The sequence below is a fragment of the Solanum verrucosum genome, unplaced genomic scaffold (genome assembly GCF_900185275.1).
Source record: "Solanum verrucosum unplaced genomic scaffold, falcon-dt-bn FXZP01000282.1, whole genome shotgun sequence".
Taxonomy (NCBI): Eukaryota; Viridiplantae; Streptophyta; class Magnoliopsida; order Solanales; family Solanaceae; genus Solanum; species Solanum verrucosum.
Genome location: NW_026020198.1, coordinates 442,245 through 586,423, shown reverse-complemented (window position 1 = coordinate 586,423; position 144,179 = coordinate 442,245). Strand labels below are relative to the sequence as shown.

At 31.9% G+C, this 144,179-nt stretch overlaps 9 protein-coding genes, 1 long non-coding RNA gene and 2 pseudogenes across 20 annotated transcripts; 7 read left to right on the top strand and 5 right to left on the bottom strand.

Moving 5' to 3' along the window:
* The first annotated feature begins 23,597 nt into the window (after positions 1-23,597).
* LOC125829943 (branched-chain-amino-acid aminotransferase 2, chloroplastic-like) lies at positions 23,598-25,850 on the top strand. The gene is made up of 9 exons (XM_049509156.1): positions 23,598-23,801; positions 23,962-24,014; positions 24,132-24,306; positions 24,398-24,574; positions 24,659-24,790; positions 24,880-24,978; positions 25,074-25,286; positions 25,420-25,532; positions 25,718-25,850. The coding sequence occupies exons 1-9, from the start codon at positions 23,742-23,744 to the stop codon at positions 25,830-25,832; spliced, it is 1,137 nt and encodes a 378-aa protein (XP_049365113.1). The 5' UTR covers positions 23,598-23,741; the 3' UTR covers positions 25,833-25,850.
* An 18,744-nt stretch (positions 25,851-44,594) lies between these two features.
* On the top strand, positions 44,595-47,266 carry LOC125829945 (branched-chain-amino-acid aminotransferase 2, chloroplastic-like). Its single transcript, XM_049509157.1, has 7 exons — positions 44,595-44,763; positions 44,855-45,031; positions 45,121-45,252; positions 45,689-45,787; positions 45,880-46,092; positions 46,209-46,321; positions 47,115-47,266. The coding sequence occupies exons 1-7, from the start codon at positions 44,641-44,643 to the stop codon at positions 47,227-47,229; spliced, it is 972 nt and encodes a 323-aa protein (XP_049365114.1). The 5' UTR covers positions 44,595-44,640; the 3' UTR covers positions 47,230-47,266.
* An 11,208-nt stretch (positions 47,267-58,474) lies between these two features.
* On the top strand, positions 58,475-60,230 carry LOC125829932 (transcription factor MYB36-like). Its single transcript, XM_049509146.1, has 3 exons — positions 58,475-58,677; positions 58,972-59,101; positions 59,507-60,230. Exons 1-3 carry the CDS (start codon positions 58,542-58,544, stop codon positions 60,228-60,230), a joined length of 990 nt encoding a protein of 329 aa, XP_049365103.1. The 5' UTR covers positions 58,475-58,541.
* A 6,094-nt stretch (positions 60,231-66,324) lies between these two features.
* On the bottom strand, positions 66,325-69,252 carry LOC125829941 (G-type lectin S-receptor-like serine/threonine-protein kinase At4g27290). The gene is made up of 6 exons (XM_049509154.1): positions 67,962-69,252; positions 67,582-67,823; positions 67,259-67,469; positions 66,932-67,169; positions 66,707-66,857; positions 66,325-66,627 (listed from the first exon to the last, which is right to left on the bottom strand). Exons 1-6 carry the CDS (start codon positions 69,250-69,252, stop codon positions 66,325-66,327), a joined length of 2,436 nt encoding a protein of 811 aa, XP_049365111.1.
* A 4,489-nt stretch (positions 69,253-73,741) lies between these two features.
* On the top strand, positions 73,742-114,566 carry LOC125829947 (G-type lectin S-receptor-like serine/threonine-protein kinase SD1-1). 11 transcript variants are annotated; one of them, XM_049509165.1, is made up of 7 exons: positions 73,742-75,045; positions 75,142-75,377; positions 75,507-75,639; positions 91,659-91,736; positions 91,837-92,074; positions 92,147-92,297; positions 107,440-107,782. In XM_049509165.1, exons 1-7 carry the CDS (start codon positions 73,764-73,766, stop codon positions 107,740-107,742), a joined length of 2,421 nt encoding a protein of 806 aa, XP_049365122.1. In that variant the 5' UTR covers positions 73,742-73,763; the 3' UTR covers positions 107,743-107,782. The 11 variants fall into 11 exon arrangements, with proteins under 11 accessions (XP_049365122.1, XP_049365124.1, XP_049365121.1 ...); XM_049509167.1 differs by lacking the exon at positions 107,440-107,782 and adding an exon at positions 92,393-92,810; XM_049509164.1 differs by lacking the exons at positions 75,507-75,639; positions 91,659-91,736; positions 91,837-92,074; positions 92,147-92,297; positions 107,440-107,782 and adding exons at positions 113,217-113,427; positions 113,528-113,765; positions 113,852-114,002; positions 114,097-114,566.
* On the bottom strand, positions 81,336-82,602 carry LOC125829977 (transcription initiation factor TFIID subunit 14b-like). Its single transcript, XM_049509209.1, has one exon. It carries the CDS (start codon positions 82,539-82,541, stop codon positions 81,717-81,719), a length of 825 nt encoding a protein of 274 aa, XP_049365166.1. The 5' UTR covers positions 82,542-82,602; the 3' UTR covers positions 81,336-81,716.
* Positions 99,863-101,504, top strand: LOC125829973 (G-type lectin S-receptor-like serine/threonine-protein kinase At4g27290; annotated as a pseudogene).
* On the bottom strand, positions 104,793-121,669 carry LOC125829982 (uncharacterized). Its single transcript, XR_007443116.1, has 3 exons — positions 121,549-121,669; positions 111,555-111,767; positions 104,793-104,901 (listed from the first exon to the last, which is right to left on the bottom strand). It is a non-coding gene; the product is annotated as an uncharacterized LOC125829982 (long non-coding RNA).
* On the top strand, positions 121,140-124,474 carry LOC125829949 (G-type lectin S-receptor-like serine/threonine-protein kinase At4g27290; annotated as a pseudogene).
* A 5,295-nt stretch (positions 124,475-129,769) lies between these two features.
* LOC125829959 (G-type lectin S-receptor-like serine/threonine-protein kinase At4g27290) lies at positions 129,770-132,663 on the top strand. The gene is made up of 6 exons (XM_049509189.1): positions 129,770-130,892; positions 131,023-131,264; positions 131,398-131,608; positions 131,714-131,951; positions 132,035-132,185; positions 132,270-132,663. Exons 1-6 carry the CDS (start codon positions 130,097-130,099, stop codon positions 132,570-132,572), a joined length of 1,941 nt encoding a protein of 646 aa, XP_049365146.1. The 5' UTR covers positions 129,770-130,096; the 3' UTR covers positions 132,573-132,663.
* An 812-nt stretch (positions 132,664-133,475) lies between these two features.
* LOC125829940 (uncharacterized) lies at positions 133,476-133,799 on the bottom strand. The gene has a single exon (XM_049509153.1). It carries the CDS (start codon positions 133,797-133,799, stop codon positions 133,476-133,478), a length of 324 nt encoding a protein of 107 aa, XP_049365110.1.
* A 1,989-nt stretch (positions 133,800-135,788) lies between these two features.
* LOC125829939 (G-type lectin S-receptor-like serine/threonine-protein kinase At4g27290) lies at positions 135,789-139,031 on the bottom strand. Its single transcript, XM_049509152.1, has 6 exons — positions 137,711-139,031; positions 137,313-137,551; positions 136,974-137,184; positions 136,551-136,788; positions 136,301-136,451; positions 135,789-136,108 (listed from the first exon to the last, which is right to left on the bottom strand). Exons 1-6 carry the CDS (start codon positions 139,029-139,031, stop codon positions 135,812-135,814), a joined length of 2,457 nt encoding a protein of 818 aa, XP_049365109.1. The 3' UTR covers positions 135,789-135,811.
* Between the last annotated feature and the right edge of the window lie 5,148 nt (positions 139,032-144,179).

Below are 144,179 nucleotides of genomic sequence, written 5' to 3'. Positions count from 1 at the left end.
CATGAGAATGACATGATTTCTTTTATTCTTACATTGTCGTAAATGTCTTCTTATTATTTATTTATTTTTGGCTCTTTTTTGCAGGTTCAAGATGAAACCATTGAAAACTGAAAATGAGGGTGACTCATCTATGAAGAGTACTATCAGATATACATTTGTTGCGCCTGGTGCTATTGGAAAGGGCCGAGGACGAGGGCTTAAATCTTTGGTTGAGAGAAGAAATTTGCCAACTAAGAGTTATGTTTCTCAATCTAGTGATCTGGTTTATCACTACATCCAAGAAATTGAAACAAGTAAGAGTTTTGTTTCTCAATCCAGTGATCTGGTTTTTTTTTTTTTTAATATAATGCTTTGTTTTTTTCTGTCCTGAAAATTTAATCTTCTCTTTGACCCGCTGTTATTTCTTACATCTTCTCGCTCTCAAAAAGAATATTCTAACGTATTGATAATATGATTTGTTTTTTCCATGTTGTGTAGGGAAGGGCCGAGGACAAGGACTTACAAACTCTACTTTGTTTACTAGTCAAGGAACGACAACGATACCTAAGAACTCCATTGATCTTGAGAAAGAGAACAAACAAACTAACCCCTTAGCTCATGCATCGACTAATCTAGGTAGGAAAAACACCCAAGAGGTGTAGACAAGTAAGATTTTTGAGAATCTGCAATGTTTTCAAATAAAAGTTCAAGTTTGTCTATAAGTCGTTTGAACTATTTTCAGTTCCTTACTTTCTAGATGTAGCACATAGTAGCTCACCAAAGAGCAACCACCATTTCCGTCTTAAACTTCTTATAGTTAAATAAGAGGATGAAACATGCTTGGTATGCTGAAACATGTATTCATATTTTTACACCTCCAGCTTATGTGCACAATAAAATTAGTAGTAACACTATCTTACTTTTATAACTCTCAAAGATTATTTCCTATTTCATGGCTGAATCCATTTTTTCCCTCTTCTTTGTATTACTTTTTCAATTTCTCTATTACACTATGTTTTTTTCTGTTTAACAATCTAATCTTCTCTGCAAGTACTTGTCAAAAAAATTTCAGCTTCTTCCTCTGAAACACTATTCTAAATTATTGGTAAATCTCTTCTTTTTCTCAAATTTGTTATTCAATATTGAAATGACTAGGTGCCACCGTTGTATAAACCTAAGTGCTAAAGTAGGTTGTTACGATATTGTGTTTTGTTGCTTAAAATGAGAAGCGAAATGAATCATACTTTTATCACTTTTCTACCCTCAAGTGAGTCGATAGTGAAAACATAGCCCTTGTTATTTTTTTTGTATAATGCTCTATTTTTTCTGTCTCAAAATCTTATCTTCTCTTTGAGCCGTTGTTATTTCTTACAGTTTCTCACTCTCAAAAAGAATACTCTAAAATATTGATAATATGATTTGTTTTCTCCATGTTGTGTAGGGAAGGGCCGAGGACAAGGACTTACAAACTCTACTTTGTTTACTAGTCAAGGAATGACAACATTACCTAAGAACTCCATTGATCTTGAGAAAGAGAACAAGCAAACTAACCCCTCAGCTCATGCATCGACTAATCTAGGTAAGCTATATATATACCCAAGAAGTCTAGACAAGATTTTTGGAAATCTGCTATGTTTTCAAACAAAAGTTCAAGTTTATATGTAATACCTTTGAACTATTTTCAGTTTCGTACTTTCCAGATGTAGCACATCGTAGCTCCCCAAAGAGCAACCATTTTTCTCTTCTTTGTATTACTTTTTCAATTTCTGTATTACACTATGTTTTTTCTGTTTAACAATCTAATCTTCTCTGCAAGTACTTGTTAATTTTTTTCAGCTTCTTCCTCTCTGAAGCACTAGGCTAAAGTATTGCTAATATGATTTGATTTCTCCAGGTTTGATAGGGAAGGGGCGAGAACAAGGATTTAAAAGCTCTAATTTTTCTACTAGTCAAGGAATGGGAATGAAACATAACAACTACATGACTTCTGAATCTGAGGTGGAAAATATTAACAAGAGTGCTCTTTATGCTAATCAACATATCAAAACTCTTCTAAAAGCACAAGAGCAAATTTGACCATGTCGTCTAGTCAAGAAATGCAAAGAATGGATTAAATGATTCTTGAGAAAGAGGATATGCAAACTAATATTTCATTGCCTCCATCTATTGATCAAGTTAAGGAACACTCTCAAACAACTTAAAAAGGTACGTTATTTTCAATCCATATCTTATTAATTTCTAAAGTTGAATTTGATTTCTATAGTTTTTATTAAATTATGCATCGTAGGTTCATCTTATCCTACAAAGGTAAGAAGAGTTCGAGGGAGCAACATCTGCAAAGAAGTTGCTTCACTAGAAAATAGAGAAAAGCTTAAAATAACATTTTACAATAATCGAACTGTTGGAACAAATAGCAAATTGTTTTCAAGGCATTTGGGAAAAAATTGTTCGTGATCGTAATATATGTCCATTGGGAGTAACCTCGTGGAGTGATATTAAGCAAGAAAAGTTAAGTCACATGTGGGCAGCTGTTGAGGTAACAAATTTAAACTCCATTCAAATATTTCATTAACATAAATGTGGTCCAACAAATGTGTTCTTGTTCTACTGCAACAAGGATCTGTTGTAATGATTCTCTCTTTGTTGACGTTGATTTTGTAGAACATGATCCAGAACTACAGATGGTACAATGTTATTAAAAGCGAGCGCTTCGTTGCTTAAAGCGAGAAAAATTTGTATCACTTTTTTTGTAGTGAAGCGAAGCTATGGTAAAAAAGTGAGCTCTTCAGTCCTAGAAGTGAGAAGCAAGACTTCAGTAAGAGCGAGAAAAAGCTCTGTTTTGCAATTTCCCCTATTTTGTGTTTTTCTATTTTGCAATATATTCTTCTTTGGTTTTTTTTTCAGTTTGCCATTTCTTTCTATGGTTTGTATTGTTTTCTCTGTTATGCTCTGCTTTGTCCTTCTTGATTCTTCTCCCTTGGTAATAACTCAACTCATGTCCCAATTTTTGTAGCACAAATTTGAGGCTGTTGACATGAATGATCATCGTGATCATATCTTGGGATGGATGAATGAGTTATGGAACAAATGGAGAGGATACTTACATGCAAAATATGTGAAGGATAAGCCCATTCAACAATCTCTTAAGAATATCCCAAGGGAAGTAGACAAAAAAGAATGGGAATGGTTAGTAAAAGAACATTTTACTTCTGAAAGTTTTCAGGTATGTATACTGCTTAAGTTTATTACTAGGAAACACCCTTGAAGCTTGTTCAGGCATGAGATGCCTTATGTTTTAACAATTTTGTTATAATTATTCTAATTAAGTTTAACGTTTTACAAATATAGGAAAGAAGCATCAGGAATGCAAAAAACCGATCTAAGTTGAAGATGCTCCATCATATTGGTAGCAAACCTATTCGAGAGATTATTTATCAAAAGGTATTGTTAAAAAACTATTTTCCCTGATGGAGTATTTACGAGGTTTGTGTTATTTGACGTGTTTGAATTTGATGTAAAGGGTGGGAAAGATGGCAATCCACCAGATTTGGCGACTATTTTCTTTGAGACTCGTAAGAAAGATAACAAGCTTGTTGAACCTGAAGCAATTGAAAAACATGTACGTTTGGTAAATTGAATAAGTTAATAGCCAAAAATTGTTGTGTTTGATAGAAAATGTCCCTTTTATATATTTTGTAGGCTCAACTTGAGGAAATAGTTCAAGAAGATCCATTCCTATCTAGTATAGAGATTGTTGAAAAATGTTGTGGACCACAAACTCGTAGCCATGTATTTGGATTTGGGGGTGGAGTAAAGGCGAAAGATTTGAAAGGTGGGACTTCTTCAAAGGCTGAAATATTGTCCGCGCTACGTTCAACTTAAGATGATAACAAATTCTTGAATGAAGAAAACAAATCCTTGAATGAGGAAAACAAATCCTTGAATGAGGAAAACAAATCCTTGAATGATCGGTTGTCTACCTTAGAAAGATGCAATGAAAGAAATATTGAAAATGAAAGAACTCTTTGCTGCTCAACAATCAGATGTCCCACCTACAATATCACCTCTTCCAACTGAATGATTATTGTTTTTCTACTGACTAAGTAAGTAACAATATACCCGACTTTATTTTATTATATGAAGAATTTTAATTCTTGAGATGATAGATCTGCCTCAATAGTCTCTGCGATGTCCTCATCCTTTGCTATCTCTTGGTTAAATGTTCTTTTTCTAGACTGTACAACCAATTTGCCCATCCCTCTAGTTTACATTGCCATTCTTATCGGACTAGCTTCTTCTTCATTGGTCTCTGTAGTGGTGGCTGTAGATATTTTACCATCAGATAGGTTATGTAGATAATTACCATCAGATTAAGACATTCATCAGTATGACTCTGACTTTGGCTCCACAACCAGCACGATATTTTCATGTATTATCCATATGCACTTCATTGTCATTGCTAGTTATAATACTCATCTTTGTTTGGAGCAAATTCATTTTCATTGCTTTCATTTTTTTAATTAATGTCTGCATTATCCATGTTATCAAGTTCTTCCTGTTCATTTTCCCGATTCCATTGCTCTATTCTTGCACGGCTCTCTTCACTGTCATCCCTAACTGGAATTCGGTCTCTCCTGCCACCGGGACTCCTATTTCTACCCCTCCTGTGGTCAGGGATTGTACTTCTGTTCATCCTGCTACGAATCTCATAATAATGATCCCTTTCATCATACTTTCTACTATGACTCTTGTGAGAGCAGTCTTTATAGCTGCGATGCCTCAAAGGGCTTTGGCTCATGCTTCTGCTATGCCTTCTCCTAAACCTTCCAAAGAACTTATGTCGCAATTCCCTGCTGATCTTTTTAAGGTGCATAAAGTTGGAATATCCACGCTAAAATTCCTTGTGGTTTCTTATCAACAACCACTATAGCGAGCTTGTTTGAGATTCAAACATCTTTTTTGCTGCGTCTAAAACAGTATCGTTTGGCTCAACTGTTACAGTTCTGGAAACACCATAAAAAATTGTTGGTGACTTGCAGAAAATCTATTTTCTGTTATATTCTTTAGGAGATTAAAAGTGAAGATATTACCTACTTTGGATTTTCAGAAATGATTGTAGAGAAAAAAGGTTAACAAATGTCACTTGCAATGACCATCAATGAGTCACATGAACTGGGAAAAGTCATCAGTAACACTAGACAAAATGTTCGAATGCCAACCAGAAACAAATGCTCTGCGGCCAGCTTTTTCAACTCCCTCAACGGCGCGCAACTACAAATGCCTTTCCTTTCTCTGCTGCCCTTTCAAGGCGAATCAGGTCTTTGATACATATTTAAGAGGACAATAGTAGGACTAATAGTGGGTTTCATGTGGAGCCTCGAACATCGATCGCCATGATATATATTTGTGAATGTTTCGTCAGTTAGTTCCAGATGATATTTATTCCACACAAGAGATTTCTGCCCTATTTTTTGTTCATTGCAGATGTTATATATTTAGTTGTAAATCTTTAAAATAGATATTAGATTCTCAGTTAAAGCATCTCAAAGTTTTTCTAATGGATTTTTTTCTTATTTTCTTGCAGCTTTTGTTGATGTTTCTAGATAACACTCGATGAAGATTGGAATTTTTATTTCTTTGCCTAGTTTTAGTTCATTGTTATGTGCAAGATACAAGTTTAGAAGAAGATGAATGAGATCAATATTAGTTTGCTACAAATTTAATGCAAAACTTGATGTTAGTCTAACTTGAAAGTTAGCTATGTTTTTTTGTTAAACAAATATTGAAACCAATGATCATGGATGTCAATAGTTTATTGTAATGAATTGCTTTCTTTACATATGTCGTATTGTCTCTGTCTCTTCTCTATATATATCATCTTTTTGTAGAGAAATTTTTAGTAGCCATTAGATTTGTTGATGAAATGTATTAGTGCTCAATCTAGGACAATAATTATTTCTGGTCTCTAAAGGCCAATCTTTGTCCACGCTTGCTGCTTGTTTCTAATGCTATTCTAGGACGGGGTTGTTGATAGTCGCCAAAGGTATTCTAGGACGAGGTTGGTGAGTCGCTATATGTATTTCTATGACCAGATAGTTCTCGTCTTTAAAGCAATTCTAAGGACAGGTCTTTAATGGTCGCTAGGGATTACTAGGACCAGATCTATATCGTCTCTAAATATTATTACGACTAGTTTTTGGTGGTCGTTATAGTTTTTTACCGACCTGAAAAACTTATTTCCCAAGATATTTTTGGTCTATTTGAGACCAGAATTAACGTCCCTAAAGGTATTTCGTGACCAGATAAGATCCCCGTCCCAAAAACATTTAACGACTGGTTTCTTGTCCCGTCCTTGTTGAGCGATAGCGAAGGAAGCTTTTAGGACGGGTGGCGATCAAATTTTTCAGGTCTCAAATGCTCGTTTGGGACTAGATTTCGACTTTCAGGGACCAGATTTCCCTTACTTAGAGACTGTTTTTCTTGTTGTGTTAGTTAGAAATTTGTTAACATTGTTGAAATAGTTAGTTATAATTAGTTGGTTATTTTCATGTTTTATCCACGCATATATATATATATATATATATACATAACTGCTCTATTCATTATTCATTCAATGAGAAAAAAATAATACACACTCTTCACATGATCCTCCATTCTAGAAGGATCCATTACGTTTTCTATTCTTCTTTCTTCTCTCACTGAGCTTAGCCTCCATTAATGGAGGGAGTTCACTTGTTTCAACACCTGATTAAAAAAAAAAAAGTATTCTAAAAATAGAGAAAGGTTAGGGGGTAAGCTCTTGCTTGCTGTAACTTACACTTTCAACAACTTCTTTAACAATTCACGTCTCCCAGTTCTTTTAAAGTAAATGTTTTGATACTTGCCTAGTAAGTTATTAATATGATATAATTGAGATATTCTTTATAATCAAAAGTAATAATTTTTATATATATATATATATATATATATTGTGTGTGTGAAATTTCATATATGAATTTATTAGACTAATATTTTCAAGTTATAGCAGTAGAATAAAACTTTCAAGTTGTAACAATAAAAAATTTCAGTTGTAACATTTTATTAAATAAAAAAAGATTTTTTAATTAATTGTAAAAATCTGTTTTGAAAAAAATAAAAAGGATAAAAAATCGATTTTGAAAAAAATAAAAGATAAAAAAGGAAAATAAATTTTTGAAGAAAAAAAAGAAAAAATGGAAATAGGTGTATTAATAAAATTTGAATTGATTGATGATAATTATTAATTAGCATAAATTTAGGAGATTCAAACTAATTAGGAATATTAGTTTCCTTAATTCACTCTAATCTGTTAAAATTAATTAAAAAGTCTGATTTTATCCATTTTCTTCTACGTTACTCTCTTTCATTTTTTTTCCAGAATTGTTGTCACTGACGAGTAAATCAAGTTTTTTTTTGTTTGAAAAATCTTGATTTTGTTGTGATGGACGACTGCTTATCTATTAATTAAACATGGTGGTAGATGAATCCTTCAGGTTGAATAAATGTTGGTATGAATAATTGGATGTCAACTATATACAGTTTGGATACCAATTATATGGTGTTCATTTTGATCTCCAATTAAATATCAAAATTAAATTGTGTATGTATCCAATTGCTATGTAGTTTGTATATAACTGATATCCAGAAATTTATATCCAATTGATATGCAGTTTGTATATAACTAGTATCCTGAAATTATGAGAGTCAATCTGTAATTCATATGTAGTTGAAAACTGACTTGAAGAAAACAATGCATATTCTATATCATTCAATACTTAAAACTGTATCAAAAACAAATATATATCGTTCAAAAGTAAAAAAAACATGAAATACAAAAGAGTCTAAGCTGCAATCAACTATCTCAAATTTGATCTCCGTAGTCTTGGTGTAGGATAATTGCTGGTATTTGGAGCATTTCTTTTGCTATGCGGGATCCATCAAATTTGCAAGCAACAATCCCAGTTATTTCACTCTCATTGATCGCGCCATCATCGTTCTTTGTTTTTCCGCATTGCCATCAACCTAGTTGGAGAAATTGAAAAAGAAACCTTCTTATTATAAAAAAAAATAGGTATTATAAGAAAATACCAATTTCATACCAACATTAGTCATAATTTATACAAAAAAAAAATAGGTGATTTAACAAACTACAATCAATTCACATAATTGGACCACTGATATCATACCATATTTTGATAAAAATAATACACAACTTAAGTCAGCTTTCATACCAGCAATAAATCAATTTCATACCAATGTTAAAACACATTTCATACCATATTCATAAATAGTATATTAAGTCAGCTTTCATACCAATATAATTCATGTTTCATGCCAGATTAGTAGACATAATGAGAATAATTTGAAAAAAAAAATTAGATTTCCTCTAAACTGTGTACCAATTTATACCAGATTTAAACTAGTTTCACACCAAATATAAGTAATACATCATACCATTTTTATACCAAATTTTACACCAATTCATGCCAACATTAAACAAAATTCATACCATATTCATAAATCGTTTATTAAATCAGCTTTCATACCAATAATATGCATAATATAACAATTTTAACAAAAAAATCTACTAAATTGATTTAACCATATCTCATGTAATAAAAAACCCAATTAACTTTTGGAGGACTAATACAAGAAACAAATCATGTAAATCTTTTCCTTTTGAAAAATGTACAAACAAAATCATGTAAATCATACATAAACAAGAATTTGTACAAACACCATACATCACATGCATAGATATATGTTATATAATAGGCCAAACACATACACAGCCCCTCAAACTTGGCCCAATTTTTCATTTTGGCACTCCAACTTAGCCTTGTTTCATTTTAACCCTTGAACTCCATTTTTTCTGTTCCATTTTAACACGAAATACTATTTTTATGATTTCTTTATTTTATATATATTCTTCAAATGCAACTTCTTATTTTAAATCGACACGTGTCAATTAATTTTAGTTAAAAAAATTAAAAATTCTTGGGGTATTAATCTCCACTATGGATACACGAATAATTATTTGGATTAATCAAAAATTATTTCTCCATCTGTCAGAAAAAGCAACATCTTAAGCATTATAATGGAGAATTAACATAATATGCAAAAACAGTTTAATCTCATATGACCACCACCATGTTGGTGTTCTCTTGAATACATCCAAAAGTATTCATGATATCTAAGGGCCCTTGTAGTATGTAGTTTAGACTTCATATTAACATTCCTTCACATCCAATTTTGTGTATGTAGTTTAGACTTCATATTGACAATCCTTCACATCCAATTTTGTTGTGAATTTCATAGCTTAGGTATAATTGTTATGTACATTAATCTTCTGCATCATCTTTGTAAAACTATACATGTGGCTACTACATGGGTCCAATAAAAATACTATACATGTGGCTACATATAACATGTGCGGCACAAAATCGACAAATATACTTACCCTTGACCCTTTGACAGTAATTCCGCATTATCTTTGAAACTTAAAACAGGTACTTTCTAAATCAGGAGCAAAACAGAAATATGGATGATTATGGAACACTAAAGAGGTAGGAAGTTTAGTTATTTCTAAATGTTGCGTATCCTTACTCCTTCATGTTTGTCATTCCATCGTCTACCAATTCTATATTTCCATTCATTCTATTGCATGTTTTGAAATATCATAGTTTAAATATTTGCCTTGCAGGTGCTATGTAATACTGATAGGTTGAATGTTGTTATTTTTTCCTTCCAGCAAATACCTTTTATTCTGATTTTTGGTAATATCAGAGTTAAAATGCCCGTTTTGCTGATGTTGTATGATAATGATAAGTTGGGATTTGTTATTCTTTTTCTTCCGGCAAGCATTTCTATATTTTGCCATCACTCATCAGATGAATAAAATCCTTTTGGTTGTTGCATTGTGCTGGTTTTGTACTTTAGAAGTATTAGAATGTCAGAGATTCAACATTTACTCTCTATAGCTTATTCAAATGTGAAATAGTTACACGTGTTGAGTTTTGCTCCCATTGATTTTCTTCTAAAAAAGGAAAACTACATATCGAGGGAGAGAAGACGAATGACTCATGGGCTTAACTTCATCTACATCTACAAATTGGGACAAGCTCGATGTCATGTAACAAGCGTGGGACGAACTATGTATCACATAATTGTACACAAAGTTACGTCAGTTGTATTATCAACGATTTAATTTTTCTTAGCTTCTCAAGTAGACACGTGTGTTGCAGTTTAATTGCAGTCCCATGATTTGTTTCTTCTTGGACATGTGTCTACCTTTTTGTTTAAGTCTCATTTTTTTTGCTCTTATTAGTTCTTACGAGGTCATGCTTGATGGTCTCTTCAGTTCTTTGAGATTCAGTAATTAAAAGTAATCACAATTTGGTATGTGGACCTTAGTTTTCTACTCTTTTGAATATAGTTTCTAGCTAAAGATTTCTACATGTATGTTACTAACTGCTTCATTTGGACATGTATTGTATTTATTTGGTGAATTTAATCTCTATATAGACAATTAATTAGTGTAGAAGTTACACTGTCTCACAAAAATCGTACATATCAAGAATGACTATGGTCTATGCCTTAACATCTTTTTTCTTCACTGTTTACTAATCCTCTCTACAAACCTCCAAGATTCAGGCTATTGTTTGGTAAGAATTGGACGGATTTTTTCTGATGTTACTTTATTATTATCGCTACTAATTTGGTATATTTTGTATATTTTTTACTTATTGTTTTTGAATATAATTTCTGGCTAGAATTTCAAGTACATGTTTTAATTATTTTACTTGATCTACATATGCGTTATATCTCTTTGATTAATTTTGTCTTTGTTATTATCTAATTAGTGCATTATTACATCGTCATGTGGCAAAATTTAAGCTATAAAAAATGACTGAAATTTAGAAGTGGATTGTGGACCCGCAATATTTGATGTTTCTCTTGAGTCATTTTATATGGAGTACTTGATTTTTTTTTCCTTCTTTTGCTGCAGCAAGGAAAGTGGTTCATCATGTTGGTTGTTATGTCTTTCACATGCTAAAGGTATGAATGTAATTGAATTTTCATAGGTTCCTTTCTTTCTTTTTACTTCCAGTGGATTTCTCCTTGCTACTGTTCTTGCTCTCGAGTTTCAAGGATGTTTGCACTTTTGTTGCTGTGTGTTCAAGCTCTAGATATGTTTTTTCAATCAATCTTGCTCATACCTCCTTTTTTTCCTTCATTTTCCCCTCTTTCTCGGTTGCTGCTCAATTACTTTCACACTTCTTAATTTTCCAATTCACTAACATTTGTGGGTAAATCTATGAGCATCATTGCAAGGCGATAGCGGCAAAGTAACAGGTGATGGTAGTAATTTCATTTGTTTTGTGTTCCTTTTTTTTTTTGGAGTATTATGTTCAAATTTGGTTAGATCAAAGTTCAACGGATCACATCTTCGATTTTCTTTAATTATTCTTTCGCATGTATATTATGGTTTTTTTGTGTTGCATAAATCGACTTTGTCTAATGGCTTGCATGTATGCTACCATTATTGGAACAAATATTGTGTGATAACTCTCCCTCAGTACTATAAAAGTAGCACAAAAGTTGAATAAATGAGAGGGAAAAAAAGGATTAAAAGCTGAAGAAAATCAATTGATACATCTAAGAAAGTGGGACACTGCCACATTGGAGAAGATAATCGTAGATTTAGAAATAAATAGAATAGGTGTAAGAAACGGTAGTTTACTCATGAAGTGTTATGGAGATATATTGTGAAAGAAGAGGCACTTTAGAGAAGGGTGAATATGAAAGTATGGGGTAAAAAAGGTGAATGTTGCATAAATAAGTTTATAGAGCCATATGAAAATATTGTATGGAAAACATATAAGCAAGAATGTGGATCTTTTTGAACTAATGTACTCTTTGTTTTAGATGATGGAAGCAAAATAGTATTCTGGCATAACAACAGATGAGATCACCTACTTTTATTTCATGTTCTTATGGATATAACTCCTTCGCAATTCAAAGATATTTGATATACTTCTCAATTAGTAATTTTGGATCCTTGCTCGCTTTAATAATTACACCTCGACTAAGCTAAGCTGACAGAAAACAATCAAGGTCTAGAGACAGAACAACAAGCAGGCTAAACTATGGGAAGGGTTAATTTCAGATTCTCTTAAATTTCAAGCCTTCAGGTACAATTTCACAGACTTTTTTCAGGCTCTTCAAATTTTGGCCCCCTTTTCTTCAAAATAAACATAGTGTTCTGTTTGGTGTACTGATAATGATTAGTGACAGATTATGGTGTTGTATATAGTATTAATAGTTGTTCTTGGATAAAAGTTACAGTTTTAGTATTGGGATATAAAACTTGGAAACACTTCACCCCTAGAATCAACTTTTGCAAGTAACCTAGATTTCTTTTGTTATTTTTGCAGTAGATAATTTAATCATATTTATAATAATGATTGAAAACAATTCTGAGATAAAGGGGATGATCCTAAACAAACAAAGAGATTATTGTTTTGCCCATTGTTATTGGAAGACCAACTATTTTGCAGATTTCAGGGCTAATTTTGGAGAGAATCAAAAGGAGAAGATTTTCTTCACACAAGCTCCGACTCTACCAAAGCCAAAGCTCCCCTGAAGAATGACTCAGACCAAGTTCCGACTTTTAGAATTAAAACTCATGTCAAGCAGTTAACTTTTGTATAGGTTATGCTAATCCTTTTGCATAAATTTTTCAGCCCCTAATATGTTTTTGGTGGTGTCCTCCAACATAGCTATAGATTTTTTTTTATAGTCACTAACTCTAGAATAGGGATTATTGTGTATATTGCTGAATATTCATCCTTTTTGTAACTAGGAAAAGGTTTGGGAAATAATCTCATCCCTTCTTATCTTTCTTTATGAAATAAAAAGGTTGGGTTTGCAACCAAAAAAAAAAAAGTAACTCTACGTGGGAATTTTCCATAGCATGTGGCAGCACCTCTTCATTTTCATCCACTTAATGAGGTATATGTATGAATTATTTCAGACACATAATATGCAATGAAGAAGTTTTCACATTTTTGTGATTGTACTATGGCCATGGGATAGGCATTTACTTAAATAAATTGTTGTTCGCCTTTTGATTTATTGAATTGCAAATTTCAGGTCAAGAGTAATAAAGCTAGATTGTTTTTATCTGGAAAGAGACAACTCAAATCATTATATTAAGAGCAAGGCTAATGGCAAATCGGATTTGGCAGATCATGCACTCCATTTCTCTGTATCATCATTTTTAATTTTGCTTAAACTAAGGTTAATGTTCAATTACTTAGATAACTTTTTTTTGGGTGCAAGCTGTTTGAGTTGTGTCAACATTTAATGTCTTCTATTTTATCTACCTTATCAATGATTTTCCAGATGCTTGAATGAATACATTTTATTTCCATACTTGATCATCCCTTTCTCTAATTTATATACACAACTTGAATAAATTGTTTCTTTGCAATAAATATAGCTGAATAATTTTCAGCATACTTTTTTATTTATCGAGAGCAAATCAACTATGTTGGGCCCGTGCTAAGCACGGGCCATGCCCTTCTAGTATAAATAAAAGCGGCGCTGGAAAATAATTTCATATTCCATGCATATTGCATGGTCAACAACCTGAAATAATTGGAGTAATTCTTATCTATAAAATAACTAGTAAATAAATAAATTTTGAATTATATATTTAAATACAATACAAATGTAAATATATTATACATAATTATTGTATATAATAAACATAATTAGTATATAAATTTAATATATTACTATCATATTAATAAATGAATTAAACTGAACTTTACATATATCGATAGTTTTTTGAAAATAAATTACTGCATTATAATAATTTGTTAGTCAAACTATAGGGAACACAAAAGGTGAGAAATCGTTACAGTAATATGACTTTTTTCTCTTTGATTAACGTTTTCTATTAGGTTGAATTTAATTTGCAGCATAAAATAAAAAATAAATAATGCGTAATAGATTTCAAAAGCAATACAAGGAACCAGCTTCTCATCTTTCAATTAATCTTTATATCAACTTTGCATCATCGTATTAATTTTATCTTCACCTAATTAAATTTCAACAATATATGTATATGTATGATCAAAGTCAAAATAGTGAACATAATCATAACAACTATCATATATAGCAGAGTTAACTGGTTATTAAATTTTATCTGTAATAAATAAGTTTACTCTTATTAAACTGACTTAATTTCACTCATTATATATAGTAAAATACTTTTTCTCTATTCATTTTTACTTATCTAGTATTTCAAAAATAATTTTTTTCTTTTACTTTTTTTTTAAGATATCAATGGTATTATAAAAAATATTTATATTAATCATTATATTTTAAGAAACCTGTGAAGTCCAAAATAATTAATAAAAATGAACAAAGAGAGTGGTAAAACTACATTTGTCGTCATATTAACTTTACTCACTAAAAATACCGCCTTGATGAGTACGTTTAGTGTTAAAGTATATGAAAGTAATGAACAAATATTATATGATCATATTATTACCGTGAATTTACTTGAGCCGGAGGTTTAGTAAAAATAACCTTTTTACTTTCATAAAATTTGTATAGATCTTAATCCTATCTATCTCAAATCTCATTTGTGAAATTACTGCAAATTTGTTATTATTATTGTACTACTATACTCTAAAATCTAATTATTTTACTGTTATAGACTTATAGTGGTAAAACTCAGTTACTTTAATATGGCACGAATAATTTTATAAGTTCATTATTATGTTATTATAGTGAATAAATTTAATATAAGTTGGTCAAAGTAATTAAGACACTGAGAGTGGTTGGATTTCCCAGACATCATGCTTAGATCCATCATGCATTCTCTTAGTATTAGTATATTATTATGTAATTACTTACAAAAAAAAATCACTTTTATAATGTTAGATCACCCCATGCGTCGTTGTCTTGTACAAGTGGGGAGTTGAATAAAAAAAAATAAACGCTAGTTTCTTCATTGTTAATTAGTGTTTCATTCATGAAATCTTCAACATTTTTTTTTATAACAAAAACCCAAATAGTCAAGCTTCATGAATTAGACAACGAAAGAAGGAATTCACTAAATATACAAAGAGGTACAATTTTGAACCAAATTTGAGAAAAGTTTGTTTGACTTTTGGTTATGAGTCCAAGTCAAGGCATCATTTCCTGTGAAAGAAAATAAGATAAAATAAAATAAAAATTGACGTGGCTTGAAAAGGTTGATATTATCACTATTCACCATTATTATACATTGTTATTCACGATTATCATTCACCACCATCGTTAAATATAAGTGCTATTATTCAACTATTAACTGTCACCACTAATTTCACCATCATATGCTAACGGCCTAACGCTATCCTTGTTGACATTTATTTTCTTAAAAATATTTTATTGATATAGTATTAACCTAATTTCATATTTTATTAAAAATTTTATGTGTTAATTTTTAATTAAAGATAAATTTACACATCAAAATATTAAAAAAGAAATAGTTTTAATTATTTAATGTTCATATTTTATTATAACATCTTAATAATTGAATGTGTATTCAAATAAAATATTTAAATTTTAATCCACATTCTAATATTATCCAGGGCAGATTTAAAAAGGCCCAAAGGGGTGTTAATTGTTATGTGATACTAATTGATTCAAAAAAATTACGTAGGTCTATACGATTAGAAGGGAAAAGCAGATAAAAAGGATATATAAAGTAAATAGATACATCTTAGACAAAAGATTTACGTACCTCATTTGGTTAGGCTTTGAAATTCTATAAACTAGGTTGTGTCCAGACCTATATATAACATTATTTTGATTAAAAAAATTATGTTTTTTTTCTACTTTGACCCTTTTTTTTTATGAAATTCAATGAATAAAAATTGTTTAGTGATTATTTGGTGCTTTGTATAAAAAAGTGTTTCGTACTATTATTTTTAATGAGATTATTTTCATGAATATATTTCAAAAAAAGAAAACTCAATCGAGAAAAAGTTTTAACTATTTTAGAGAAGATATAGTTCTATGCCACTAAATTTTATAATATATATTCAAATTTAAATATATTAATTTTAATAAAAATAAATTAGAACTAGTATAATATGTCTGAAGTGTATCAAATATAATGGGTATTTTCAATTCACCAAAATCCATCTTATTATTCTCTTTTACTAACTTTTGAGTTTTGATAATTAATTTCATATGCGCAAACACTTCGTGGCCGGCTAGAAAATTTGGGACAAATAGGCTATCTTTCTCCCTTTCATTTTATTATTTTTAGAGGATCAGAATATTTGCAGCTACATTTCAGATATTATGTTATTTTTTATTAATAAAATAAAAAATCGAGTTGGATTATAGAATTAATATTACTTCGACACAAAGAGTGCATGCTTTCTAGTAACTCAATTAATATTAAATTGAGTACATTTGATACGTGAAAATGATTGAATTATTTGTACAAGTAGATGAAATATGCCCAGGGTCCAGTCCTACGTGCAAGCAACAGCTAGATTTATAATGTTATTTTATATTAGTATTATACATATATATCTTTGTTAGATTCTTATATTAGCTAGGGAAGAAAAGGGTAAAAAAATTATCTGTACCTGACATTTAATTAACACAAAAACAAGAAATGAAAGAGCAAGATTTCTTGAATTAATTCTATATTTTTATTTAAAAAATTATTTAATATGTAGAAATTATCTATATATTTTTCCTAGAGTCTGTTTGGCACTGCTATTGAGAGGTCAAAGCCATTTATTTTGAAAAAAATAAATGTTTGGCAAATCAGTAAAACTGTTATTAAGTAGAAGCAAAAAATTATTTTTTTCCAAGACTAAAGTATTCCTTATATACATATTTATCAATATATCTTTTATTAATTAATTGGTATATCACATAAGTTTAGTTAAGTTTCACTTAAGAATTTTACTTTTTATTTTTTTTACGTTTATATGTTATTATTTTATATTTTAAATATTACTTTACGTATTATTTTGCAAAATTAGAAAGAAAAAAAAAGTAACAACAATATTTTTGTAAGATTAGGTAAAAGAAAAGAAAGTAACAATTAAAGATTTCCAAACTCCCCAAAAAAGGTATAATATTGATTGGAAATTTAAATATGTACATTTTAATTTACTAAAAATAAAATTTGATTAATTTTTTTATAATAGATATTTAAAATAGTTTGTCTTTATAAAATAATTTTAATATTAAAAGTACATTGATACTTGTTCTTTTTCATAATTTTACTTTCAGATTAAAAAAATTAGTCAAACAAAATTTATTTATTAAACGCACTTTTCAAATGAATTAGCCAACACATAAATTGTTATTTAAAAAAAAAACACTTTTCCAAAATACTATTATAAAAGAAAATTACTTTTTAAGTATAAGTAATTTTAAGGGATAAGGGTCTGAAAAATACCCCAATTTTGGTCGGATTTGCAGTTGCGATACTAAACTTTCATGAGGACCTATTACCTCCCTAGAATATTTAATACCGTATTTTAAACATATATATTTGCCCACGTGGACATAAAAAATAATGCAAAATTATAAATAGTAATGTGTCCACGTGGGCACATATATACCTTTAAAATACATTATTAAATAGTTCAGGGGGTAAAAAATACGGTATTAAATAGTCTAGGGAGGTAATTGGTCCTTATGAAAGTTTAGTATCACAACAACAAATCCGACCAAAGTTGAGATATTTTTCAGACTCTTATCCCTAATTTTAAGTAGCAATACTATACAAGCTCTTAATCCTGTCCTTCAGTATATATTTTGCAGCATCTCAAATATGGATGATATAAAAAGGAAAATCAGAAGAAAAAAATATTAGCCATTTTCTTTGTTTCTCCTTTTATACTTTTAATAATATTTCATATTTACATGCATACCACGTTTCTTAAAAATTATATTCACACTCGACACCTACAACAGCCATTGACATTTAGTTTCTTAAAAATATTTTGTTGATGACTAATTTCATATTTTATTAAATTTGATATGTATTACTTATTTATCAAATATAATATTTTACACATCAAGATATTGAAAAAATAGTTTTAATTAATTAATGTTCATATTTTAATATAATATCTTAAAATTTGAATATGTATACAAATAATATATCTAAGTTTTAATCCATCTTCTATTACTATCAAAGTATATTAAGAAGAGTCGTAGAATGTTACATGACACTGTTTCATTCAAAAAAAATTACTAAACAGATCTATACGATTAAAAGGGAAAAATAGATAATAGAATATACTCTAATTTATAATGTAAGTTAGTAGTACATTTTAGACAGAAGATTTATGTACCTCATTTGGTTAGGCTTTGAAATTTTATTGCCTAGGTTGTGTGTTCAGACCTATGCAACAATCATTTTAATATAGAGAAAACAGCCAAATACCCCCTCAACCTATTATGTAAATCTTAATTAGCTAGACACCAATACTTTACGGAGATCCTATTACTCCCTTGAAGTATTTTGAACATAGATATTAACACCCTTAAGTGCTGATGTGGCACAACAAGTGTGTTCACTTTCCTAGAGGCAAGTGTAAGGCAGATAAATAGGTCAAAATTAAATGATTTGACAACTGTCATTTCTTAATTGAATTCAATACAATTAATAAACAAATTTAGTTAATTACAATCATATACTCTCTCTCTAACCATTACCAACCTCTAAAAATTAAACCTCTGCAATTGAATTTTGCCATGGCTTCCATGGACAATTACCTATACAATATTTTTTTTTTTTCACTTTTAATCCACAATGAACTTTTTCATGACTAACACCTTCAAATCTTTCCTAAAAATAGACAAACATAACCAAAAGAAAGAAAATGATAATCCTTTAATTTCTTTCACCTCAATGAAAAATACTTTCAATCCGATATTGAAAAATGATATTACAACTTCTGCTAGAGAAATCTTTTTGATTATAGTAGCATCCCAAATTTCTTGTTAGAAATTGAAAGTGGGTATTAGAATTTGAAATTTGTGAGTTTCTTGATTCGAACTGAAATTGGGTATTAGAATTTGAAATTTGGCAAGGAAAAATTCATCTTCAAATCCATAAAAAAAGCAACTAGAGAACCCAAATGTAGAACTACACAATAATGGCAATAAGATACCATAATAAAAAGATTCAACATTCATGTTAATTTATTGAATTCAACAATAACAACTAGATTTTGTGCAAATAAATGATCGAAAAGATAGAAGAAAGACGGAGGATGATGGGTGTGATAAAGATGGAGATGGATTGGAGAAGATGAGACATTGGGAGCCATGGAGAAAAAATAGAATGATTTAGGAAGATGAATAGAGTGGTGGAGAAAAAATAAAAAGCATTAAAATTGATGTATTTTGGTGATAATTTTTTTTAAAAAAAAATTATTCTGAAAAATAGGTGTGTGCATTACACTCAACAAAAAAGATTTGGGGGTGACGTTTTAAGGGTGTCAATATTTGTGTTTAAAATACTCTAGGGGGTAATAGGACCCCCATGAAGTATAAGTTTGTAGTTGAGAATCGATAACAGGTTGACGGGGTATTTGGCTGTTTTCTCTTTTAATATACAATCAAATTTTATTTTATTTTTTTACTTTGACCTACTTTCTATCAATCAAATTGATTAATAATATTTTATGAAACCCAAAGAATAAAAATTGCTTAGTGATCATTTGAACTATATTATAATACGCCACTAAATATTATAATATATATTCAAATTCAAATAACTTAATTTTAATAAAATTAAATTATAACTGATATAATATGTCTGAAGAGCATCAAATATAATGGGTATTTTTTAATTCACCAAAATCCATGTTATGATTCTCTTTTACTAAGTTTTGATAATTAATTTCAAAAGGGCAAACACTTCAGATTTTATGTTAATTTTTTATTAATAAAACTGGAAATAAAAGTTCGAGTTGGATTATAGAATTAATATTAATTCTACACAAGGAGTGCATGGTTTCTATTTTTATGGGAATATGTTTTTAAAAAATTGAGTACATTTGATATGTGAAAAATGATTGATGAGATATGCTTAAGGGGTCCAAGTCGTACGTGCAAGAAACAAGCTATATTTATAATGTTATTTTAATTTTTACATTAGTATTATATATATCCTTTTACTTGGATCGTGATTGCTTCATTATAAATAATTAACATAATGTCTCTTAATTAGATTTTTTATTTGGGGAAGAAAAGGGCAAATATTTACTTATCTGTACGCGTGATATTTTTATACAAAACCAAGAAATGAAAGAGCAACATATTTTATACATACTTGATACTAGACACAAAGAGATGTTACTATCTTTAGTCCATAATAAGTGAATGGTAAGGTAATAACGTACATTTTTTTTTAAAAAAATAGGACATAATTAAATTGAACATCACTTTTTAGATTTGTCTTTATAGTTATTGTCAAACTATTCTTAAAAATATAAATAATTCAAAGTAAAATTATAAATTTGAACAATTAACTATCTTGAATTTATCACCTAAAATGTAAATGAAGGGGAAAAAATGGAAAAAAAAAATTAAACATTATTTTGAACTTTGAACAATTCACTTACTTTGAACCATGTAAAGAAAAAACCCCAAAATTCATTTAATATAGAATAAAGGGAGTACATTATTTATTTTAATTTATGTGGCACAAATAAAATTAGAAGAGTCAGCTAAATCTTTTATATAATTTCTTTTAAAGAGGGTTAAAAAGGTAATAATATTTGTTATATTTAATATTTTGCATGGAACAATTTAAGTACTAATAAAAAAGAAAATAAGGAACAAAATTGAGAGTAAAAAAGGACACCCTCATGCTAAGTTATACAAAATTAACAAATAGATGGTAAAAAAGATTAAATGGCCGTCAAAGATAATTTAAAATCCATCATGCATACATCTTTATCTAATATTTTTTTATGAATAAAGTGATAGTACTACTTTTCATGAAAAAAGATGATATTTAAAATTTTAAAATAGTGAGGTTCATGAAAGAAAAAAAATCTTTATAAAATTGAGATTTTTACATATTTAAGAAATACTCTAAAAAAAAAGTATTATAAATACATATATTAATTTTGAAAAAGATCACATGTTATTATTTGTATATAATTTAGTGATTTTTCACTCTAACATGAGTTTTATCAAAGAAACTATGAAAAATATTTAGAGTAGCCAATTTGATAACAAATATTTTGGTGAGAGAAAAATATAATAAAACATGTGATGAAATTTTAGCTTGTCAAGTCACATTATGTTAAGGAAAGTTAGAAATATAATTTTGTTGGTTGTAACAACTCTTTTTGATTAATTATGTGAACAAAGTGTGACAAAAAAAAGAAGAAGAGTTTGTTAGCTTAATTAAAAATATGAGATATGTGACTAACAACTTAATAGTTTTGTTGGTGGATTTGAGAAAACTTGGTGCTATTTGTTGAAGTGAGAATTTTTTTGTTTTTTGCTAACTCAACCATGAAGGTTTTGAAGTAAAATAAATTAAGCTTCAAATAATGAAAAAGTAAATTGATTTTATTATATCAAACACTTTATTTTGAAAAAATATTTTTTCTAATATTGATTAATTGTGATAGCACCAATAATATTGGTGGAGTAAAACAATGTCATTATAAACGAAAAATTAAGACTCATGAGGAGAAAAAATAATATTGTAAAATTATATTATTTGTTGGTATTGCATCAAAAATATTAATTGTGTTATAACTTGTAATAATCTTGCAAATTTATAAACTAAGGCCAAAGCAAGATAAAGGCTCTGAAGCACATCGAGGAGAATGAAATTAAAACTAGTAAAATTATGAGTCATATATGAGGAAACCTAACATGGGGATTACAGATCCTATAACCTGATCAATGGAAAAAACGGAACATATGATAACTTGTTGTGGAAATGCATTAATATTAATCTTATTCAATCTCATGATGTGAATGCATTTGTCCTATAATGATTTGCGGAGGTTGAGTCTTTGAAACTCTTAAAGAAAGTTTGTACTTCGTATGAGTAGGGTATCACATTATAGGAGTACCCTTGACATATTTTATCTATGTGAGTGTGAAAGTAGGCCGCTTTCTATTATTTTAACAAACCAACTCAAATATAATATATTTCACTATACAAAAAATGATCTTTAGCGGCAATAATTTTAAAATAGCTTTCTAAAAAATCGAGAGGAGTAGTTTTTATTTGGCGAATTCAGTTGAGAGAAAAAATGGTATTAACCAGCAAATTACAAAAAGGGCATTTACATAGTTTATTTTCTACTAATATTATCCCAAAAGAAATGAGTAATAATTTTAATATCTTTATAATTAATATATTTAAAATGAATAATAGTTTAAATTAATTTTCTATTATATATTTGCATGCATACCACGCTAGGAGGAGCTAAACCGCATACCACGGTGGGAAGTTAGGCAAGGTGTGTACATGGTATCTTAATAAAGAGTTATGACAAGATATTCCTTTTCTTTATATTATAACATAATTCAAATTAGAATACGATATGCTAACTTTCATCTTAGAACAATTTAATGATCTAATTTGAACATTGAAAGAAATTTAAAAAGATTTAGTAATATGAAATAAAGAGAGTATAATATGTACTTTTTTTTAATTAACTTTAACTCCGTCAAATTATGCTTAATTAAGTATATTTCTTAATTATAAAAGTGCTGTTATTTTCAACTTGTGTGGAACTTACTTTTCACCAAATATTTTTTACCTACTACCAACACATATACTAATTATATTTTTATAATCTTAATAAATTACTTAATCATAATTTCATGTAAATGTAGTTGAATATTTTAATTACAATATCTCCTCTCCTTTTCAATAAAAAAGACTATTAAAAGACGGTATGGTATATTCAACATTTAAAGCTGATATTTTGGGTCAACTTTTAAAGTTCAAAATAAAAAAAAAGAAAAAGAAAAAAGAACGTAGTCTATAGTAAAATAGAGAGGATTTGGAGGCGTGGTAGTAGGACTGGATCTCTCTTATATTATGGAAGTATTATTTTTATTGTTTCCTTGGTCGATCCGTTTTAATTTATATATTCGATTGATTTTATTTTTTTATCAGTCTTTTTACAAAAAAAATAATACTATTATTTTGGATTATTCGTTAATTCAAACTTCCTAGATAACATAGTTAAAATTACAAAAAACTAAAATTAAAACTAAAACCACACAACAAATTAAAAATGAATAGAATAACACTTTTTGTTTCCAAAAGTTAAATTGACTAATTTTTAAAATTAAATTAAATTAAATCAATTCAATATTATTAAAATTTATAATTTAAAAACAAAAAAAAAATATATTTTAAAATATTGATCAAAGTTCACATAATCTGAATCTCTACTGAGATAAAGGAGAATGACATAATGCTACGTCTATTATAATAATAAGCCTTCTGTTCTCTCCAATCCTCTATATAAACATACGTTTCTCTTTAAATCTAAATCACAACTAACAAACTTCCTCAAAACTTGCATTGCCTTTCCTTTTAATTTCGCACATTCATTTGTTGCTTTACGATACGCAGAAATTTTCTCTCTGCCCTATTTTCTTCCTCCAAAGATCTAATACTAAGGTTTAATTAATTTTTTCTTGCAAAAATGATTCGAGGAGCCGCATGTTTTCGCAAATTATTTCAATCTTCAGCTGTATCTTCAAAGGTTTGTTATCATCTATAAATCTCGAAAATATTTTATCGATCGCAAGAACTATAGAATACTCCATTGTTAAATCTCCTCGCCTCTGCTCACTATTGAATTTTCCTTTTTAGTGAAAATAATTTTGATTTTTTTTAATATTTATTTTTACTGGATTTTGCAGGTTGCAGCAAAGTGTTATACGGCTCAGGCGGCTGTACAGCCTGCTATTTACAGGTAAATTATAGTTGAAATAATTGCGTCAATAACTCAATATCATTTAAAATGCTACTTGAAAAATAATAATTTATTAGTCAATCAACTGAATTATTGTTAATAATTTGATGATTTCAGTAGCGATGAGGAGTCGGCTGATATCGACTGGGACAATCTTGGATTCAATTTAATGCAAACTGATTATATGTACATGACTAAATGCTCTGATGATGGAGTATTTAGAAAAGGCCAACTTAATCGTTATGGCAATATCAATTTGAGCCCATCTGCTGGAGTGTTGAACTATGGACAGGTAACCAAAAAAATAAAATTTGGGCGAAAATCTATCATATATAAAAAAAAATCATACGAAAATATTTAATGATTTTTTTTTGTTTAAACAGGGGTTGTTTGAAGGTACAAAAGCATATAGAAGAGATGATGGACGAGTATTTCTATTTCGTCCTGAACAGAACGCGATCAGAATGCAAATTGGTGCGGAGAGAATGTGCATGCCATCTCCTACAACTGATCAATTTGTCGATGCTGTTAAGCAAACGGCTCTTGCTAACAAACGTTGGGTAATTAATTATTTTTCGATTAATCGCCTCAGTCTCAAACAAGTTATCAAATGTTTAATTGAGGGATTGTTATTAAATGTGCAGATTCCTCCTTCTGGAAAAGGGTCACTTTACATTAGACCTCTTTTAATAGGCACTGGTCCTATTTTGGGTTTGGCTCCAGCACCTGAGTATACTTTCCTTGTTTATGCCTGCCCTGTTGGTAATTATTTCAAGGTTAGTTCCTCATTTAAATTCAATAAATATTGGAGGCTTTTAACTCTCCTATGTATTAATTAATTAATAATATATTCATGCAATTGCAGCAAGGAACAGCGCCATTGAACTTGTACGTTGAAGAAGACGTACATCGTGCCTCACGTGGTGGAGCTGGCGGAGTCAAAAGCATTACTAACTATGCTCCGGTAATTAAATAAATATATACTTGCTAATTATAATATATGGTTTATTAAAAATCTTGGTGCGAATAATTAGGTACTGATTTTTTTTTTTAATGTAGGTTTTAAAAGCTATGAAGAATGCAAAGGCAAATGGATATTCAGATGTACTATATCTTGATGCAGTAAATAAGAAATATATTGAAGAAGTGTCTTCTTGCAATATTTTCCTTGTAAAAGGAAATGTACTTTCAACTCCAATAGCCAAAGGAACTATTCTTGAAGGAATAACAAGAAAAAGCATCATGGACATTGCACATGATCTTGGATATACGGTAATAATAAAATAAAAAATTCATTATAACGTTAACATATACATAACTGCTTATTTATAAAATCAGATGCAACGCTTAAAAAAGTACTTTTCAACACATTTTAATTATATATTTTGTTTCCAACTCAATACAGGTTGAAGAACGTTTAATTGAAGCTGATGAATTAATTAGTGCTGATGAAGTATTTTGTACGGGAACTGCAGTTGGTGTTGCTCCTGTTGGAAGTATCACATACAAAGGCCAAAGGTAAATTCAAATATTTTAAGAAAATAAATGCATTTGATCAATATACAAATTTAATTAGTCAACGCTGAAGATATTTTAATCAAATATAAAAATATGTTTAATGTTACTTAATAGCCACTTCTTTTACACTCCTTCTAAATAATTTATTGTGTCAACAGACAAGTATTTAATTATTTTTGGTGCAGGATTGAGTATAAAATAAGCTCAGATCTATCATGCAAGCAGTTTTATTCCAGATTAGTAGGGATACAAAGAGGTGTTATCAAGGATGAAAGGGATTGGATCGTGGAGATTGAATGATTTTAATGTTTCTTAACATTTGTGATTATATTAATGCATGCTGAGCAATACAGTATTATCTTTTACTAGTAATCATTAATGATATAAGATTTTGCGAGGTAGTAGGGTTGTGCATTCGGTTTATTCTTTTACTAGTAATCATTGATAATATAAGATTTTGCGAGCTCTTCTAATCAAAGTGTACATTTGGTTTTTCGGTTTGATTTGAGTTTTTTGGTCTTTGATTTTGAAGAAGTGTAACCCAATTCGAACCAGAATAATAATATTCAATCTCTTTAATATACTTTCTAATATAAATCGCAAATAAAACACAATACTTAAAAGTATATTAATTATAGAAGTCCAAACATAAAAAATAAACTAAATCATTATAAAAGACAATAACTAAAAAGGGATAAAAATGGTTAGTTGACTCCAAATCGTGCACACCCCTACTGGTAACAATAATATGTAAATTGTTTGTTGATTATTTAAGAAATGAGGGGTGCAAATATCTCCAAATTTGGCATGAATAATTAATTTCATTTTTTTTAACTATCGACGGTCTTAAAAGCACCCCGTTACTTAACTATTGAACTTAAATATACTTTGATCTACCACATGGTATAGCAAGTTGTCTCAAACCTTTTTAAGAGTGTGGGGCTCTTAATAAAAGCCGAGAGAAGTGTTAAAAATACATATGAACTTGGAGAAAATTGTTAATTTCGTCCATGAACTATTAACAATCCTAAAAATACCTTTCTCTTGTCACATGACATAGCAAGTGGTATCAATTCTTTTGAATATAACTGAGAGACTCCGCTAATATTCTTATTTCTACCGAGGGACGTTTGTGGGGTTATCTTTTTAAAAAATTATTGAAAAATTTACAAATTCACCGAATTTTTATGTTTTTTTGTAGTGTATATGTAATGCATGAAAGTGAATATTATAAACCCAACGTGTGTATATATATACCTTCCACATATTCTACAAAAGTGATCGAGATTCGAGAGAAGATGTGTAAATTTGATGGTAAATTGAGTTTGTCGACATTGGACGGGAGCCCAAAATAGTAACACCGAGTTGTAAGGTTAAAGTAGACATTTATCCATTTTTTCAATCACCATTTAAATTGCACAACACTTATTTTATTTTTTATTATTTCAAATAATTTGTGACGTTACAAATTTATTTAAACTTAGTCATGTATAACTTTAGATATCACATTGGCGACCTATAAAAATTATGTATAAATTAAATAACAATTTTCGAAAACGATAACCCTTAAATTTCTTACGAATATTGTATATCTTGATCCTTAATTTACTTTAATAAGCCAAAATTGTGTAAGTTATAGATAGATCCAATGAGGAAGTGAACAAAAACCTATTAGAGGCGAACCTAGGATTTATAACTTTGAGTGCATCAATATTATCTTTAGCTCAAATACGAGCTTTAAAATAAACTTAAAATAAAAACAGTGAAATATACACTCTAGCTAGGTTCGAACCCAAGTTCACTCTAGCTGGATTCGAACCCAAGTCCCGCTAGTGGATCCTCTCACTTGTACCAACAACACAATGACATTATTGTGTTTTTCATGGGTGCACTATTAATTATATCCTAATTTCTGGCAGTTTCTCCAGATAGATATACAGATACATACATGATTTTTTCCAAAGTTAACAGGTGCACGTGCAGGAAAAGAATCAATGACTATATTTGGGAAATAAGCATAGGCTAACTCTATGCCAACAACCACGATAATATAGAGGAGTCATCATTTAATTAGTACAACTATAATTTTTTTATTTTTTTTTGCAAGTTTACTCTCTATATGCAAGTCCCACTGGGCGTGCCAGAATTTGTAGACAATAAAATTCTCTTCAAGAAAACAATAATCAATAACGGAAAATTATTGCAACAATCGTATTTATTAATTTCAAAGTGCGAGTGTTACAATCTCTATGATTTCTCTGAATTCGCCTTTTCACATATATATTCAAGGGATCTTGAGCTTGATCTTGAATTTGTCTTGAACTTGAGCTTGATCTTGAATTTGACTTGAACTTGATCTTGGATTCAAGAGCTTCAAAGCTTATTTTTGAATCTTCAATGAACTTGAACTTGAACTTTATCTTGATCTTGACTTCTAGTTGAATTCAAGGGCTTCGAGCTTGATCTTGAATCCGGTGGTCTTGATCTTGATTGTTCTTGATCCTTATCTTTCTTGAACTTGAATGTTTTAATTCTTGAATTTGTAGCTTGTAGAGAAATTTGCGGCTTTTGATCCCCGAGCTTTCTCTAGCTTCTTGTTAGAATACTTGATCCCTTTTTTGAATTATGAGGACCTCTAAAATAGAGGAGTTGTGATTGGAACATGATTCCCTTCAACCAATCAAATTTAAGTGACATGACATATGGACTTTATGGAGCGAACTTTAATTAAATACATATTTATTGAATTTAAATAATTAACTCAATTATATTAATCCATTATATTTATTTGAACTAATATCTTCATGAATTTAATATAACCCGAATCATTTAATAAATTTATATTTAATAAATTTTAAATGATTACAATTAGATAATCACATTTGAAACTTAATAACTTTAGATATTCATCTTTAAATGTGTGGCCTTGTGAAAGCCACGTATTAAATGTTTTCATATTCTAAATAAATTTAAATTTAAAATATAAGTTTCACATATCATAAAGAATTAAAATAATAAACTCACAAGTAATATTGTCACGACCCGAGAGCATCCCCAAGTCGTAACATGCGTATTCGACCTCTCGGAGGTCTCATACAAGCCCTTAGCATTCATCACATTAGATATGTAAAATAGTGCGGAATTAAAAACTCTTTAAATAAAATCCCATAAGACTCGCAGGTCACTTTTAAAACATCATTCAAAAGTACACAAGCGGAATACTAAGTCTCTTAGCCATCTTAGACATAAACGTGAAAACATACTAGGGACATGGCCCTTTACAATCAAAAGAAGTCTATTAAGTCTATTACAAGAACCTTATCATAAAACTAGAATAGAAAAGTCTTGTCCTCGACATATGAGGACATACCACAAGATCTTGGAAGAACTTCAAGTTCCAAGCTTACTATAGAACCCACTTACTTTCCGGAACCTACACTTGTAGAAAATAGAGAAATATGGAATTAGCACAATTAAGTACTAAGTATGATGACCATGCAAAAACATGCTAAAAAAAGGACCTTTATTTGAAATATATGCTTTCATGCCATTTTTGATAAAACCTTCATATCACAATTATAAGAGACACATTTCACGTCATCATCCACATATAAGACAATACCCACATAATAGACATACTCAACTAGTACCAATGTACAATACATGAACATAATCGACAAGTAAGCCTTTTCATCATTTCTTGACCTCTATCTCAAGTTACCCAAAGCCACACTTAAGTGAAACATGAAGTGACCGCCCATACAATCTTTTCATATACACCTAAGTGTTCCTAAGGGTTACCATAGATAAGGAAATTTACCATTACAATATAACATACTAACTCAATGTTCACATATAAAACCATAGCCAACCGTATACATACTCAACATATATTCATATACAACTCATGCTTAACTTTAAAGGAACACATGCCATTTCATTACCATAGGACCTCTACCTAATATAACCTTAAGACACACTTGAGTAAGACAAGAAGTGACCGCCCATACAACCTCTTCAAGCACACTTAAGTGTTCCTCAAGATTACCTTAGATAAGGACATTTCCTTTACAACATAACATCAATAGACCAACATTCTTTAAGAAACCATTTTTGGAGACATTCAAGCACATAAGGGGACTTTCACATAATAGTCGTTAGACTTAGGGAACTCACTTTAGTATCTTCAAAGCCTACTTGTGCCATGTGTAGATAGCATCCCATACTACTACCTACACGTTGTAGAACCTATCCAATAACTAGAGTGCACATCCCACATGATGGGAATAGACATAACCGACATAGACCATACTAGCTAGGCATGGAATCCGGAGTCTACCCTACTCCGTGGAAGGTGTTCTACTTGCCAAAGGTAGAACTAATAATCAACCCATGTAGGCACATGGTTTAGGGGATGTCCAAGGATGTTCATTGTGCCCTAGTCTCATACTCAAGTAGGGCCACCATCCTAACCACATCCACTCGGTGCTAGCCTTGTTTCCCATAGAGTATTTTCATTCACATATGTACTAGAGAGGGTTCCTTTTCTAGTTCAACCAACTCATAGTATCTATTCCCAAGAAAGGCCCCATTTCTTAGTTATGGCCAATCAAGGTTCATAAGGATAGCTCATTAAATCCCCCTGGAAGGGTGCCTTAGGCCTACCGATTTTTCATTAAGGGTGCCTTAAGCCTGCCGGTCCAAGGTTCATCATTTCACACATGAGAAGGGCTACCACCATTAGGTCTACCGATTTCATGGTTTTACATTTACTTAGGAAAGCTAGACTTATGAAAGGGCACCATTTCTTAGTTTTGCCGATTCAAGTCTTAGCCTAGAATTCCTCTTTTAGCATTTATAGAAAGGACACCATTTCTTAGTTTTGCCCATTTCACACATTCATGCATTCAAGACTTTAAGTAACAAGGAGGGACACTTTAGTCTACCAACCATGTCACAACATTTTCATTTAAGGATACTTCATAATCCAATATCATTTCATATATACATCATGAGAAATCATACTTTAACTCACAATGCTATCCACTTTACATAGGATCATCACAAGATCACATAAAACTCATTCACATCATACCTTCACATATAGCTTCACATAAAACTCATTCACATCATACCTTCACATATAAAGCTTCACATAAAACTTTACATATAGCTTCATATAGGACTTTACATATAGCCTCATTTATGTATATAATATACAATACAATAACACTTTGTACAAGATCACCTTATAACCATAAGAATACCTTTACATAGTACAATAACATTTCATAACTTGATAACACTTTAATTCAACAGATAATGCCTTCAAGTCCATGTTCATAATACATTCCATAATTAAACACCTCCACCATAAGTGGATCAAACTAAGCAAGAACAATTTTATCCATAATAAGAGATTAAGCCAACTTACCATCCTCCAAAGCCATAATCAACAACACTCAAGTCCCAACCATTTTACTTACCACAAGAGAATTCATCATAACTTGCCCATAAGGCCACAACTTTCAATTCATCCATACATCATCAATTCATCATAGATAGATGTAGAAAATCATAAGAGTCACTAATACAATCCAATCCAAACACAATTTCATAAACTTTGAATCATAAGCAAAAGACCCACTTCATAAGCAAAATTAGGAATTTAGGGAAAACATGGGTTCTTCAAGGAATTCCATACAAAATCATCTTAAAAATATTAATTCATCAATATAATGGCTTAGAAAACGTTTTGCCAATGAACCCATGCTTAGATTAGAATTTAAGACTTTTTTGTTCTTTGAAACACTTTTGATTGGACTCCTTGAAAGAAAGATTCACCAAGGATCAAGGGTCACCATACCTCTAAGTTGAAACCCACGAAAAATTGAAGAAGAAAGCACTCAAAACCTTCAACCCTAGCTCCAACTTCACCTTGGCCTTCAATGGTGTTCCAAAGAGAACCCTTCCTTACTCTTTTAAAATAGAATAAAATGATCCACAATCAGCCTAACACAATAATATAACCTCAAAAGAAAAGATTTGTGAAATGACCAAAATGCCCTTAAATTTCCGGACGGACTCCTTGCCAACTGCCCAACTTTCAAAGGGCATTACTCACTCATACGAACTCGGAATTGAGCAAACTCGGTGGCGTTGAAAAGATCGTTCCAAGGGCTTTCCAAACATAACTGGAACTACTCCTAGATCATCCTGATCTAGGAGTTATGACTGCTCAAAGTTGGCCAAAAACTCACTGATTTCCCACTTGGCAGAATTTCCAGATTTGAACTTGAGCCAATTTCCAGATTCTGAACTGTTTTTTTTTTTTCCAAAAGTGACTACTTCCAATTTATGCTTAAAGTTTAAAAATTCATACGTTAGGCTCTAGTTTCACCTATCTATTTTTAGGGTCGCTACAAATATACTACTAACAATATAGACAAGAGATATATATAGAGAATAAAATGTGAAGATCATCTTATTCAAATGTCTTCAAGTTTCTCTTTCAATTGTGAATGACGACCCTATTTATAAGTTGACTAATCAATTCAAAAGTCACATTGTCAAATGTTCAAATTGATAAATACATTCTTATTCAAACATTAAGGCAGTGGCAGCTACCCTTATGTCAGAGTGTCCAAGTCGGAAAATTATACCGTATATACAAGTAAAATGATAAACAAAGTGGCTAAATAATATATTTTGGACACCCTTGACATATGTAACGACCGGGTTCCGTCGTTATAGAAAAGCCAACGGAAATTTTTTTTGGGTCGGACAACTTTTTCATAGTAACTTGAGATTTTCCAATCTAGTCCAGATTTGGACGAAATCGGAGTCTGTGAGGTCTAGGGAAATCTGGTAGCAATTAGGTGATCTAATTATGAATTTGATCACATGATTAGATAGATAGGTAGTTAAGGAACCCGTGCGACTTTACGGAATTGAATTCGGGTGAGTAGAACTCCCAAAATTGATCTTAGCGTGAACATGTAGTTTCTGAGCGTCGTTGGTTGAAGGTGTGTTGTGAAATGAGGGTTTTGAAATTATTATTTTTCTCACTGTTTTTTCCCGCTAGGGCGGGGCTGCTGTAGCGGGGTGAGGACCGTTGTGGCAGGTCCGACGCGACTTAGGTCGAAAATAAATTCCAAAACGTCTTTATTCTGCACTTTTCGACTTTGAGAGTAAAGAGACGAACCCCAGGCAATTTTTGACAGTTTTCCACTATCTTCAAGGCTAAAGGTAAGATTTTAACTTCCTGAATCCATTTTTTGATCCGTAGATCGTAATCTAATAGGTAGATATCGATGGGGGAGGGTTTTGATCTAGAAATTATGGTGAAAAAAGCCTAATTTGGATAGTGGGATCATGGGTATGATCTAGGGTTGTTAGAATTGTTAGTAATCCGGGTAATTAGTAATTGTTTATTGATTCCCATATTATATTGATTGTTTGTAGACCAAGAACAAGCGAAACGAATTCGGAAAGGGAAAAATTAAGTTTCTTAAGGTTTCAAGCTTGTTTCGAGGTAGGTAATGGTTGTGATTCTATGATTGCATGATGTATGTTTTTTCTTGCTTCATTATGATACATGTATGTATGTGAATGTTGCATTATTGATCACATTAATTGCAAATGAGGGTATATGAATGATGATTGCCATGAATCATGACTTGATTGTATGATTATTGTTTTATTTAAAATATATATTTGGACTGGTTTAGAGTCGCCACTTAATTTTTAAAAGAAAATTAAGAAAACTATTTTTTCAGAAGATTACAACAGAAATCTAATGAAAATATTCGAAGGAGTTCGGGGTTCATATTAGCATTTTGGGAAGGGTTTGAAAGCACCCGAAATGCCCGCTAATACGCGGTTATCCGGTAATTAATTATTTGGCTAAAATAATTTAACTTAACTTAAATTGCAAATTGAACTATTTAATAGTTAGAACTATTTTAAAGGGGAAGAGGGGAAATATTTAAATATTATCTAAGTGAGCCATCTTATAAAATTATTTCTTTAAGTCTTGTTGAGAGATGACTGGTTTAGTTAATGTTTTAAAGCGAAATAGACGTCTTTCGGGGATTTGAATTGTTGATCTTAAGATTAATGGAAAATATTAACAAGTAAATAAACGTAATAAGACAAAGAGGGAAATAGATTTGGGCCCAAATCTGATTTATGTTCGCCTGGACCAGTATTTGGATTCATTTTCGTTTTGGGCCTTTGGCCCATTTGAGTCATCTGCACCTGTCCTAGTCTAATATATATAAGACATTTCTTTGGGCCTTAGGCCCAATTTTTCACCTATCCTAAACACTAACGAAATAATAAACTTAAGCAGACTTAGGCCCAAAATAACAAAATACAAATTTTTGAATTAAGAGTGAGCCTTTGGCCCAAAATTTTTAATTTCTCGATCTTTTGCCTCTTTCAGCTTTGGGACCTATTCATCGACTTTTATAGCTGGCCGATTGGCTCGATAAAGGAATTCGGAGCCTTTATGGCTCTCTCGAAATGCAAGGAAAGGAGATAGGAGTTCATGAAGAACTCGGGCATATTTTGCATGCGAATAAACAAGGCAAAAGAAAATGAATTAGAATAGGATAGAATTCCACGTCATAGCATAATATTGGAATCCCAAATAAAGGAAATAACTAGAACTATCCATGTGACTGACACCCAATAATCCCGACTAATTAAAGAAGGTAGAACCTCCTTAAGTGGAGGGGAACATGAACATTTTTACGGCTAACCAAGGATTACGGTAAGAATATGCAAACATATGACCTTAGCATAATAGACAGGACTACATACACATGATAAACATTTAATGAATAACAGATAAACATTGTAGAGATAATTAATTAACAATACTAAATGGGTAGACAATAAGGCACTGTTTTATCTTTCTCTTAAATTAACACATAAGGAACATCAATAAAAAAAAAGAATAAATAAATAAAAAAAACAAAGAAGGATGCAACACTGCCCAAACATTTTCAAAACTTAAATTAATGGCATGATCCACTACGCACTTCCACAACCACGTAAGCTACAAAGATAAAGATTAAAACAACAAAAATTAGTAAATGCAAAGGAAGGGAACCATATCATAATTTAGATCAATGGATTTTCATGTCTAAGCTAAAATTTCAGATCACCGGCGAATCACATATTTTTAAATAAATAACAAAATCTTCTCACCATCAAATTAACTGTGAAACGTGAAAAGATTCCCGCATCCTATAGCACTAAAGAGAATAAAATTTAAATCTACTCACAACATGAAATCTAGCAAAACAGAGTGTAGCTAAACAAAATAAAATTACTCAAACTCAAAATCACTGCTAGATCAATTTACGTGACTATTATAAGACAAAAATGAGCTACTGTTTCGATCGATTTTTGGTCTTTAAATATTTAAAGTAAATAATAAGTGATGACCCAAGACAAATAATAGAGGAGAAAACAATAAAAGTGGAACAAAGCATGTCAATAAAAGTCGCTAATGGGTTCGGGTCAACAGATATAACAACGACAACGAAACAAACATCTTAAGCCTTGCAACGTCAAGGTTAATCACAAATGAACACTCAACTCAAACCGATTAACTTACTGACCTATATTAAACTCAAACCAACCCGAAATCCTCAATCATCGATTAAAAGTGTGATACTACTACTGAATCGATTCGAATATTTTTTAAAAATTAGCATAATGAGAAGACAAGAAGAGCACTCATCTAATATCCATAATACAAGGGAAAGCAAAAGTGTGAACAACGCAGCTTCAAAATGCGATAATCTGGATGCATATAAACCCCAACAAAACAGAACGGTGTGAAGAAATATGAGGGAACCGAAATTACCTTTCTTGGAGCACCGAAGTGGGAACAGGACGAGCAAAACAACTACCTCCACCACAACGAGACTCGAACACAAACAACGAATCAAAATGTTTGGGCAAAGATATTAAACTCAAACACCAAAATTAGATCTTCCCTCTATTTTTCTTGGAGTATTTAGTATATATATTTAGCTATTTTTGCTTAAACTATTATGTGTATTTTTTGTTCTAAAATTTCCAACCCAAAAAAATCCCTTCTTTTTGCAACCTTTTTCCTCTCAATAGTGAACCAAAACAATTTTATAGAATCGAAATAGGGTTTGGAAAAATGGGGGGAAAAGGGACAAAAATTCAGGTTCAAGGCCCATTCCAAATTCAAAATTGAAAATCTTTTACAAATTTGGACAAACACCCTTTTTCTTGCAAGTTTCGTCCTATTCCGAAAGAGGAAATGAGACAGCCGTGTGTTGCTGCTACTGTACTGCGACTGCGAATGAAAGGGACGGGAAGAAGAGAACAAAATTTGCTTGCTTTTCCGTCTATCGCCGTGAATCTCTCTGTTCGGTTTGAAGAGCCAACGTTTGTGAACGGTTGCTCTGTCCTTTGTGAGTTGTTGCTTCTGGAATTATTAACGTTGGGCATCTTCTTTTGTTGAAGTTGGAGTTGGGCCGGGTCAGGAGCTAAGGATGGGCTGGAGGTTAATTTGAACACAAAAAAGGAGTTAGAATGGGTAAAGTGGGATGGAACGTGAATGGGGTTGGGGACTTGGGTTGATTGGAATAAAAAGGGTCCAATAAAGGGTTGGGGACTTGGGTTGATTGGATTAACAAGGGTCCAATTATTGGACCCACCCTCGTTATATTATTGTTGTTAGATTTGTCAACATTTGGAGACCTCCCAATCATTAAGGAAGAAGTATTACTACGATGAATTGGCAAGACTTGAGATAAAACGAATTAATACAAATTAATCAATGACCTTCTTAATTCTAATGAAATAAAATAGTTAATTCGGTTAAAAAATAATTACCTTAATTACAAACTAATTAACTTGAAATTATAACTATAATTTAAACTAAAGTAAATAAAATAAATAAAATACTTAGCTAAAAACGGTGAACTTTTTTTAAATGAATTTCTAATACACTAAATTGCATACGTAATTAATTATATAAAACATATTTATTATTAAAAATTTATAAAAGTGACAAAACTATTTAAAATAACTTTAAAAAACTTTGTGAGCTTTATAAAAAATAAATTATTTCATATCATTCAAAATTTGAGAAGCTCGATGGTTAATTTATACTGGGGAGGGTCAAAATCGGGTGTCAACAATTATGAGAATGTACTTATGATTGTGATTGTGGCTTGTTGAATCGATCGGGTGTTGCGTTCCAACACACTAATTTGGATCGGTTGCCACGTTCCGTCATAATCATTGGATTGGGTACCACGTTCCGGTCTGCTAACTGTTTGGGTTTGGGTTCCATGAGATGACCAATATGTTAATTGTGTATCTTGAGAAATGTGAAATTATACGTTGTTCTTAAATGATGATGATATTGTATATGTTTGATATATGCATGTGATTATATTTGTTGTAATGGCTTATGTATGTTGCACTTAGTGGAATAGCTGCGTGATCCTACCAATACACTGTGTTTGTGTACTGATATTGCACTTGCTCTTTCTTTGTTGAGTATAGGGCATCTTCAGGCGGCTATTGACATACCTCGCTTAGAAGATCAATGATCACTTTCGAATTCAAGGGTGAGCCAGTTCTTCCGGGCTGTCATGAGTTTTCTTTCTATCTATATCCACATTTCAGACTTAGACTTTCTAGTTAGTTATTAGTTCATTAGTTAAGATTGTATCCCTTCTTGTTTAGACTTGTTGAACTTTAGATGTTTTGGTACATTGACTTTCAGGTTCTAGGTGTATTTTCCGCATTGTTTAGTTGTTAGATCTTTTGGAAGTTTATGGGAACTTCAGTCTTTAGCTATTTAACTTGCTTCTGTAACTTAAATGCTTTAGTTTATGGTTTAGTTGCTTGGTTTGGGTTGTAGTAGTGGTTCTTCCACCAGAGGGTTAGTGTGGGTGCCAATCACGATGGTCTGGGCCGTGACAACATAACAATATGATGTAACCTAGTGATTTCAGTAACCTTGAAAGAGTAAAGACACACAAACTTAAAGTGTTCATGTGTTTGAATCTCACTAATAGCAAAAAAAAAATTCACTTTTTAAGAAGAGCATGTTCGCTTTAACACTTAGACACTCTTTGTGAAATTTTTGGATCCGCCACTGTATTAAGGAAATAGACAATTCACTAATTCAATAAATTTATAACCTAGACCAGTTAAAGCAAAAGTTAATAAGGCTAAAAAAATGTCCTTAAACTATGTGAAAGGAACAAAAATGCCCCTCCTGTTTATAGTTTGGCTCAAGAATGTCTTTACCGTCAATACTTTGGTTCAAAAATGCCCTTAAACTATGCGAAAGGAACAAAAAAGCCCTCCGTTTGTAATTTGGTCTAAAAATGCTCTTGCCATCAATACTTTGGTCCAAAAATGCCCTTATTGTTATTTAATGGGTAAAAAATGATCATTTTCTAAATAAATATATTATTATTTTCTTGTTGACACTTCTTTTTCAATTAATGTGTCACAACCCGAGCCTACACCCTGGATGTGGCCGGCACTCGAAGACCATTGCTGGTCCCCAAGCGAACCCTTATCCTGGCTGACTACAAGCGGAAAAATGATTCAAGCATACAAAGCTTAAAAACTGAAATAAAAGCTCATAAAACTTAAATACAAACTTTAAGTCCAAAGAAAACTCTGTATAATAAAATATATACAACTCGCCATAAAAAGGCAACTTTAGTCTTTAAAACATTTTAAAAAATAAATGATATAGACTTCTCAACTATACTGACTATCTATGAAGCCTCTAACTGATAAAGATGGAAGTCGGGACAAGACCCACGACATCCTAACAACTGATATAACTGAAAGGTAAATGAAATCCTCTGAAAGCAAGGAGGCTCACCATAGCTAACTCGGACTCTCGGATGTATCAACGAAGCTCCTGTTGATGATCATGAATACCTGTGTCTGCATCATGAGAAGATGCAGGCCAAATGGCTCAGTACGTGAAATGTACGAGCATGTAAGAGGAATTCTAAAACATAAACATAAGCTTGAAACTTGATAGAAATGAAACATACTTACCTCTTTTCAAACTTACTCAACTTAAGGAATACTCAGGGGTACTGAAAACTACTCAAACATACTCAACTCAGAAGTACTTAAAGATAAGATACTCAACTCAAGGATATGATATTCGACTCAAAGATATGATATTCGACTCTGGATACTCAACTTTGAATACTCAACTAAATATGACTGAACTCATTTCAATATAAAGCAATTTAAAACAAGTGCAATATAAAGAAACAAACTGTTTAAAAACATGTTGTCAAATCTGTATGTATGCAAGGATACAACATAACTCTGAAATGTATATAAAAATACAATAAACTGATGTATATAAAAATACAATAACTTCTGTGAGAGTTTCTCTAACCGACAACCATTACATAAGAGCTATAGTGATGATACAACGATCTACCTCACGCTGCCAGCGCATCCTATACCCGGCCAAAGGTATAGGACCTGAACTACTAATGGATCCACTAGTCTATGTGAAAAGGATTCATCTAAAAAGTATGACCCTTTTCTACCCATGATGGCTACATGGTTTATGGGGGCTGTGAGTTGTGTGAACTCTCCCCCATATCGGTGCTCAATACTACTCCCAAAAATATACTAGCTCTTATGTTTTAAAAACATACTTTTTTCTGTTGCTTTGAGATAATTGCTTAAAAACTTAGCTCAAAGGCTATCTTGGAAATCTCAGTTTCCCTACTTGCTTCATTTTGAAAGCTATTACTCTTTTCTGAAAACTAGCCCGAATGCCCTTTGGAAATCTCAGTTTCCGTTCTTATTTAAATGTGAAAACATTTATAAACTCTTTGGGAATACTTAGTCCCCTTATACTTTTGAAGAAAAGGACTTCAAACTTTACTCTTCACTCTTTACTGAACTCAAAACTTAAGTCTTAAAACAAAGGTAAAACATTTGTAAAAGACTTCTTAAAATGTGGTTCGTGTCGAATGATGGACATGAACGACTCAATGCAAGGTTTTCAATAACCATAGATAGAACTCAAATACTTGGAACTCAAGAACTTCAATAATACTACTCATTTCAAGAATGCTCAACTCAGAGGGTTCATGCGGAATTATGACCATGAATGACTCAACTCAAGGACTCAAAGATACTTTCTTCTCAAGACTGCTCGACTTATAGGATTTATGCGGAATTATGGGCATGAACAATTCAACTCAAAGACTTTATGGGTAACATGTAATAGTCCCATGCTTAGAAATATAATCTCAAAGGGTATTAGGAACTCAATACTCAAGACTTAGAACTTGAAGATACTACTCCTCTCAAAGATACTCAACTTCTGGAGTTCATGCGGAATTTATGGGCATGAATGACTTGACTCGTAAGTCTACATAACATTATGAAACTTATGTATGTGACTCTTCTCATTCTCTGACTTACTTCCTCAAAACTTAGTTCAAATCGATAGTTGATGTCAAAGTATTCACAATTGAACTCAAAGGCTTTCTTGAACTCTACTCTTAACTCTCTCTTGAATTTGAATTATGAATTCAAGAGTTATGATTCATGTATGAAGGATCTCAATAACAATATAGCTATTCGATAATTAGGAATAGAACTTTTAAAAGAAACATGAATTTAAGAACTCAAAATTAACTTATCTCAAGAATACTCAAATATAGGGAAAGTATCCTAGATTACTCTTTTACTGATCTGAAAGTAGAAGTAGGGAGTGAGAACGAACTAGTCTAACACTATGATAGCCTTACATACCTAGAAGAACAAGATTCTTGAGGAATCTCGAAGAATCTTGAAGAAGAACTTGATTAGAAGCCTTGAAACCCTAGCTTGAAGGTAAACAATCAAGAAGACCTTTCTTGAGATTCTCGAGTTAGTTTCTTAAAATCTCTATAGCCAAAAATTATGATTTTCATGAGTGAAGATGAAAATCTGATTGTTTTGAGCTTTTTAATTAGTCAAGAAATTCGTTGATGGTTTTCTTGGAGGTAAAAAGACAAAAACGATTATTTTCAATATTTTCCCGTCGGCTAATTCGTAACAGCACTGTATAGGTTACTAAAATAGTCATAACTTTTTACTAAGATATTGGATTGACGTGAAACTGGTGGGGTTGAAAAGTAGATTCAATTACCTTTAATATTCTAAGAGATATGGTCGTTTAAAGTTGACCCAAGTAGAATCTTACATCAAAACTTAATGAAACTTCAAGAACACTTATCGAGAACTCATCGAAAACTCTAATCTTTAAATTTCAAGAACGAAATTACGCTGAATAAATCATGATTGGCGCGTGGGTGAAAGAACCCAGCACTATGGAAGCTTACATACCTCTTAGGGATCAAACCCATGCCGACAATCCGCAATAACTCTCAAGAACGTCGACGAGCGCCTTCAACCTTTCCTCTTTTCTCCTCTTCTCTCTTCTTTTCTCTTCTTGAACTCTCAACTAAAACCCTAGGCTAATTTTATGATTATAAAACTGAACCTAATCAGATTAGAGCCCTCAAATATTACTAAAAACGAATTAGATCTGTTTTGGTAAGGAAAAGACCAAAATACCCCTCTAAAACCCGGTTTTGACTTTCCTTAACTGGACAGCCTAACTTCAAAAGGCCATATCTCACTCATCCGACCTTGAAACTTAGCAAACTCGGCAGCGTTGGAAAGATAATTCAAATATATTCCCTACGGTATCTGGTAGCACACCTAATTCATCCTGAGCTAGGAATTATGGTCGTTTGAAGTTGACCTAAAACTCATACTTAAGCATAACTTGCAAAATTTCAGATTTTGCTATTTCCAATTTAATTCTTTTTGGAACTCAAGGTGCTACATCTAATGACCTTAACACTTAAGAAATTTTTAATTACTTGCAAAAATCTCACTCACTACGAAGAAAGGTTCGGGTCTTAGCTCAAAAATTTCTGGTGTGTTACATAATGTTTTTTTTAAAATTAGCAAATGTTTATCTTACTTCAATTTATAAAAAAAATAAAAAATAAAAATATTTCTTATTTTATTATCATTATTTTTTATCGTTATATAAATATAAATTACTGATGAATATACTATGATCTTATATATATGACATATATTATATGTCGAAAGGGTACATGAAGTTATTCTACTTTAATTGATAAAATGAGATTAAGAAGAAAAAAAATATTTCCTACATTTTTATTTGTTATAGTAATTTTAGAAGAAAGAAAACAAGAATAATGTTCTTTAATAATATTTTAATTAGGAAGAAGATGTGCTTAAAGAGAAAAAAATAATATATTTATTTGGAAAAGGGAATTTTTGACCCATTTGGTAACTATATGGGCATTTCTGGACCAAAAGTATTGACTGCAATGACATTTTTGAGCCACGGTATTGACGATAAAGACATTTTTTAGCCAAACTATAAACGGAGGGGATTTTTCTTCCTTTCACATAGTTTAAAGGCATTTTGACGGTTTTCCCTATTTATTATGCGTTGTGATTAACGGAGTCAAGTTCACTTGATCTTAATAATTTTAGTTCAAATTTTATATTTATTTTAAATTTTTTATTAAATATATATAAATTGTATAGTTTAAAAAAATCATAATAACTTAATAGACTAAAAATTCTGAATCCATTAAGTTCTAAGTTATAATTTTGGTGATTAATATTTTTTACTTTAAAAAATAACTAATACTAAAAGGTATAATCTATCTTTTTTAAAAATTGATTTTATTTTAATTTTGTAATTTAACAAATATTTTAGGAAGAATATTTTGACTCATATTAACAACTAACAAGTAATATAAGGGGGAGAGAGTATAAGGTAATGAAATTTGCACGTTTATTTCTTAATACATTTTATTACAACAACTCCCTTTTACTTTACAATGTGAACATACACATACTTGTAAAAAGAGTAATGTTTACTCTAAACCATCTTATTGGGGAATATATTTTATTCTAACTTTGATGCTCTTTTCATTTTTCATAATCAATATTTTAATTAAGATACAAAAGCAAGCTTGTCTTTGTTCTTTCTTTAGAATAATTAAAAAAAAAAAATAGAAGCGCGTAGTTAAGAAATCACGTGGTAATCTTTCAATATAATACTTAGGAAAAAATATATAAATTGTTTCTAGACTTGTTCGATCGAACAGAATAAATATCACTTTTAAAAAAACCAAAACTTAAGTTAGTAATAGTTTCCAATTTTAAAGTTAAAAACGTAGTTCTTTTAATGTAGTTCAATTGTCAAAAGTCATCATGTAAATATGGACAATTGTAGTATCGTATATCTTGTATTCTTTTTTAATAGACGTGAGAAAAGTTAATATGACAATTAAAATAAAATAGACGAAATATCTTAAATAATTAATGTTATTCTTTATTTTTATCCCTATCTAAGAGTTTCCAATCTTTTTACTCTTTTGATGACTCGTACACACAACTTCAACGCCTTAAGGTTGGAGATGAAGGGTGTTTACCACTTAAATAATTTTAATTCTCATCGTAGTAGAACAATTTAATTAGATAATCAAGATCAATGAGCTGGAATCAAGGTATCTCAAGTTTAAATATTATTGAATTAATATATGAATTCTAACATGGGATCCATGCCTAATTAGAATTTAAATTATCAAAATCACATAAATAGCATTTGATACTCTTAAAACAGTGAAAATGATTAATTTGCTCCTTTTTTTAAATTAAATTATAGAAATAAGACAATTACACTCTCTTTTGGATTTTGATCATAATAAAAGTCCTTATTATTTAGTAGCTCACTTATACTCTTAAAATTAATGGATCTCCGTGTGTAATTTAAAGGGATTAAAGGCAATTTTTGTCATTTTTCACCAACGAATTATTTCATTTTGCATAGTTTTAAAAAAATTTAGTACTTTGACCTTTTTAATTACTTGTGAATTAAAGTACTTTAGTTTTGAAAGTTATAAATGGATTATTTGAGTAACGGCCGTGACTTTTTTGGGACCAAAATTAAACGGATGGGCATAGTTATCCTATTTTCCATAGTTAAGGCAAAATTAAATTTATTATTTTTATCGTAAAATATAAGCAATGTATTACCAACAACATAGACAAGAAATATGAAGAGAAGAATGTAGAGATCGTCTTATTTAAATGTCTTTAATTAATTCTCTCTTACAATGGTGAATGACAACCCTATTTATAAATTGAGAAATCATCCAAAAGTCACTACGATAAATGCCCAAATTAATGGATACGTTTTTATTCAAAATGGTTCATAGAACTTAGGAAATATACATATACATGAATGTAAGTAGTTGATGTATTAACTAAATGGACAATCTTCTCATTCAATGGATTACAACAATTTCCCCCTTAAAGTATTTTAGCACTAACTCTATGATCTATTGTTTTCGTTTTTAACAATAACTAGGAAATTATGTAACAACAGAGAACACTATTATCTATTCAAATATTATATTTATTAAAATAATACAATACAATATAATATAACATGAAATAATAAGTAACAACCATCCAAAAGTGTTAAAGTATTGTAGCACTAACTATATGCTCTATCATTTTTTTTTAATGATAACTAGGAGAATCAAATAGATTTTAAAGATAATAAAGGGCAAAGTCCGTTCTTTTTCCACAATTAACTCTAGTATATAATGTGCATGAATTCCTTCCAAAAATATCATATACTTCTTCAATCTTTAGTTTTCTAGTCTTTTTTTTCTGCCATCTACTCTAAAGTTAATGGCTTCTTCTCAATCTACTCTCTCACCCCTTTTCTCTACCCCACCAGCAACTTCTTTACAAAAAGCTCCTACTACTAGGTGAGTTTTATTTTAAACAAAAAAGTTTATATTTTTGTGTATATCACCTTTGTATAGTTACTGTATATTATGTATATCCATATAATATCTCGTAGAGGCGGTGCGATCATTTTTAATTGTAATTGGAAAAATTCATTTATATTATTGTTTGATGTGATCTCAGTAGTGATGAGGAGTCTGCTTATATTGACTGGGACAATCTTGGATTCCAATTAATGCAAACTGATTATATGTACGTGACAAAATGCTCTGATGATGGAATATTTAGACAAGGACAACTTAATCGTTATGGCAATATCCAATTGAGCCCGTCTGCTGGTGTCTTGAACTATGGACAGGTAAAAATAAAATAAAAATTAGGGCCACAAATCACAATCTAACATATACTAAAAATCGTTCAAAAAATATCTAATTTTTTTGTTTAAACAGGGATTGTTTGAAGGTACAAAAGCGTATAGAAGAGAGGATGGACGAGTATTTCTATTTCGTCCTGAACAGAACGCGATAAGAATGCAAATTGGTGCGGAGAGAATGTGCATGCCATCTCCTTCGACTGATCAATTTGTTGAGGCTGTTAAGCAAACGGCTCTGGCTAACAAGCGTTGGGTAATTAATTATAACCAATCACCTCAATCCTAATCAAGCTTAGCTTGTTACTTTAAAATTAAATTGAGGGATTGTTATTAAATGTGCAGATTCCTCCTTTTGGAAAAGGGGCACTATACATTAGGCCTCTTTTAATAGGCAGTGGTCCAATTTTGGGTTTTGCTCCAGCACCTGAGTACACTTTTCTTGTCTATGCCTGCCCTGTGGGGAATTATTTCAAGGTTAGTTTTAAATTAAATATTACAGTAGCTTTTTAATTTTGTCTTACATCTTTCTCTGGTTCCATTCACACTTCTTTATTTTTACTTTAAAGAATAACTGAAAAAATAAATAAAATAAAAATTAGAAACTCAAGTAATAATAATCAAAGAAAGTTAAAAGAAAAAATTATGGGTGAAAAAAATCAGACAGACCATTGAACTTTGCTAGAAGGATTATTTATACTCCTACATGAATTTTTTTAAAATAATTTTAAATTAATTTCGTTAGATGAAAAGGGTATATGTGCACCACTTTTGCAACAATAAGATATATATGAACCACTTTTTCAACAAAGAGTATATCAATGATAAATGGTAAAGTTGAAAGGAATATCAGGGTTTTTTCTCTTTTTTTTTTTTTTACTATCATTGTATATGCTAATTATTGCAATTGCAGCAAGGGACAGGGCCACTGAACTTATACGTTGAAGAGGACGTGCATCGTGCCTCACGTGGTGGAGCTGGCGGAGTCAAAAGCATTACTAACTATGCTCTGGTAAATAAATACATACATACTTACTAAATTATAGTATATAGTTTTATTAAAATTCATGCGAATAATTAGGTACTGATTTTTTTTTAATGTAGGTTTTAAAAGCTATGAAGAATGCAAAAGAACATGGATATTCAGATGTACTATATGTTGATGCAGTAAATAAGAAATATATTGAAGAAGTGTCTTCTTGCAATATTTTCCTTGTAAAAGGAAATGTACTTTCAACTCCAATAGCCAAAGGAACTATTCTTGAAGGAATAACAAGAAAAAGCATCATAGACATTGCACTTGATCTTGGATATACGGTACACAAAAAAAAAAAAAAAAACAAGGCCTTTATGCTCAATCGAATAAGAAAACTTGGCTTGATTTGACTAAGCATTTTGATTTAGGATTTTTATTTTTTGCCAAATTAATACAGGTTGAGGAACGTTTAATTGAAGTTGATGAATTGTTTAGTGCTGATGAAGTTTTCTGTACGGGAACTGCAGTTGGTGTTGCTCCTGTTGGAAGTATCACATATAAAGGCCAAAGGTAAATTACAATATTCAAACAAAAAAAAAAAATTGCATTTTAATATACAAATTTAATTAGTCAATGCTATAAGATCTTTCAAAATATTTTAAGGATAAATTACGGAAATTTCACTAGTTTATGAGCTAATTACTTAATTTTGATGCTAATTTGCAATATTATGAATCTTATCCAATTTTTGGACTTCGGATACATGTATCAAGCACGCCTAGATACATGTATCCCGTATATATGATGTCAAAATTAGGTGTCATTTGTTCTAGATACGTTGTATCCAAGTGGATCACATGTATATGATCCTCTCACTTGCATATCTTCCTATCTCACTCACATCTCTCCTCTCTTGCTCGCCTCTCTCCCTATATCTAATACCCCAAATACATGTATGTAATATCTCAGATACATGTATCTAGTGTGATTCACATGTATCCTGAGATTATTCACTGGGGATCTCGCTCGCCTCCCTCCTATCTCACTCCCCTCTATCTTTCTCTTGCTCGCCTCTCTCCTTATTTTAGTGTATCTGGTAGAAAAAATACAAATATTTAGGTGTGTCTGACTTGAAATCAAGTATGAAATTATTAATTCGTGAGACAATTTGTAATTATTTCAAACTATTGAAAAAATAGTAAATATGATAATAATTTATTGTCTAATGTAGTTTATCTGTACTTGGGTTAATCAAATATAAAGATATATTTAGTGTTATTTAATTTTACTTAATAGCTACTCCATTCTTTTCCATTCCTTCTCAATAAGTACTTTTTGTAAGTATTTAAATTTTGTGGTGCAGGATTGAATATAAAATAAGCTCAGATCAGTCGTGCAAGCAATTTTATTCAAGATTAGTAGGGATACAAAGAGGTGTTATCAAGGATGAAAGGAATTGGATCGTGGAGATTGAATGATTTTAAAGTTTCTTAACAAATCTTTTTGCTATTATATATATTAATGCATGAGCAAGTTGTATGTAATAATACTATATATATATACATATATATAGACACTAGTAATCATTGATGATATATGAAATTTTACGAGCTCTTGTGACAATAATATATGCAAACTATTGGTTGTTTATATAACCTATCATTATCTGTGTCAAATTTATTGTTTAAGTTTGTCTCATTCCAATATTATATGAGCTATTTTTATTTATCAAAACTCAATTATATCTTCTATTGATCTTGAATCTTAAAATGTCATTTAAATAGATGCAAAATGTCAATAAGACGATAATATTGATGCCTTTAATTAGTTGCACTGCTAAGAGTAAAAAGTTGTAGCTCATGATCCTCAACTCACATTCACATGCCTAAATTATGTTTGTCGATGGATGGGAGCTCAAAATATTAGCACCGAGTTGTAGGGTTGAAGTACTTATATATTTGTTTTTGTGATCACCATTTAAAAAAGTCCGGTGAAAAAATGAAATAAAAAAAGATTATGATGTCAAAATCTTGCCCCCTTGTTTTTTCAATTTCCCGGCTACTACGTGTTGATTATACTTATTTAAGTACGACGTATTTGTATATTGTATTCATAGCACATAAACTTTTTTGATATATTTATCTATTTCGAAATAATTTTAGATATGCTATGTCAAAATTTGACATTAAATTTCAAATCATATATAACTTTAGATACCACATGTCTAAAATTGTTTTGGAATGGACACTGAAAATCTGTAAATCTGTAGATTGCTTTTTTTCTTATAAAATATGTACAAAATAAATAATGATATCTAAAAAGATAATCATAAATGTTTTACGACTATAGTATGTTGTGGTCTTTACTCACGTTAATAAGCCCAAATTGTAATCTTCCGAGTTAAATAGAACCAATGGGTAGATATTTCTTTGGACCACCAAATGTCCAAGCCTACAAATTAAATTACTTGCACATCACATAGACCATGCATATTGAACAAGCTTGGTGAGAATATTACACTTAAATAGAGAAGATTAGTTCATATTAATAGCATCCCATACTTAAAAATATTGTTAATGACTTTTATAACATCAAAATGAAGCTACTACTCTCTCCATTTCATATTATCTCTCACATTTTCGTTTTACACACTTTTTAGAGAAATTACAAAAAAGAAGTATATTTATGTACCTTATTCATCAATATCAAAAACTTCCTATGTTTCATATTACCTCCTTATATTAAAACTTTCATTTTGCTTAATCAATTAAAAAAAATTAAAATAGTATCAGTCTAATTTTTATTTATTTTTAATATTAAATCATTACATTAAATAATAATAATCAAATTAAAATTACAAAATATAATTAATAAGGTTAATTTAGTAAAATACATCTCTAATAAAAAGTTTTTTAAAAATATATCATATCAATATGACCCAAATAATATAAAATAGAAGGATGTCTCAAAATAATAAATTCACTTTAATGAAGTATTTAGATCAGGTAAGCAAAAGTTACTTCTATTAATGCATTAACCATTATGCATATCTAGTTCCCTCTTTTGACTATGTGTACAGGGATAAGGCTAATAATAACCTTTTTGAACTGTTCAAATTTACAATTACAATATAGTTTTCTGGCAAAAGGATTTTTCCTATAATATTATTTATGCATTGTGATTACCAAGAGGTGGAATTACTATAAAGTTTAGCCGATTGAATCAAATTTAATATTTTTTGTTTAATTTTTATAGCTATCTTAAATAATTTATTAAATATGTATAAATTAAATATAGTTTAGAAACTCATAATAACTTAATAGAATTGATATATCGAACTCATAAGTTATAAATTATGAATTTGCCTTTGGTGTTTTTTTTAAAATTATTTTTTATGACAAGGGAAACCCGCAGTCGCTACCCTTTGGGTGCGCACAGGGTAAACCCCCGCTCCTATGCAATAGCTCGCAAATCACATAGGAGAGATAACCCGCACTAGGCAAGCCTGGTGCGACAAGCTCGACCCAGAAGGCAAACCCCTTGCTTTCGCTGGCAAGGGATTTCGAACTTGAGACCTCCAACATGAAAGTCCCAAGCCCAAACCACTGGGCCACCCCGAAGGTTAATCTGCCTTTGGTGATTAATGTTGTTTACTTTCAAAAATAATTAATTTTAAAGGGTAATATGAATTTTCATTTAAAAAATTAATTCAAACTTGATTTTGTAATTTAACAAAAAAATTAGGATGAATATTTTTTAATAATGTTGACAAGTAATGTAGGACAAATTACATATAATTAAGGTAATGAAAATTACACGTTTTTCACCAGTCCATGAACGTTTGTTTTTTATTCCATTTTATTACAACCACTCTTTTTTTATTCCACGGGGTAATTTGCAATGTGAACATACACATAATTGAGCGGTTGTACCACATATGAACGTGGTGCACGCTGCTCATTTCTTTAAGGTTTCGAGTTTGAGTTCTGTGTTTGGAATAATCTTTAATAAAGAGCGCTTTCCTGAATGAGGCCCAATATATGCGGTATAAATTTAAAATAATGCCTCAATATATGCGGTATAAATTTAAAATAGTTAAACTCTAATACAAATACCGAACATGAAAAAAAAGAGTGGATGTAATAAAATGTTTGCTCTAGTCCATCTCATTGGGGAATATATTTATTCTAACTTAGATGCTTTCATAATTAAGTTAACTGACTTGAGATATAAAAGCAAGCTGTCTTTGTTCTTTCTCTAGAATAATCTGTGGAAATTAGAAACAAGAATGAAAGTGCATTGTTAAGAAATATTCACGTGGTCAACTTTCAATATAATACATATATTTGGGAAATATATTTGAATTAAATTAAAAGCACATAGTTAATAAATCCGTATCAGTTGCAAGATCTCAGTTGTAAGTCAAAATTCTATTTATACATAAAGAACAATTGGAAAACATATACGCATAACAAAACTATTTTAAAAATATATTGCTTACATGAATAACAAAATCATATATGTTTAAACGCGTGATTAATACTATATATCTTAACAATTTCCACTTAGATGTTTAGCTTTGGCAATTGTTTGTATACTATGCCTTTAATTAACAAGTACTACCTCTTTTTCATATTACTTGCCCCATATTAAAAATAGTCGTTTCAATTTATTTGTGTTTATTTATGAAATCAAGAGAATTTTATTATATTTTTCTTTATTTATCATTAGTATTAAATAACTATATAAAGTAATAATAGTCAAATTTAGAGTCCTAAAATATTATAAATAAGATGAATTTAGTAAAATACACTTCTAATTAAAGCTTTCTTAAAAGGGAAAATTGTATAAAATAGCAAACTATTAATTCAAAATAAATGTTATAACCACAGTTTCATTTAATTCTAATCCGTAGTAAACACTTTGTCATTCACCTCTCTCCCCAGAATTCTCACTCATCACTCTCCCTCGCCTCTCTCACGACTCACTTTATACAAACACAATATATAAATTGTGTTTGTATAAAGCGAGAGAAAACTGTATATACAAATACAAATACATATCTCTTCGTTCTATATACATTTATAATTATACAATACAACTCTTCCCCTACCCAGTTCTATTTTGTATAATTTGTGTTGTATAAAGCGAGCGAGAGATTTGATATACAAATATTTTAATTCGATTCAATTGTATACAAATTCAAATTTTATGCAGATATACAAACACAATTATTGATACATATACATAGAATTTACATATATACAGTTATCTAACCGATATACATATACAATTACTGCGCTTTTTATACAAACAAGATGCCTGCTTGCGATTTATACAAATGAGATGCTCCATAGCAAACACAGACAACAAAATTGTAGCTATAAAGTGCTAATATAATTTGTACCATATAATTTTTATGTTTGTTAAACCTAAAATTTATTCAAAACCAAAGCTTAATGAAGCCCAGTGGACCAATAATTAAGTTGGGCTTTATGTCACTAATCATCCCCTACTGAATTGGGCCCGTTATGTGTGGTACAGCCTGCATTTGACAACTTATAGATCCAAAATAAAGCTCATACTGAGCCCAAAATAGATGACGGTGTTACTTAACAAATGACAAAAATTAGGATCATTTGCACTTTCGCCTCCCTTTTGTTTCCCACCCGGTGTTCGGAGTCCACATTGAAGCCCGACTAAATTCGGATCGCACATTGCAGGGACCATTCGGTGGTAGCGCTCCCAACATGAATTTCTCCATATCCAAGGCACGAATCGAAGGCCTTTGGCAAAGGGTGAAGCAGTCTCACCACTGCACCATAACTCATGTTGGTTACTTTGGCCTCCTTTAATTTGCGATGGTCTTCAATTTTTTCTCTTCAAGATAAATACTCTCTCCGTCAAAAAAAGAATGACCTATTTTCTTTTTTAGTCTGCTTTAAAAAAAATGACTTTTTCCTTTTTTTTGACAACATTTTACTTTCAACTTTCTATGTGACATATTTACGGCCATAAGATTAAAGTCCTACCTTTGACATAACTTCAATTTAGGACCACAAGATTAAAAGTCTTATTTATTTTCTTAAACTCTGTGCCAAATTAAAATAAGTCATTCTTTTTTTTAAAAAAGAGGGAGTAATAATTTAAGCCAATAGTTTTTAATATTAAAATGACTCCTCGTAGCTCAGGTCAATATTAATTTTAGTATATATTTAGCAAAAAAATAACAAAACCCGACCCAACTAACCCGGTTATACCTCTTGGGTTGAAGTTGGTTTCCCCAACCTGCCAGGGCTACATTTTAGTGGCTCGGTTTGGCCTCGTTGGCACCCTGATAAAGGGTAAAGATTAAAAACCATTGATTTGAGAGGCAAAACTTAAAGATCGCTCCAAAATAGGACAATTCATTTGAACATTTGATTTTTAATGAATTAAAATGCGTTGAGATATAATAAAACTTAGATAAATTTGTGGGGTTATATTTTTAGGTGATAATTTTGACAAATTTACCATAATGTATGTATCCACATCATTCATCAACGTAGGATTCCTATCACATCATTATTTAATTTTCCTGTTTGCATTAATCATTATTTGTTCTACTGCAACTAAATTGTTAAAAAAATAGATGACATATTGACAATATTCATCTGTCTTTACCTAAGATTTCGATCATGAGTAGGTCATTCAGCTTTCTTTAATTTTTTTATGACAACTTAATTCCCATGAATTGACCACTTAAGTACTAAGTCATTTCTTTCTTTAGCTAACATATAAATTAATGTTGTATGATTACGTGGATATAATTAATTCACACTTGCATCATTTTCCATAATAATTTGGAGCCCAATATTTCTTATTAATCTTGTTTCATTATTTAAGTATGTACCTTGTTATATTCAAATCTTGGATCTGTCTTCGATCACATACATGAAAACAAGAGAGTATTAGTCACATAATTATAGTACATACTTGTTATAGAAAATGAAGAGCAAAACGATAAGTTTCGTAGAGAGAGAGTTGTATTGATGTGTACACAGTTTCATTAACTAAGTCAAATCGTAGACATAGTATACTCAATCCAAGTGGGTACCAGCAAGACTTGATAATTACTTGTGTTAGAAAAGTCAGCCCAATGGTCTTCTTGTCTCAACTATAATTTCTGTCTCATTTAATGTAATTCTTATCCTTCTATTTCTGTTGAAAACGTTTGTTGTACTATGCTACAACTGACTTTGGCTTTATTCAATCAAAATTTCTGTTCTACATTTACATGTTACATTTATTTGAATGGCTCCTACTTAAAACTATCCGGCTTTCTTATCTGTTAGACGTCCGTTGATCACTTCGAAATAACTTTAGATATACAAGTAAAACAAACTACATTCAATTATATATATATATATATGGAAAATAGTTAATATGTGTTGATATTCGTACAAATATGTTTGAACTTTCATTAGTATAAAATTTCAAACACAACATATCTGAAGTCATTTTAAAGTGGGAGACGTGTAATAATTTTTTATGAGTTAGATGATAATCCCAATGTCAGATATCTGTACATTTCGATCATCCTATCCAAAGTTAAACATAGACAAAAATGGGTTGAGTCAAGAGATCACAATGAGTCATAATAAGCAAATATAAGAACCAAACCAACATGCCCATTATTTTACAATTCCAAATTACTTATATTCCATGACTCCACTAATATAAGAGACTTATAAAATAATGATTTGAATGTATTATTAATTGTTACACATCAACACCAAATGAGCAGTATATATCAAAAATACATTTTCATGAATTAAAACACTTTTTAAAGGTTGAATGTTTTTTTAGTGGATTAGCTTGAGCATAATTCAAATCAATTTATCTTCAAAGTCACTATTGTCCATATTTATTGTCTGGACTAATTATATGAGTTTGACTCAATTTTACAGCCCATAGGCCATAATATTAATGAGGGTGCAATATAATTTAATTTGGAGTCATTTCGATGATATATGTGAAGCAAGTACAATTAGAAAAAAGTGTAGCCGCCAGCAACGGAATTTAACCAGGAGATCTGTCGCGCATTTGCCTTCATAAATAGTGACGGCATTATTAGATAGGCAAAAGGCATACCCCTAAACTTGTATCCAAAAGTCATTTACACAGTTTAACTAATGAGACGACCTATTACACATCTTAACTACATAAAAGTATATTTATTTCCCCCTTCCGTCACCCAACCCAGGACATTATGCCTAGAGTGAGAGCCACTCGCCTCCTAGTGAAGCCACGTAATAAAAGATCCCAAATCTTTTCATTTTATCCAAACCCATTTCTTTTCACCCAAATCCGATTCTTTTCACCCAAATCCATTTTATTTTACCCTAGTCCATTTATTTCACCCACCCGTTTCCTTTCTCTAAGACCTAATCATAAATTTCGTCTGTAAATCCTAATTTTAGCTAAAGATTTCTTCGATTTTGTAGTGTTTTTAAAGCAGATGATGGTGACTTAGTAGATTATATTCTCACATGCCAGATATTATTTTCTGTAAGTTTTTTTTTTTGCGAGAGAAGGACACCAAAACAGGAGGGGCTGTGGAGACAGAAAGTCACCAAAGTTTTTCAGAGAGAGAATTGAAGAAGCAGAAATTTTGTGGAAATGAAAAAGAGAGGAATGAATCAAAATGGAAAAGAGATGAATGAATAATAATGAAAAAGAGTTACCTTTAATTCAAAAGAAGGAATTTTGATCTATGTTTGAATTTAGGGTTTTTGATTAAGATTTTTGGGTGAAAATTTAGGGTTCTTGTTCATTAGGGTCGGGTGGGTGGGTTATAAGAAGAGAATGGAAATATAACCGTTGGATTGGATTTTTTTAATTAAAAAAATAAATAAAAATGGCTTTATTAGCGTGTTGACGCGCTCAACTATGTAGAGCGAAACGCGCCTTGAGTTGAGTGACGGAAGGGGGAAATACATACACTTTTATGTACTTAAGGTGTGTAATAGGTCTCTCCATTAATTAAAGTGTGTAAATGATTTTTGGGTACAAGTTTAGGAGATAATTTATGCCTTTTGCCTATTAGATAATTTCTTCGTTTATTTTTACTTCTTCACTATATTAAAAATATTTTTTCATTTTTACTTGTTGAATTTAGTACATCAAAATTTTCATATTTTATCTTCAGTATTTTACTTATTTTTTAAGATCCAAAACTAAATATCAATAAAAGACGTACAAATTTCAGAATAGACAACAATTAGTCAAATTAGATGGTAGTGTAACACATGCTAATGACTAATCTAAGGAAAAAAGTGTGAGATTTGTTAAATTAGAATAGAAGAGTAATAAGGTCAAGTATGCAAGTCCAATGATGTGACAGTAAGCACTATCTCCCAACGGCCAAGTTCTCTGCACCTTTGTCATGTATCTATCCATCTTTGGTGGGGCCTCATTTTACAACCCCACCCCTCTCCTCCTGTTTTTCATATTGTCATACATTATTTGCTTCATGGAAGATTCTCGAATCTCTCCGATTGATTCATGAAATGTGATTGTCCAAAATCATATAAAGAGATTAAAGTGTTATAATTCACTTGATGTGAAACTCAACGCTTCCTCTCCCTCACACCCAGGATTGGATATATGGAGGGTGATATAGATAAGATGGGGCACCAACATCAATTAAATGATGAGAATTAAGATGTGTACATAATTGCAAATAAATCTTGAATCTATTTCACTTTAAAAAGTTAGCTCAATTGATCATGAGAATTTGCTTGTGACCATGTAAGAAAATCAGATTACACCGTCGATCTGATTGGAACAATGCAAATTAGGAAAAAAATATATATTCAATTGGATACTCTGACATAAAAATTTACTCGTGTAATTTGGTTTCTTGATAATTTAATTGTCCTTTGGAGATCAAAATTAACTTATTGTGAAGAGTACATTTGCTTATTAATCCTTAATATCTAATTATTGTTCTGGCACAAATGTAGAGAGACCTCCTTTATTGGCCAAATTTGGCACTTTAAAACGTTTAATTACTCGTCTCCCTTTGTCAATACATACTCTAATTAGCTGTATCTACTAAATTTGAGAGAAGTAATCAAATTTTGAAACTGCTATATATACTGAGTTAATACCTCAAATGGTCACTTAACTATGCACTATTTTCTCAGAAAGTCACTCAACTTTGATTTTTAACTCAAAAGTCATTCAACTATGAGATGTTTTTTTAGAAAGTCACTCAACTTTGGTTTTTATTTCAAAAGTCACTCAACTATGAGTGTTTCACTTACAAAGTCACTCAACTATGAATGTTTTACTTACAAAGTCACCCAATCTATTTAATTAATTTTTTTCATTAAACTTACAAACATGAAAATTTTATTTCTTACTAAAATTTTAAAAAATAAAAATATATTCATTTAAATCATTTAATAACTCGATCCGCTAAAAATATAATATATTACCTTTTATTTTACCCCTTTTCTCCAATTGTGTGTGAATACATCGATCTCCATGCATTGTTCATAAAATATAGAAATTACAAAATTACTTTTTTAGTAAATACAAAATTTTAGTAACAACGATACATAATGAAGGAACCAAAAGAAGTGATTAAAAAAACTGACTTGAATTTGTTACTAATGTTTCTCCTACCGTTAAGTTAATTAAGATTTGGTCTTTACATGTTTTTTTTTTTGTAAAATGGTCTTTACATGTTGTTGATTTTAGAGTGCTATAGTTTAATTAATTAATTGGTTTAAATGAATATCCTTTTATTTTTTAAAAAATTTGGTTAGAAATAAAAAAATCATGTTAGTAAATTCAGTTGAAAAAAATAATTAAATCATTAAAGTAATATATTTCTAACGGATCGGGTTATTAAATGGTTTAAATGAATATCGTTTTATTTTTTATAATTTTAGTTAGAAATAGAAATTTCATGTTTGTAAGTTTTAATGAAAAAAATCAATTAAATAGATTGAATGACTTTGTAAGTGAAACACTCACAGTTGAGTGACTTTGTAAGTGAAACACTCATAGTTAAGTGACTTTTGAGTTAAAAATCAAAGTTGATTGACTTTCTGAGAAAATAACTCATAGTTGAGTGATTTTGAAGTTAAAAACCAAAATTGAGTGACTTTCTGAGAAAATAGTGCATAGTTGAGTGACCATATGAGATATTAACTCTATATATACTCAAAAAATCAAAATACAGTCCAATTAAATGTGTTTGCATTTCTAACTTTGGTGGTCATTTGGTCACCTACCCAAACGGAAAATCTTTCTTGTGTTTATGTAAGTATCTATTTTCACAAGAAAATAAAAAGTTAGTGAATGAACAAAATTTTCTAGCTTAACAATAAAAATCCATGCTAATTTCATTCAGCTATGGAATATCGATGAATTATAAGAAAATTCAATTACTTAAAAATATTTTAGCAGTAAATTAGTTAGAGATTATCGATAAATTTTGTAGCTGATTTCATGTTTTGTTGTTGGAATTTGCCATCTTTGAGTGCCTTGACATACTTTGCTTCTAGAACTTTTTGATGGTTTTTACTTTGTAGTGTTTCATAATCCGACATCAATTTGACTTCGTTGTTTATAGCCCTAGCCCACCTAGCTAATATGTACTTTCTAGGAAGTTGTAAAATTTCATGATTTCTCAATGATTGCGTCCAAATTACTTCAATATTGTTTACTGTTTGATGGAAATTTAAGTAATAAACAAAATGAAAAAAAAAAAGGAAAACATCAAATTAATTAGGTGTAGACTAGTATTCTCTATACAAGATTTGTATTTGTTGTGTGACTCATTCTCTAGGTAATTAAACACTAGTGGAGTAAAGGTGATACAAAACCAAAATGGGGAAGTAAAAAAAATACTGAACCACGTATTACATATAATCAAAGTTGACGAGTGAGAGTTGCTCGAATGGTAAGCATTACTTCCAATCCGAAGGTTGCGAGTTCGACTCACCAAGAGAGCAAAAAGGGTGGGAGCTCCTAGGGAGGGTAAAAATAAAAAGAAAAAATATATAATCAAAGTTACGTGTGAGGGACATGTTGAAAATATAATTAATAACGTGCTTTTTTTAATAACTTAAACTTTTAGATGACATGATCATGTTGTGCCTCCATACATCCAATATGCGATAAATATTTTTGAAGGTTGGCAAGGTGAAATGTGAAGTAGAACATGAGAAATCAAACTTTCAGCAATAAAAGAGAAAACTCAAAAGACAACTAACTAACTGAGCTACTATGATTTCTCGATAGAGATATACTTTGTAATATTAGCTCGCCTATTATTTACCTTAGCGAAGACTTTGTAATAATACATATGTCAATGATTTTCAAATGGACGGTACGTATAGTCTTATAAATAAGATATTAAATTTATTGGACATACAGTTCCAACTTTTTTTTAGGTACAAGACATAAACTTCCAAATTTTTTCTTTAAAAAAAGTCTAGTGTATATTTAATGATTCGACTAAGAGAAAGACAAGAAGAAAAAACCCTTGTTTTCTCTACTGGCATTAATCATCTTCTATCTAGCCATACTCTACTTTTCTGACTGCTCCTTAAAACATGTTTATCCTCTCTCTTTTATAATTATATATTAATCTCTATTATTATTCCTCTTTCCTCTCTCTCTCTCTCTAGACACAAATTAAAGTAAAATACACTCAACAAGAAGAAGAGGGGATATAATTAGCTTAATTAAAACTATTTTGTTAGTGAAATTAAGGTGAAAATATCAAGAAATGGGGAGAGCTCCTTGTTGTGACAAAAACAATGTCAAGAGAGGGCCATGGTCACCTGAAGAAGATGCTAAGTTGAAGTCATATATTGAGCAAAATGGAACTGGTGGAAACTGGATTGCTTTGCCTCAAAAAATTGGTATTAAAAATTCAAATTAATTCCCCCTCCCCTCCACCTTCCTTTTTTTTATCTTGATGAAAATTATAGTACTGACCTAGGTAAGTTCATGAAGTACTCCTACGATACTGAGTGTGTTGAAGTGTCTCAGTTGCTTTGCTTGCTCTGATACTATGTTGAAGTGTGTGACCGATGAGATGTCACAAACTTTGAAGTGTGGACCAAGGGTCATGTTAGTTGTTGTTTCTGATTGTTTTGTTCTTATGCATACCATGATTAATAATGTTAATCATGCTGTTTTTGTGAAAAATTTAGGCCTTAAGAGATGTGGGAAAAGTTGTAGGCTTAGATGGTTAAATTATTTGAGGCCAAACATCAAGCATGGAGGATTTTCAGAAGAAGAAGATAGGATCATTTGCAGCCTCTACATAAGTATTGGAAGCAGGTAATTAATTTAAGACCCTTAATTAATCTCTTCAAATCATGTTCTTTATCCCTCTCTTCTCATTAATATCTTCTCTCTCTCTCTCTTACTAGAAATATTAGCTAGTTGTTAATACCAGAATCTGAGTAGAGTCGGAGCCAAAAAATTTCTTAAGAGATTCAGAAAATATAGGAATATTACGTACGGTTGACACTTGAATTTGTGACCTAAAATAATTTTTGAAAGCTTTCCTTATTATACCAATAGGAGATTTTATTTTTTATTTTTTTGTATATATACACAAACACATTTAATTTGATTGTACCCTATTTTGTGCACTATAATGGTCAGACAACAGAAATTCAATTGAACCTCGTTGGTTACATCTAGCTCTATTACTGAATTGTATGAGGAATATTATGTCAGGTGGTCAATAATTGCAGCTCAACTTCCTGGAAGAACTGATAACGATATAAAGAACTATTGGAATACTAAGCTAAAGAAGAAGCTGTTTGGGAAACAACGTCAAAAGCAAGGATCAAGAAAAGGAAAAGAAATCAACTCTATCTCAACAATTTCCAATAACATCAACAACATGAACCAAAACCCTTGTTGGCCTGAGCTTCCCATCATGCAACAGCCAATACAATTCTCAAATAATGACCATACATCCATCAGAAAGTTATTAATCAAACTTGGAGGTAAATTCTCAGAAAATGACCAATTGACAAATGTTGTGTCACCAAATTCTCAATATCCTATCGATAATTCATCGATGCAGCTAATGTATCAAAATCATATCAATTTAATCTCTTCGTCTCCAATAGACAATGTCTTCAACAACATGACCACGCCAAATACTGATCCATACAACATGAATGGGGAAGCTAGCAATTTTACAGCTGAATTTGAGCATATGATAAATAATCATCAACAAAAATTAGATGGTCTTGAATTTTTATACGAGGATGATGTGTTTATCGATAAGTCTGCGTCTACTTCTGGAGGAAATTTAGACTGGGAATCGATGAATCCTTATGTGCTTCCTCTTCCTCCAATTATTGTTTCTAATGATGGAGGTAATTCTCAACAAGGTGTTATACTTCAAGAAGGTGCACTTGATGAACTAAGATACCCTATGGCACAATAATATTATTATTATTATTATTGTACATTTTATTTGACATTTTATTATATTGTAAATTTTTGTTGTGAAAGGAGAGGGGTGAATGCTTTATGTAGGTTGGAGAACCCTAATAAACTTGTTTATTACTATATCTTAGCATGTTCTCTCTAATTTTGTCGATTTTATTATTGCTACATCATTTTTTCTTGACGTTTATCAATCAATGTTTATTAATAGAATTACATACAATTACCTTTTAAGTGACCTGATTATGTGAATATATTTTTTACACCGTCAATGCACAAACATTAACACCTTTCCATTAATTTAGAGCTTGTTTTCTTGAATTTTTTGTTTCTTTTGACTGATTTTTCACAGATATACTAATACATATGCACTTTATATTAGCCATACATATGTTTCACCTTATTTCTGAATGCTCAGAGGAGATATCAGTCACAACTCATGACATATTTCGAAATAATAAAATATTCCTATTGCAACAAGTTCTGGTCTCTTTGGGCATAACTTGCTGGGTTTTAGCGTGCAAAGGTACTATGTGCATGTTTCAATATTAGTACTAATTTGATAAGATTTTTTAATGTCTAAGATATAAATGGGATCGATTATATTTCGTACATGATTCCACCCTTAAGAATTCTGTTGATTGATCCCCTTTTTCAGAAATAATTTGCAATGAACATATAGGTAGTCCAATCTAACTCGATTCCCTCAAGGAAAAAGTTAAATCAAGATTTTTCTTGTGTACTTTGTCCACTTTTATTACATGCAAAATTTGTTACAAGATAGGTTCGATTTTGATGTTAAGATAGTGGCTTGTTGAAGTGTGTGATCACTTCGTATAAAAACTCAGATATTAGAAAGAAACACACACTATAGTAAATAAAAGATTTAGCGATAATTTGTACGATAATAATATAATTGTCACAATATCATATTTAGCGACAATAATAAATATAATTAATATTTAATACCAATATTATATATATAAATATCGTTAAAGTCTTTAACAACTTTCAATGCAATAACATTAACTATTACTGTACTACAAATTTTTATGATAAAAAATATATTACCGCTAAAAGAAAAAAATCAATGACAATCACTTCTAATTAGTTAATTATATCATGACACCAAAGCAGCCACAATATTGTCAACATTTCTAACTAATTAGCTACAAGTTACAACGATGTACGTCCATAAGTTGGCGAGCAGTGGCGAAGACAACATAGTAGTGTTGCGCCCGGTTCATTTGAATCCATTACTTTTTCAGTTGAATATAAATTTATATGAAAAAAATACACTAAAATTACAATAAATTGTAGGTATGAGTTTATAATTTTGAAAAATATAATAACTTCAATACTAAAAATCTTTAGAATTAAATCAAATAACTTAAATTCTAAATCAGCTTTTATGCAATAACGATTAATTTTATCAATTCACGATAACGTCACACTAAAGACAAAAATTCTAAGAACTAAGAACTTAATTATAACTGACAATTAAGTACACAAAAGAAAGTTGATTACAGTTCATGCTATACTTTCGACTTTGATATATCATCTTTTAACTCTTGACTTTTGTTCCTCATGAACACTTTTGTTTGGTAAGCTAAGGTCGTGGTTTGTTAAAACTCCGTTGACATAATTAATAAAATCTAAACGGAATTTTGTGTTTTTTTGAGCCGCAAGTTTATAGAAACTTTTCAGTCCATTTTCCACTTACTTTTATTTGTGTACCGAAAATAAATTTTCACTTTTATTTGTTAAAAAAAAAAAAAACAATTTCTCTTTTTAATTTTACCTTCGTATTAACTACTCATAATTCTAAATTACAACCTATTATAAAGACGACTATACATCCATTAAGACAACTATCATGATCAAATATACACTTCATTTATGGATACGTAAAAATGATTGGAGGGAGTAATTAATAGTAGCTTAGGAAAATCTATTTTATTTTATTTTTAAAAAAAAAAAACAAGTCGGAGCAAAATCATCTCCACAAGAATTTGAGAAAAAAAGAAATAGATAGAAAGAATGCTTCTTTTAAAATGGTAGGTAAATACTGAACAAATTAAGCTAAATATGGAGCCAAGAAAGACAAATAAATAAAGATAAATAGTTCCACATTTTAAAATACACAAGGTAGCATTGCATTAACTTTATTTAATTTTAAATTAACAAACTTATAAGCGCCTAAGTTTCTGTAAAGTCAGAAAAGAATATCCTCAGCAAGAAAGAACTACACAGAAAAAGCCTCAAACAAACAACCAAAATTTCCCCAATTTAATTAAGACAAAAAATTAAAATTAATTATGATACTGAAATCACAATCTGTCAACAGTACTAGATGACGATAATAATTACCAAAGATAATATCCGTGATAAAGGTCTTCAATTTCCTTGGCAATGACAACAACCAAACGACGACTACCTTACTAAAATATATATTAAAGTTACATTAACATATCTAATATATTCTAGAAAACAAATATCTAAAATTGACACTGATTATTTAAACAAAAGATGGTGACACTCACTAAGATAAAAAAAATTCCTTAAGATTTGTCCTATCCAATGACCTGAAAAAAAGGCTGTTCTTTATTTTAATAATTTGTTGAAAAAGTATCCGTTTTTGTAATTGTACCTGTAAGTATATAAATAATTGTTGGTACTATTGTCTTAAATGGTTACAAATAACATTTTTAAATGAAGTTAATTATGTATACATCCCCTGTTCACTTCATTTTTCTTAACAAATACATAAAAAAGAAGTTTATAATATATATGTGACGATATAACTTGAACCCGAAAGATCTATTTATTGTAATACCAAAATGAATTTTATGTGATCAACCCAAGAGAGGAAAGAAGTTACATACTCTCTCAGTCTCTGTTTTAATTTATTCGTTTTATTTTGACTTGACACATAAAATAAAAAAGTAAAAAAAGACTTTTCAGTCTTGTGATTTTAAATGAAAGTATGTCAAATGTATCAAAATGACGTTTAATCTATCATTTTAAACATGGTAAATGATAAGTTAAAATTTAAAAAATTATCAAAAAAAGACGTTTATTCTTTTTTAACCGGACTAAAATGAAAAGTAAGAGTACTTTCGAAACTGACTATGGGCCGGGTTGGATTCAAATTTCACCTTCTTATCTATTCATACCCGATTACTTTCCCTAATAATGGGCCGAGATGGATATGAAAGGCCGTGCACGGTCAATGTGGGCTTATGGCCTTTTTTCCTATCTTCTTCTCTTTACTCAAATATGGGAATCCAAAGTTTGGGACCTTTAATTTCAACGACATATTGGACTCTTCCATGCAGATATTGGAGAGCTCGTGTATCTGTCAGTTTGATTTGATTTTATGCATTATTATAGGCTATATAATTTGGACATTTTTGCTTACTAGAATTTACATTTTTTTCTAAGATAAGATACAAATGAAAATCAAGTTGAATAGCTGCTTATAATAGCATGGCAATTATGAACCATTTTTCTAAATACTCAAAGGCACGTTTAATCCCCGAGGTGATGCTTGAGCGCTTCTCGGGAGCTTCAATGTCGTCATCACGCCCTTTAAAGTAATTAATATATCACTTTATTGTAAAAAGATCAAATTTTTTTTATACATATTTGTTACTCATGCTTATCAACAGTAGTTGCCTAAAAATTTTATTTTGTGAGAGGCTCACCTTTTGTCAGTTGTATGAGGATTTCTTTGACTGTCAAATGTACAATATGGAATCCATACTTTACCCATTTCATTTACATCTTCTTACTTTTCTCATTCATTTTAAACTTTCTCTTCTACAATTCTTTTTTCCTCATTTGTAGTTTGTACGTTTTTTAAAGATTTGGCCACAATGTTTTGTTATTCGGTGTAAAGGGTCAAATATACCCCTGTAGTATAGGAAATAGTTTATATATACCATTCGTTATACTTTTGGGTCAAATATACCCCTCCCGTTATACTTTGAGCCAAATATATCCTTTATCCGTTAAATATGTGGGTCCCAACCTTAGAATAAACATGTGAAGGATTGAGATTAATTTTAAAAACTCGGATCATTCTTATCCAGTTAATACCCAAAATACGTAATTACTTGAAGGGTTGAGATTAATTAGATGAACCCAAATAATTTATGTCCCTGCCAAAAGCAAAAATAACCCATAGCCCAACTCCAATAAAGCTTCAAATCTCAACAATGGAGTAATGTAAAAGTTGTTTTCTTCAAATCAGTTTCTATCACTTCAATAATAATTGTATTCACTTAACTTGATGATTCTCAACATCCAAACACACATAATACTTCAAAAATCTCAGTAACTTAATCGATCAGTCATGAACAAGAATTATTGAAGAACTTTGATTTTTCAATCTCTATTTTTGAATTCAAAGAACCCAAAAATTGAATTCAACTTAATCGTAGTAGACGAGAAAATCTCAGCTTAAAGAAACAATAACCTAAATAATTTTTCAATACTCGATTGATTTACAACAACTTTCAATCACAAACGTTAAAAGTTTATCGGCAACAAATTCAAAAGACAAAAATCCAACAACTTTGTTTTCAACTTCTCCACCTAATGTGCATTCTAATTTTAGCACATCAATCCAATCAATGGAGTTTTCAAGCACCACCTTAATTGAACTTTCAAAAAATTTAGAATTGAACTCGGATAATAAATGGGAACATTAGTTATAAAAATGAGTTTTCATGTATCAGTTGAAGCTAATCAGTTGACAATTTTTTTTGACAAACATTTAGTTTTGGTTTTGTTTGACTTATTGAGGATTTGGCAAAGAAAGTACTTTAGTGAGTTATTTTGGGTATTAACCGAATAAAAATGATCTGAGTTTTTAAAATTAATTCCAACATTTCTTATGTTTATTCTAAGGTTGGGACCCACATATTTAACGGATAAAGGGTATATTTGGCCCAAAGTATAACGGGAGGGGTATATTTGGCCCACAAGTATAACAAAGGGTATATATAAACTATTTCCTATAGTACATGGATATATTTGACCCTTTTCCGTTTGTTATTTTATTTTTATATCATTTATTTAAGCAAAACGTAAAGTGAATGTGATGAGAAAAAAAATAGTTTTTCAATAAGATTAAAGAAATTGAAACTAAAAATAAAAAATCATAAAATCTTGTGTTTTAATTTTAGAATAATAAATTAATTTTTGTGTTCGTTTATAAAAGATCAGACATTGATTTTTTAGGATAAATTTTTTCATCCTATTATTTTATTAATAAATGGTCCGTAATGATTATATATATATATACTTCTTTAAAATTAAAAAAATTATTAGAAATATTTTTTTTGTTCTCTTTGTTAGTATTCATGTGTTTCTCTTTATAATAATCAAATTCTTTGCATTTACTTTATAGTTTAATTTATATTTTTATTTTGATAATGCCGAGAGTGCTTTTTCATGTTCAAAATAACTCGTGATTTAATTGATTATTTTTATTTAAATCAAATATTAACAAGACATCCTAATATATCGTCGTTAAATCTTTAATTTTTGTAAGAAAATAGTAAAATCGTTGGAAATAATTTATCATATTTCTTAGAAATGATTAAATTCTTAGATAATGCATAATATTATTTTTTTGAAGGATCCTATATATACCTTACCAAAATTTTATTTTATTGTATATTTTCGAGAAGTCCACAAAAACCAAATAGCAAGAAAAATTAAAAAAATTAAAGTGATGAAAAATCGACTTAATTAATTTGACTTGATTTTAACATTTGAAAAATCAAATTAATTAAATTAATTTTCGTTTGATAAAAAATGATCCAAACTAAATCACGAGCAAAGAAATCAAGTTTCGAAGTTTGATGAATAAATATATTTAATAAGAAAAATAATAAAATTTTATGAAGAAACGGAAAGAAAAAAAAGGAGAAGAAGAAGATACGGAATAGGAGAAAGAGAAAGAAATGGGGCATTTAACACATTTTCTATAAGTGTGACCCAAACTTCACTTGGCAAAACCTGAGAGGATCTCATATAAGTATTGTCTGCCATGTAATATGTATGAATAAAAGTTGCCTACTCTACCGAGGATCTAACATTGTCATTGTTATTTCATTTTTCGAACTTCCTGTCTGCATTCCTGAATTATCTGAATCATGTAGCGTTCTTTCCATGAAAAATCCTGGTTCTTTAGCTTTTGCAAGTAAACTCTCATTACCTAGCATTTGAACCACAGAAGACATGTTTGGTCTATCTTCAGGACATTGTTGCACACATAATAGTCCCACTTGAATTGACCTTAAAACTTGAGAAATATGACAAGATTCAGCTAGCTTCTCATCAATTAGTTCCAAGGACCTATCTTCCTTGTAAAGCTTCCATGCCTGTTTGAGTAATTTAGATCATGACAAATTAATTCTATATGTAATATAGATCACAAGAATGTATAGAGAGAGTGCTTACGTGACCGAGAAGGTTAAGGTTGTGATCTTGATGGACAAATCCTCTATTTTTCTTGCAACTCACAATCTCTAACACCAATACGCCAAAGCTAAACACATCTGATTTTACTGAGAAGATTCCATCTACTGCATATTCAGGGGACATGTAACCGCTGTTCCAAAAAAAGAACTACACCATGAGAAGGGGAATTTCATATGAGAGTACTTCTGTATGATCGATTCTTACTGTGTCCCGACCACATGGCATGTTTTAGCTCCCATCTCATTTCCTGCAACACTTCGAGCCATCCCAAAGTCTGATATCTTTGGATTCATTTCTGTATCTAACAAAACATTGCTTGCTTTAAGGTCTCTATGGATAATACGTAGTCTAGAATCTTGATGGAGATACAATAAGCCACGAGCAATTCCATTAATGATGTCGAAACGCCTTGACCAATCAAGTAACTTTTTCTTTGTTTGATCTACAAAAAAAAAAAAAAAAAAAGCTTTCTTGTTAGCAACTTTTGAAAACATGTCATTTTAGCTTGTAGAATAGTTTAGAAAACCAAACCAAATATGTATGAGTCCAGGCTTTTATTAGGCATGTATTCATAGATCAACATCTTTTCTTCCCCTTGAATACAGCAACCCAGAAGTCTCACAAGATTTCTATGCTGAAGCTTGGCAATATAGGTAACTTCATTCTTGAATTCATCAATTCCTTGCATGGAAGTCCTTGACAGTCTCTTCACAGCAATTTCTTGTCCCTCTTCGAGCACTCCCTTGAAATGGAAAAAGTATATCAGAAGGAAATATGTTATACAAAGACGTGAGTATTGCAGAATGAAAGTCATCTCTAGCCTGGTCACTATTCCAATAATTTTTGGTTTATACCTTATAAACAGGTCCATATCCACCTTCTCCAATCTGGTTGTTGACCGAAAAGTTATCTGTGGCTCTTGTTATTAATGACAATTGAAACTGTGGCAGCTCAAAATCTTCTTTGAGTTTTAGTTTCTTCTTTTTACGTATGTACATGAACAGAATCAGGCCTAGCAGAATCACTGCCACCAACAACGAGAAACTCACTGCAAGTACTGTCCCTGTCTTCTTTTTGTTTGAACTTGCCTGAGATACTACAACCATTTTCTAAATTAGCTTCTTCGAATTGATATAGGCCACTACTTTTGCATATATAATATGGTCTACATATGTTCAAAAATTTTAAAGTTCAAAAACACATCATTAGAAATTTCGTTAACATAAGTTCTTACCTAGGTCTGAAGAATCCATTCGTATGTAAATGTCTTGTCCTCTTCCAGAGAGCTCTCTGATATCAATCAACTCCCCAGACCAAAACAAGCAACCTTTATCTCCATTGCTTATATCTAGGCTCGAATAAGCTGTGCAAGAACAGTTTGTCGAGCATACTTGCCTACATCCTTCGAGTGTCATGGTCTTATTGTACTGAGAGTTGTTAGTTTCTGGCAACTTGATTCCAGAATATTTTAGAAATCCATGTTCCTTGTTGCAATCAATAGGTGTCTTCCTAACACACCCTTGTGACCAGTCTCCCGTTTGCCAATTTTGTGGATATTTAGGTTCAAACTTGTCCAAACATCCACAAACAGGAGAACTATCTATGACACAGTTCCCATATGCACCACATAAGCTATATGTATCACAAGTATCCAGAGGAATATTGAGGTAAAGATGCCAACTCTTTGTCCTATCCACCCACGTCAAACGTTGTATAAAACCATTGTTAGTCAGGACTAACCTTGTTAACAGTGAGTTGTTAATGAGAGAAAAACTATAGTAAACCTCCTCTTCATTGAAAACAAATTGAAAAGTATATATGCTGCTTTGTGTTTGTAGTGGTGCAGGTGCTCCACTCCACCGTAAACCATTCCATGGTCCTGCTCGAGCTGATACCCTTGCCCCATGTCTAATGAGGCCTTGTGGATATCCAGTAGGATCAATGTGGAGACTGTATTCCCCTGGAGTTGGATCGTTATCGTTCTTCCATGCTAAAAGGTAAACTTCAATACCAGTCTTAAAATTCTTTCCGAGTTTCATATCAGGCAAGAAAGTATCAGTTGGAAAATTGAAACTCTGCCATAGGAAATTTTCTGGATTGTCATCATTTGCATCTTTTAGGACAAGATTACCAGAATCCAACAGCACTGCAACTGGATTTTGGACTGATCGTGAGGTGTTCGTGGACCATATAGTTTCATTCTTGTCATTAAGAAGAGCAAGTATTCCCGGCTTGTTGACCTTCAAAACGACTGAAGATGTATTGGTGAGTGGTTTCTCTCTGTTTGCAACCCATACAATTGTTTGGACATAAGGAAGAATTTGCTTGTACCATATCCCAATATATCGCGTTGTGGAACCATTGGGGCTGAAAAATCCCAGCTCAAAGGTTCCACCAGATGAAACAATAGTGTCACCATCTGTTATGAACCGATTAGTATTGATTACATTTGTCGTAGTAGAACTAATCTTCGGTATAAAAGAGTAGAAAGATAGTAAGAAAAGTATGAAGTATTTAGATTCCATCAATGTGTTTGATGCCTAAACCTTTTAATTTGGTCGCCTATATATTGCCCTTTGATATTTAGATTAACTTTTTACTAGTCCTTATTTCATATAATGATTTGAAGTTTCTTAGTGCCTCTTCTTGACGGAAAGAAGAGAGAAATTTCATAATCATGATGTGACATAAGTAATAAGACATCTTTACCTAAATTTGGAAGTACTCCTTAGTGACAAGTCACAAGTCTGCTAGTGCTAGAGCCAACCCACCAAGGCCTGACTTTTGGTCACAAAGTTTTGTTGCATTATGCAACTAGTTATTGACTGGCCCATATGTGCTATGTAGTCCACGGTAGAATGTGTGACGTTGCTTCGTTTCATAGTCCTTGCGCAAGCCAATTTTTTTTAAAAAAACAAGAGAATTGTGCAACTCGCAAGGTAACTGCATGGTTTAATCTCCTTTGCCCTCCGTTCCAATTCATATGATGTAGTTTGACTTGACAGAGAATTTAAAAAAGAAAGACTTTTGAAACTTATGAGTTATCACTATAAATCAGTCTACATGTTTGTGAGACTATAAATCATTATATTAAAGGTACTATGAACATTTTAAAGTTAATATGGTGCGTAGACAAACTTTTTATACTGTCATGTTATTTTACATGTAGTATATATAGTAATAAATTTTATTTTCAAATTCACATTTTAGGAAGAATTAACGGTTGAAATCCTGAATGACCTAATAGGACGATATCAACTTTCACATTTTAGAAAAACTATTTTTTTATGATATGAACGTATGACCTTCCATGAAATTATTGAGAAACACATATAGGCAGGTCAAGTAAACGTTAGTACCCTATTGAAGAAAATAATGTTGGTCCCCGTTAACAATTGGAACCTAAGCATGTTCTAGATCATATATATATGTGAACATATGGACATATATTTGAGAATAACTATATGGTCAAAGAACCAACATGGTTGTGGTGCAGTGGTGGACTATTCCATCCTTAACTAGAGTTCTCGAGTTTGAATCCGGGAGAAAATTCTATTGGGAGTGCTACCTACCCCTGAATGAGCCCTGCATTACGCTATTCAGATTTAATCGGAGCTCCAATGTGGGCTCCGGACACTAGTGGAAAAAGAAAGAAGCTATATATATGGTCAAAGCAAACAAATTTGACGAGGCTAAATAATTATGTATTTGACCATATGGGATAATCAGTCAGTTGAAGAATTGAATATTTACTAAGCTCGTAGAAATATATTGAAATGGCTTGTTCAAACAAAAGATGGAGACACCGACTAAGATAAGAAATTGGTTGAGATCTGTCATATCCAATGACCTGAAAATGAAGGCTGCTAAATTAATTATTCTATTTTAATGAGTACAGTAATAAATTTGTTGAAAAAACAGGGTGTTTTACCTACAGAGAAGGAATCTTGATGTGTTTACACGTCAATTGGTTTTTGATACTACTACTTGACAAAATAATATAATCAGTCATAACATTGTTTACATTATTTAAGCTAAGATCAATTTACACAAGAAAGAGGTGAAGGAAAAATTGATCATAATATGGGATGTGGTTCCATTATTATTATTATTGTTATGTTATTTTGTTCTTCTTTGAATGGGCCTAACACTTCATTTATGATAGGAATTAGGAAACCTACGTAAATTCCTTTAATTTATGAGTTAATTATTTAGATACACTTAAGTTTGTAATATTACGTATTTTATCAAATTTTGGTGCCTCCACATACGTCTAGATATATGTATCTCAGATACATGGGGTCAAATTTAGGTGTAATTTGTTCTAGCTACATTGTATCCAAGTGGATTCGTATATATCCGAGATACATAATAAATATCGCTTGCCTCTCTCCCATTACTTGCTACTCTCCTATGTTTCTAGTATCCTAGATACATGCTAATTACACAAGATACATTCATATACAATATGTATCTAGTGTGATTTGCATGGGATACATAACGAATCTCGTTCGCCTCCCTCCCATCTCACTCACCTCTCTCCCTATTTTAGTGTATCTGGTAGCAAAAATACACGCATCTAAGTGTATCTTCCTCAATATATGGTAGGAAATTCTTAATTAGTGGTAAGATACTAAATATTTTGAAAGTATAAATGATAATAGTATATATGATTGTGAAATACGTCTAATTAAGATGCGGAAATTGGACCCAACAGTTTAAATTATATTTAATCCCGATGTAAACTGGAATATATCTAGAAATTACATTCAATAATTTTGAAAAATGGTGGTTTTAAACTTTTGACCATCGCCGTGAGCAAACCTTTAATTATGGTCATTAAAAAGTTAAAGCTTGTTAAAATTAAAATTTTATTCATAAGACAAGTAAAGTCAAAAATTCAAAATCATTCGCCTTAAAAATCACTCTGATAAATCTCTCAAAATACACAAGAACATATTCCATATCCACGAAGCCACCATATATATAGTGCATAAAATGATGATTAATTAACTTGTTGGAGATATATGATGGACCTTGATAATATCATAGAGAACAAAGAGAAGGAGAGAGTTATAAGCTCAATCATATCAGTATGATAATTCTATTTCTGTAATAGTATATCATTAGAAAAGAGTTTATACAGATGCAAAAGGATAGCTTAAGACATAAATTAAAGCCCCACTTCATACAATAGTATATTATTACAATGGATTTGTTAAAGTTGTTATTTTGATAAATTAATGATTGGGGTTGATTAATTATAGTATATGAAATTTATGTTTAAAATTGAAGTTTACTTAAAGTAGATTTAGGTTGATCGATCGTGTGTTTGAGTATTGAAATTTGAAGAATCAAAAAAATAAATTTAATTTGGCCAAAAAAAAGTTAAAAGCATATATGACGGTAATTTTTGTCATTTTTTACCTGCACTTCACTGAAACAAAATTTTAGACACATAACTAAAATTTAGTCAATTTTGAAATATGCTTCGGTCATGTATCCTTTTTATTTTGAGTCATGCTACGATTGAAATTCATATTTACACGGGAAATTAAAAATTAAAAGAATGCTAAATGAATTTCTTAAATTTATTGTTATTTTAATAAATTGATGATTGAAGTTTATTCTTTATGATATATAAAACTGATGTTACATATTTGAGTTTGTTTGAAGTAAATTTGGACGTTGATGTATGTTGAACACTTGAAGACTGAAGAGGTTAAAATTTGAAGAACAAAAATTCCAAACACACATGTCTACTTCTTATATACACTTCACTCATATATATTACTCCCTCCCTTCGTTCAATTTTATTTGTCACTTATTCCTTAAATAAGTTTTCATTTTTACTTGCCACTTTTGATATATCAAAAAAAGACTATATTTTTTTCCATAGTTTACCCTCAACATTAAATACTTATTTTCCAAATCATTTTCTAAAACATCATTTAATAGGGGATAGTTTGATAAAATACTTATATCATTAATTATTTTCTTAATGAGCGTGTCAAGTCAAAATGTGACAAGTAAAAGTGAATGGATGGAGTATAATAATCATATTGGAGCTAGCTTTGCGCGCACCTCAATCATGACTAAAATTTTCAACTTGGAATTTCAAGGTAAATACTGAACCTCCTAAACCACTAAGTCAACCTCTAATCTTGTATTTAGAAAATTCAAAATAGATATATCACCTTATATATACATATACTATATACAGTATTTTTTTTGTCGAGGATCCCTAGGTCAGTCAAAATGCCTGAAATTAAACACGATTTTTCAACATAGGGAGGGACGACTTCTTCTTAGGCTAGAATATGTCAAATGGTTAGATCCCATTAAATTCCTTCATCTTAATTCTCTTCACATCACTACTCCTCAAGTGGGTGAAAAAATAAAAATGGAGTCACACGAAAAATTATGTATCTTGGTCATGCATGTCTAATTGAGGCCCCATCTTGATCAACCGAGTTATCATTATATATTAATTTGAGATTATTGTAAGTACGATCTCATAACATTTAATGTTAAATCCATCTCTACAAATCATTATCTCCGAAGAGTGAAAGCTCATCGTTGTAGTGATCAGTTTGATAAATACCAAAACATGAATTTAAGAGTGGGGTTGGTTGACATGGTCCTCGAGTGGTCTATTGTCGCACTGAAATAGTAGTATATAAACTTTGATATTTTCTTCTCTTCTTTTAAGAGGTATGTACGACTAATTAGTTAGAAGATCAGAGAAGGACTTGAGCCACATTAATTATTCTGACAATTAGGTTTACTCACTTATATTGCTCTCGATCGCCTAATAAGCTAGTGTATTGGATTGAACTTTCCAAACAATTGGTATCAGAGCAGGTCAATTACTTGATCGAATCCCACACACAATTTGCTAACTTCCCAAACGTACCCTACACCGTGACATGTAGGCCAATTTCATTTATATATATAACAGAGAAGTTATAATCAAATTTTATCAAACAGAAGGTACTGTCATAGGCACAAAATTTTAAAGGCTTAAGAATTACAAATGGAAGCTAGTTTATTCCTACTTTTTCTACTCTCTTTCTACTCTTTTATACCCAATATTATCTCTACTACAACAAATGTAATCACTACAAATCACAACATCACAGATGGTGAAACTATTGTTTCATCTGGTGGAACCTTTGAGATGGGATTTTTCAGTCTCAGTGGTTCCTCAAATCGATATATCGGGATATGGTACAAGCAAATTCTTCCTATGCAAACAGTTGTATGGGTTGCCAACAGAGAGAAACCACTCACCAATACATCTTCAGTTGTTTTGAAGGTCACCAAGCGGGGAATACTCGCTCTTCTCAATGACAAAAATGAAATGATATGGTCCACCAACACTTCACGATCAGTCCAAAATCCAGTTGCAGTACTTTTAGATTCTGGTAATCTTGTTGTAAAAGATGCAAATGATGACAACACCGATAAATTCCTCTGGCAGAGCTTCAATTTTCCAACCGATACGTTCTTGCCTAATATGAAGCTTGGCAAGAATTTTCAAACTGGCCAAGATGTTTACCTTTCAGCATGGAAGAATGAAAGTGATCCAACTCCAGGGGAAATCAGTCTTCACATTGATCCTACTGGATATCCACAGACTGTCGTCAAACGTGGCACAAGTGTATTAGGTAGTTCAGGACCATGGAATGGTTTACGTTGGAGTGGTGATCGCGTGCCACCACCAAACCAAAGCAGCATTTATAAAATTCAGTATGTTTTCAATAAGGAAGAGGTTTCCTATAGTTATTATTTCATAGACAGTTTGATGTTACCAAGGCTAGTCCTGACTAGCACTGGTTATGTACAAGGACTCATGTGGGTGAATCAGACCAAGACTTGGCTTTACCTCAGTTTACCTCCTAATACATGTGATACGTATAGCGTATGTGGCGCCTATGGGAGCTGTGACATAGATCATTCCCCTGTTTGTAGTTGTTTAGAAAAGTTTGTCGCGAAATATCCACAACAATGGGAAAAGGGAGATTGGTCAAATGGATGTGCTCGGAGGAAACCTTTCGATTGCAACAAGGAACATGTGTTTCTAAAATATTCTGGAATTAAGTTGCCAGATACCAAGTACTCTCAGTACAATACAACCATGACCCTAGATAACTGTAGGCAAGTGTGCTCGAGGAACTGCTCTTGCACAGCTTATTCGAGTCTAGATATAAGGAATGGAGGCAGAGGTTGCTTGTTTTGGTTTGGGGAGTTGATTGACATCAAAAAGATATCTGGAGGGCAGGACATCTACATCAGGATGGCTTCTTCAGAACTAGGTAAGAACTTATGTTTAAGAAATTTTCACGATGCATGGTGACCATGTAATGCACCTGTCTTGATTTGTTGTGTCTGATAGAAAAAATTGCTTGTAGTATCTGAGGCAGGTTCTAAAAGAAAGACGGCAAAGATACTCGCAGTGAGTTTCTCACTATTGATGGCAATGGTTCTGCTAGGCCTTATTCTTCTGCTGTACAAGTGGAAAAAGAACAAACTAAAACTCGAAGAATTTGAGCTTCCACTGTTCCAATTGTCGACAATAACAAGAGCCACAGATAACTTTTCGGTGAACAACAAGATTGGAGAGGGTGGATTTGGACCAGTTTACAAGGTATACACTGAAATTTGTTGGAACAGTAACCAGTTTCTGCTTAGATTAGTGTATCAGACATGATCTTCATTCTACAATATTCGTCTTTGTAAAATCTATGTTCTCTTGATATACTGTTGCCATTTCTAGGGGGTCCTGGAAGAGGGACAAGAAGTGGCTGTGAAGAGACTGTCAAGGACTTCCAAGCAAGGACTTGATGAATTCAAGAACGAAGTTATCTATATTTCCAAGCTTCAGCATCGAAATCTTGTGAGACTTCTTGGTTGCTGCATTCAAGGGGAAGAAAAGATGTTGATCTATGAATACATGTCTAACAAAAGCTTGGACTCATACATATTTGGTTTGGATTTCTCACCTACTACACAAGCTATACTTATATACTTAACTTTGTTATATTAGTCATAACATGTACATCTAGAACTAGGCAAAATTATGTTCACAAAAACAACTAATTCACTAGAAAGCTTATTTTGTAGATCAAACAAAGAGCAAATTACTTGATTGGCCAAAGCGTTTCGACATCATAAATGGAATAGCACGTGGCTTACTGTATCTCCATCAAGATTCTCGACTACGTATTATCCATCGAGACCTTAAAGCAAGCAATATTTTGCTAGATATGGAAATGAATCCAAAGATATCAGACTTTGGGTTGGCTAGAAGTGTTGCAGGGAATGAGATGGGAGCAAACACAAGCCATGTGGTTGGGACACAGTAAGAATCTCTAATATCAAACAAAGTACTTTCATTTAACATCTCGCTTCTTTAATTCGATTGATGTTCTGTTTTTTTTTTTCCTGGCACAGCGGCTACATGTCCCCAGAATATGCAGTAGAAGGGACCTTCTCCGTAAAATCTGATGTGTTTAGCTTTGGCGTCTTGGTTTTAGAGATTGTGAGTTGCAAGAAAAATAGAAGCTTTTTCGATCAAAATCAAAGCCTTAACCTTCTCGGATATGTAGGCACACTTATCTAGTCTTTATTAGGCATACATAACTCATTTTCTTTCTATACAATACATGGAACTTATAATGATCTCTGATCAACGCTCAAACAGGCATGGAAGCTTTACAAGGAAGATAGGTCCTTGGAACTAATTGATGAACAACTAGCTGGTTCTTGCCATATTTCTCAAGTTTTAAGGTCAATCCAAGTCGGTCTATTATGCGTGCAACAATGTCCAGAAGATAGACCAGACATGTCTTCTGTCATTATGATGTTGGGTAACAGTCATGGAAGTCGACTGCCAGAAGCTAAAGAACCAGGATTTTTCCCAGAAAGAGAGGTACTTGATGCAGACAAATCAGGATCACAGAATGAACTCACAATCACATCTCTATATCCTCGGTAGAGTGAAAAAAAAATACAACTATTTTGACTTGTGTTCACATGAGTAGTAATTTTAGAAAGGAAGAAAAAACTTCGAACTTCTGATTCTTGGAAAATACAGCAATAGCTAAATAACACATTACACAGCAAGTTACATATTATCTACTTATGGATGAACTTTTATCCTTCCTTTGCATATAAACTTTAGATATGTTTTCAATAACAAACTTTTATAAATGTTACTTAATGTGTTCTCCAGAACTAATTAGCACTTTACTCATCTCAAACCAAACGCACGAGACACAACATAGAATGTTAGAAATAATATATAGATGAATAACAGAGAAATTAAGGCTGAGGCGAGAAAGACGAATAGGTCACTATTTTCAAAGAGTTGTTGTTTCTATATTCTTTGGGGTTTTAAGCAATTCTCTATCACGATACAATCCGGACTACAATGTTAGCAATTCATACGGGCATACTTATTGAGTTTATCAACACATGAATTTCAGCCATAAAATTGGGAGAGAGAAAATTAGAATGAATAATAACACATCAGCCTTGGATTTTAGCCGTAAAATGGAAGAATTTTGTGGCAAATTTGAAAGAACAAAAGTGGTCCAAGGACTTCAGCACAACAATAGTGTTGACACCTAATTTTGACCCTCTGCGATAAAAATTAATTTGTGAGCTTCCTTAATCCCAAACGATTTGAAATAACTAATTTTATAAAAAATTCAAAATATGTTTCAAGATATTTTAAGAATTTTATTCACTTTTATAATATTTTAAATAATAAATATGTTTTATATTGTTACGTATGTAACTAATATATTTTATAAATACTTGAAAACTATCTTGAAAAAGATTTCATTATTATTATCGATATTATTATTATTATTTTAACGTAAACACTTTATTAATCTAATTTAATTTGAATTATAGATATGTTGTTGAATTAGTTATTTTTATTAAGTTAATTATTTTATTCCGTTAAAATTAAGAAGCTCGCCAATTAATTTTTATTAGTTCACCTTATATAGGTTTTAGCTGAATCCGTTAATTCAACTCAATTTAGCTATTACTTAAATTCTGAAATCTAACCAATATAATTTTTTACTCTATACCCATTCTTAAATGACCAAATTTTGGGATTTTATGTGGCATCTACAGCAAACCTTCCAGCCCATATGTTAAACCCAAATTCCCAACCAACCCAATACTTTAATTCGATTCCCAGCCCAACCCAAGCTCCAGCCCACACTCTTATTACTCCTAAACTGACCCATTCCTCTTCTTACTTGACCCGGCCCAGCCTAATTCCTTCATTAACTAAGAAACCCATTTCAACAATGTGCACATACAGCAAACAGTACCCACCGCGCTTCTTCTTCTTCCTCCAGCGATCCGGAGAGAACAAACCCAATTCGCAATCCAACACACAGAAAGCAACCCGAGTCCAGCAAGCAGCAGCAACAGAGAGACGTACGCTGCAAATTTTTGTTTCTTCTCCAACGTCCCTATCCCCATTAACATCGCAGCAGGCACGCGCTCTGTTCTGCTTTCCGCTTTCGGAATGAGTCAAAACCCCAAGGAAAAGGTGTTTGTCCGAATTGGTGAAGGAATTCAATTTTTGAATTTGGAATTTCTATCTGTTACTCCCCACATTCCGAACCCGAATCCTTGTCCATAAGTACCCTTTCCTCACTCACGGTAAGGGGGAGAAATTTTCTTTTAAGGAGAAGTCAGATAGAATTTTTTTTTTAAAAAAAAAAGCTGAAAAAGTTCCCCAGAAACATACACTTCAGATATATATTTTTCTTTCTTCCCGATTCTTTGTGGGTTGCAAAAAGATTAATTGGATTTCTCGAAAGTTCTCGTTGCGGTGTTAAGTTCGATATTCCTCTACTCGTGACTCAGTTCACGACCCGGAGAAAGGTAAATTCCCCCTTAGCTTTCGTTTAATTCCTAGTTCTTTTTTTTATGTTTTTATTTTATTTTGTGTGTTTTCAACTTTGTTTTAGTTTTCATGTGTTAAGACTTTGTTTCGATATTTAAATGACTTTTCCGGTGTTCATGTTCTTGTTACTCGTCTGATTTTGGTCTAAAGAGTAATGTTTCCTCTTGGTTTTAGTCTTGCGTTCGTCCTCATAAGCAATAAGCATCTAGATCCGTGTTTACACTACCGATTCATAAAAATATCAGATATATATTAGTTCAGTGCCTCTGTTAAAGGTTGTTGTTTTGATAAGTTTATTTTTCTCTAATGTTCTCTTTGGACTGATGGTTTCATTATTCATATTTCCTCACAGTTGATATTTGTTCAAGTATTAATTTGCTAATAACATGTTTGGTATGATTTCGAGTTCACTTTAGTAATTGTTGTGCCGAAATGAGTTCTAAATGTACGAACCTTCTTAGTTTTTGAGTCGAAAATGCGGTGTATTCAACTTAAGGCAAATTTAGTTCGTGATTGTTGCATTTAAATTTCGGCCGCCCATTATGTCTTCTTAAATTGATTTTAGACCTAGCATAGTTTTGGGTTTAATGGTTTAATGCCTTTAGCGTATGTGTGATAGCATATTGGCTTTGGCTTTTGTGATCTCTCCAAGTGTTTCGAGTCAAATGGGAGCAAAAATCGGGTTTAATATTCAAGTATTTTTTTTTCTGCTTGTAACCTCTGTTTTGAAGCAAAGAGAAAAAAAAATCAAGTTAGGCCTAATTGCTTTTCAATAAAGTGTAGGAAAGCTAAGTTGTGTTGTTAGATTTTTTTTTTTTTTTTACTTGGGAATGAAAATTTTATTGTGAGTAGTCTACTGTCAGCATACATAGTTATTCATTTGAGCAAAAGATGATAATTGTGCATTATTTCAGTAGCTATTGTTGGGAATGCCTCTCCGTTTGTTGTTGTTTACTGTATGGTCTGGGCATTCAATTGAATTTGGTCATATTCAAGCATGTTAGGTTGAGTGTGTTATCCAATATGCCTCCATTTGTTGGTTATTGATATTTATGTGAGGAGTGCGTATGTGAAATGCCTTTCTTAGTTAATAGGAAGTGATGTTGCATTGTTGATTAAATTTGATAAAATATGGTTCTTATTGTTGTGTGTGCACTTCTTCTTTTTTGAATTTTTTTTTACTTTCTTTGAAATCTATACACTAGCAGTAGTTTTCTTCTTTTCTTTTCTTTTTTTTTTTAAAAAAAGCATCTACCTTGCCTCTCAGATTAAAATCATGTCTTAGCTATTTCCTTATTTCGTATGCTAATGTCGTCTTCTCTTTCACGTGATATATGAACTCCTTTGAGTCCATGATGGACTTTCTTCCTTGCATTTCCGAGTCGAGCCATAAAGGCTCTATGATATCATTCGAGTCAGCCTCATTATCAGGTCAGCGAAACAGGCGCACAGGTTGAAAGCAACAAGATAACGTTGAAAATTAAATTTTCAAGCTCTGAAAGAGTCAAAAATAGGCTGATATACCTGTTGTATACACCAATATACAGTCAGAAAATATCACGTACAGGGCAAAAACGTGAAAATGCAGGCGAAAAATGCAGGGATGTATAGTTAAAACAAAATTACAGTTTCGGGAGTTCGAGAGTTGACGGTATACATGGTGTATACATCGTATATACACTTGGTGTATATCATCTGGGAATGGAAAAATGGGTCAAAGGGCAATCTAATTGGATTTGGGCCAAAGCCCAAGTCTAATTATCTCCTCTCCCTCTCTTATTATTTATATTGTATTATTTGACTAACTTCGTTCATTATATGGTTTAATTTAATTAAATTCCTGTAGATAGCCATTTTATTTTTTTTATCTTATTCAAATTAAAATATCTATGTTTTATACTTAGCTCTATTTTATTTAGTCTTGTCACTTAAATTTATCCCCTTTTAAAAAAATCCCCTTTTAGTTCATTTCCCCTTAAAATATTTCAAATAATAAAAAATAATAATAATAATAAAATAACAATGATAAAAAAATAAAAAAGTAATAACAATAGTAAGAAATAAATAAGTTAAAGTAAATGAGTTCCTTTACTTAGTTGAAGTTGTCAAAATTAGTTAAAGTAAATAAGCTCTTTTACTTAGTTAAAGTTTTTTTTTTTTCTCTCAAAAATTAGTTAAAATAAAAATGAGTTTTCTTTACTTAGTTAAAATTTTAAAATTAGTCAAAATCATTTTTAGTCAAATCGCCGGTCAACCGCAAGTTAGCGGGCATTCTGAGGGCCTAACACCTTCTCGGAATGTACATTGAACTTCAGACCCTATTTATTTTTCAATTGATTTTATCTATTTAAATCTTTTTGAAAACTTAAGTTCTTTTTCTTTATTTTTACTAAAAAAAATTAAGTGGCGACTCTGATCTTTTGAAAATTCGATTTCTCTTAAATCATAAGTTTAATCGATTTTTTTCGAAAACTAAGTCATTTTCTTTTATCTATATTTTCCTAATAAAACAAATAGTACGTAATTTGGCCAAAAGTAAAATCCGGCATACATTTAAGTTACCAAAAAATAGTATAAACATCTCAAAATGTTTAAAGATGTTGTACAGACAATCTCGAGAAACATAAGCCATGACTGTCATGAAAAATTATGCAACTTGATTATGTCTCATTGAGCTAATATGAATTTCTCATTCAGGATTAGTATTAAAAAAACATTCATTATGGTAAAAGAACACCATTAATGGACTAACCTCAGTATCAATCTATTAAGAAATGAATCTATTGCATCTCTTCTTGTGATGCTGTCAAAGATAACCAGAAAAAGAAAAAAAGGCAAAAGGAGAAGAAAAGCGGGAAGGGAAATCTTAGTAGCTCAGTTGGTTGGCTACGTGAACTCTCACCTTGTTGGTGAGGGTTTGATTCCTCACCTTGTAATCCCCTTCCCCGGCCCCAATTTTAAGAAGAAGAAAAAACTGGACGGTCACTTTCGTCAAGGCTGTCTGCAGAGTAAAATTGGATGGACGACTGTAGATATAACAATGATACACATTCACAGATCAGAGGCAGGCTTCAATTGTTGATGCTGACCATCTACCATGCTCAACTGTCTTCTCAATCTTGCGATATGACCTTGCACCTGCTGCCGAGCTGCTGTAAGTTTTAACAATTCGTCTGCTTCGGAAAAATTTGTGAACAATTGACTTAGAGGATGATCTTTGGTGTCACCACGTTTCCTTCGATCAACATCTTCTATAGGTACAGGAGGAGGCAAATTTAGGCCAGGAGGTAGTCTAGGCACATTGACTGCTGGATGGTTCTGTACACGGGCAAAAAAAGATTCTGAAGGCTCCGCAAACACAATTTCATCATATGACTCTACTACAACAGGTTTTTTAGTGGATAGAGCCCCAGATTCGTCCTCTGGATATAGTTTCAAATGGTGATATAAGTGTAATGGCTTATCACAAACATCAGTGTGGAAATGAAGGGTCATCACAATTTCAAATTCACCCCATCCAGATTCTGTTAACTCAAAAGGAGGGTTGTCCACAACCCTTGTAGGATTGTTAAAACTTGAGTGCAATTGAAAAACAACACGTTTCACCACCACACCCAGATCCTCATTAGTTGCACCACGAACATAAATAGTCCATTTATGAGACTGGAACTCGCTCGCCTTCTTACCAAGCCAAAATGCAACATTTCCATACACTATTGGAACGCCAACTTCAAGCTCTTTCAGCTTCTTACCAGAACTCTTTTTTTCACTGTCATCGGAAGTATTCACCATTTTGGTACGCTGTGATTTTAGGGTGGATCCGGTAATGTCCGCCGGATCTTGATCGTGCGTCTTTGTTGATGAGCTTTGAGGCATTCTACGGGTATTCTCTGATTGGTCAAAATTAGGATCTCTGATAGACAATCAGAGTAGGAATATTTCACTGTTTGATTTTGATTCTTTCACCATGTAACTGTAAAGAAAATCATGGGAGTAAACAATAAATTAAATGACTGTTATATGTGGAAAGTGATTAGTGTTTAAGAAAACCTTACCAGTAGATATCTTTTTAGATACCCTAATAGTATAATAAAAAAGGGACTGACGGTATATAAAACTTTAACTCAAGTTATAGAGTTCAAATAATCGTATATATTGGAGTATATACTCTTAAAAAAGGATATTGTACTGCCACATATACTAAGGGTTTTTAAGCTGATAAAAAAGTAAAGGAAAAACTGAAGATATTTCCCTCAAAGAGAACTGTTTATGCCATTTGATCCATGTGCAATCCAAAGTTAACTCGGTGCCAAATCACCAGGAGTTTATCCACAATATAATATATGGATTCATGAAAACCCAATAGCTTTTGTCTAGCCCCTATATATATGTATATATATTAAGAAATCTATTAAATAAAGGTCATAAAAAAAGAACTCTATTAAATTTAATGATGAACTCAGTTATGACTGTATATTAAGTTGAGGTGGTTGTACTTATACGTGGAAACTCATAAACTCAATCTTGAATATGCTCCTGCAAATCATTCTCCCAAGAGAGAAGCTCATCACTGTAATGAGCAGTTTGATGACTTCCAAAGCATGAATTTAAGAGTGCGGTTGGACATGGTCCTCGATATATAACTTCAACGGTCCTTGTGTGACCAACTATCACATAGAAATAGTATAAAACCTTTGACAATTTCTTCTCCTCTTTAAGAAGTGCATACAGCTACTTAGTTAGAACACCAGAAAAGGACTTAAAGCACATTTATTAATCTGACAATTGGGTTTCCTCAATATCTAAATCCTGGCCAAGTTGTCTTAGATATTACTCTATGTGAGACTTGGGGTCACCACGAGATAACTTGGTATCATATGGGAGGGGGTGTTTGTCCTTGATCATTCACACCTAATACAAAGGCTCAGGCATCACAGATGAAAGCTAGTTTCTTCCTACTTTTTCAACTGACTTTCTACTCTTCTGTGCTCAAGATTTCTACTACAGCAGATATAATCACTACAAATCACTCCGTCACAAATGGTGAAACTATTGTTTCCTCCGGCAGAACCTTTGAAATGGGATTTTTCAGTCCCAGTGGTTACTTAAAGCGACATACTGGGATATGGTAAAAGCAAATTCTTGCTATGCTGACCGTTAAGTCAACAGAGGAAAACCACTCATAAATACATCTTCAAGCCGGGAATACTTGCTCTTCTCAATGACAAGAATGCAATTATATGGTCCACTAACACCTCACGATCAGTCCAAAATCCAGTTGCACTACTTTTAGATTCTGGTAATCTTCCTGCAATGGATGCAAATGATGCCAACCCAGAAAAATTCCTCTAAGCAGAACTTCAATATTCCAACTGATATGTTCTTGTCTAAAATGAAGCATGTCAAGAATTTTCAAACTGGCAAGGAGGTTAACCTTTCAGCATAGAAGAACGACAGTGATTCAACTCCAGGGGAATGCACTCTACACACTGATCCTTCTGGAATCTGGATATCCACAGGCCCTCATCAAACGTGGCACAAGTGTATTAGGTCGCTCAGGACCATGGAATGGTTTACATTGGAGTGGGGATCACGCACCATCATCAAGCCAAAGCAGCATTTATAAAATTCAGTTTGTTCTCAATAAGGAGGAGGTTTTCTATAATTTTTATTTCATTAGCAGTTTGGTGTTATCAAGGCTAGTCCTGACAAGCAATGGTTATATGCAAAGCCTCATGTACGTGAATCAGACCAAGAGTTGGCTTTGCCTCAGTTTACCTCCTAATACAACATATAGCTTATGTGGTGCCTATGGGAGCTGTGACATAGATCATTCCCCAGTAAAATCTATGTCCTCTTGATATACTGTTCCATTAACTAGGGAGTCCTGGAACTGGAAGAGGGACAAGAAATGTCCATGAAGAGACTCTCAAGGACGTTCATGCAAGGACTGGATTAAGTCAGAATGAAGTTATATCTATATCTCAAAGCTTCAGCCGAGAAATCTTATGAGACTTCTAGGTTGCTGCATTCAAGGGCTAGAAATGATGTTGATCTATGAATATGTGCCTAACAAAAGCCTGGACTTATACATACTATTTGTTTGGATTTCTCACCAACTACACAAGCTAAAGCAATGTATTTAACTTTGCTATATTAGTCATAACATGTACATCTGGACCTAGGCAAGGGCATGTTCACAAAAACAACTGAATCATTAGAAAGGCTTCTTTTGTAGATCAAACAAAGAGCAAATTACTTGATTGGCCAAAGCATTTCGACATCATAAATGGAATTGCTTGTGGCTTATTGTATCTCCATCAAATTTCTCGACTACGAATTATCCATAGAGACCTTAAAGCAAGCTATGTTTTGGATATAGAAATAAATCCAAAGATATCAAACTTTGGCGTGGCTAGAATTTTTTCAGGGAATGAGATGGGAGCAAACACAAGCCAGGTGGTTGGGACACAGTAAGAATCTCTAATATCAAACAAATTACCTCTGTACAACATCTCACTTCTATAATGCAATTGGTGTTTTTGTTTATTTTTCTTTTTCTGACATGGTGGCTACATTCCCCAGAATATGCAGTAGACAGGATCTTCCCCATAAAATCAGATGTGTTTAGCTTTGGCATCTTGGTTTTACAGATTGTGAAGTGCAAGATAAATAGAAGATTTTTCAATCAAAATCAAAGCCCTAACCTTCTCGGACACGTAGCCATTGCTAGGCATACATAACTCATTTTATTGCTGTAAATAGCCACATGAGTATTAGTTCTATAAATAAAACTTTTTTAGAATGAATTTTCTATTTCGGTTGTTCTTTGAACATAAACCTTAGATATGTTTCTTAAAAACAAAACTTTAAAACATGTTTGCTTAATTTGTTCTCTAGAACTAATAGCTATAGGAAAGTTTGTCATGTATTTAGAAACCACAAATCCATATTAATAGTTTAAACTTTTAACTTTGCAACTCCATTCTTAGTTAAAATATATTCGGAAAATGGTACAAAATTGTTAAAAGATTTTAAGCAGCACTTCACTCATCTCAAACCAAATATCAGTCTGCGAGGATAGAGATACGCACACTGTTTCCGATAGACCCTCAGCAACATTTATAACAGAAAATGCTATTTGCGGAACATTAATAAAGTAAACCGGAAATTACATTACCTGTTCTTAGAAGTAAAGGTTTTTTTCCCTGAAAGTCTGCTGGTTGAGTATTCCATCAATACATCGCTTCTCCTGAATAGTACCACAACTGCAATAAAACTCATTAACATATCAGATTTCATTGTTTAACTTATAAACCTATCAGCATTACAATGCTCGCACCTCAATAATCAGATCCATAAAAAAAACAGGGGATTAACAACTCGTACCTCAATATTCAGATCTAATTGCAGCAGCTATTCAGTTTTCCCCATTCCTCTTCTACAACTCTTGCAGCATCGTTCGTAAAGGACTTGCACTGATGAATGGAGAAGTGGAGGCGGAAAGGGTAAGAAATTATTTTCCAGGAAATTTCAACAGAGGGTATGGTCTGTTTGGGTAACCTTTAAGAATTTACTTATTTTGGGAAGTGATCTTGTAAAAGTATTTTTTCTAAATTATTGGACAAGTATTTTTGTTAGTATTAAAAAGGTTAATTTGTTATTTAATAAATCTTTTAAAAGTGTTCTAAAACATCAAATTATAGGGGTATCATTGTATATTATAAATAGTCTATTGGAAACATTCTCTCTACGTTAAATTATAGGAATATCTTGTGCTCACACTTTAGTCACTATCTCTCTTCTTTTTTTTGGTTGATCGCTCACTTTTTACTTGTTTAATTGCTTATAACTTAAATGATTAATTATAAGTAGATATAGAAGGATCTAATAACTCATTTTAGAAGTTCTTGATTTTCCCTATTTGGAACTGCACTCAGTAGTATTCTTGAGTTCTCTACAACCTTTTAATATTTTAAATTCTTCAGGAAATATATTAGATATTAATTAAATTGATGACAATTTTTTATTTTATTTATGAAATTATACTAAATATAATGTTAAAACTCAAGTTATAAAAAAAAACATGTAAAAATTACTTGACAGCTTACCATTAATATTTTATTAGAAATGATTTAATTATTTATATTAAAGACTTAATTAAGTTATCAAATTTTGATTTAAAATGATCTATGTTGTTTGAAATTTGAGATAATGAAGAATCTCCATTGGAAAGTAGGAGAACGGGGACAATGTTCCAATGGTTAATTTTTCCTTTAGAAAAGCCCTTAACTATTAAAAATAGATTAGTTATATCCTTTCTTTGATTTGGGATACTCCGTGATTAAACCGTTAATTAAAAGTCAACAGTCTATTAACTGTGATTTTAATGATAAAAAAACTTATTTCCTGGGAAGGTTAAACCAAGGGATAAGGGTCTGAAAAATGTCTCAACTTTGATCGGATTTGTTGTTGCGATACTAAACTTTCATGAGGACCTATTACCTCCTTAGACTATATAATACCGTATTTTAAACATATATATTTGCCCACGTGGACATAAAAAATAATGCAAAATTATAAATAGTAATGTGTCCACGTGGGCACATATATACCTTTAAAATACACTATTAAATAGTTCAGAGGGTAAAAAATACGGTATTAAATAGTCTAGGGAGGTAATAGGTCCTTATGAAAGTTTAGTATCGCAACAGCAAATCCGACTAAAGTTGGAATATTTTTCAGACTTTTATCCCTTAAACCAATGATGAAAGTCGAGCCATTGTTGTACTAACTTCAAGTGTCCGGGTAACCAATTGTCTCGTGCTCGAATTATATATATATATAGGTATAATACATAAATGTGTTTTTTACTTTGATATTAGTTGACATCTATGCCTTTCAACTTTGAATACATAATTAGACACGTAAACTTGTATAAAATTGAACAAGTAGACGTATAACGATTTGCTTGAGATACATTCGAACTGATTAATATTATGCTACATAGGATAGATCAAGAAAGCAATTTGTTGCTAGATCAAGAAATCCAAAGATCTATCAGACTTCTTAATTTAATTAATTTTCTTGCCCTTGGTTTTGCACTGTGGCTACTTGTCCGAATACGCAGTAAATGAATTGAGCTAATAAATAAAAAGTCAATAATCCGTCTAAACTTAAACAAATTAGGTTGATTATATTCTTGAACTAATAAATGAAGCAATCAATAACTTGAGCTAATAAATGAAGAAGTCAATAACTTGCAATAACTTGACGTTTCAACATTATATTCAATAAACTTGGACCATTGATCCGATTTATTGATTAATATAATCAAGTTATTAACTTCTTCATTTATTAGCAATTTTATGGACCATTGGTCCGATTTATTGTCTACAAACTAATGTTTGTTTTCGAATTTTATCAATTACTTACTTCAACTTAAAGTAATAAAATGAGAAATTCATGCATATTTTATGCTTTTTTTTGTAGGAAAAAAGAGACTAGCTTACATGTTAAAAATGAAAAAAATGTCATAAAGATTTCAAGCGGGTAACAAAACTATTTTTCTCTCTCTATTAAATTCATGAAATCAAATACATATAGGAACTTTCTGTTTGCCATTTTAATTTGTCTTTTAATTGCTCGTGTAAAATGAAAATTCTATTCAAACTACTACTTGTGAAAAAACTTCAAAGTATAAACTATAAAGAGGTTAAGCGTATGATTTTAAAATATAAAGGAGTATATTTATAAATGAATCATATTATAGATGTATTTAATGTAATTTACCCATTATAATGTTAGCAATTAAATGATGGATTATGATTTAAGACAATTCAAAAAGGTAACGGAAGTCTTATGTAGGAACTTGGGATAGAAAATTCAAGGAATGCAATTCAATATTTGGAATTCCTATTAATCCGATCGTGCGATTTCGCACCGTGTAAGACTTGACACTTTCTCCTGTGATTTTTATCTTATCTAACACTCGTACATGAGACTTCTGAATATAAATATGAAAGAATCTTATTCATTCCATCATATCATTTGTTGATCACATATATATTATACTCATCAACGGCGTACGACAGTTTGTGTTTTCTTCTTGGCTCGTTTTATTCAGTTGTGTACTAATTGCATCGGTCGAGAAAATAGAATATATAAAATAATATAAAAATTAACACACAAACTCATACTATACATTTTATTCACCTGAGATTATAAAATAATAACCAAATACCATACTTGATATACTGAATTTTATATAAATAAAAAAAAAAACTACCAAATATAATATTAACTATTCTAATTTTTAATTTAATATATGAATAACTATCTTCCTAACCAGCAATAACCCCAAGCAGTACAAAAAGTTTCTATGTTTTTTCAAAACAGTATCTCAAGTTTTTCAAGTGACTAATCTTGCGAAAAGTTACATTATCTTTTAAGTTAAATTAAATAACTAAATAAAATAGTAATAGTCAAATATAGAATTTATAAGATTAGTTTAATAAAATAACATGACTAAGATAATTTTTTTATGGGTATGTCAAATCAAATAATAGAGGAACAATAATATCTGTCTATCATAAAAGTGGTAGTGGCGAAAAATAATTAACTGACTTCAAAATCTTCAACTACCAACCTCTCAGCTAATTTTTCAGACAAAGCCAAACCTTATGTTTATATTAAAAATTTATTTAGTACGTATAAATAATCTATTCAAAACTTAATATGAAAATAAAATTATGTCCCAAAACCCATAAATTAAAAATTCCGACTCCACCACAGTGACTTCAAATTTCCATTAGCTGCTTTAAGGTGTGGTATGGCAAACTTTGGAAACCAAAATCCAAGAGACTATAGCCTTCTGATATGGGAACGGAGTTGCCCTATTCAAATATTGGATGTAAACATGGTCAAAGAGACATTAAAAATCTCACAAACTTCCAATTTTTGTCTAAAGCCGCCATTGTTAACACTATTCAAACAAAATAAAATAAGATTTTTATACAAATTTCAGAAATGTATTTGCTACTTTCCAGAATTAAAAATCATGGCATCATCTATGGAAGCTACTGGTTTCTTCCTACTTTTTCTGCTGGCTTTCTGCTCTTGTATACACAATATTTTTTCTACTACAACAGATTTAATCAGTACAAATCAATTCATCATAGATGGTGAAACTATTATTTCATCCGGTGGAACCTTTGAGCTGGGATTTTTCATCCCCAGAGGTTCCATAAATCGATATATTGGGATATGGTACAAGCAAATTCTTCCTCATGTCCAAACAGTTGTATGGGTTGCCAACAGAGAAAACCCGCTCAACAATACTTCTTCAGCTGTTTTGAAGGTCACCAGGCCAGGAATACTTGCTCTTCTAAATGACAAGAATGAAACTATATGGTCCACTAACACCTCAAGATCAGTCCAAAATCCAATTGCAGTGCTTTTAGATTCTGGTAATCTTGTTGTAAAAGAAGCAAATGATAACAGCCCAGAAGATTTCCTCTGGCAGAGCTTCCATTTTCCAACTGATACGCTCTTGCCTGATATGAAGCTTGGCAAGAATTTTAAAACTGGCCATGAGGTTTATCTTTCATCATGGAAGAACGATAATGATCCAGCTCCAGGAGAATTCACTCGTAACATTGATCCTACTGGATATCCACAAGCCCTAACCAAGAGTGGCACAAATGTAATGGCTCGTATAGGACCATGGAATGGTTTACGATGGAGTGGAGCACCCATACCACTACTAGAATGCTGCTTTTATCAATTTACTTTCAATGAGGAGGAGGTTTACTATAGCTTTTCACTCATTAACAGCTTGGACTTAACAAGACTAGTCCTGACTAGCAATGGTTATATACAACATTTGAAGTGGGTGGAATGGACAAAGAGATGGCATACTTACTACAATTTACCAGCGGATTATTGTGATACACATAGCCTATGTGGTGCCTATGGGAGCTGTGACATAGATGATACACCGGTTTGTGGATGTTTGGAAAAGTTTGTAGCTAGATATCCACAACAATGGGAAAAGGGAGATTGGTCTGAAGGGTGTGTTCGGAGGACACCCTTAAATTGCAAAAAGGAACATGTATTTATAAAATATTCTAGAATCAAATTGCCAAATACTAAGTACTCTCAGTATAATAAAACCATGACACTCAAAGGGTGTAGGCAAGTATGCTCCAGGAACTGCTCCTGCACAGCTTATTCAAGTTTAGATATAAGTAATGGAGACAAAGGTTGCTTATTATGGTTTGGGGAATTGGTTGACATCAGAAAGCTATCGGAAGGTGGACAAGACATTTTCATCAAGATGGATTCTTCAGAGCATGGTAAGAACTTTTTAAAGAAATTTCCCATGAACTGCTTCTTAACTTAGTTTTTTTCAACACATGGAGATGGTATTATGCAAAGTTAGTGGCCTGTCTTGGTTTGCAGTGGCTGACTTAAAAAATTAATCGTAGAATCTGAGGCAGGTTCAAAAACAAAGAAGGCAAAGATACTCGCAGTGATTTTCTCATTGTTGATGGCAATGATTCTGCTAATCCTGATTTTGTTGTGGTACAAACGGAAAAATAAAAAACTGAAACTCAAAGAAGATTTTGAGCTTCCACTGTTCCCATTGTTGACAATAACAAGAGCAACAAATAACTTTTCGGTCAACAACAAGATTGGAGAGGGTGGATTTGGACCTGTTTACAAGGTATACAATGCAAATTTGTTGAAACAGTAACTAGTTTATGCTCAAGATCAGAGTGATAGAGATGATTTTCATTCTGCAATATTCTCATCTTTGTAAGATCTATATTCTGCTATTATACATTTGCCATTTCCAGGGAGTATTGGAAGATGGACAAGAAATTGCCGTGAAGAGACTGTCAAGGACTTCCATGCAAGGAATTGATGAATACAAGAACGAAGTTATCTATATTGCCAAGCTTCAGCATAGAAATCTTGTGAGACTTCTAGGTTGCTGCATCCAAGGGGAAGAAAAGATGCTGATCTATGAATACATGCCTAACAACAGCCTAGATTCCTACATTTTTGGTTTGGATTTCTAACCTATTACACAAGCTAAAATGAGTAATAATTTGATCTCTTAGTCATAATATGAAAAAATCTGCTCACAAGAAAGCTTCTTTTGCAGACCAAACAAAGAACAAATTACTTGACTGGCCAAAGATTTTCCACATCATCAATGGAATTGCTCGTGGCTTATTGTATCTCCATCAAGACTCTAGACTACGGATTATCCATAGAGACCTTAAAGCAAGCAATGTTTTGCTAGATATAGAGATGAATCCAAAGATATCAGACTTTGGCTTGGCCAGAAGTGTTACAGGAAATGAAATGGGAGCAAAAACACGCCATGTGGTTGGGACATAGTAAGAATCTGTAATATCTCTTATATGACACCTTGCTTCTTTAATTCTCATGGTGTTGTTTTATTGGCACAGTGGTTACATGTCCCCTGAATATGCAGTAGATGGGAAGTTCTCGGTAAAATCAGATGTGTTTAGCTTTGGCGTATTGGTGTTAGAGATTGTGAGTGGCAAGAAAAATAGAGGATTTGTTCATCAAGATCACAACCTTAACCTTCTCGGTCATGTAAGCACTGTTTAACCTGTATTACACACACAACTCATTTTTTTTCTTTACAAAAATAGAATTTGTCATGATTCATAAGATCAAAACTCAAACAGGCATGGAAGCTTTACAAAGAGGATAGGTCGTTGGAACTAGTTGCTGAGCAGCTGGCTGATTCTTGCAACACTTCTCAAGTTTTGAGGTCAATCCATGTGGGTTTATTATGCGTGCAACAACATCCGGATGATAGACCAAGCATGTTTTCTGTGGTTCATATGTTGGCTAATGATGGTCTACTTCCAAAAGCCAAAGAACCGGGATTTTTCACAGAACGAAATGTATATGATGAAGCAAAATCAGGATCGCAGACAAGAAGTTCAAAAAATGAATTCACTATCACATTGTTAGATCCACGATAGGTGTGACAAAATAACAATTTTGACTTGCGTGCACATGAATAAGAAAGATATACATTACAACTTTGGTTATTGTGAAATACAGTATTACTTAAATAAAATAAACATCAAGTTCTACTTATGTTAATGTATGGACCTTTTTATCTATTTGTATTGTTCTTTGAATATATACTTTAGATATGTCAACAACAAAGAAGGAAGAAAGTGATTTCAGTAACGAAATGTACCCAACCTAACACGAGGCCAAATAGTGGTTTCATCAAATCTGCTAAAACGGAGCAATATATTTTGAACAATTCTACAAGTGAATGCAGAATTAACTCAAAACCACTGCGCAGGTAATGTAGAAACACTCCACCAACAATTTTCCCCAAATATCAAAATTCAAAATCATCAAAGTAGCAGAATAGAACTATACCAGAATAAGGAGCCCTAGCGTTACGAGGAAGAGGCGACTGCCGGAGATGGAGACTGAATGGGAAGATTAGCCTCAAAGTAGAGCTTCTTGTAATTTGGGTCAACTGTCTAGAAATGGAGCGAAATAAAGAAAAAAAGGGGAAATGCTAACAAGGAAAAGTGACCGTGTAAGACTTGTTTATGGGAAAGCTCTCCTAATGTGAAATTTGAGACTTTTGAATAAATAAAAATGAGTGAATCTTAATTCATCTCATTTGATCACATATATTATTAATAGGAAAAATTACTTGAGTGGATCCTTTTTAAAAAATAATTACTTATTTTAAATATACTCTTTAATTATTACCATTTATAGCAATATATAACAATACTATATGTTTTATTAGATTTGTCTTCCTCTTTTGCCTCTTTCTTCTTTTTCTCTCTCGCCTTTTTAATTTTTAATTTTTTTTTCTCGCTCTTTCTCCCCTTTTTTCTTTATATTGTTCTTTTTCCCTTGTTTTCTTTCTGCTGCTGCTTTTTCTCTCTTGCTTTCTTTCTATTGTTTTTTCTATCTTTTTTCTTTTTGTTGCACTTTCTCCCTCTCCTTCTTGCTTTTTTCCCCTTTCTCTCTCTCTATTTTCTTTCATATAGTCAATGATTCGTAGACTAAATAAATTTTTATTAATAATTAATTAATTAGACAAGTAATCTAATCGTAACAAATGAAGAGACAAAATAAATTGCAAAATGAATTAAATTTGAATTAAAAATGTGTTCCACACATATTAAAGTTGAATTAGAAGAGAATTAATATGAATGCAAAATGTAGCAAACGAAAGAGCATTCTATGATCTATAAACGGAATGAATTTGTATAACAATGAATTTCACAAGTAATTAAATGTAAAAAATCAACTAATAAATTGCAAAATTGATTAAAATTGTATTACACTAATATTAAACAAGTAAATAAATTAAACTTCCTTTAAAATTGTATTACACAATATTAAAGTTGAATTAGAAGAAATAATTAGGAAAGAATGAAAAACGTAACTAACGAAAGACAAGACAACGATCTATAAACTGAATTAAACTTTTATTATTCATTAATAAAACATGTATTATATGTGCCTTATAAATTATTTTTGGTTTGTATCACTAAGAACGAGTGTGATGTATTATAAGTGTGTTACCTAAATTACTTTAGTTCATATCATTAAAAATGGAGTGAAGTTTGCAATATGTATTATAAATGGGATGTATTATTCATGATTTTAATACAATTTTAATACAATTATGAAACATATCTAATACAAATGTGATATAGTTTCGTAAACTTCATCCTTTTCGAAATTCAATCTAATATTTCTCCTAAAATCAATTCTAAACTTAACCAAATCCTCTTTAAATTGAGATATTAAACTCCAAATGATATTTTCAATTATTTGTAGGAACAACCTATCCAAACTAAAGAGCAAACAGGTAATCTAATCGTAACAAATGAAGAAACCTAATAAACTGCCAAATGAATTAAACTTGAATTAAAAATGTATTACACACATATTAAAGTTGAATTAGAAGTGAATTAAATATGCATGCAAAATGTAGCAAACAAAAGAGCATTCTGTGATTTGTAAACTGAATAAACCTTGTATTAATAATGAATTAAACAAGTAATTTAATCATAACAAATCAACCAATAAACTGTAAAATGAATTAACTTGAATTAAAAGTGTATTACACAAATATTAAAGTTGAATTAGAAGAGAGAATTAAGCATGGATAAAAAATGTAACTAATGAAAACACCAGACAATGATCTATAGAGTGAACTAAACTTATATCATAATGAATTAAACAAGTAATATAATAGCAACAAATAATAAACTACAAAATGAATTAAATTTGCATTAAAAGTGTATTACACAATATTAAAGTTGAATTAGAACAGAAAATTAAGAATAAATAAAAAAACATAACTAACGAAAGACAAGATAATAATCTATAGACTAAATTAAACTTGTATTATTCATAAGTAAAACATGTATTATATGTGTCTTATAAATTATTTTGGTTTGTATCACTAAGAACATGAGTGATGTTTGCAATATGTATTAAAAATGTAGTGTGCATGTATTAATCATTTGGTTGGTATCACTAAGAAGAGAGTAAAGTTTGCAATATGTATTAGAAATGTATTGTTCATGAATAAACCTTATATTATACGTGTCTTATAAATTATTTGATTTGTATCACTAAGAAAATGAGTGATGGTTGCATTATGTATTATAAATGGATTGCTCATGAATAAAACTTATATTAGATGTGTCTTATAAATTATTTTAATTTATCACTAAGAAAATGAGTGACGGTTGCAATATGTATTAAAATGTAATGTGGATGTCTTAAAAAGATATTATTAGTGTATTACCTAAATTATTCTTGTTGGTATCACTAACAAAGGAGTGAAGCGTGCAATATGTATTATAAATGTACTATTCATGAATAAAACATGTATTAAATATATCTTATAAATTATTTTGATTTGTACCACTAAGAAAAAGACGACGTTTGCAATATGTATTACAAATGTATTGTTCCTATATTATAAATGTATTAAGAGTGTGTTGCTTAAATTATTTTGGTTGATATAACTAAAAAGAGTGAAGTTTGTAATATGTATTATAAATGTATTGTTCATGATTTTAATTCAATTTTAATACAATTATGAAACATATCTAATACAACTTTAATACAATTGTGATACAGTTTCATAAACTTCACTTTTTTCGAGTTTCAATCTAATATTTCTCCTAAAATCAATTATAAACTTAACCAAACCCTCTTGAAATTGTGATATAAATTCCATACGACATTTTCAATAATTTGTAGGAATATCCTATCCAAACTAATCACAAATTCGTAAAATTCAAATAATGAATTCAAAATTTGAATCTTTATAATGACCATCAATGGTGAACTCTTGTTGTTGTAGTTTTAGAGATTTGAAATTTCTGCTTGAAAACATGATTTTGTACAAATTTTCATCTTTCCATTTCTTTTTTCGTTGTATTTTTTGGATAAAAATAATGAAATATGAAAAATTGATTTGTTATTTAAATGAAAATTTGAAAGAAGAAGAAGAAATTAAAAAAAAAAAAGAAGAGAAAAGAAGAGTCGGAAGATAATAATTATAGAGAAAAGAAAGATGAAGAAGAATTAAAAAATAAAGAGGAAGAGGAAAAAGGGCTGAGACAGAGGCAAGTGGCGGTACATTTTTCTTAATTGCAAAAAAATTGTTATATTTAGTTAGAAAAATTATATTGACATAAATGGTAAATATTTTTTTAATATAGCATATTTATGTGATTTACCCTTATTAATACTACATAATTTAAGGCCCGTAATACGGGCCCAATATAATTTCACATATTTTATTAGAAAATTACAAAATTTACAATTTAAGATATCATAATCCCCTCTCGGATACATCCTTATTCCCTATCGGATACATTTATCCCCTCTCGGATACATACCTATTTCCTCTCGGATACATCCCTCCCATAGAGTAATATATCATTTGTAATGTATTGGAAAATCAAGGAATGTATTCGAAAACAATGAAAAATTTGAGATTTTTGTAATTGAGAAACTTCTGGAATAGGATTTAATTAGCCTCCAAAGATATGAGATTTTTGTACTTTATACTCTTCAATAAACAACTTCAATATATCACTTAATAATCTATTTCAAATGTTCATACGACATAAATGCGTCGTTTACAATCCAAATTGAGAAAGTTGAATTCTGAAAAATTCTATGCAGCAAGGAAATAGAGAATTGTGTTAGATTATGAGTTAAAACATATCGTGTTCGAGGAATATATAAAATGTTGATGTCTTTGAAAAAGTTCATCAATCTACATATATTTCACAAGTGGTATCTATTTTTCACTATGTTATTATCTTTTTTTTTGTAATATTTGCACCATAAGCTTTGCATATGATAAAATACTAATCATTGATCAACCAATTCGTAAAGATCAATTCAAAGTTTTTCAAATCTCTATTGGTTTAACTTTAGTATACTGTGTTTGTAATTTGCTTTGTCGATGAATTTTGTGATACATTTTATTATTGTCTTTGATAAATAGAAATACTTCTATTTATTTTGATTTTAATATTGAAAGTACTAATCAAAATTGATTTCTAACTCCACAACAATAAAAACAAGCAGGAAAGTAACTTTATTTCTATATACAAAAACAATTATCTTAATGTTATATTCTAAATATTGAAATTATTTATTAAAAAATTATTTCTAACTCCACACCAATAAAAATAATCATGAAAGCAATTTTTTTCTATATGCAATAACAATTATCATAATGTTATATTCTAAATTATATTAATAAATTTTTTTGATACTACACTCTTAACATATGCTGTAAAAGAAAACTTTAAATCTTACCCCCACAAAATAACCAATATACTTGTTTTTCTTTTTCAGGTTGTTTTTCCCTAAATTATTTATTTATTTAGTTTTTTTGTTCCTCTATATTTCTCAACAAAGTCCTTTTCTATTGACTTTGTATTTTGTCATTCTTCTTTATAACTACTCATTTTTCTTTAGTTTGTATTTTAATATTCCTTAGAATTTGAATGTTAAACTTTCTCCTTGTCAATTTTTCTCTGTTAAATAGTTTATTATATTATATTAAGAAAATATCCTTTATAGAAATGAAAAAAATTATATTTTTTAATCTTTCGATGAATACATTATCAAATCATTAATTTCTTGATAGTCAAACATTGTTCATTCTTTTAGTCACGAAATTTGATATTTTCTTCAAATTAATTAAAAAATATTGATACGTCATTTTAAAGACTATTTCAATGATCAAGATACGAATTTAGTGGTCATATTGTGTAACATAATATTAAAAATATGTTTACACAATATCTTTTAAAGTATTTTTAGGAACAAAATATTAACTATTCAAACACATTTTATTTTAAATTAGTTCAAAATTTTCTTTCTAAAACATGTCAAAACAAGCTTAGCATTTATTATTGTTTGTAAGAAGTTAACTAATAGAAATTCTTCATTTTAACAAAATTACAAAAATATCTTTATGGGCTCATAACAAAAGTAAAGACATACAATATATGAATTCTTCTAGATTTTCATTTTGACCACTAATTACACAATTATTATTTTACCCTTAAATGATGTTAAAACTATTAAAATGCCATTGATCGTCCTTCTCATGACACTTCTATATAATAGAAATGTTAATTGTCATAATAAATAAAAAATTATAAGATACAATTTACAGTTGAAAATTACTTATGAAAAAATGGAGTACAAACTATACATTTAAATAAGTTATGTCATATACATATTAGTGTAAAGAAATTTCACTCTATAAATTTATTTACTTATTATAATATGTAATTTATTTTATTATGAAAATTTACAAATTTGATGTTTTATGAAAAATTGGTATGAATATTTTTATGTGACCTCATAGTATGAAATTCTTTACTTTATGATATAGAAGAATATTACTTAAAATAAATTATAATATCTTAATATAAAAATGTGATTGAAACTATGGGTCCATAATAAATGTCATATCATTAGGATACACATGACATTTAGAAAAATATATTTGGTTGTACTATCATTATAAATCTATTACCACTTTTTTGATGCCATAACATAGAAACAAACATTCTAGAATTTTTATGAAATGACAAATTTGCCCTTGATCGTCTTCAACTTGGCTCTTCTATATAATAGAAAAATCCGCTAAAGAATACTCTTCAACGGCAACAACGGTGTGTGCTTTCTTCTTGGCTTGTTTTCTCCAATGGTGTATTAATTGCATCTGTTGAGAAATATAGAATATATAAAATAATATATACCTTAATGCATAACTTGTAAGTAATTATACACATTTTATTCAAGTGAGATTGTAAAATAATAACCAAACGCCATATTTGATATGTTGATTTTTTTTTATAAAAAAAGTAGCTAACATAATATTAACTATTCTAATTTTTAATTAATACATGAACAACCACTCGTAAGTCGTAACAGTACAAAAATTGTTTCTATGTTTTTTAACATGTTGAAACAAATAGCATATCAAGTTTTTCAAGTGACTAATTTGTTAGTCACGAAAGGTTACGTAATTTTTTAAGTGATATAATAGCGTAAACATATTATCTTATCCAGTGTTTTAAAAGGCAAGGGCGTGAGACAAGACATTTTACTTAGTACAGGGCGAAGTGTAAACCCCGAGGTATAGAGCATAAGTCCCATATAATAGCACAAAATTATAAATATACATCAAACTGAAAACATGATTAAGGAAACTCATAGAAAATAAAAGGAAAAATGCAAAAGTACCCCCAGTCTATGCCCAAAATTCCTGAGACACACCTAACATTTACTAAGGTCTTATTACCTCCCCGAACTTATTTTAATTTATAATTTTCTACCCTACGTGACACTATCTTATTTTATTTTTTTAAACTCTGTGTCAAGTCAAACTAGACCACTCTTTTTGAAACGGAGGGAGTAATATTTAAGAAACTTTTTTTAACTTAGTTTTTCAACACATGGAGACCATAATATGCAACATGCATGACTGGCCTATCTAGATTTGCAGTGCCTGATTAAAAAAAATTGATTGTAGAATCTGAGGCAGGTTCAAAAAGAAAGAATTGAAGGCAGAGATACTCGCAGTGAGTTTCTCATTGTTGATGGCAATGATTCTGCTAATCCTGATTTTGTTGTGGTACAAATGGAAAAAGAAGAAACTGAAATTCAGAGAAGATTTTGAGCTGCCACTGTTCTCATTGTCGACAATAACAAGAGCCACAAATAACTTTTCGGTCAACAACAAGATTGGAGAGGGTGGATTTGGACCCGTATTCACTGCAAATTTGTTGGAGTAATAAACAGTTTATGCACAAGATTAGTGTATCAGAGATGATCTTGATTCATTCTACAATATTAATCTTGTCTTTGTAAAATCTTCATGTACTTTTGTCATTTCTAGGGGGTCCTGGAAGAGGGACAAGAAATGGCCGTGAAGAGACTGTCAAGGACTTCCATGCAAGGACTTGATGAATTCAAGAACGAAGTTATCTATATTTCCAAGCTTCAGCATAGAAATCTTGTGAGACTTCTAGGTTGCTGCATTCAAGGGGAAGAAAAACTGTTGATCTATGAATACATGCCTAACAAAAGCTTGGATTCATACATATTTGGTTTGGATTTCTCACTACTACATAAGCTCAAAATAATATACAAAGCTTTGTTCTATTAGTCATAACATGCATATTTACACCTTCACAGAAAAAAACTAATTAATCGGAAAGCTTATTTGTAGATCAAACGAAGAGGAAATTACTTGATTGGCCAAAGCGTTTCCACATCATAAGCGGAATTGCTCGTGGTTTATTGTATCTCCATCAAGATTCCCGTCTACGAATCATACATAGAGACCTTTAAGCAAGCAATGTGTTGCTAGATCAAGAAATGAATCCAAAGATATCAGACTTTGGCTTGGCTAGATGTGTTGCAGGTAATGAAGATGGAAGTAAACGCAAGCCGTGTGGTCGGAAGAACCTCCATACCATATGTATAAAGTGCTCTTTCATATTGCCTCTGATCACTTCTTAATTTAATCAACTCTCTTGCTCATGTTTTTGCACAGTGGCTACATGTCCCTAGAATATGCAGTGAAAGGGATTTTCTCTGTAAAATCAGATGTATTTAGCTTTGGTGTCTTGTTGTTAGAGATTGTGAGTTGCAAGAGAAACAGAGGATTTGTCCATCAAGATCACAACCTTAACCTTCTTGGTCATGTAAGCACTCTATATATTGTCTGTATTACATATATAACCCTTCTTCTTTTCTTAACAACACAGAGAATTTGACACGCCCCATGGTCTATACTCGAAAAGGCATGGAAGCTTTACAAAGAAGATAAGTCCTTGGAACTAATTGATCATGAGCTGCAGCTAGCTGATTCTTGCAATGTATCTCAAGTTTTGAGGTCAATCCAAGTAGGTTTATTATGCGTGCAACAATGCCGAGAAGATAGGCCAAATATGTCTTCTGTGGTTCTGATGTTGTCTAATGAAAGTCCACTTCAAGAAGCTAAAGAACCGGGTTTTTTCACAGAAAGAAAGGTATTTTTTTTTCCTCCCTAGGAGCTCCCACCCATTTTGCTCCCTTGTTGACTCGAACTCATAACCTTCGGGTTGAAAGTGAGGGATGCTTACTATCCGAGCAACTCCCTCTTGTCAAAGAAAGGTACTTGATGCAGCAAAATCAGGATCACAGATAAGAAATTCGAAAAATGAAGTCACAATCACATTGTTAGGTCCTCGGTAGTGTGTGAACACAAAAGCTATTTTGACTTGCAGCCCTTTACCTGTCTCAAACACAATATTATAATTTACCCATTATAATATTAACAATTGAATGATGGATTATAATTTAAGACAATTCAAAAGTCTGTCTAGACGATGATATTAAAGAGGTAACGGAAGTCTAATGCAGGAACCTGGGATAGAAAATTCAAGGAATCAAATCACCATCACATTATTAGATTTTTTTTTTTTTAGTTTCCAAACCTGATGTTTGATATGTTGGAATTCCGATTAATCCGAACTTGTGGTTCGTTTCCTGTTAGACGTTTACGGGGAAAGTTCTCCCTAATGTGGTGATTTTTGTCTTATCTAGGACTCGTACTTGAGACTTCTAAATAAAAATGAAAGAATCTTATTCATTCCGTCATAACCTCTGCTGATCACATATATTATTAGTTCCGCCTAAGGATACTCTTCAACGGCAACAACAGTGTGTGCTTTCTTCTTGGCCTGTTTTCTCCAATGGTGTATTAATTGCATCTGTTGAGAATTATAGAATATATAAAATAACATATACGTTGATGCATAACTTGTAAGTAATACACATTATATTCACGTGAGATTGTAAAATAATAACCAAACGCCATATTTGATATGTTGATTTTTTTTTAAAAAAAACTAGCTAACATAATATTAACTATTCCAATTTTTAATTTAATACATGAATAACTATCTTTCTAACTAACAACCACTCGTAACCGAACAAAAATTGTTTCTATGTTTTTTAACATGTTGAAACAAATAGCATATTAAGTTTTTCAAGTGACTAATTTGTTAGTCACGAAAAGTTAGGTAATTTTTTAAGTGATATAGTAGCGTAAACATATCATCTTATTCAGTGTTTTAAAAGGTAAGAGCGTGAGACATGACATTTTACTTACCACATAACAATGTGTAATCCCCGAGGCATAGAGCAAAAGTCCCATGAATCTTTCAATTTTTAATTTCTATTATAGAAATATAATATAATAGCACAAAATTATAAAAATACATCAAACAGGAAACATGATTAAGGAAACTCATAGAAAATAAAACTTCTAACATGAATTTACAAGTATAAATAATAATGATATAAACATTATAATGAGAAGCAAATCAACTTTAATATCTTAACTTTTAATTAATAAAAGAATCATTATTCCTAAAAATATATTATTGTTATCCTATGCAATTTACCTCCCTTAAAAAACAATTAATAAAACTTATTATCACTCCATCATGAATAACTATTAAATTATTTTTAAATAGCGAAATAATAAAATATGATAATTGTGAGATATATGACAAAAACATGACCAATAAAAGTAAAGCTATAAAACTTGGCTAGATACTTTTAAAAGAAATATAAAATAATAATCACCCTCACGATATTACGAAATAGTAAATATACAATACTACGACTTGTTATTTGATATATATATATATATATATATATATATATATATATATAGTTTAAAAAACTATTAGGTATCATTCATTTATTAAAAAATTATGATGGTCAACAATGTTAACTAAAGAATTTAACACATAATTTGTGTAAGATTTGCTAAAGCCCCTCGTGTTGGACATTGAGCATGTTTAGGACGTACAAACGGACGCTTAAGGCGTAAGTTTCATAAAACTAAGCCCCACACATAAATCTCGGAGCGTTTTACTATAGCCCTGCTCCAAAGCGAGTCCCGAACCGGGTCTCGACACAGTCTTTTAAAACATTGAATTCTTATCTAAGCATAAAAGTTAAAATCATTGGTCAAACACACTAATAATTTGATATGATATGTGCACCATAATAGCATTTCTCGCTGAAAAGGCTCAAAATAATCCATTATCTTTGGGTTAAGACTTAAAATTCTCCTTTAGTTTTCACATAGAGCAGTGATAGTCACTCATATTTGCAATATTGGTGCACTTTTGGTCATCCTTCAAAGTTTTGCCTATTTTTTAACATTGCTTTTGTCCTTAATTTTATATATGGAATGTTCAATTGTTTTTTTATTATATATTTAATAGAAATAATAACTCCATGTGAGAGAAGGTGAGAAGAAGAGAACATTGTACTGTTCGGTAGAAATATTATTGTAGCTAAACTAAGAAAATCTTGATATATGGTGTTGCATGAAAAGAAAAAATTATACTATTGCACGTGAAAACGACATGATGAACCTTTCAACTTTATCCGCAATAATCTTTTTACCAAACAAAACAAGGTGTTCCTCTTCTCACCTTCTTTCGCATAGAGTTATTATTTATATTAAATATATAAAAAGACGACCGAATATTTCATACATAAATTGTGGAAAAAATTAATGTTGAAAAATAGGCAAAAGTTTTGGGAGAGGACCAAAAGTGCACCAATATTATAAACATAAGGGATTATTACTGCTCCATGTAAAAACTCAAGGATAACTTGGAGTCTCAACCCAAAAATAAGGAACTATTTTGGGCTTTTAATTGGTCACAAGATGGTTGGTTCATGTCCTAACAAGTTGCCGCAAAGAAAGACTTTCTGCAACTAACTTTGGACTAAAATATTTCCTAATTCCAGATGTTTCAAAGTCTTTGACAATATTAATTAAATGTTAAAAAAAGGGAGAAATCAAGTGCATTTTTAGCAATTACTGTACATTTTCTTTTGTGGAAAGTTTTTTTTATGATAGCACACCCTCCGTTTCATATTACTGGGTGGTTGTTTCAATTTACTTATCCCCATTCTAAAAAATAATTGTTTTAATTTACTTATCTAATTTATGAAATCAAGATAATTTTATCCTTTCTACTCTTAGTATTAAATAACAAAATAAAATAGCAGTAGTTAAATATAAAGTTCGGAAGCATCATTAACAAGGTTAATTTAGTAATATACACCTTTAATTAAATTTTGATAAAGATGTATTATTATATCAATAAGGACCAAGTAAGATGAAACGGAACTTTGGAACCAAAATCCAAGATAATAGACTAGACAAATAGTATCATCAAGAAAAGTCAGGTGGTTATGGACTGAGCAAAGCCTTCTGATATGGGAACGGAGTTACTTTAGTCAAATAATGGAGGTAAACTTTGTCAAAGAGACATTAAGAACCTTACAAACTTCCAATTCTTGTATAAAGCCGCCATTGTTAACTACTATTCAAATAGAATAGAATAAAATATGAAGTAGATACAAATTTCAGAAATGTATTTGCCACTATCCAGAAAGTAAAAACCATGGCATCATCTATGGAAGCTAATTTCTTCATACTTTTTTTGTTGGTTTTCTGTTCTTCTATACACAATATTATTTCTACTACAACAACAGATTTAATCAGTACAAATCAATTCATCATAGATGGTGAAACTATTGTTTCATCCGGTGGAACCTTTGAGCTGGGATTCTTCAGTCCCAGCGATTCCTCAAATCGATATATTGGGATTTGGTACAAGCAAATACTTCCACATATCCAAACAGTTGTATGGGTAGCAAACAGAGAAAAACCACTCACGAATACATCTTCAGTACAACTGAAGGTCACCAAGCCTGGAATACTTGCTCTTTTCAACGACAAGAATGAAACTATATGGTTTACTAACACCTCAAGATCAGTCCAGAATCCAGTTGCAGTGCTTTTAGATTCTGGTAATCTTGTTGTAAAAGATGCAAATGATAACAATCCAGAAGATTTCCTCTGGCAGAGCTTCAATTTTCCGACTGATACGCACTTGCCCGATATGAAGCTTGGCAAGAATTTTAAAACTGGCCATGAGGTTTACCTTTCAGCATGGAAGAGTGATAATGATCCAGCTCCAGGAGAATTCACTCGTAATATTGATCCTACTGGATATCCACAGGTTCTCACCAAACGTGGCACAGATGTATTAAACCGTATAGGACCATGGAATGGTTTACGATGGAGTGGGGCACCCATACCACTACTAACACAAAGCAGACTTTATACATTTCAATTTATTTTCAATGAGGAGGAGGTTTACTATATTTTTTCTCTCACTAATTACAGCTCGGTTTTATCAAGAATAGTCATCACTAGCAATGGTGATATAGAACGCTTCATGTGGGTGGAGCAGACAAAGAGATGGCATAGCCACTACAAGTTACCTGCGGATAATTGTGATACATATAGGTTGTGTGGTGAGCATGGGAGCTGTGACTTAGGTACTCAACCTATTTGTGGATGTTTGGACAAGTTTGTACCTAAATATCCACAACAATGGGAAAAGGGAGATTGGACAACAGGGTGTGTTCGGAGGACACCCTTAGATTGCAACAGGGAACATGTATTTATAAAATATCCTGGATTCAAGTTGCCAGATACTAAGCACTCTCAGTACAATAAAACCATGACACTCGAAGGGTGTAGGCAAGTATGCTCCACGGACTGCTCCTGCACCGCTTATTCAAGTCTAGATATAAGCAACGGAGACAAAGGTTGCTTATTATGGTTTGGGGAATTGGTTGACATCAGAAAGCTGTCGGAAAGAGGACAAGACATTTTCATCAAGATGGACTATTTAGAGGAAGGTAAGAACTTGTTAAAGAAATTTCCCATGAAGTATTTCTTAACCTTTTTTTTTCAACACATAGAGATGGTATAATGCAAAGTTAGTGACCTGTCTTGATTTGCGGTGGCTGACTTTAAAAAATTAATTGTAGAATCTGAGGCAGGTTCAAAAAGAAAGAAGGCAACGATACTCGCAGTGAGTTTCTCATTGTTGATGGCAACGATTCTGCTAATCCTGATTTTGTTGTGGTACAAACGGAAAAAGAAGAAACTGAAACACAGAGAAGATTTTGAGCTGCCACTGTTCCCATTGGCTACAATAACAAGAGCCACAAATAACTTTTCGCTCAACAACAAGATTGGAGAGGGTGGATTTGGACCTGTTTACAAGGTATACAGTGTAAATTTGTTGGAACGGTAACTAGTTTATGCTCAAGATCAGAGTGCTAGAAATGATTTTATTCTGCAATATTCTCATCTTTGTAAAATCTATGTTCTGCTATTATACATTTGCCATTTCTAGGGAGTACTGGAAGAGGGACAAGAAATTGCCGTGAAGAGACTGTCGAGGACTTCCATGCAAGGAATTGACGAATACAAGAACGAAGTTATCTATATTGCCAAGCTTCAGCATAGAAATCTTGTGAGACTTCTGGGTTGCTGCATCCAAGGGGAAGAAAAGATGTTGATCTATGAATACATGCCTAACAACAGCCTAGATTCATACATATTTGGTTTGGATTTCTAACCTATTGAACAAGCTAAAATGAGTAATAATTTGATCTAGTAGTCATAACATGAAAAAATATGCTCACAAGAAAGCTTATTTTGCAGACCAAACAAAGAACAAATTACTTGATTGGCCAAAGCGTTTCAACATCATCAATGGAATTGCTCGTGGCTTATTGTATCTCCATCAAGATTCACGACTACGGATTATTCATAGAGACCTTAAAGCAAGCAATGTTTTGCTAGATACAGAAATGAATCCAAAGATATCAGACTTTGGCATGGCCAGAAGTGTTACAGGAAATGAGATGGGAGCAAAAACACGCAATGTGGTTGGGACACAGTAAGAATCTCTAATAGCATACAATGTACTCTCATATGATATCTTTGCTTCTTTAATTCTTATGGTGTTGTTTTATTGGCACAGCGGTTACATGTCCCCTGAGTATGCAGTAGATGGGATGTTTTCGGTAAAATCAGATGTGTTTAGCTTTGGGGTATTGGTGTTAGAGATTGTGAGTGGCAAGAAAAATAGAGGATTTATGCATCAAGATCACAACCTTAACCTTCTCGGTCATGTAAGCATTGTTTAACCTGTATTACACACACTAGTCATTTTTTTCTTTACAAAAATAGAATTTGTCATGATCCATATGATCTAAACTCAAACAGGCATGGAAGCTTTACAAAGATGATAGGTCCTTGGAACTAGCTGATGAGCAGTTAGCTGATTCTTGTAATATTTCTCAAGTTTTAAGGTCAATTCAAGTGGGTTTATTATGCGTGCAACAACATCCAGATGATAGACCAAGCATGTCTTCTGTGGTTCATATGTTGGCTAATGAGAGTCTACTGCCAAAAGCAAAAGAACCGGGATTTTTCACAGAACGAAACATATTCGATGAAGGAAAATCAGGATCGCAGACAAGAAGTTCAAAAAATGAATTCACAATCACAATGTTAGATCCTCGGTAGGTGTGACAAAATAACTATTTAAACTTGTGTGTACATGAATAGGAAAGATATGTAAGAACTTAAAATAAACATCAGGTTGAATTTTTCTACTTGATTATATTATCTATCTATACTTATGCATTGGATCTTTTTATCTATTTCTGTTGTTCTTCGAATACATACTTTAGGTATGTTTGTGTTTCTTATATAACAACAAAGACGAAGAAACTGATTTCACTAACCAAATGTTCCCCATTCATATTCACTAAATCTGCTATAACGAAGCAATATATTTTGAACAATTCTATAAGTGAATACAAAAAATTAACTCAAATGATTGCCCAGGTAATATTAATATAGAATGACTACAACACCAACTTTCCCCAAATATCAAAATCATCAAAGTAACAGCAAAGAACCATACCAAAGTAGAGCTTCTTGTAAAGGGAGAGGCGACTGCCGGAGATGGAGTCTGGAAAGGGATAATTCCGGAAGATTAGCCTGAAAAATCTACTTTGAGAAATAGGATCTAAGAACGAGCAATTTTGTTGTAAACATCAAAAGGGAAAATAGGGAATACTCACATATTTACTATGCAATTTTTATTTTTATTTTTGGAACCCAGGATAACCCGCAGCCGCTACAACCTCTGCCACAGCCTCTGCCCTTCGGGTGAGCACTCTGTGGTGAGCACTTTGTGTGCACTGGGTAAACCCCCACTGTGTAATAGCCTGCAAACTGTAGCCACAGCCTCTGCCTTTCGGGTGAGCACTCTGTGGTGAGCACTTTGTGTGCACTGGGTAAACCCCCACTGTGTAATAGCCTGCAAACCACACAGGAGATGTAAACGCACTAGGCAAACCCTATGCGACAGACTCGACTCAGAAGGCATTGAGGGGGGATCGATCCCGGGTCATCCGTGTGGATAACCACCCTCCAAACCAATTAAGTCATCCCGAAGGACACAATTTTTTTTTGTGTGGGTAATTATTGCTCTTTTCATACTTTTTTTTTTTAGTGTTTAGTGTAACTTTCTATATTGCTCTATTTGGATTCAATGAAATTTTCTTGGTATTTATGGTTAAAAAAGAAGCTTCCCACCATTTCCCTCGAATCTAAGGAAAATAAGGTGTTAAATATTTGACTGGAACATCACTTACAAATTGAAGGACGTCCACTTGTCCATTTCATGTAGATTATGTTGACGTGAGCTATAAAATATAATAGTTTTGAAATAAAATGTGAAATTATTTTATTTTTTATTTGATTGAAGGTATTAGATAATTAAATTATTTATTTTATCATTTAAATTATAAATAAATTATTTCATATACATAAGTATGATAACTTATCTCAAAATAATTTATTCCAAAATAATTAATCATAAAATAACTTATTCCTGCCCAACAACCCCACTAATAATACTAGTTTTTCTTAACTTGCACGGCAATTTCCTCTCTTGATTCTTTGAGAGGTGGACCCAATGATTTAAAAGTGTTGGGGACATCATTATTTTTAATATAAATAATATAAACATGTCAACTACTTGCTATAAATTTTGAGGTGAATTCTCTGAAAACTGAAGAAAAAAACAACCAAACGAACTGGACTATAATTAATAAAATGTTTTAAAAAATTAAAATTTGATACATGCTAAAGTGGAAAATCAAACCCAAGTAAGATCATTAAATGTCCATTTATGCACGTCAAATCAAGAGAATTTTATTAATATTTCTCCATATTATCCTTAGTACCTTTAGATAATATACAAAGTAAAAGTTGTTAGATTAAAAGTTTTAATATACCATTAATAAAGTTAATTTTAATATTATGTATTGGAGTTTTGCTTAATTCGATCTTATAGTTTTGTATCGTGTAAAATCAATTTAAGGAAAAAGCTCTTTCTAACATGATTTTTGTCATATTTAAGACTCAATCAGAAATTTCGAATTAAAAATAAAAGAATTTTATCATCAATACCATCATAATCCTTATTAATCATATATATTATTAGATCCATGTAAGGATAATCTTCAACGAAAACAAACAATGTATGCTTTCTTCTTAGCTTGTATTCTGCAATCGTGTATTAATTGCATTGGTTGAGATTTTTAGGAGTTCGGATCCTAAAGGGCAAAAAAAAGTTGACAAAAATTTTAAAAGGGCACATCAAATTTTTTTCTAATTAAAAGGGCAAAATTGCTACTGACGTAGCGATTTTATTTGACGCCGTTAACAGATTAAAATCGCTGTCCTATCAACGATTTTGTCCAACTTTTTTTTTTTCAGAAAATCGCTGCCCGTGCAGCATTTTTATAAAATCAAATTTATTTTATTTTTTTGGAAATCGCTGCCTTGGCAGCGATTTTCGTTTATTTTTTTTTAAATAGCTGCTGTTGCAGCGTTATTATAAATTTCGTGGTTTTTTTTTTTTTAATTTTTAGAAATCACTGCCATGGTAGCGATTTTGGTGGAATTTTTTTTTTTTTTGAAATTTCTGTCAACTAGTTAACATCTAATTGTAAAAGAAAAAAAATAATTTAAAAATCGCTGCCTTGACAGCAATTTTGGTGGAATTTTTTATTTTTTTTGAAATATCTATCAACTAGTCAACATCATGTCGACTAGTTGACCAAAAAAAATAAAAAATTCCACCAAAGATTTTAAAAAATAATTAAAAAAAAAATTTACAATTAGATGTTGATTAGCTGACAGAAATTTTTAAAAAAGAAAAATCAAACGAAATTTTTTTTTCACCAAAATCGCTGCTTTTTTTTTTTTTTTAAAATAAAAATAGTTCCATCAAAATCGCTGTCTTTAACAGCGATTTCTAAAACGCTGCAACATCAGCTATTTTTTTTAAAAAAAACTAACGAAAATCGCTGCCCTCCAAAAAAATAAAATAAATTTATTTTTATAAAAACGATTTAATTTTTTTAAAAAAAAATCGCAAAAACGCTGCACAGGCAGCGATTTTCTGAAAAAAATAATTAAAAAATTGTACAAAATTGCTGATAGGGCAGCGATTTTGATCTGTTAACGGTGTCAAACAAAATCGCTACGTCCCCTTTTGGTTAGAAAAAAATTTGATGTGTCCTTTTGAAATGTTTGTCAAATTTTTTACCCTTTAAGCTCCGAACTCAAGATTTTTAGCAATAACTCAAGATTCTCTTTTATGGAAAGTTTTTTTTTTTTTAATCTCAGTATCAAATATCAGAGTGACAACTAACAATAGTGGTTAGTATCAATCAGTTATCACATTCCTGATTCATCCTATTTCACGTTAAAAGAGTTACTACTCCCTCCTTACCTTTTTAGTTGACTCAATTCATAACCTAAAAATTCTGACTCCACCGCTACCGTCCATTAGATGCTTTAAGTTGTGGTATGGCAAACTTTGGAACCAAAATCCAAGGCTAGACTAGTCAAATAATATCATCCAGAAAAGTGAGGTGGTGATGGACTGACCATAGCTTTCTGATATGGTAACGGAATTCCTACACTCAAATATTGAAATGTAAACTTTGTCAAAGAGGTGTTACAAACTTCAAATGACTGTCTATAGCCGTCATTGTTAACGACTATTCAACTAGAAATTAACATGGTGCCGTGTCCAAAAAGGATATGAAGTAAATACAAATTTCAGAATTTTATATGCAAACACTTTCCAGAAATTAAACCACAGCATAATCTATGGAAGCTAGTTTCTTCCTACTTTTTCTGTTGACTTTCTGCTCTTCTATACACAGTAGTTTGTCTACGACAACAACCGACTTAATTACTACAAATCAATTCATCATAGATGGTGAAACTATTGTTTCATCCAGTGGAACCTTTGAGCTGGGATTCTTCAACCTCAGCGGTTCCTCAAATCGATATATTGGGATATGGTACAAGCAAATTCTTCCTCATATGCAAACAGTAGTATGGGTTGCAAACAGAGAGAAACCACTTACCAATACATCTTCAGTCATTTTGAAGGTCACCGAACCGGGAATACTTGCACTTCTCAATGACAAGAATGAAATTATATGGTCTACTAACACCTCAAGATCAGTCCAGAATCCAGTTGCAGTGCTTTTAGATTCTGGTAATCTTGTTGTAAAAGATGCAAATGAAGACAACCCAGAAAATTTCCTCTGGCAGAGCTTCAATTTTCCAACTGATACACACTTGCCTGGTATGAAGATTGGCAAAAGTTTTAAAACTGGCCATGAGTTTTACCTTTCATCATGGAAGAACGATAATGATCCAGCTCCAGGAGAATTCACTCGTAGCATTGATCCTACAGGATATCCACAGATTCTCACCAAAAGTGGGACAAATGTATTATATCGTGTAGGACCATGGAATGGTTTAAAATGGAGTGGGGCACCCATACCACTGCTACAACAAAGCGGACTTTATAGATTTGAATTTGCTTTCAATGAGGAGGGGATTTACTATATCTTTTCTCTCATTAATCACAGCTCGATTTTATCAAGAATGGTCATGACTAGCAACGGTGATATACAACGCTTTGTGTGGGTGGATCAGACAAAGAGATGGCATATTCACTACAGGTTACCTGCGGATAATTGTGATACATATAGCTTGTGTGGTGTGTATGGAAGGTGTGACATAGATAATGAACCTATTTGTCTATGTTTGGATAAGTTTGTACCTAAATATCCACAACAATGGAAAAAGGGAGATTGGACAAAAGGGTGTGTTCGGAGGACACCCTTAGATTGCAACAGGGAACATGTATTTATAAAATATCCTGAAATCAAGTTGCCAGATACTAAGCACTCTCAGTACAATAAAACCATGACACTCGAAGGGTGTAGGCAAGTATGCTCCACGGACTGCTCCTGCACAGCTTATTCAAGTCTAAATATAAGTAATGGAAACAAAGGTTGCTTATTGTGGTTTGAGGAATTGGTTGACATCAGAAAGCTGTCGGAAACAGGACAAGACATTTTCATCAAGATGGATTCTAGAGAACAAGGTAAGAACTTGTTTAAGAAATTTCTCATGAACTGTTTCTTAACTTAGTATTTCAACACATGGAGATGGTATTATTCAAAGTAAGAGGCGTGTCTTGATTTGCAGTGGTTGACTTAAAAAATGTAGAATCTGATGTAGGTTCAAACAGAAAGAAGGCAAAGATACTCGCAGTGAGTTTCTCATTGTTGGTGTTAACGATTCTGCTAATCCTGATTTTGTTGTGGTACAAACGGAAAAAGAAGAAACTGAAACTCAGAGAAGATTTTGAGCTGCCACTGTTCCCATTGTCGACAATAACAAGAGCCACAAATAACTTTTCGCTCGACAACAAGATTGGAGAGGGTGGATTTGGACCTGTTTATAAGGTATACAGTGCAAATTTGTTGAAACAGTAACTAGTTTATAGCTTTATGCTCAAGATCAGAGTACTAGAGATGATTTTCATTCCGCAATATTTTAGTCTTTGTAAAATCTATGTTTTGCTATTATACATTTGCCATTTCTAGGGAGTGCTGGAAGAAGGACAAGAAATTGCTGTGAAGAGACGGTCAAGGACTTCCATGCAAGGACTTGATGAATACACAAATGAAGTTATCTATATTGCCAAACTTCAGCATCGAAATCTTGTGAAACTTCTGGGTTGCTGCATCCAAGGGGAAGAAAAGATGTTGATCTATGAATACATGCCTAACAACAGCCTAGATTCGTACATATTTGGTTTGGATTTCAAACCTATTACACAAACTAAAATGAGTAATAATTAGATCTATTAGTTATAACATGAAAAAATCTGCTCACAAGAAAGCTTATTTTGCAGACCAAACAAAGAATAAATTGCTTGATTGGCCAAAGCGTTTCCACATCATCAATGGAATTGCTCGTGGCTTATTGTATCTCCATCAAGATTCTAGACTACGGATTATCCATAGAGACCTTAAAGCGAGCAATGTTTTGCTAGACATAGAAATGAATCCAAAGATATCAGACTTTGGCATGGCTCGAAGTGTTACAGGAAATGAGATGGGTGCAAAAACACGCAAAGTTGTTGGGACACAGTACGAATCTCTAATATTATACAGTGTACTCTCATATGAATGCATCTTGCTTCTTTTATTCTCATGGTGTTGTTTTATTGGCACAGTGGTTACATGTCCCCTGAATATGCAGTAGATGGGATGTTCTCGGTAAAATCAGATGTGTTTAGCTTTGGCGTATTGGTGTTAGAGATTGTGAGTGGCAAGAAAAATAGAGGATTTTCCCATCAAGATCACAACCTTAACCTTCTCGGTCACGTAAGCACTGTTTAACCTGTATTACACACACAAGTCATATTTTTCTTTACAAAAATAGAATTTTTCATGATTCATAAGATCTAAACTCAAACAGGCATGGAAGCTTTACAAAGAGGATAGGTCGTTGGAACTAGCTGATGAGCAGCTAGCTTACTCTTGCAACATTTCTCAAGTTTTAAGGTCAATTCAAGTGGGATTATTATGCGTGCAACAACATCCGAATGATAGACCAAGCATGTTTACTGTGGTTCAGATGTTGGCTAATGAGAGTCTACTGCCAAAAGCAAAAGAACCAGGATTTTTCACAGAACGAAATGTATATGACGAAGGAAAATCAGGATCGCAGACAAGAAGTTCAAAAAATGAAGTCACAATCACATTATTAGATCCTCGGTAGGTATGACAAAATAACAATTTAAATTTGTGTGCACATGAATAGGAAAGATATTATGGCTATTGTGAAATAAAGTAGTAAGTAATACTTAAAATAAACATCAAGTTGAATTTTTCTACTTGAAGATATTATCTACTTATGGATTGGATCTTTTCATCTATTTGTATTGTTCTATGAATATATTATACTTTAGATATGTCACTTGTATAACAACAACAAAGAAGAAGAAAGTGATTTCAATAAGCAAATGTTGCCCATTCAAACATGAGTCCAAATTGTCGTTTCATATTCATTAAATCTGCCAAAACGAAGCAATATATTTTGAAAAATTGAAGACACAGACAAGTCCTTAAAGGTTAATACCACTCTAATCAGAGATAGAAATATGTGAATGATACCTCTACTGCTCTTCTTAAATAAAGTTGAATGCAGAATTAACTCAAATGATTGCGCAGGTAATGCAGAATCACTCTATCAACAATTTTCCCCAAATATCAAAATCTGAAAGTAGCAGCAAAGAACAACATACCAAAATTTGCAACTATAGAGTAAAAATGGGAGTTAATAATTTTGATGGTCATTCAACTATCAACTCTTTTCACAGAAACTCACTCAACTTTCATTTTTAACTCAAAAATCACTCAACTATGACTTCTTTGCATAGAAAATCACTCAGCCTATTTTATTATTTTTTTTCACTAAAATTTGTTGACATGAAATTTTTATTTTTAACTAAAATTTAAAAAATCAAATATATATCCATTTAAACCATTTAATGACCCACCTCATTTAACCCGACCCGCTAAAAATATGATATTAAACTTTTTATTTTATCATTAGTTCCCCAAATCATTCTCTCTTGACTCCTTTTTCTCCTAGCGTTCTTCTTTTTTTTTTTTTTTTTTTTTTTTTTTACTTTTTTAAAAAAAATTTAAACTCTAAAAATAAATACAACCCCTCAAAGGTGCCTGTTGGCCTTTGGAATTAAAATAAAAATAAGAATACAAGCCCTCAAAGGCTAAACAAACTTTTATCTATGATAAACTCAAAAGCAAGACAAGATTATAAGAGTTGCTCTTTTTTGCGTTTTTTTTTTTTGGTTTTGTTTTTCATTCTGATTTCTTGCCTAATTAATCTTGGCTTCTTTAGCTGTCAAGAAGCTTAATATTTAATAGCTCCAACTTTTTTTTATATATGTTAATGGAATGAAACCTTTTGTCGGTATATCTCCAACTTTTTCTTTAGCTGTCTGTATATTTAACAGGCCACTTTGAGGGCTTGTATTTGTTTTTAGAGTTTAAAAAAAGTTAAAAAAAAAGAGAACAAGAACGCTAGGAGAAAATTGAGACAGAGAGAATGTTTTGGGGAACTAATGATAAAATAAAAAGTTCAATATCATATTTTTAGCGGGTCGGATTAAATGGGACGGGTCATTAAATGGTTTAAATGGATATGTATTTGGTTTTTAAAATTTTGATTAAAAATAAAAATTTCATGTCAACAAATTTTAGTGAAAATAATAATAAAATAGGATGAGTGACTTTCTATGCAAAGAAGTCATAGTTGAGTGACTTTTGAGTTGAAAATAAAAGTTAAGTGACTTTCCTCGAAAAAAGTTAATAGTTGAGTGACCATCAAAGTTATTAACTCTAAAAATGGAGAAGTAGACTAGGAAGAGAAAATTCCGGTTTTGGTTTCCACTACTTACTGTCCGCTACCCAAGATAGAAGGGACTATCGAGATTTCTGCTTAAGCACGAAGAAGTAGTTGCTAATTCACCACAAATTTTTGAAGTTATACTTGGATATAAGGGACCCCTTTTTTTTAATTCTCTCTATTGAATAACTTTATTCACTCTAACAATTGGACTTTAGATTTGCGATAGAAGTCGAATACGATTAAGTAACTAGGGGAAAAATATACAGACTTTAGAGCGTCAAGTCATACACAAATCAGAGTGACTTTACTACTTGAAGAAAGAAAGCTGCTTCGGCAGGGTCGAAGAAGACGTGTAAGATACCGAGGGGCCGAAGCTTCTTTATAGTAAGCCGTCTGGAAGCCTTATTTTTTACTTTTTTATCGTGTCTTATGGGCATGTTCACAGAGGAAAAGGCTCTTCATGGCGCGAATAGGCCGATAGCCTTGAAGCGAGAATTCTTAGTTGTTCGTGTCGGCAGCTCTTCCTACCTCTAACTGTTCTCCTAACCGGGAATTCATCTTCAGAGCTAAGTCCCAAGGAGGCATGTTGAAATGTACGGACGTAGGTTAACGTCTCGTCCTACAAATGATAGCAAGGCCGCCCATGGGATGCACAAAAAAATTGTTTTTACTACTTATTCGTAACGGAGCTTTAAATTGAGAGAATAATTTTATTTTACTCTTAGATTTTTAGTGGAGTTTCAATTTGAGAGTAACTAAGATATGGTAAGAAGCTAAGTGATAATTTTAACTTTTTTATTTGTATCGGAGAATTTTCATATACCACACCAAAAAGAATTTTTGTTTCATTTAATTCTAATATATTGCCAATCATTTATGTTTTAGAATATAAGCCATAACGATGTAATTTTGTTTAAAACTCATGTGGCATTGTACCGACAAAATGATGACTGGGTGATGATGTAAAATAATGATTTTTCAATGAATTGTATATTTTTTTATCAGCTAACACATAATTTAATTAAGTCATTTTGTGAAAAAAAATTTGATTATTCCTATAGAAAAGAAGAAGAAGATATTAGTGATAAAAAGTAGATTATTTATTTTATCATGTTATTTTTCTCCTATCCGCTCATCGCGAGGAAACGAGATTATTGTTTGATGCTCATTTAACAAAATAAAATGTTGTCAAAGTTTGTAACCTTAATGCTTAAATAGTCGTCACTGGTCCCTATAGTTAAACTATAGTAAGTATTAAATTACTTGGGAGGAAAAAAGAAAAAAAAAATACAGAAAAACACATCAAATGGCTATCAACTTCTTTACTTAGAGCAAACGTTCGTATAATTATTTCCCAACGGCTGAGGCCCTTTATGGATAAACTAATTGGGCCCTGCCAGACAAGTTTCCTAAAAAATCGACAAGCCTCGGATAATGCCATCATCATCCAAGAAATCATTTCCCACTTCGGAAAAATGAAAGGGAAGAAGTCAAACCTAATTCTAAAAATAGACCTCGAGAAAGCTTTTGACAAAATAGAATGGTCCTTAATCAGATAAACTCTTATCTATTTTCACTTCCCTCGTAACATTATAAAACTTATCATTTCGTGTGTTACGACAAGTAAAATATCGATCCTAGTCAATGGAGATAAAACATAATTCTTTGAACCATCAAGGGGGATAAGACAAGGGGATCCACTATCGCCATACCTCTTTATCCTCTGTATGGAAATCCTATCTAGGAAAATAGATCAGGAGGTCCAACTGAAAAACTGGACTCCAATAAAAATATCCCACAAAGGGCCCTTGATATCACACTTATTTTTTGCAAACGACCTAGTACTGATGAGTAGAGCTATAAAGCCAACTGTAAGTGTATTCTGAAAATAATGAAAGACTTCTGCGAATCCTCTGGACAAGTAGTAAACACGAGCAAATCAAAACTAATATTCTCCAAAAATTGTCCTGACAATACAAGCAACATGATATCCAAGAAGCTGAACATAAAAAAAGGCAGTCATTTTGAAAAATACTTAGGCTTCCCAATTATGCACAAAAGAAGCTCAAACAATGACTTCCAATTCATTATTGACAACCTCCAATCGAAACTAGCAGGATGGAAGACAAAATTTCTTAATCTAGCAGGACGCACTACCTTAGCGAAAGCCTGTCTAAATAATATTCCCATTCATATCATGCAAATGATAAAATTACCAAGAACTATCACAAAAAAAATTGATCAAATACAACGTAATTTCATTTGGGGATCCACTAGTGAGAAAAGGAAATTACATATGGTTAAATGGAAAGTAGTAACCTCCAAAAAAAATGAAGAGGGATTGGGCGTCCAAAGATCAGAAACAAAAAATTTAGCCCTCCTATCCAAATTAGCTTGGAGAGCTTTTCAACAACCAAATTTGCCATGGGCCTCAGTTTTACTAAGGAAGTATTCCAACAATATGAAATTAGATAAGGATACCAAAGCCAACAGTACACATTGCAAACTCTGAAAAGATATGCTAACAGGCTGGAATATATGCAGAAAAGGCATGGGATGGGTTCTGGGAGATGGGAAGTCGACATCCTTCTGGTACGATGTTTGGCTACCAAATGGGAAAACAATTAGGGAACAAATACAGGGCCCCCTTAGAAAAAAGAAAATAACATTAGAGTGGGAGAAGTAATCCTAAAGAACAACATTCTGAACTTAAACGTAATAACCTTTGAGCTCTCAAAAGATATCCTCCTACAAATAAATTGTACATACATATCCCATAACAGAAAAGATAAGGCTATGTGGAGGCCAAGCCCTCGAGGAACACTATCAACGACCTCCGTATATAAAATGCTAGCAGAACAAGATAAGACCATTACTTCTGATAGCTTCAGTTGGATATGGCCCCTTTACTGCCCAAACAAAATAAAATACTTCATTTGGCTATGCCAACATAAAAGATTACCTACTCGAAAGTATTTACATTCTATAGGAATAAAGATTGACCCACTATGCCACATATGTAACAAAATGGAGACAATAGAACATATTTTTGTAGAATGCTATACCTACCGTAAGAAAAATGTGGAAAAGTCTCAAAGTGCTACAATCCATAAATCAGATTGGAAATGCCCAAGGGAGTGATTGGCTAAACATCATTAAAAACCTCCAAGTACTTTTAAACACAAAATACATTGGCTGGAAAGAGGGATTCCCCTTCTTCCTATGGAACATATGGCTCAAGAGGAATGAAAATTACCACCAGAACACTAAAACTGACATCTGCACGAAAAAAATTCTTAACCAAGCTATCGAGTTCTACACCTTACGGGAAACACTTGCCTAAAGGAAAAAAACGATCAAAACTTTGATCAGATGGATTCCTCCTATACAAGGCTACAAGTTGAATACTGATGGATCCTCAAAAGGAAACCCAGGCAAAAGTGGAATAGGTGGAGTCATAAGAGACACCAAAGGAGAATGGATAGTAGGCTTCATAGGAAATCTCCATCTGGCAAATAACATTAGAGCAAAATTAACAACACTTATACAAGGGCTCAAATTGACATTAATCAGAGGTCTAATGCCATTAGAGATCAACACAGATTGCAAGGAACTCATAAGCATCATAAATAATGATCACCCTTCCTACACTAACATGCTTCTTGATTGCAGGGATCTGCTGCGCAGGCTGGGGAGCCCCCAATCCACCACTCGTTTAGGGAGACTAATAGGGTGGCAAATGCACTAGCAAGGGAAGGATCAAAAACAGTCCAAGATAACTCCATTTTGTGCTTGGATGTTCCTCCAGTGTTTGTCTCAGAAGCGCTGGAAGCAGACAAGGAAGGAACATTTTTGTTAGATTACAAAAGCCAATATTAGCTCCTAATGTATGTAATAGCTACAATGCTGCTGAATCCTCCCTTACGTTACTAAGCGAGCGTACTGCTCTGCCCATCCCATGTAATGATGCATATTAAATTGTTAATATAAGTATCTTGCTTTACAAAAAAAAAAAAAAAAAAACTTTAACAAAATTAAATTCTCCATCAATCCTGAATTTTAGTAAGTAAATTTTACGATTGTTTTTGTACAATTCAAACTTTTAAAACTGACTGTACAAGAGTTCAATACTTACACAAATGAAGTTGATGAATTTCTTTTGAAATTTAAACTTCTAGTGTTTGGCATCAATTAGTATTTCAATATTTTAATTAAACGCATGTGAGACCAATACATTAACCTTTCTAAATTCTAATTCATAAACTAAGATTATTCATACTATATTACAATAATATCAATTATAATAAAATCTTGTCTTCCAACACAAGATTCACGTTCCAACGTATATAACGAGTCTACCAATTTTAGTGACTTCCAAATATGAATTTAAGAGTGAGGTTGGACGTGTGGTCCTCCATTTATATCACTTACAAATACAAATTGAAGGAAGTCCATTTCATGTAGTTTACTATCACATGAAAGTTAAGCTACTTTTTCCCAACTCGCACGGCAATTTCCTTCTTTTCTTTGAGAGATGGACCCAAGGAAATACGAGTGTCGGGGGCATCACTATATTTAATATAAATATTCTGTTTTTCCTTCGGATAGTATAGACATATCAATTTCAATACAAAATTTGAGGTGAACTCTTTGAAAGCTAAAGAAAAAAAAAAGCAATTAAGAGAAAACTGGACTATAGTTACTAAAATTTCAAAAAAAATAGAATTTGAAAAATTGCTAGTCAAAAATCGAACCTAGGTAAGACCACCAAATGTCCATCCATAATCATACCGTATTTTGTTGAATATTGGACGAGATCAGCCAAGAAACTTATATGTCAAAGTAGGAGTAGTTGAAATCTCCCTTCTGCAGTGACTGCAACATTGATTGTAGAGATTGATGGTGAATGTTGAATAACGTTTTAAGATATTTACTCGACAAATTATCCCAAATCGATAATGACTAGTAGAAATAAACAATACTAGTAAATGCCGTGTCCCAAAGGCATGTCAATTGTCAAGTAGTAGTAATTAACACAATTTAATTCATGAGTGTGAAACAACACCTGAAGTCTAAAATCTAACTATTGTGGGTGATATATAGGCCACACAACTTAAACTTAGGCATCAAGGCATAGTAAATGGGAACTATTTTCTTCCTACTAATTTTCCTACTGTCTTTCTACTATTGTATACCCAAGATCATTTCCACTACAACAAATGTAATCACGACAAATCAGTCAATTGCAGATGGTGAAACTGTTGTTTCATCAGGTGGAACCTTTGAGCTGGGATTTTTCAGCCCCAATGATTCTACAAAGCGATACATTGGGATATGGTACAAGCAAATTCTTCCTCATATGCAAACAGTTGTATGGGTTGCAAACAGAGAGAAACCACTCACCAATACATCTTCAGTCGTTTTGAAGGTTAACAAGTGGGGAATACTTGCTCTTCTCAATGGCAAGAATGAAATGATATGGTCCACGAACACCTCAAGATCAGTCCAAAATCCAGTTGCAGTGCTTTTAGATTCTGGTAATCTTGTTGTCAAAGATGCAAATGATGACAATCCAGAAAATTTCCTCTGGCAGAGCTTCCATTTTCCAACTGATACGCACTTGCCTGAAATGAAGCTTGGCAAGAATTTTAGAACTGGCCATGAGGTTTACCTTTCAGCATGGAAGAACGATAATGATCCAGCTGCAGGTGAATTCACACGTCACATTGATCCTACTGGATATCCACAAGCCCTCATCAAAAGTGGCACAAGTGTAGTGGCTCGTATAGGACCATGGAATGGTTTACGATGGAGTGGATCACCCATACCACTACTGGAATGCTGCTTTTTTTCAATTTATTTTCAATGAGGAGGAGGTTTACTATAGCTTTTCACTCATTAACAGCTTGGACTTAACAAGACTAGTCCTGACTAGCAATGGTTATATACAACATTTAAAGTGGGTGGATTGGACAAAGAGATGGCATATTTACTACAATTTACCAGCGGATTATTGTGATACACATAGCCTATGTGGTGCCTATGGGAGCTGTGACATAGATGATACACCAGTTTGTGGATGTTTGGAAAAGTTTGTAGCTAGATATCCACAACAATGGGAAAAGGGAGATTGGTCTGAAGGGTGTGTTCGGAGGACACCCTTAAATTGCAAAAAGGAACATGTATTTATAAAATATTCTGGAATCAAATTGCCAAATACAAAGTACTCTCAGTATAATAAAACCATGACACTCAAAGGGTGTAGGCAAGTATGCTCCAGGAACTGTTCTTGCACAGCTTATTCAAGTCTAGATATAAGCAACGGAGACAAAGGTTGCTTGTTTTGGTTCGGGGAATTGATTGACATCCGAAAGCTGTCTGAAAGAGGACAAGACATTTACATCAAGATGGATTCTTCAGAGCGAGGTAATAACTTGTTTAAGAAATTTCCCATGATGTGTTTCTTACACTTAGTGTGGCCTATCTCGATTTACCATGGCTGATTTAAGAAATTGATTGCAGAATCTGAGGCAGGTTCAAAAAGAAATAAGGCAATGATACTCACACTCATGAGTTTCTCATTGTTGATGGCAATGATTCTGCTAAGCCTGATTTTTTTGTTGCACAAACGGAAAAAGAAGAAGAAACTGCTACTCAAAGAAGATTTTGCACTGCAAATGTTCCAATTGTCAACATTAACAAGAGCCACAAATAACTTTTCGCTCAACAACAAGATTGGAGAAGGTGGATTTGGAGCAGTTTACAAGGTATATAGTGCAAATTTGTTTGTAAAGTAACTAGTTTATGCTCAAGATTAGAGTGTTGGAGAAGATTTTAATTCTGCAATGTTCTCGTCTTTGTAAAATCTCTGTTTTGCTATTATACATTTTGTAAAGAAATGAACCTTGCATAACTCAACCCCAAAAGCTAGCTTATGAGGGAAACATTGCCCAAACCATATAAAGAGTTCGAATTCTCCTCATCCCACCAACGTGGGACTCAAAGATCCCGTCTCACACTGGACATCTAGAGAACAATTAACATGGGGGCCCAACATCGGTAAACCATAAATTGGGATGGGCTTAGCTCTAAAACCATGTAATGAAATGAACCTTAGGCTTAACTCAACTCAAATGCTAGCTTATGAGGGGAGGATTGCCCAAGATCATATAAGGAGTCCAAATTCTCCTCATCCCACTGATGTGGGACTCTAACACATTTGCCATTTCTAGGGATTGCTGGAAGAGGGGCAAGAAATTGCCGTGAAGAGACTGTCAAGGACTTCCATGCAAGGACTTGATGAATACACAAATGAAGTTATCTATATTGCCAAGCTTCAGCATCGAAATCTTGTGAGACTTCTGGGCTGCTGCATCCAAGGGGATGAAAAGATGTTGATCTATGAATACATGCCTAACAGAAGCCTGGATTCGTACATATTTGGTTTGGATTTCTAACCTATTACACAAGATAAAATGAGTAATACTTTGATCTATTAGTCATAACCTGAAAGAAACTGCTAACGAGAAAACTTATTTTGTAGATCAAACAAAGAAAAAATTACTTGATTGGCCAAAGCGTTTCCACATCATCAATGGAATTGCTCGTGGCTTATTATATCTCCATCAAGATTCTCGACTACGAATTATTCACAGAGACCTTAAAGCAAGTAATGTTTTGCTAGATATAGAAATGAATCCAAAGATATCAGACTTTGGCATGGCCAAAAGTGTTATAGGAAATGAGATGGGAGCAAAAACACACAATGTAGTTGGGACATAGTAAGAATCTCTAATATTATACAATGTACTCTCATATGACATCTTGCTTTAATTCTCAGGGTGTTATTTTGTTGGCACAGTGGTTACATGTCCCCAGAATATGCAGTAGATGGGATGTTCTCGGTAAAATCAGATGTATTTAGCTTTGGCGTCTTGTTGTTAGAGATTGTGAGTTGCAAGAGAAATAGAGGATTTGTCCATCAAGATCACAACCTTAACCTTCTCGGTCATGTAAGCACTGCATAACCTTTATTACACACACAACTCATTCTTTTCTTTACAGTAATGGAATTTGTCATGATTCATAAGATCTAAACTCAAACAGGCATGGAAGCTTTACAAAGAAGATAAGTCCTTGGAACTAGTTGATGAGCAGCTGGCTGATTCTTGCAATATTTTTCAAGTTTTGAGGTCAATCCAAGTGGGTTTATTATGCGTGCAACAACATCCAGATGATAGACCAAGCATGTTTTCTGTGGTTCAGATGTTGGCTAATGAGAGTCTACTTCCAAAAGCAAAAGAACCGGGATTTTTCATAGAACGAGACGTATTTGGTGAAGAGAAATCAGGATCGCAGACAGGAAGTTCAAAAAATGATGTCACAATCACATTGTTAGATCCTCGGTAGAGTGTGACAAAGTAACTCTTTTTAGTGGCGGAGACATGATTTTTACCAAGGGGGTTCAAAATATAAAATAGTAAACAAGCAAAAAACAATTGATGATAAACGGAGGGGCTAACCTTAATCCACTACATTTTAGCTCGCCTTGTCATGCCTTGCTCCATTGAGCCATTCTAAAAATTTCTTATGCTTTTTTTCTCTTTTCACTTTGCAGTGTTTAGACCTTTTTTTTCTTTCATCAGAATTAGTGCAACTCATTTTGATGTCAATAACCTGCATTCACCCCAAAAAGTAGTGAGTGCATTCTTTTATGTCACATAAATTGTCATATTGCATTATACCCCTAGTAAAATCATATAAAATTCTCAACAAAGTCAATTTTTGAGAAAGAATCATATTTTCTTTGAATAAACTATTTCAATAACCAAATGTTGACCATTCAAAACCCAGCATAACGTCAGGCCAAAAGACTTTTCACTAACTCTGCTAAATGAAGCAATATATTTTGAACCATTTCAAAACCCAGAGAAGTCCTTGAAGGGTGAGACCACTCTAATCAGAGATAAAAAATATGTAATGATACCTCAAATGAACTGCGCATTTTCCACTAGCGAAAGACACCTGCTCTCTAATTTCTATTCTTTGTTATTTGTATCGAACTTATATGTTCCAAAGGCGAGAGTCATTCTTCTGATTCAATAGAGCGATAACTACTCTACCCTCTCGAGTTATTTCATTTTTTTTTAATGAAAATTGGAATCAATCAGAAAGAAACTTTGATATACCACCTATAAATTATTATTTTTGTAAAGAACAAATAAGAAAAGGCAGAAAGTAGTTTCAAAAGAATGAAATCAGATTCGTTTCTTCTTAAATAAAGTTTAATCTATAAGGGAATGCAAATTAACTCAAACGGGTACACAAGTAATGTAGAATCTGAAACAAACTCGAATTCTCAACACAAATATCCAAACATTATATAATAAGATAGCCAAATTACAATAACAACACTTGAATTACAAGGAGAAGTACTGAAATATCAAGTAACTAGAGATAGAGATAAGAATGGGAATGAGAAGTTAAGACTTTAGAAAGAAGATGAGAGGAACAGACGATTTCTTCATAATACGCATAACTCTTCTGTCTAATCCCTATTCCTATTTAACTATGGATAATTGGGCCTGGATCCCAAATAAAACCCTCTAGTATTTTACTCGGCCCAAGAATTTCATCTAAATCAGACCCATTCACCACTTCTAACACATAAGCCCGTACAAAGTCTACTTGATTCACAACAATACCCCCATCCTGAATAAGAACCTTGTCCTCAAGGTTCGGATAGAACAATATGAATATCATAGCAGCGAACTTGTTAAGACTTGGATATATGTTAAGAGTTGCTTTGACAAGTATTTTGTCTTCCCGGACAATCCTTTGGAGGGAATATATTAATAGCCACCTGACTAAGGCAATATCAAACGTGACATTCTCAGCAACATTTGCATTGCTAAATGTTACAGTATGAGGTGAAAATACATCAATACAGACTGAAGGAAATTCCAATGACAATGTTGCTTCCATTTCGTTTTTAGTCAATACACTGATGTACTAGTTAATGTGGTTCAATATTGTATCCACATTATGATAAGCAACTTCAAGATGAGACCATGCAAATGTAATATATGTCCAGACAAAGGCATTAGCACTTGCCATTAATATACCACATGGGGTGGATAAAAGCAATAACTTTTTTTAAATTCAAGCTTTGCACATGCTGGATAGAAACATGAAACAAGGTTCTGAATATTGCTCAGTCCATGAAAATCTTGATGGACAATTATATGACACATGCTGCATTTGATTTTATTGTTATCGTCCAAATCCTCAACCCATTTATATATACCACATCGCTCTGTAGTCCACCTTGCAAGAACATGCTCATGCTTTTGTCTTACGATTTCAAATATTTGTTGGTGATCTAATTTCTGAGAATTCCAACGTCGCACCACTCTCTTCTCAATTCCACCACCAACAAGGAAAGATTCTCCTTGATGCACAGTTAGTGCGCAAACTGGTCTCTTAAGTTGCTTTGCATTTACAAGAATATCTTGAGTTTGGGTGTGGAACAAAATGCCACTATTCAAATGGTTTAACTTCACAAGCTGCCGATGTATTCCAGGATCCCATACATGTAAAATTATACCATTTCCAACTAAATTGCTTCGAGAAACCAAACATTTAAGGTCATAACCATCACATTCAACAAGTTCAGGACACATGTCCAAGGAAAAAATAATATAGCAGCCAACATAGTCCCGACCATCATTAGTAACTTTACTCATAAGCATGGCATGATTGAAAGTGGAAGAAATAGAAGGCATCACCTCCCAACGTAGAGCAAGCCCGAAAGGGTAAGCAAATAATTGATTCCAGCGATCATCCAAAGCTTTGCGAATATAAAAAATGGAAAGGTTACAGGGAGTAGATACTATAGAATTAATCTAGAATGAATGCTTATCTGCATTTGCAATCACAAGTTCTATAGGTTTGTTTATGATGGAAACAATTTCTTCTTCATCATTCTTGTCTTCATTTTTAACATCATCACCACAACTATTTACCTTTGAGATAGAACTTACCAGATCATTAGGGGGAATGAAAAGTTCAATAGGCTTGCTAGATGTACCGAGAGAATGTGCATCTTTGTGCCTATCAGAGGATTCACCAAATACCTTGCGCGCATTGGTATTGCTTTTGCATCCCGATTGTTCACTGTGATGTTGCGATAAAAGTGAGTTAGTTATGTTGCTCCATCGTGGATGGACATATGTGCAGCCTGGGAACAGTACATCTGACTCACCGAATCTATCCTCACAACAATTTTGGTACTCAATCACATATGGTAACTGTCCGAGATTGGTGAATCTCCCTTCTGTGGACTCGTATTCTTTCTGTTTAAATCGAATTCTCACCTTATCAGCGAAATGCAGCCAATCAATTAATTGATTATTTCGAAATAGCCATTGGTATCATTTCAATGCTTCACCGTCAAGGTAGAACGATGCCACATTAAGCTTCTGATCTTCCTCAATTTTATAGAAATCAAAATAATGTTCCGCTTGAACTATCCAAGCCTCCGGATTCTTGCCTCTAAACTGCCATAATTTGGGGTTCGTAACTGTATTTTGGGGTTCAAAAGAGGTCATAGCCTTTCCCCCCAAAACCTCCAGCAACATCGAACAAAATTCAGTGAGATCCTTACGGATAGAATCCTTCATCTCTTGTATTGAATCACGAATTGAATCATCAACAGAAGCCTTGAGTACTCTATGGTCCTCCATTAGAGAAACCTCTGGATGAAAGCACCAATGAAACAAACTCGAATTTTCAACACAAATATCCAAACATTATATAATAAGATAGGCAAATTATAATAACAACACTTGAATTATAAGGAGAAGTACTGAAATATCAAGTAACTAGAGATAGAGATAAGAATGAGAATGAGAAGTTAAGACTTTAGAAAGAAGATGAGAGGAACAGACGGTTTCTTCATAATGCGCGTAACTCTTCTGTCTAATCCCTATTCCTATTTAACTATTGATAATTGGGTCTGGATACCAAATAAAACCCTCTAGTATTTTACTTGGCCCAATAATTCCATCTAAATAAGCCTCATTCACCACTTCTAACACATAAGCCCGTACAAAGTCTACTTGATTCACAACAGAATCACTCCACCAACAATTTTCCCCAAATATCAAAATCATGAAAGTAGCAGCAAAGAAGTATACCAAAATATGAAGCCCTAGCGTTACAACGGAGAGGCGACTGCCGGAGATGGAGTCTGGAAAGGGAGACTTCGGTACAGGAGCCTGAAAGTCTCAAAGTAAAGCGCCATTAATTTGTGGCTTAAAGCTTCGTCCCTGTGACGAAAAAAAGAGCAACAGTGAAAAACATTATATTTATTTATATATAAAATATAAAAAAGAAACGGAAAAGCTATAAAAAAAAATGTCCCTTAAGTTAATAGTCCAAAAATGTACCATTAATTATTTTAATCCAAAAATAAATATAAAATTTTCATTTCAGTAAATTTAACAAAAAAGATCATACTCCCTCCGTTTACAAAAGAATCACCTCATTTCCTTTTTAGTTTGTTTAAAAAAAGAAGAATGACTCTTTTCTTTTTTGACAATATTTTAATTTTAGTTTTACACATGACATATTTAAGACTACAAGATCAAAATACATTTTGATATATTTGACGTAATTTTAATTTAGAATTACAAAATTAAAAAGTTTTTTATTTGCTTAAATTTTGTGTCAAATTATATTAAGTCATTTTTTTTGATATAGAAGTATATATTGATGGGTGATCTTGGTGAAATATAAAAAAATGTGTAAATCTTGAGTAATAAAATAAAGTTGATTAGTTTTCTAAAGTGAACTATCCTGAATCCTACGTTGTTCAATAACACCATATAAGATATTATCTCCGACTTTATTAAGACTTGGGCCCGTATGTCGCTTGTATTCTCCTCAAAAGTCAGGTCTTTTTGGAATGGACATAGACTTCTTATACTAATTAATTACGCAGAAAACGACTTATCATATTAACATCACAATCATGAAATTTCTATCTTGTTTTCTTCCTAAATGGTCCATTTTTTTTTAATTAAATGTTACCGTTGTCCAGACGCTGTTTTTAAAAAATGGAAAATTTACATCTTTTTTTTTTTTTTTCTTTCAGAGCCTGTGAAGTATGAATGACTATAAATATTCAAAAATGTGCTACGGAATTTCAACACTGCAACATCACATTAGGTGAGTTTGGCTCTAAAGACAAAATAATCATAGTCAATAAATAGGCGACCAAAGACTTTGGCAACATCAATAATGGACGCCAGCTAGTTTCTTGTATTGTCTTTCTTCTCTTCTTTTTCCAAAATGGGAACGGAGTTTCTCATCAATTCCAATTTTTTATGTAAAATTTGTTTAAGAGCCTTACAAACTTCAACTGCCCGTCTACAACCGCCATTGTTAACGACTATTCAAACAGAATAAATATGGTGCCATGTCCCAAAGGATCATATGGAATAAATGCAAATTTCATAAATGTATAGCTGATCAAACGCTTAGACCTCAAGGCATATCTATGGAAACTTGTTTCTTCCTACTTTTTCTGTTGGCTTTCTGCTCTTCTATACACAATAATTTTTCTACAAACTTAATCACTACAAATCAATCCATCATAGATGGTGAAACTATTGTTTCAAACGGTGGAACCTTTGAGCTGGGATTTTTCAGCTCCAGAGGTTCCTCAAATCGATATATTGGGATATGGTACAAGCAAATTCTTTCTCATGTACAAACAGTTGTATGGGTTGCAAACAGAGATAAACCACTCACCAATACATCTTCAGTCGTTTTGAAGGTCACCAAGCCGGGAATACTTGCTCTTCTTAACGACAAGAATGAAACTATATGGTCCACTAACACGTCAAGATCAGTCCAAAATCCAGTTGCAGTGCTTTTAGATTCTGGTAATCTTGTTGTAAAAGATGCAAATGTTGACAATCCAGAAGATTTCCTCTGGGAGAGTTTCAATTTTCCAACGGATACGCACTTGCCTGGTATGAAGCTAGGCAAGAATTTTAGAACTGGACATGAGGTTTACCTTTCAGCATGGAAGGAAGATAATGATCCAGCTCCAGGTGAATTCACTCGTACCATCAATCCTACTGGATATCCACAGTTACTCACCAAACGTGGCCCAAGTGTATCGGCTCGTATAGGACCATGGAATGGTTTACGATGGAGTGGGTCACCCATACCTCTACTAGAATGCTGCCATTTCCAATTTGGTTTCAATGAGGAGGAGGTTTACTATAGCTATACACTCATTAACAGTTCGACTATAACAAGACTAGTCCTGACTAGCAGCGGTTATATACAACGTTTGACGTGGGTGGATCGGACAAAGAGATGGCATATTTACTACAATTTACCAGCGGATAATTGTGATACACATAGCTTATGTGGTGCCTATGGGAGCTGTGACATAGATAATACTCCGGTTTGTGGATGTCTGGAAAAGTTTGTAGCTAAATATCCACAACAATGGGAAAGGGGAGATTGGTTAGAAGGGTGTGTACGGAAGACACCTCTAGACTGCAACAAGGAACATGTGTTCATAAAATATTCTGGAATCAAGTTGCCGGATACTAAGCACTCTCATTACGATAAAACAATGACACTCGAAGACTGTAGGAAGGTATGCTTCAGGAACTGCTCTTGCACAGCTTATTCAAGTCTAGATATAAGTAACGGAGACAAAGGCTGCTTACTATGGTTTGGGGAATTGATTGACATCAGAAGGCTGTCTGAAAGAGGACAAGACATTTACATCAGGATGGATTCTTCAGAGCAAGGTAAGAACTTGTTTAAGAAATTTCCTTGATGTGTTTCTTACACTTAGTTTTTCAACACATAGAGATGGTATTATGCAAAGTTAGTGGCCTATGTCGATTTGCAGTAGCTGACTTAAGAAATTGATTGTAGAATCTGAGGCAGGTTCAAAAAGAAAGAAGGCAAAGATACTCACATTGAGTTTCTCATTGTTGATGGCAATGATTCTGCTTAGCCTGATTTTGTTGTTGTACAAACGGAAAAAGAAGAAGAAACTGCAACACAAAGAAGATTTTGAGCTGCCACTGTTCCAATTGTCAACCATAACAAGAGCCACAGATAACTTTTCACTCAACAACAAGATTGGAGAGGGTGGATTTGGACCTGTTTACAAGGTACACAATGCAAATTTGTTGGTAAAGTAACTAGTTTATGCTCAAGATAAGAATGTTACAGATAATTTTCATTCTGTAATATTCTCGTCTTTGCAAAATCTATGTTCTGCTATTATACATTTTCAATTTCTAGGGAGTGCTGGAAGAGGGACAAGAAATTGCCGTGAAGAGACTGTCGAGGACTTCCATGCAAGGAATTGACGAATACAAGAACGAAGTTATCTATATTGCCAAGCTTCAGCATAGAAATCTTGTGAGACTTCTGGGTTGCTGCATCCAAGGGGAAGAAAAGATGTTGATCTATGAATACATGCCTAACAACAGCCTAGATTCATACATATTTGGTTTGGATTTCTAACCTATTGTACAAGCTAAAATGAGTAATACTTTGATCTATTAGTCAAAACATTAAAGAAACTGCTGACAAGAAAGCTTATTTTAATTTGTAGATAAAACAAAGAGCAAATTACTTGATTGGCCAGAGCGTTTCAACATCATAAATGGAATTGCTCGCGGCTTATTATATCTTCATCAAGATTCTCGACTGCGAATTATCCATAGAGACCTTAAAGCAAGCAATGTTTTGCTAGATACAGATATGAATCCTAAAATATCAGACTTTGGCATGGCTAGAAGTGTTGCAGGAAATGAGATGGGAGCAAAAACACGCAATGTGGTTGGGACACAGTAAGGATGTCTAATATCATACAATATACTCTCATATGACATTTTTCTTCTTTAATTCTTTTGGTGTTGTTTTGTTGGCACAGTGGGTACATGTCCCCAGAATATGCAGTAGATGGGATCTTCTCGGTAAAATCAGATGTTTTTAGTTTTGGTGTCTTGTTGTTAGAGATTGTGAGTTGCAAGAGAAATAGAGGATTTGTCCATCAAGATCACAACCTTAACCTTCTCGGTCATGTAAGCACTGTATAACCTTCTCGGTCATTCTTTTCTTTACATTAATAGAATTTGTCATGATTCATAATATCTAAACACAAACAGGCATGGAAGCTTTACAAAGAAGATATGTCCTTGGAACTAATTGATGAGCAACTAAACAATTCTTTCCATATATCTCAAGTTTTGAGGTTAATCCATGTGGGTTTATTATGCGTGCAACAAAATCCAGCTGATAGACCAAACATGTCTTCTGTGGTTCATATGTTGGCTAATGAGAGTCTACTGCCAAAAGCAAAAGAACCGGGATTTTTCACAGAACGAAACATATTTGATAAAGAAAAATCAGGATCGCAGACAAGAAGTTCAAAAAATGAAGTCACAATCACATTGTTAGATCCTCGGTAGAGTGTAAACAAGAAAACTATTTTGACTTGTGTGCACATGAATAGTAATTTTAGAAATAGCATAGAAATTTGATTCTTGACTAATATAACAACATCTATATTAAACAGCAATTTGGATTTCTCTACCTGAAGATGTTATCTACTATATCTGGGTATGTTGTTGTTGTTGTTTTGGTTGTAAGATGTTATCTACTTATGGATGAAAACTTCTTCTATATATTTCTTACTACCACTGTTGTTGTTTTTTGGTTGTAAGATGTTATTTACTTATGGATGAAAACTTCTTCTATTTGTTTCTATTGTTAGTAGTGGAATTTGCGCATTGCAACTCCACATTTTAGTTAAAGTATATCTAGAAAATGGTACAAAGTTGTCATCGATGTTCTTTAAATTAAAAGTAATTATTTTTGCATTCGAGAGACATACAACTAAATTTTAATTTATATCTTAGAAAGATATGTGAACTGGAATACCAGAAAAAGTACAATTTTCTAACTAAGCAAACAGAATCATCATTAGCATTCACCCTTGTTCATCTTAGCAGACACTGGAAAAATAGAAAATAATCAAGACCATATTGGAGAGGTTGTTTTCGATAGGCCCTCAGCTCAAAAAAGATGAAAAAGACGAAAATAGCAACAAGCAGGAACAACAATGAGAAAACTACTTCAACCCACTACACCTATTCTAGTTCTGAATACTAAACCAGAATTGTTCAGGACTTCCACACTTGTGGCATACCTGTTGTTCTCGACTAACGACCCTTGCTCAACATTTCCTGAAACATTCTGGTCGTCAGTTCCTCAGAGTCAAGATCACGTGCTTTAGTAATTGCTTCAACTTTACTTTCCCATGAATTAGGCAGTACACTAAAAAACTTCCTTACAGCTTTGCCACTTGGTAGCTACTCCCCAAGTGAGTCCATTTCGTCGATAATAGATGTAAACCTGTTATGCATCTCCCGAATAGTTTCACCATCTTTCATCCTAAATAGTTCATACTTTCTGTTCAGATAGTCTATCTTACATTTTTTCATTTGACTCATACCCTCGTGAGCAGTTTGTAGAGTGTCCCAAATTTCTTTAGCAGTAGAGCAAGACGAGATCCTATTGTATTCATCAGGACCAAGGCCACAAATCAAAATGTTTTTAGCCTTGGCATTATTCTGTAGCGCAATTTTGTTTTCTGGAGTTAGTTCAAGTCTTCCTTTAGGAAGAACTGTACCCATCAGCTCCAAGCTTAGTGGGGATGATTGGACCATCCATCACAACATTCCACAAATCATAATTCTCTGCGATTATAAAGTCCATCATCCTATTCTTCCACCATCCGTAGTACTTTCCATTGAAGAAGGGGGCCGAGTTAGCGAAGCTCCTTCCTGAAATATGGGTGGGGCAGCCATAGATACCCGCTCTTATACCAATTAAAAAAACTAATTCAACCGACTACACCTATTAACACAGCAAACAGCAAAACAGAATCAATAAGACACAAAATTAAAACAAGTAGGATTCAGATTACAACTTAGCAATCTAAGGACTCTTAAAGTATCGTGATCTAACAATTCTCCAAAAAGTTAAACTCGCTATGTAACTACTGCAATTTATAATGCTAACCTTGACACCAACTTGAATCTGCTCCTTGTTGCTTTTGCCGTTAACTATGCGGCTGAAGATCTCCTTTTGCCGCTTATATACTTGAGACTTCGAGCCCTAACTTACAGCTGTTTGTTTCCTTGAGGAAGACGGACTCCTAAGAGAGTCATACCAACGTGAAACGGGGAAATACAACTTTCAGAGCATATGTTGTATTGCTATCAAGTTTTCAATTAATATTACCTTTTTTTTCTAATCACAAAATAATATAATAATAATAATATATAAACAAAAAAAAAAAAACAGTTTTATTAATTTGTCAAACCCTTAATTTTTCAAAACAAGTGTTATATTTTTTCTCTTTGAAATTACTATTTTTGGTCTCCCAATAATAATGTCAAACAAACTCTAAAACTACTAATCCGGGAATGGAAAAGCAAAACAATACTATTTACTAATCTTCTATTCTAATATTTGACCTTCTTGCTCTCCTATCAAGGTTTATATCCTCATAATACTTTTTCAGCCTACCTTTACCTCTCCTCAAGCCCTCTATTGCCAACCTCTAACATCTCCTTGTTGGGTTATGAAGGGTGATTAGAGCGTCATGCGGAAACTTACAATTACAAATAATATGGTTAATAAATTAGACGATACATAAAACTATACTAAAGGATATAATATTATTATTTTATATGACCATTGGTCTACATAGTTAAAAACTAATAAAAAGCATAAAAACTGTAGAGAGAAAATCTCCCCCATAAACAAGACTCTCTAAACAACTACATTGTGAATTCTATTGTGTTATGCTATGAGAATAGATCTTAACTTTATAGATCTCCGGACATTTCCTCTAAGGAAAGAATAAACCAAATATGGAAGAAAATTATATTTCCTTTCAGAAAAAGTTCAAGCATTTATGGTAATACTTTGACTTTTTTTTAAGGAAATAAATAAACTTCAAATAAGGAAAGAAAATCAGGGCAAAACCCTAACACTCCTTAGTCCTTACCAGCGGCTCAACAGAATGTCATTGTGGAACAATTATAAGTAAATTGAAAATTGCATTACCTGTTTCTAATAGCAAATGAGGTCTTGAATATTGCATGGTGGAGTACTTCATCAATTTGACACTAAAAGGTACAAACTTTGGCTTGCCCTTGAGTAGTGGCTTATAAGCACTTTGGTATTTACCAAACGTTTAAATAAGCTAATAGTGTTCTTGTAAATTCTCAAGACGTGATGATATATCTCTAATTATATGTACTCATGTTCAAAAAAAATAAAATTATTGAACTTTGGAGAGTAAATTAAAATTTCATAAAAAATTGTAGTATTCATATTAGATTCTTACACACATCCAAAGTGGATACGTATCTGTAAGTATAACAAAACCATGTAACATACACAACAATGGCAATTTGTAACTAATACTCAAGTTCCTGTAAAACTGTCGTACAATAGACCCGTGTGCAATTCTGACCCGAATCCATGAATGTTGGGAGCTTAGTGCACCGGACTGTCTTTTTTTAATTCAAGAGTTAGATAAATTCTTTCCTAATATGATACAACTCATAAAATGTTCTCCTCTGTTATTCAAGCTTCTAGACACTTAAAGATCTACAAGAAAATGAAATTTAATTTACCGGGGATCTAACTGTGTAATAGTGATTTCATTTTTCGAATACATGCTTGTAGAATATTCAGAATCAGGGAATTTGCTTTCTGTGTAAAAACCAGGCTCCTTAGCTTCAGGCAAAATGGTATCATTAGCCAACATCACAACCACTTCAGACATGTCTGGCCTGTCTTCTGGACTATGTTGTACGCATAATAGAGCGACATGAATTAACCGTAGCAATTCAGTAAAATAACATGAATCTGTAATATGCACATCAATCAGCTCCAATGGTCTACCTTCTTTATAAAGTTTCCATACCTGTTAATAACACAATCAGTATATAGTAATAAGGAACATGTATAAGTAAGTGAAGCGTGTTTAATAGATTTAAGTTATATACACCGACACTTGGTAAGACTTTTTGCACTATCAGTGTAGTTACTCTTATCACTTGTAATTACATTACGAGTGGTCTGAATATGTAAGTACTTTTTAACATACAAGACTTACATGTCCGAGAAGGTTGATACTGTGACTTTCATGGAAAAATCCTCTGTTTCTTCGACCACTGATTATCTCTAGAACTAACACGCCAAAGCTAAATACATCTGATTTTATTGAGAAAACACCGTGTATTAGATATTCTGGGGACATGTAGCCACTGCATCACATATTAGACAGAAAATAGTGTTAGACAGATGATATTATATGAGTAGTACATGAGATAAATGCTAAAAGGTCGTAGTGTGAAATCACTTACTGTGTCCCAACCACATGATGTGTATTAGCACCCGTCTCATTCCCTATCACACTTCTAGCTATGCCAAAATCCGAGATCTTGGGGTTCATATCAGCGTCTAGCAAAATGTTACTAGCTTTGAGGTCTCTATGGATAATTCTTAGCCGAGAATCTTGATGGAGATACAAAAGTCCTCTAGCAATTCCATTGATGATGTTGAAGCGCTTAGGCCAATCAAGTATCGAGCTCTTCTCTTCATCTGTTAACAGATCTTCCAACAATTAGTATAGTAACTGATGCTCTAACTGCTTTTAGTATGTTAAACAGAATCTACTTCCATTTGAAATTAACAACCTTTTTCAAAATCATGGTGAAAGCTGCAAGCTCAATGCTATACTATGAACAGTACTTGAAGTTTTATGTGTTAAGCAAGAGTAAGCATACCAAATATGAAGAAATCAAGACTTCTATTGGGCATGTATTCATAGACCAGAATTTTCTCTTCTCCTTCTACGCAGCAACCTATAAGCTTCACAAGGTTTCGATGCTGGAGTTTGGCAATGCAATTAACTTCATTCTTGAACTCATTGACTCCTTGCGAGGAAGATTTTGAGAGCCTCTTTATAGCTACTTCTTGTCCTTCCTCCAGGATTCCCTACGATATCATAACATACAGCTGACTCATATTGAAGCTAAGGATGTTTTGACAGGGATAATTCAAAGTGTTACTTATCTGTTTACTGTCAATTATAGTACATATAATAAACCTACAAGATATGCTACCTTGTAAACAGATCCAAATCCACCTTCTCCAAGCATGTTCTTGTCTGAGAAATTAGAGGTCGCTTTAGTTACTGTTGATAAGGAAAACAGTGGAAGTTCTAGATCATCTTTCAGAATCATCTTCCTCTTCTTCTTTCTCGCCTTTATCAAAATATACAGCCCTATGATCAGGCCAATGACAGACACTCCGCTCAACAATGATAGACTCAGCACAAGTGCTTTCATTTTCTTCTTCGAGCCTGAAAAAAAATGGAGGGTAAAATAAAATAAATATATGCTATGTGAACTTTTTAACAAATAGATAAGCAAAACACAACTAAAGCTAAGATTTGTGAAGTTTACTTCATTCAGCTAATGCTTCATATTGATCAAATAGTAATTTGTTGCATAAATTTTACCTAACTCTGAGTTAGCTATCCTTATGTAAATGTCCTGTCCTCCAGGTAATTCTCGAATGTCAATTAAGTCGCCATACCAAAGCAAACAGCCACTGCCACCATTGCGTATATCAAGATTTGAGTAAGCCATACAAGAACAATTCTTTAGGCAAACTTTCTCGCACTCTCGGAGTGTCATTCTCACATAAAACCGTGAATACTGTGTATCTGGTAGCTTTATATCAGAGTACTTGAGAAATCCATCTCCATTCTGGCAATTAAGGGGTGTCCTTCTAATACACCCGCCGGACCACTTTGTCACTGACCAATTTTTCGGATCTTTAGGCACAAACTTGTCTAAGCAACGACAAACAGGAGAAAATATGATGTTGCAACTACCATAGGCACCACATGCTCCATAATTTTCACAGGCATCTGCTGGTGAAGCCAGGTAAACATGCCATTCCTTTATCTTCTCATCCCACGTCCAACGCTTAAGCATACCATGACTGTTCAAGGTTAATTTCGATAAAACAGAATTATCCACTAGCGCGTAGCTGTAAATTGCTTTCTTTTCATCAAAATCCAGCTTAAATGTATAAATTGTATTTTTTGTCAATCCTAGTACACCACTCCAGCGGAGTCCATTCCATGGTCCGCCACTGAACACCTTAACTTTACCTTTCCTCATGACAACCTGAGGATATCCAGTAGGATCACAATGATACGTATATTTCCCTGGAGCCGGATCATATTCGTTCTTCCATGAGGACAGGTAAAATTCTTGTCCAGTCACAAAGTTCTTACCAAGTTGCATGCCTGGTAAGAGCGTATTAGTCGGATAATCAAAACTCTGCCACAGGAAGTTCTCTGTTTTAGTTTCATTTGCATCTCTTATTATTAGATTCCCTGAATTCAACAACTGCGCAATTGGATTCTTCACAGACAAAATCCTTGACGAATTAGTAGACCATATGCTCATATTAGCAGAAGTAACAAGAGCAAGTCGTCCTGGATCAACGATTTTCAGCATAACACCTGATGTATTGTTGAGTGGAGTTTCTCTATTGGCAACCCATACAACAGACTTATCAGGCACGTCGTCGTGCTTGTACCATATTCCAACATACCAATTATTCGCGAAACTACCTGGGGAAAAAAATCCCAATTCAAAGCTTCCATCACATGAAACAATTGTTTTACCCTCTATTAGAAAGTCAGTTGTAGTGATAGTATCTTTAGCACTAGAAATTGAGCATACAAAATCACATAACAATATGTGCAAGATAAGCAGAAAATTTTTCATTTGCTTTCTGCTGGATGATATCATTCCAATTTCCATAGTAAATGGCCATTTTTTGTCAACATAATAACAAGTTAATTAAGGTGCCAAAATCAAGATCCGTGCAAAACTTTCCATTTGCTTTATCACATGCTACCATATCCAATATTTTAAAAAAGTAGTGGTATCATAAATATATACACAAAAAGACGGCTGGGGAAAATGACTCTTGTTTCTCTTTAACATATATAAGAAGTGTTTCAAGCTACTTTAATTTGTTTTGTTGACCTTTTAATTTCTCAGATGGTAATTCAATTGATAGTTATGAAGAAAATTGACTATTTGAGATAATAAATATTAGTCGAGTAAACATCAGCTCCAATTTTTTCGAACTGAATATGGCATTTGACATCTTTTCTTTTCTTTTTTTGTTAAAACACCTGCTGCAAAGTGCACACAAGGAAATTGTGGAGGTTGGTTTAATTAACCCAGTGCTTGTTTATTTCTGGGCTTGGATCTTAACTAACGTTTTGGAAAAAATATTTGAATTCACATAAAAATAAGTGCCACAAATGCTAAACGAGGCAGCCTTGTTCACTCAAAACTATTGTGGTTAGTCTTGTTCACTCAATATAGAGGAAAAATTGTTTTTTGTTAAACGTTAAAGTAGTAGTAATAAATTTAGTTGATAAATAAATTTGATTAAAATAATAATGAATTTGATGAATATAAATGATAAAGCAGGAATTGATTTAAAGTAATAATAAATTTTATGTTGATGAGAATAATAAATTTAAAAAGTAAAGATATGATTATAATTTTTATTTACATATGAAATAAATGACTCGTAGATATAAATGTGGAGTTGTTATAATAAAATATAAACTTGTGGGCCAATTTTTATATTTAAAAAATCACAAATCATAATATGAAATTTCCAAATCAAGATTTTTAGAGAATATGAGATTCATATCTTGAGATGTAACCAATGTAAAATCACATATCTCAATGCTGATTTCATCTTACGATTTTATATCGTGATGTGATATAGCATGGCCTAACGCCTACTTGTGCAAATAAAAAAGAGTAAATTTTAGGTTTAACAAACATAAAAATCATATTTGTATGTTATAGGTACAGTTTGCATAATTGTGCTTCATAACAAATTTTATGTTTGTTATGGAGCATCAAATTTGTATAAATCGCAGGCAACATCTCGTTTTGTATAAAAGCACAACGATTGTATATGTATATCGGTTAGATAATTGTATATATGTAACTACTATGTCTATGTATCAATAATTGTGTTTGTATATCTGCATAAAATTTGAATTTGTATACAATTGAATCGAAATAAAATATTTGTATATCAAATCTCTCTCTCTCTCGCTTTATACAACACAAATTATACGTAATTTGTATAATTTGTATTTGTATAAAGCAAGAAAGAGATAAAGACAAAAGAGAACTGGTAGGAAAAAATCTGTATTTATATATTTATAAGTGTATAGGACGAAAATATATGTATTTGTATTTGTATTTGTACATACAATTTTCTCTCGCTTTATACAGAGAGACAATAACAAAATATTTGCTACAAATTAAAATTAAATAAAACTGTAATTATAGTATTAATTTAAATTAATAATTTACTATTTTATACGATTTTCTCAATAAAAAAAAAAAAGGTAAGACAGGGACGGGTTGAAGTTGAACAGATAGCCGACTTTAGGGCCCTACTTAAGCATGTCCTAGTTTCATAAAAAATTTGCAACTCTAACAACTTTGACTTTCGTCTGAAATAGGGTAACTTCACGCACATGTGACTGAATTTTAGGTATTTATGACTTGTCCAATTTTCAATTTACCCGGAGAAATGCACTATACTAAAAATAATTTTTAACGGTAATAATTTAATTATCGTTAAATATATATTTTTAGCGGTAATAGTTTTTTTTTATATGTTTTTAAAATTTTTAGCGACATTAAATTCAATAACAATAAACTAATGCCAATAAAAAAATTAGCATTCTTTATTAATATGTTTATTTATTGTCATTAAATAATATTTTTATTATAGTGATGTGACATTGAAAACTTATTCCACCAAATATTAGGAGATTTTCGAAGAATTGAAATTTTAGTTTATAAATCAGCAATCTCTTAAACAAAATAGTGAAGCAAAAACATGCGCAGAGGACCTTTATAATTATAGACCTTTCTCAGCCGCCTTAAAAAATAATAAATGAAATCTATATTTTATTATAGTGTTCATATCAAGTAGTTTATAGTTTTTAATGGATTAGAGAAATGGCATGGAATGAGTTACACTTCTTCTTCTTAAAAAAAAATGTGGAATGAGTAGTTAATACAGGGTAAAACATAAAAAATAAATTATCTTTCCTTTGATATGCTAAATTAAAATAGACAAGTAAAAGTGAAAATTTATTTTTAGATACTGGACAAGTAAAAGCGAATAGAGAGAGTAATCATTATTTTCTCTAAACTTACGTCTTGAAAAAGAACAAGACCTCATTTGTTTTTATTAAGATTAAAACATCTAACTATGAATACACATTTGATTGATTAAAATGTTGGTCTCTAGATCTGAATATTGAATGATTAAGATTAATTATTTTCTAACATCTTAATGTGCATAAGTTATTTATCTGAAACATAACAAATACACAATTCAAATAAAAAATAATTAAATGTTTGAAAAATATAAATTTTATTTAATAAAAACAAAAAAGAAATATTTATATTCATTAGCGATGGTAAAGATGGTTTGTAGTGGTGGTGATAGTAAAGGAGTGGTGTTAGTTGGATAGTAATGGTGGTGGTGATGAGAGTTGTGATGATGGGGTGGGTTAGTGTTGTAGTAGCTGGCGCGATAATGGCGGTTGATATCAATGGCGAAGCCAAAAAATTTATTAGTAAGGGTGTTCAAAAATAATGGTGTGTAACTATCAAAATAAAATAAAAAATATTATACTATTTAGAATTTGTGATTGTCAAAATAAAATAAAAATAATATTTAATGTTATCCTTAAAATTAAATAACTCTAAAAAGAAGTATGTAGGCCTGAAATTTCAAATCATTATTAATACTATTAATTTAATACAATATACTTTTAATTTTTTTTCTTATAAAACGTACGTCGATCAAATCAACAAAAAATAAATTTAAGAGTGGGGTTGGACCTGCCTATCACATTGAAGTGATCATAATTGACTGTGTCTTATACAGTACTTGCTTGTTGCATGCCAATTTGCTCTTTAACCGAACTATTGATCATATAGTACGTAATAAAAATACAGCTCGATGCATTAACTTTTTTTTAATGTGTGGGGTTCAGAAAATTGTCAAATTACAAGATATTTGTTCATACAAGTAATATATTTTTTAAATTTACAGATATTTGAGATATTTTTTCGTCTTGACAGGTGAAATAGTAATTTAATTAGGGCCCCAGAAGATTAAATGACTTAAAATTAACAGTGTTGATTTAATTTCTACCGCTATCCAGAATCTTGGCCAATCGTTGCATGTCTTAGACGTTACACTATGAAAACATATACTTTCTCTATTTCTATTTATATGTCACCATTTTTAATTTCACGTGTATTAAGAAATTAAGTAAATTTACTATTCTACCCTTATTTAATTTTTTTTAAGTCAACTTTTCATTCAATGAATATGAATTAATTTGACCAATGAACATTTAATTTTTTTTTATATTGGTCAAATGTATATTTTCAAGACTAATAACTTATAAGGATAAAATAAGAAAAATATTGTAATTGATTTTGATGATTGATAAATCAAATGTAGGGTATCTGATATCTCCAATGCTCTTACACAATAAAACTCAAACTTGTAAAGTGTACTATCTCTACACTTGCAGCCAGGGGCGGAGCCAGCCTTTTGTTAAAGGTTCATCCGAATTTCCTTCGACGGAAAATATTGCTATTTATATATGATTAAAATTATTTTTTATGTATATATAGTAAATGTCGAATCTCTTTCAATTAGTTTGTGTGTTTAGTTCTTCATATTTTGAATCCCCAATTAAAAATCCTAACTCTGCCACTACTTGCCGCAGGGTGGGCAGGGAAATGTAACAGCAGGACCACAATGTCCTTTTCCTTCTCAATCAATGAGAAGAGTTTAAGATTTTATTCTTTGTCTCTCTCTTAGATAAGAGGACATAACAAAGAGCAAAAACTAGGGACCTGCTCTTATCAACTGAAGTTTTCTTATGTATTGTTTCTTTTCGAATCTGTATTAACTAGAGCTAGTTGATGTAGTGAGAGAGCAATAGAGTTGTAATTTGTATATAAAAGTTTAAGTCCTACAATTACAAGAGTTTGTAATCAAATCCTTGCTAGTGTTTAGTGAAATTGTTTGGTGGTAGGTCGTAATTATTACTCGCTTCTAATACAAAAATATAATAACAAGTTTTTGCACCCACTCATGTCCCTATTTAATTTTTATTCTTAAATATGACAATTTTTAATTTTTGGCCTTACTACCCATTTAATGAATATTTATGAATTAAAGTACCCTTATCTATAACCTAATTCACTTGACATAAGTTTTAATTTTTTTTTATAATTTGGCGGTACTTAAGTTATGCGGCATAGGTTGTGTAGTATTTGTATGACCTAATTCTTTCAGCAAAAGTTTAGTGAACATTTCTTTGCTCGGCATAAGTTCTGCAGGAATTAAATTATCCGCCTTTTACCATACAACTTGTGGGTTTTAAAATTGAATTCTTGCCTGGCTCAACATAAGTTATGTAGTACGACACAACTTGCTATGTACCTTATATAGGGCATTTATGCCAGTGACCCTATGACATATTCTGTGTTTGTAAGAAACCTATCAGGTTCTGGTAGCCTGGCCATACCCTTGTGTCTTGTTTAATTTCTCCAAAATGGTCCCTAAAGAACAGTGGTTATATTATGACAAAGTTTTACTTTTCAAATGTTGTAAGTAAGCTTCACAAAAAGGCAATAAATAGCATTCAAATCCTCATATGTGAAAATGACTAGTTAGTGCCATGCCATAAAGGCTGGCTATGAAGTAACAAAATTTCAAGACTGTGAATTAAACAGCACAAAATTAGCATCATTATTGCAAGAGTTGTAAAACAAGTAACTAAAACAAGCAATCAAATGAAACAAATATGAAAATTTCGTTGA

What these genes read in the sequence shown, in the direction of transcription:
- LOC125829943 (XM_049509156.1), top strand. Translation starts at nt 23,742, where the DNA reads ATGATTCGAGGAGCCGCATGTTTTCGCAAATTATTTCAATCTTCAGCT. An exon ending in GAGTGTTGAACTATGGACAG is followed by an intron (nt 24,307 to 24,397) that starts GTAACCAAAAAA and finishes TTGTTTAAACAG; the next exon opens with GGGTTGTTTGAAGGTACAAA. An exon ending in CACATGATCTTGGATATACG is followed by an intron (nt 25,287 to 25,419) that starts GTAATAATAAAA and finishes AACTCAATACAG; the next exon opens with GTTGAAGAACGTTTAATTGA.
- LOC125829945 (XM_049509157.1), top strand. Translation starts at nt 44,641, where the DNA reads ATGCAAACTGATTATATGTACGTGACAAAATGCTCTGATGATGGAATA. An exon ending in CTCTGGCTAACAAGCGTTGG is followed by an intron (nt 45,032 to 45,120) that starts GTAATTAATTAT and finishes TTAAATGTGCAG; the next exon opens with ATTCCTCCTTTTGGAAAAGG. An exon ending in CACTTGATCTTGGATATACG is followed by an intron (nt 46,093 to 46,208) that starts GTACACAAAAAA and finishes AAATTAATACAG; the next exon opens with GTTGAGGAACGTTTAATTGA.
- LOC125829932 (XM_049509146.1), top strand. Translation starts at nt 58,542, where the DNA reads ATGGGGAGAGCTCCTTGTTGTGACAAAAACAATGTCAAGAGAGGGCCA. An exon ending in TGCTTTGCCTCAAAAAATTG is followed by an intron (nt 58,678 to 58,971) that starts GTATTAAAAATT and finishes TGAAAAATTTAG; the next exon opens with GCCTTAAGAGATGTGGGAAA. An exon ending in TACATAAGTATTGGAAGCAG is followed by an intron (nt 59,102 to 59,506) that starts GTAATTAATTTA and finishes ATATTATGTCAG; the next exon opens with GTGGTCAATAATTGCAGCTC.
- LOC125829941 (XM_049509154.1), bottom strand. Translation starts at nt 69,252, where the DNA reads ATGGAATCTAAATACTTCATACTTTTCTTACTATCTTTCTACTCTTTT. An exon ending in CCTGGACTCATACATATTTG is followed by an intron (nt 67,170 to 67,258) that starts GTTTGGTTTTCT and finishes TTTTTTTTGTAG; the next exon opens with ATCAAACAAAGAAAAAGTTA. An exon ending in ACCTTAACCTTCTCGGTCAC is followed by an intron (nt 66,628 to 66,706) that starts GTAAGCACTCTC and finishes TTACTCAAACAG; the next exon opens with GCATGGAAGCTTTACAAGGA.
- LOC125829977 (XM_049509209.1), bottom strand. Translation starts at nt 82,541, where the DNA reads ATGCCTCAAAGCTCATCAACAAAGACGCACGATCAAGATCCGGCGGAC.
- LOC125829947 (XM_049509159.1), top strand. Translation starts at nt 104,750, where the DNA reads ATGGCATCATCTATGGAAGCTAATTTCTTCATACTTTTTTTGTTGGTT. An exon ending in CGCAAAGTTGTTGGGACACA is followed by an intron (nt 113,766 to 113,851) that starts GTACGAATCTCT and finishes TTATTGGCACAG; the next exon opens with TGGTTACATGTCCCCTGAAT. An exon ending in ACCTTAACCTTCTCGGTCAC is followed by an intron (nt 114,003 to 114,096) that starts GTAAGCACTGTT and finishes AAACTCAAACAG; the next exon opens with GCATGGAAGCTTTACAAAGA.
- LOC125829959 (XM_049509189.1), top strand. Translation starts at nt 130,097, where the DNA reads ATGAAGCTAGGCAAGAATTTTAGAACTGGACATGAGGTTTACCTTTCA. An exon ending in GATGGATTCTTCAGAGCAAG is followed by an intron (nt 130,893 to 131,022) that starts GTAAGAACTTGT and finishes AATTGATTGTAG; the next exon opens with AATCTGAGGCAGGTTCAAAA. An exon ending in CGCAATGTGGTTGGGACACA is followed by an intron (nt 131,952 to 132,034) that starts GTAAGGATGTCT and finishes TTGTTGGCACAG; the next exon opens with TGGGTACATGTCCCCAGAAT.
- LOC125829940 (XM_049509153.1), bottom strand. Translation starts at nt 133,799, where the DNA reads ATGGGTACAGTTCTTCCTAAAGGAAGACTTGAACTAACTCCAGAAAAC.
- LOC125829939 (XM_049509152.1), bottom strand. Translation starts at nt 139,031, where the DNA reads ATGGAAATTGGAATGATATCATCCAGCAGAAAGCAAATGAAAAATTTT. An exon ending in GATTTGGATCTGTTTACAAG is followed by an intron (nt 137,185 to 137,312) that starts GTAGCATATCTT and finishes ATGATATCGTAG; the next exon opens with GGAATCCTGGAGGAAGGACA. An exon ending in TCTTGATTTCTTCATATTTG is followed by an intron (nt 136,789 to 136,973) that starts GTATGCTTACTC and finishes ATCTGTTAACAG; the next exon opens with ATGAAGAGAAGAGCTCGATA.